We start from the raw sequence: 126826 nt of genomic DNA, 5'->3' as shown, positions 1-126826 counted from the left end.
AGGATCCGTGATTTTGAAAGGCCCAGTTAACAGATAAGGCCCATAAAACCTGTCTGGGCCCAGCAGACCCAACCCAAACCGGCCCAGGGACCATTTTTGAGCCATTTCTGCCATTTTTTGGGGTTTTGGGTCTGGCTAATATTGGTTCTAGGGGTTTGGAACCCTCATGAACCCATTTTTGGAGTCAGTTTTTACATTTGAGCACTGTATTATATGGTTACAGTGTAAATTCAACAAAATTTGGTTTTACTTGTTTGATTTTGAGTCAAATTTTTTTTTTGGGTTTTGGGCCGGGTAAATCCAGATTTAGGGGATTTCCACCCCTTTGAACCCAAATTTGATGTCTGTTTTTCATGGAACTTGAAAGCGGGTTTTATGTACACATGTTTGTACACTTTGTTCATTATTTTAGTTGTGAATGAACAAAGAATTGTGATTCCGACTGGGAAACTGAATCGCTTAGAATTAATGGTTTAAATAAAGAACAATGTCGCATATAGTGACACATTATGAACTTCAAAACCACTTTAAGTTGCGTCTATTTGTCCAAGAGCAACACTCAGCCCAACGGATGACTGTTGCTTTGCACAAATATGCGGTGTGAGAGGGCTAGGCCTGGATAACTTGGTTTGGGGTTGCGCTTCTGCCCAACGGTGATGTGTACCTTAAGTATAGAGTTATTTGGCCCTAGTTAGTCTCATGGATGAGAGCCAAATGTGTGTCGTGGCACGGCCCAACAGACGACCCATGATGATACGCTGGTGTCTCCCTAGAATCACATTTATGTGTTTCTGTGATTCTAGGCAATCCAACTGACTTCCCTAAAGATAAATTGACTTAAAAATGGAACCAAATGTGTATCGTGGCCTGGCCCAACGGACATCCCACGGTGACACACCGAGTGTTCCATAAGAACACACTTATGTATTTTGTGTTTCTGTTTACTTTAGTCATTTATTTTAAAGTTGGATTACATTAAATCGTGGATTTTAATGAATAAACTCCTTTTGTGGATTTTCAAATATTGAAACGAATTTGTTGTGAGCAAATAGGACCCAAGAGTTCCTTTTTATAAGCGTTTGTGGGAAGAGATGCGACTTCTCATCGCGCCGATCCCTCTCCCCAAACGTCTCTTTTTTTCAAACGTTTATACCTTTTCACACCAAATGATCTTGACCGTCGATCTTGCAATAGCCATATCCACCGTTAGGAAATAATCCTAACAAAAAATGCTGAAAAGAGATATGGGTTATTTTTACTAAAATATGTCCGAAATAATACTTAATGATATAAAAACTGAAAATTATTTTTATAAAATAATATAATAATATTGGATTTCGGACTCTCCCACGGGCTTTTATTAGTTGTCTGGATCCATCAGTAATTTTTTCGGATCCTATGATTGGGATCTGAAATATGGCCATGGATCCTAGTAGCTATCCGAAATATGTCCACGGATTCTAGTAGCTAGTGTGTCTAGGTTTTCTCCATTAAACTGTCTGGATCCACTGAGACCCCTATTTGAACCTTCTATTTTGTTAGACTTGAACAAATGACTTTTTATTATTATTTTAGATGTTGTAATCAAATTTATTATCTTGTAATCGGAATGGATTCAGATTTGGGCTATTCATTTTTTGGCCAAATGCACAGTTTAGTGACTTAGTTTGGCACATTGGCCCCCTACTTTTTGTTTGGTAATGGTGAGCTTAACAAACCCAAATAGAAGGGAAATGTATATTCTCCCCCTTTTTCAACTCGGGACAGCGCCCTCTAGTGTAAAAGAGTACTCATAAACATGGTTTAAAATTTCGGTTTCGGTAACCGTTTCGGACCCCACAGAAAACTGAAATTTCGGCGAAATCCGAAATTTCAGTCCGAAATTTGGTATTAAGCGTCGAAATTTGGGTTTGAAATTCCGAAATTTCGGCCAAAATTTAGTAATTGGCGAAATTCAGAATTTCGGTGAATTTTGGTTTCGGTCCCCATCAAAATCCAAAACAAGGGTGAATCTATCATTCCCATAGAAGAATTAGGATGAGTCTTTGTTTTAGTTTTTTGGTTGATTGATGGATTTGTAGCGAAGCCCAACAGAGGAATGGTTAATTGTATTTTTTAATGGAGTAAATAACATTTTTTTATTAAAAAATGAGAATTCTCCTATGTAAAATACTCATTCTTTTTGTTAAGGAATGCTAGTGGGCCGCGGGCCAACACGGCCCACCGGCCCAAAACCCAAGCACAGCATGGCCCACAAAAATATTTCATGGTTGCCAAACATGCCCTTAAAGGACATCTTAAAGGACATATTTTTCATCATGCTAGATCAAAGGTGTAGAATCATCCGATGAGGACAAGACCTAGTGGCAAAAGGCTGGACTAGTCAAACAATGGGCTCAGCCCTGATTAGCCCCGTGGTGATGTGGCTACCATTTATTGGAGGTATGGATCTCTTCTTGGGTGGACCCCGCATCTCACGAACCGCTCGATCATGATCGGATTTCTCGGTGATCAATGAACCTTATTCCACGTGGAGACACGTGTAGGCTGTAGGAGAGATCATGAGTCTGGACCCACATCAATCAGCAATGAAGTTGTCAATTGCCAAAAATTATACAGTAATGTTGTTTATAATATTGTTCTTCTTTGGGTCTTTGAGTTGAACCTTCTTGCCTGGCTTTCAAAGCCAACTTTTCCTTTGTTTAGTCAATTATCACACACCCACTTCGCCCCCACCTTCTGATTTGGAAGAGATTTGCTTAGCCTATTTTTGCAACTCTAGTTCATCACTTTTGAACACTGAAGTGGGGCCCACTGTATGTTTTTAAATATATTCGCCCAGTTTTCTTCCTTGAGCCACCCCATTATAGTGTAAAAGGATGGTCATAAATACATTGAGGGGGCTGGCCGCGGGGAGAAATGGCATGAATATATTACTTCCCTTTTGAAAATTTACACAACTTAACTTGTGTTAATAAACGCATTGAATCTCTTGGGTCAAGCAATGGGCCCAAAACTAGCAGCCTTGAGTCCAAGTCATAAGCCCACGTTACCAATCAGGTTGTTTTCACAGTGTTTAAGTCAAAGACGCATCAAGAGAATTAGAAATAGACACATCCACGCATTTGGATCTATTATAACCATGAAAAAAAATGTTCCATGGAATATTTGTAGGGCCCCTCCTCCTCAGTACCTCTTCCACAGTTGGGCCCACGAATATTCTATGAAACAATTTTTCAAGGTTACCAAACATGCCGGAGGCGTCATAACGACTTGAGTGCACCATTTTTTTGAAACAATTTTTCAAGGTTACCAAACATGCCGGAAGCGCCATAAAGACTTAAGTGCACCATTTTTTTGAAACAATTTTTCAAGGTTACCAAACATGCCGGAGGCGCCATAACGACTTAAGTGCACCATTTTTTTGAAACAATTTTTCAAGGTTACCAAAGATGCTGGAGGCGTCATAACGACTTAGGTGCACCAGTTTTTTGAAACAATTTTTCAAGGTTACCAAACATGCCGGAGGCGTCATAACGACTTAAGTGCACCATTTTTTTGAAACAATTTTTCAAGGTTACCAAACATGCCGGAGGCGCCATACGACTTAAGTGCACCATTTTTTTGAAACAATTTTTCAGGGTTACCAAACATGCCGGAGGCGCCATAACGACTTAAGTGCACCATTTTTTTGAAACAATTTTTCGAGGTTACCAAACATGCCGGAGGCGCCATAACGACTTAAGTGCACCATTTTTTTGAAACAATTTTTCAAGGTTACCAAACATGCCGGAGGCGTCATAACGACTTAAGTGCACAATTTTTTTGGTGCGATCGAGCGCCCGAACACTTTTCTGTTATCATTTTATAGGTTTCATCAAATTTTTTGTCTCTACATTTGGAGTTGAGTTTTGAAATGTTGTGCTAACTTGAATGAGATAATAATTTATTCTTTTATTTTATTTATCATTTTCTAGTGTGTTTGGATTGTTGGAATCAGGAATCAGAATAAATTAAAATTAGAAATTGAATGAAAAAAAAATTAAAATAAGAATTTAATTAAAAAATCAATTGAAATTTCATTCCGTCCTGGGTAGAATCAAAATATCAAATCTTGGGGCAAAAAACAGATTCCAGCATTTCCCCCTTTTAATTCCACCTCGGTTTCGTTTCCACTTCTTGATTCTGTTAGCGAACACCCAAATCAGAATAGGATACCGATTCCACCGCCTGATTCTGGCAATCCAAACACACTTCAGGGTTCAGGTCTAAGAGAGAAATTGAGCTCTAAAAGTAGACTATTGTTGAGTTAAACACAAGTTCTTCTCATTGGTTGTCTCCATTTTATCATGTGCTCTTGTTTTGCTTTTTATTGTGGGCCTGTCTTCCCCACTCTTTGAGTGTGTAGTCTTAGGCCATGCTCTATCTTGAAGACTAAGGGTCACAATTTCTTGCCCAACTGACCTACCCAAAAGGGAGAAGAAGAAAAGCTTCTATAAGCACTTGTAAATTTAGAGCTATGCACCTACAAACCAGCAAATAGTAAAGGAATCGGGTAAATTGATCATTTGTTATAGAATACACTGCTGTTTCCTTTACATTTCAAACCTGCCTTTAGGCTGTTAGTATATCAGAGATCAGAGGTTCAGGACTTCTGCTTTCTGTTTTTATCCTAACCATTAAAAATAATGGACTGATGCATTGAAGGAAGCGTGTGCATTCTAATATAATAGACTTTTGTTTGAAAGTGTATGCATTGAAGGAAGTGTATGCAGGAAATGATGGTTCCCATGGCTAAGAGATCATGAGATTATACACAATGAGTACTATTTACAATGAAATCATTATACAATCATACATACAAGAAAGGGCAAGCCCAATCATCCTCTTTAATTACAACTGAAAGATTCCTTTACATTCTTTTTCCTTCCCTTTTCGTAGATCCCTTTGAAACAGATGGCAAATGGGTAAATTTTAAGGTGCTTTTCTTCCTCTTTTTCCTACTATACATCTTGGCAAGGTGATCTCTGGCAGAATTTGATGAGTAATATTTAGAGAGTAAATTCAAGAATAAGACCTAGCCAGCCCTAAATTATAAAGAGACCGCGATTTGAATAGACCACCAAAGAGGAATCTAGTGGAAGACTCTTGAGGAGGAGAGTTGGAGTAATCAGAGTTGCCTTTAACTTGCAGTATTGTCTGGCCTATCGCTTGGCGGATGGCATCAATGGTTTTAGCATCGACGGGATTTCCAGCAGCATCGCGAACATAGAAAGTGTTAATGGCTTTGCCGCCTTTAGTTGTCACTTCTGCCCTTGTCACAGATAGGCTGTTCTCACGGAAAATGCGAGTGACATCGGATAGCAATCCCACTCTGTCACTCGTACATAACTCTAGCTTCAACCCCTGTAAACCCAAATGGATAATCTAGAGATGGTGAGGATAGAAGAAATCAAGGTTTTCAAACACAAAATATTCCATATTGCATAGGGCTTCATTGACCAAGCATACAAGCAGAGATAAAAACAGATCATGAAAAACATGTTTTCAAAATATTGGAGGTTCCACGCGAAAAGCAAAGCTCACACATCGGAAAAGTGAATGGATATGTAAGGGCTTATAAGGACTTGGGCACCCTCCCCTTAATCACTAGCTTTTAAGGGTGAGTTCTACACGGGTCCCAACAAGAAAGCCACTAAGATACACTTTTCCTGCTAAAGAAGCATGAAGGAAATGTTCAGATTACTACCATATTTTGCAAACTGACACAGAAATCTAAGACCCTGTTTGTTTTGGATTATGATAACCAATTGCAAGTCCAAACTGATTATTGGACTCAAAATTAAACGTAAATTTGAGTCCAATAACCAGTTCTGGATGCACAATCGGTTCTCAAAATCCAAAACAAACAGGATCTAAGAAATACAATTAAAATATGGAGAAGCGAAATAAGAAGGAAAAGGTAGGTCCTCCATTCGAAACAACATTTCAGAACAATCCTCCCTGAACTCATGTAGTTCATGAGCTATCTGAAGAACCAGCGTGATTCTATAATCAGACTCTGCAATTCATATTTGAAGAAACAGTAGCAGCAACATTTAAAAAAACTGGAAAGTACTCTGGAGTTGGATTTATATAGAGAACACCCTTAACCTCCTTGAAGTGAAGAAACTAGTAGGGTGTAACTCGGGTCGATTTTTGGGAATTCGGGTTGAGCTTTTACAATAAAAGCAGGTCAGTTAGGGTTGATTCCTACTCATTTTTTTAGCAAAAGCTCAACACGACCCGACCCAAGTTGCACCCCTAGAAACTACATACAGATGAAGAATAACTAGTATGCATCTTAAAATAGTAAATACCTCAGATACTCTCCTCTCTATTGCAGCCTCCAGACATTGGATAACTCGTTCTCTCTCCGCTTCCGAATTGACAGGGGAACCATCTATGTGCCTGATATAGTATTCCTTCAAGATCAACCAGAACCATATTTCAGACCAACGACCAAAATACCTTGTGAAGAAAGAAAACTACACACTATAACGCATAAAAATCCAAGTATTATTATTACCTGATACGCTTCTGGCCTCTCAGCATCCACATTTGCATGAAAGACCACATATTCCATATCAGTTAAAGTGCAAACTGTGTCAAAGAGAAGCTTAGGTCGATCTCTACTCCGAATTGTGACCACCGAGTAATCCTTATCATACCAATTCACAACAGTCACATTAGGTCTGAGATTCTCATCTGTTGTATCATGACCAGATCTTTCATAGTCTCGGTCGGCAAACATCATTTGGTGAAGCCTTCTCTCAGTGTGGGTGACCCCTACGGAAACTACAGTCTTAGCTGCCCTAGTTTTGTTGTTCCCTTTAAGTACATTGCAAAGTAGTTTCTTAATCTTAGAAAGTCTTTCTGGGTCCATGATTGCTGAACCAGTAATCTCGTCCGTTACATGCATCACAGCCGCAGCTCTGGTGTTGTGGGTCCACACTTCAGCATTCACCACATTGCATTTTAGGTCAGTGAGAACGGCGCTCACTTCGGAGAGCAATCCGGGTCGGTCCGTGCCCGTTAATTCAATTGATGTATGATCATTTGATGGTTGGACACCCACAGATCTTCTTAGTGAAGGTATAAAATGGGAATCTGCTCCTAGGAACTGAAAACAAACAATAAACTTTTATTTGTTTATTACTAACGAATCGATGCGACATAGGGCTGAACCTCATTAGATAATGGCAGCAAGGCTACTATACCACTCACTGTCGGGTCTTTAGATGAGTATATGCAAAAATTACAAATTGAAAAAAACAAGGATCAAATAATATAAGGAATAATCTACCTTACGAATGTAATCCAAAATTCCTTCATCTATAAGCTTCTTCCCATCGCAATCGGTAACATTAAAAACTGGCAAAAGAAACCAAGGAATTATTTTCTTAGAAAGAAATCGTGAACATACGAAAAGAAAGTAGTTGAAAGGAGTACAATTATTACCATCCATGAACCATCCTCCATCAGAAGATATATAAGCTTTGGTTATAATGAGATTCAAATCTGTAAGAACTTGCACAACTTCTAGAAGGATTCCGTGTTTATTGGCACTGTCAACCTGTATCAGAAAATAGAAAATCAGTTTTAAAAAAACAGGAAAAATATTTTTTTTTTTTTAAAAGGCAAGGCAGTAAAACTAGAGAACCCCATGAAAAGGGAAAAATTGAAACAAACAAGGCATACCCTTATGACTGTTGCATTCTTGCATGTTTCATTATCAATCTCAACCCTAAAACATTGAAAAAGTAGAAAAGTGAGAGGATGTGATTCTTAGATTTTTTTTTTGAGGTTTTACAGAGACTTTTAGATACATCAATCTTAGAAATTATAATATACCTTGGTGGATTCATTCTTCTGATAAACTTCTCATATTCATCATTCATGTCCCACGAATCCGCTTCTGAATAGAAGTAAGAAACAAAAATTCAGACAAATTATAAGACCCAAAATCACCAATTCATCAGAAAAAAAGAAAATCATAAAAACATAAAACTCACAGCTCAAACCACAAATGATAAAGAAAACCCAGAAAACCACTGTTTAAGAACAAAAAAAAAGGAAAAACCTGAAATCACATATCCCCAGATCAGAAACGGGAAAGAAAAGAAAAAAACAAAATACGTATGTAAAAAAATGAATTAAAACAAAAACCATGAACCAAAAACCAACCAAATTAGAAGAGAGAGAGAGAGAGAGAGAGAGAGAGAGAGAGAGAGAGAGAGAGAGAGAGAGAGAGAGGTTTCATTACGCAAAACCAATAAATTTCAGACACCAAAGAACCAAAAGAAAGGAAAAGGGAACTCATGAAAACCCATCAATAGAAATCACAGTCCAAAGACTAAAAAACCCATAAAATCATTCAATCATCATACAAAAACACCAATTAGAAACAAATAAAACCACAAAACCCATGAAAAAAAAACTTCTCACACAAAACTACAAATTAGAAACTAAAAAACCACAAAAGCCCATCAAAACCCATCACCCAAGATCAAGAAAAAAAAAAACAGAAAAATCCATGACTTAAACAACCCAACAAAGCAAAAACCCAAGACCCAGAATCCCAAAATAAGAACAAAAACACATACCCATTTCAGACTGAAGATCCAATTCAGCTTAATAGAACGAATTCCTCTGTTTGAACTTGAATACTGATTCTCCCTTCCTTCTTAAATCAAAGACCCTCTTCAAAATCTTCTAAAATCAAACCCCGACAAGAAAATCCAAAACCTGCAACCTAAAAGGTACGAATATAGATTCTCTCTCTCTCTCTGTGCTGTGAAAGTCTCTCTCTGAGTCGTCTCGCTCTCTCTAGCTCTCTCTATATCTCTCTCTCTCTCTCTCTCTCTATTTAAGTCGGCACAGCTGCTTATCTAAACTAGCAATGTTTCTGTTATTGGAACTACCATTTTTTATTAATTGCACAAACTCAACTTGTCTTCTCTGTTTAATTGGCTTCTGAGAGCTTTGTGTGAACTAAAATAACCTTTGACAGTTGTCAAAATAGGGGTCACCGGGTTAGTGTTTCTAGTCGGCCGACTAGAAAACATTTTCTAGTAATCTAAAATCAAATCACATGGGCCCACATTGTTTGGATGATCCAAGGCATTCATCGACAGGCCCGCATATTTCTCCCCAAAAAATCAGCTCCATAGGATCATCCTAACCATTCGATATGTGGAGCTAAAAAATGGACAGATTTATACATGTTTAGAGCCGTTCATTTTAAGCTCCACAAATCGTTAGGTTGGGCTGATGCTATGGAGCTGATTTTCGGGGCACGCCCTATCCACGTCAGGGTCATCAAATAAATGGTTTGCATCACCCAAACAAGGTGGGCCCCGCTATTTTTCCGTCCACGTCAAAATAATATAAGACTCTTTAAATGCTGTAAAAATAATATAAGACTTTTTTAATGATAAAAGACAAGATGAGTTAATGCAATTATTAAAACATGGAAGTGCCGATATAAGTAGGCATCCCACTGTTCACGTTATAAGGGGGCGAATGCGTACTGGGGGTGAAAATATCATCTCACAAAATAAAAAAAAGCAGCATATATTAGCAAATCAATCTCCCGCGTTTCAGGAGAATCCCTCGTGATTGTCCGCATCTCAAACCGAATTTCTCGTGAGAATTTGAATTGATACTGATATTTCCACCCCCTCTCTTCTGATAAACACACCCTCCTTGTACTGGAAATGCGTTCCAAAAGTAGTAAGTATGAAACGTATCGGGTCTGAATGGCACGATACTTTGAGGGTCCGATTAGGAAACTGAGTGATATTTTTAATAACCCGAGTTGCGTATCGGCCGATTCAGAAAGTGGAATCTAGTTCAGAGAATCAGAGATCGCATTTTCTTTAGAGGGGTGATTTTTTCGCCCCGCCTACTGTGGGATGATACACCCCCCTTGTAACGTGAATTGTGGGCATACTTTAACGCTTTTTTATTCCAAATCACTTTAAAGTGGGGTGTATTATCTTACATGGGGGCGAAAGATTCATTTCCCTTTCTTTATCTTTTTTTTTTTCTGTTTATTTTGCAGGTTTTGTCCTCCGACTCACCACGCACGCACATGCCACGCCTTCTATCGTAGTCAAAAGTTTCGGTGCGCGCGCACACAAGCGTGTCTTCCGGAGCGTGCCGGGCACATGCCCGGCACGTGATTGTGCCCTCCACCTTTCTCGCATTAGTAAAGTGGGTTTTTTTTTTTGTTTCATTCCTTTGAGTTTTATAATTACACCCCCTCTCTTGTTTTTTCCATTGCCTAGTCATTTTGATGATCAATGGTAAGGCAATTTGTGGGTCTTAACTTAAAATTGGGGTATAATAGTGCAATCGAGACCGTTGATCTTGTAGAACATCATGAGATGACCCACATGATCTTGGTCTCACTCTATCAAATGCATATGATAAAGTACTACAAAAATCAACGGTGTAGTTTTTATTAGCAAACCCTAAACGGATCGACGGATATGATCATCCGATCAACCCCTAGCTCGGCAAGCTGAAGTAAGTCTTCGGTGAGATCTTTAATATTGTCCGAGAAACATTCATATTCATAATTTTATTCGGTAAAATAAATTCAACTCTAACATAACAATCGAGAAGATCAGATCAGTCTTACATTATGAACCCTCGATTCGAAGATTGAAATTCTTTTGCTTTTTAATAGCCGCGATGAATCTGGATCACTTAATTTCCGCATCATGCCATTCCAGTTCGAGGGCCCCCTACCCCAAAATACCTTATTGGGGTATGACAAGATGATTTTGGTAAGGTGTTCTTGAGGTGGTTAGGCCAAACTTATGATTGTGGTTCCGATCAATGGATCCGATTACTTAACAATGCAGTAGTGGGGCTCAATAAGTGGCTTTTAAGGAAAGAGAATTATTTTATTTAGGTGAGGAGTTTCTATTTATTTTTTTTAATTTTTTTTCGGGGTGTGTGGGGCCCACATCATGATGGGACTTTGAACCGAATTTTGAAGTGCAGGATAATTGGGGAAATGATGGCACGTGTACGGATCGCAGTGGGTTTTCTAGTGGGGCCAGTCTGAATAATTTCATGGCCACAGATCTTTGATCGGTGAAATGTCTAGGGCGTGGGACCCTGCTATGTCTTATTACAATGATAGATGGTAGTTAAATTGCGTTAAACGATGTCTCTCAGACTAGAAGGTTCATCAATCCATAAAATGAGTTACATCAAGTACAACGATTATAACAAGTTGATTACACCTATGATTAGCTTTTCAGACCTTATTATCATCTCCCTTGATTGTTAATCTTAGTACCGTAGGATGATCCAAACCGTCCATTAGATGGGCCACAGCCTAAATAGGTTGTGCCCCAAAAAAATCATTTCAATAGCCTGAGCCTAGCCCTCCGATCTGAATGTTAGAGGCTTGATTTTAACCCTCTATAGATCGCGGGGGGTTAGGATCACCCTATTGAAATGATTTTCTGGGCACAACCTATTTAGGTTGTGGCCCATCTAATTGACGGTTTGGATCATCGTATGGTGCGGGCCATACCGTACTTTTAATTAAGTGAGAGTGCTCTCATCAAAATACCTTCTGCGATGTGAGCTGGGCTGTACTCACATGCAACAGCCATTCCGCGAAATGCCTTCTGCGATGGTCCCTAACGAAACCCAGATTGTATTTTGAATGAATAGGACAAAATCTGAGCCTATGTGGGCTGTACTCGCATGCAACAGCCATTCCGCGAAATGCCTTCCGGTAAAAGTGAGGGAGGGGGCTGGCCCGGGGAAGAAAAGGGGGGGATGACTTTATCACCTTTTCCTTTAAAATATTTCGTTAGGTGAGAAAGCAAAATGAATTGAAGGGCTTTTTTTTTTTATATAGTGGCTAGGACCAGGGATCGAATCTATGTTCGTGTCACTATCAATTGGATTTCTTATCTATCCGCGGATCTTCCTTTTTTATGTCTTGTTTTTTTTTATGTCCTTGTTATGGTCCCATGAAAAAGGAGAGCGTTTTTAATAGTGTTCTCAACTCAACAGTTATTTTACAAGATTTTATATCGATAAAATTGGCTACTGATATTAGCACTACCAATTGGCTTTTGAGTTTGTTTTGGGAATTGTAATAACCTTTGAAAGCTGCCTAAATAATAAAAGGCAAAGGCAAGTTAGTGCAATTATCATAACATGGCAGTGCCAATATCAATAGCCTTTAATAATTTACCAAACTTAGGCTGTCTTTTACTTTTTTGATTGGCAGTTGACTGTTGACAGCTTTTTGGGAACTCTAATAACCTTTGACAGTTGTTTAAATAATAGAAGACATGTTCTGTTGGTCCAATTGTCAAAACATGTAGTGCCAATATCAAATTTTGTACTAATATTAAGTCTTTAGTTTTAGGACATGTTTGCCAATTATAAAAATAAAAATAAAAAATCTCATAGAATATTTGTTTAACAAAGGTGAGAGAAGGTTAGATACGGACCGCGAGAGATAGATTTGAGAGAGTTGTGGGGTGCAACTTTGGTCAGGTCAGGTTGAGCTTTCGCTAAAAAATGAAATGAAATCAACCCGAGCAAACAATTTCTTGTTTAACATAGGATTTTGTTTTCCTTAATCGCATGCTATCCTTGCTCACCACCCCTTAGCTCTTTGCACCTCTCTTACATTAGGTAAACTAATATCCCATGAAATTTTTTTTCATGGTTGCCGAACAAGCCCTTGGGAAATTTTTGTTCTTTAGTGGAAAATAATAGATTTATGGGCGACTTGGAGAGATATTACCATAAAGCGAAGGGACGTCTAGGTAAAAATTGAACAGAATTGGTTATCATTTTTCCTATAAAAAAATAAGTAGGAGATTTTAAAAATATTTTTCCTTTTCAAATTTCTCATAAGAATTCCGCAATCCAAACGGTCCTTAGTGTATTTTTAATCTACTAGAAGTCAAAACCATATGTTGATAATTGCACTAACTTACCTTGTCTTTTATTATTTAACAAGATTCCCAAAGAACCAGGTTACAAAAGAAAAGTCAAGGTGAATCAGTGCAATTATCAAAACAAAGGACGCTCAAATGAAGGAAAGGGAGCTGCCCTACGCTGACACGTGTGAGATTCGCATCTGAGCTTTTATTTCATGGCTCACGTGTAGAATTTCTTTGGGAATCGTGTGAAAAGGGTTCGGGATGGGCAGTGATAAATTTGCACCCCCCAGAGGATAATTCGCGCCCCTGTAAAGGAGCGTATGTGGCAGACTTTTTCTGCTTTTTAACGTTAAAGTGGCACGAATTATCCTACAGTGGGTGCGAATTTATCATTGCCCTCATAAATTGAGCTTTTCCGACCAACTGGATACCGGATCTGAGGTTCCTCGTGATTGACCAGGAAAGGTTCAGTCGTGGGCCCACACGTCTCTACTTGACACGTGTCATTGCTTATTTATAAACAGGCAACTCGACCAGCGCAAGTGGCCTCGTGTCAGTGGGCACATCTACAGCTGTCGGTACGACCTACCAGCTGTAGACTCATAAATGTCATTTGTCCGTACGATTGTTTTTCTCCCAGATTTTGTTTTGGAAATTCATATTCTCACCCCCCTTCTCGTCTTGGGCCACACCCCCTTCTACAGTACATGGACCACCTCCTGCAGTAGAAGGGGTGTGGTGTGGGCCATGGTTTTAAATTTCGGTCCTGGACGAAACCGAAATTCGGTAGAAAGTCATGAAATGTCGGTTTATTGGCCGAAATTCAGTATAAAAAAATAAAATAACAATATTTTCTCAAAATTTAATTTTGGACGAAACTTGGTACATTTTGTTAATTTTGGTTTCGATTTCGGCCGAAATTTAAAACTATGGGTGTGGCCCAAGGACGAAAAGGGGGTGAAAATATCACTTCTGTTTTTTTTTTTTTTTTTTTAATTATCTCGGACGGAAAAAAAGAGTTAAATCGGAAATTCTCTGTCCCATCTCGGATCGGATTCTTGGTATGTGATTGCCCAAAAATAAATTTAAAATCGCTAAAGATAGTATGAGATGCTTTTGTAATCAGACGCTATTTAGATTCCGTCTGATTTGTCCCAATCCAAGTGACTGTTACGTGATCTTGATCATTGATCCGATGGGCTTTAATTCTCGAGATTTTATATGATATGTGGACGTATAAACCCGTATTCTTCAAAAAGTTCAGTATGGCCCACTTCATAGGATGATCCAAACTGTCCATTTGATGGCCAGAACAGTGGTTTCATTTTCGCTTTCGTAGTATGATATCCAATCGAGATTTTTGGGTTGAAATTTCGACCAAAATTCTAAAATCCCAGTAGAAATTTTGTAACATTTCGTGTATTGCGGATTTCGGTTTCGGTCTCGACCGAGGCCACAACGTAAATAGGTTTTGCCCAAAAAGTCATTTCCTTAGGGTCCATGTGGTGAGCCACAATGGAAATGATTTTTGGGGCCTCAACCTATTTATGTTGTGGCCCATCAAATGGACCGTTTGGATCATCCTATGGAGTGGGGCCGTGCTATAGTTTTTGAAGAATAAGGGTTTATACGGCTGCTCATCATATAAAATCTCTTAATTATCATTAGTAACTGATATTAACTCAAAATAATTATTGAGGAATGCTAAAATGAATGGCGCCCACAAAAAAAAAAAACAGCAAGGGCATCCTTTGGATCCAAATCACTCCCTTGCATTTAACTCTGCATTTATCGCTGCAGATAATGAGTGACATGGATCCAATTGGGTGCTCTTGGGGCAGCTTTTTCACAAGGTGCCCTTCAGTTAAACATTCCTCAAGAATTTTTATTGCAAATAATGGCCAATTTTGGTGACATACAGAGAGGCCCGAAATATAAACAGGGTCACAACTCTGACCTCAACTAGAAAACATTCTATTGGTGGGAGTACCAGGACTCAGTGGACATGATATGGGGCAATCTCCTTGTATGATCATGGGTCCTCAACTAGAAAACATTCTATGGGAAGACAATGTCCTATTTAAATATCTCTTGGTACAAATATAGTGAGATAAGAACCCATTTTTTTATTTTATTTTGCTAGTAGCTTGTGGTTAAGAAGATTTGTAGGGGCCCATTGATAGAATTATGGGTGTGAGGCTCTCACCATATCTTCTTGAGTTCTTGGTGTGGTAGTGAGACTTGTTAGTTGTGACTGGCCAACATATTTTCAATGAATAGTTGGTAGATGTGGGGAAAAATGACTTTCATGTGCTCCATTTCCATCTATAATATAATGAAACCCCATTAATAAAGGGAAAGAGATGGGCCCCACAAAAACTTCATCAATGAATTTTTTTTTAATTAATGATTATATGGTAGTTCGTATGAATTTATGGATGGCGTGAAGGTTAACCCAAGTAGCAAAAACCCTAGATTTGCCTATTTAATTACTCATCTTTGTGAGGGTTGGTGTCTTGTCTTCTAATTTAAGGGGGAATTAGAGACTTGTATGGATTATTTGCCTGTTAGATGTCATTATTCCAAGTGGGTCCCACCTAAGAGGCTGAAACTGATTAGTTGTGAGCCCAACAAACCTAGAAGGAGGTGGTTGCTGACTACATGTGACAACCATCTAGTTTTTAATTACAAAGTAGAACTGAAACTTTGGGTTAAGAAATCATTCCACCCATTTATCATTCTTTTAATTTTGGATTTTCAGTGCTGTATAGATGTAGTTGGGTGATGTGATCCAATGGGATGCTCTTCCTTTTAACATGCCTCTAACAACAACAACAACACAAACAGCAGTATTAACTGCAGTAGTAGTAATAAGAATGTCTAGGAAGCCATTTCTAAGGCCCTCTTTTTCAATAGAGAAGAGCCACCGTATTCATTCAATGGGAGTTGCTAGCGTCCATTGCAAGAGGCATTTCGCGGATGGTCTGTTGCATCTGAGAGAAGCCATAGAGGCTCACTTTTCAGCAGAATTTGTCTTCAATCATGAGGTAGCTGCTGTCAGATGGAACAGACCATGTGCGAAATGCCTTATGCGATGGACGCTAGCAAATCCCTCATTCAATTAATATGAAGTGGCACTTCTCATCTGAACGTAAGAGATTGCAAAATTGCTTTTGCAAAGTTTCCTAGACAATTCCTAGTAATAATAATAATAGTAATAATGATAATAATAATAATAATAACAATAAGGGATTTGCTAGGATCCATCGCAAAAGGCATTTCGTAGCTGGTCTGTCGCATGTCAGACCACCCACCTCGTGAATGGAAGCAAATCCCCCATTCAATTAATATGAAGTGGCACTTCTCTTCTGAATGTAAGAGATTGCAAAATTGCTTTTGCAAAGTTACCTAGACAATTCCTAGTAATAATAATAATAATAATAAGGGATTTGCTAGGATCCATCGCAAAAGGCATTTCGTAGCTGGTCTGTCGCATGTCAGACCAGCTACGAAATGCCTTTTGTGACAGACCAGCTATGAAATGCCTTTTGCGATGGACGCTAGCAATTCCCTAGTGGTGGTGGTAGTAGTAGTAGTAGTAATAATAATAATAAGAAGAAGATAATCAATATCCTCACAGACCCTTGTTCTGGTAATGGTGCTTTTCACTTTGTCAAACACTTTTCTAGTTAGATTTTGAGGGTGTACAACACCCTCTAACAACTAATTAAATAGAAAAAAAAAAAGGTGTAAAATAAGGATTCTCATATTTTTATTTATTAAACATTTACAAGTGGCCCCACTACTGATTAGGTGTGAGGTCACCAACCTTGAAGGAGGTATCTGCAAACATGTGACAACCAACTAGTTCTTGATTATAACCTTCAACTGAAACTTCAATTTCAAAGTTATTTTGAATCATCCCAAATGATCGAAAATGACTTCATAATGGACATCTTCATACATATTGGACCCAAAATCCAATTAGATTGCCCTCTCAATCATGCCTGACAAGAAGACGAGTCACTTTAGCATTAAAAATTTGTGCTAAAAAGTGAACATGGGTGGCTGTTCTTTCCTTCAAAAGTGAGCTGCGAAATGGCTTTCCACAAATTTGCCTACTAAATCCCTTATAGTAATAGTAAGAGAATTTATACGGTGGACGCCGTGCATGCAAGTGCAGCCCAAAATTACAGTGGGACCCACATTGTTTGGGTGATCCAAACCATTCATTTGTTTGGCTGTGACGTAGATAGGGTTTGCCCAGAAAATCTTTTCCATAAAATGATCCTAACCCTCCCATCTGTGGAGATTTCTATACTATGCTGTCCATTTTAAACATCTTCAAATCAAAGCGCTAGGATCATTCTATGGAGAAGATTTTATGGGTACACCCTATCTATGTTAGGCCCCAGCAGATGAATGGTTTGGATCACCCAAATTATGTCAGCTCCACTGTAATTTTGGGCTACACGTGCATGGACAGTTGTCCACCATATAATTTCTCGTAGTAGTAATAGTAATACTAATAGTGGTGATGGTGATGATGATAGTAATAAGACAAAATCTGTTGAAAAGTGAGCCTATGTGGTTGTTCTTGCATGCAAAAGTCAGTCGCGAAATGGCTTTCGATGGTAGTAGTATGATTATTATTAGGGATTTGCTAGCGTCCATTGCAGAAGGCATTTCGCAGATGGTCTGTTGCATTTGACAGTAGCCACCTTGTGAATGAAGACAAAATCTGCTGAAAAGTGAGCCTCTGTGGCTGCTGTCAGATGTGTTAACTAACCAACTTCTCCAAAAGCTTAAGCTGTTGTAGAAATGCGTTATTTATCTTTTATACTTACTCCCTCGCACGTGTGGTCCATTTGGCAAACACGTGGCACATATGGTCCCACTTTGGGCCGACCATCGCATGTGGATTTTCGCTATCCGGGAGGTTTGAACTCGAGACCTTTGGCTCTATACCATGTTAACTAACCAACTTTTTCAAAAGCTTAAGCTGTTGGAGAAAGGCATTATTTATCTTTAATACTTTAACAAGATGCAACAGACTATCTGCGAAATGCCTTCTGCGATGGACGCTAGCAAATCCCTTATTATTATTATTATTATGGTATTTGCTAGGGACCATTGCAAAAGCATTTCGCAGAAGGGTTGTTGCATGAGAAAGCAGCCACCTCAGATGAATTAAATGAATGAGACGAAAAGTGAGCCTCGGCTCCCTATTAAAGCGCCCTAAGGGACTCTCACTCTCAAGGCACTACTCCTTACACTAAGCGCGGCGCTCCGCCACTATTTCCTGCTTCAAGCAGGATGGGAATAACTCGTCCAAATGCTTCCTGTCCCGTCATACGTACGATAGTATATGCGGATTGGGTGGGATGCTTGTGTGCCTGTACCGACTGGCACACTAGCATTCCCTAGCAAATCCCATAATAATAATAATAATAATAATAATATCCATGCTTTGATAATGTCACTCCTCGCTTTGTTAAACAGTTCTCTGATTCGATCTTGATAGCCTTATGGGATTTGTAATAGCCTCTAACAATTTATTAGAAAAGTTTAGAATACATAAAACATTACAATTGTTAAAACAAGAAGTATGGAATGAATACAAATTAAAAAATAAAATATATAAAGCGAAATATAATGCATGAGTTTTAAATAGATAATATGAAAATAAAATTGAAATATCATGTCCAACAATAACAATTAAATCAAGTGAATATTCCCAGCAATGCCCTGATTTATTTGCGACAAATAACTCAATAATATATATGATACTAAAAGAAAAGACATATTGAGTCACCATCAAGGTTTTAAATTTCTCGGTGAGGACCGAAACCGAAATGTTTTGAAACCGAAATTGTCGACATTTACCAAATTTCGGCCCAAAAAATGACATTTCGAGCGCCTTCACTGAATTTTGGCCAAAATTTCGGTTTCGGTGAGGACCGAAATTACCCCGGAAACTGAAATTAAAAACCCTGGTCGCCATATTAGCTAGGCCATTATACACACATGCATTCTCATTAGATCAGGTGGTGGGGACGAATTGCAGTGGGGTGTAATTCGATGATTCAAACAATTCACCTGGGATTCAACAATTTGACTTGTGGGGCCGATTAAACTCAATCAGCACTTTTATTTTTGGTTAATCAAGATACAACTCCCTAATCAGTCTTGTCTGGAATAATTTCATCAAGAGTTATAGCACTTGATCATAGACTAATCTTGCATGCAATAAGAATAAATAGAAGAAAATAAAAGGGATTAACACTAGTCCCATTACAAGATATAATAATTACGGATTTGCTAGTCGCAAAAGGCATTTCATGGCTGGTCTGTTGCATCTGACAACACCCACCTCATGAATGAAGACAAAATCTGCTGAAAAGTGAGCCTCTGTGGCTACTGTCAGATACAACAGACCATTTGCGAAATAAATTTTGCAATAAACGCTAGCAAATCCCTAATAATTAAGCTACTTACTTGATAAGCTAAATTTGATATAGTATGATAAGAGGAACTTATCTACTAGTTTTACCATGAGCAGAACTCAAAACATATTTTTTTTTTTGGTACCATAGGGTATCCCCACCCCACTTCGTAGGGCATGAATTCCCTAGGGATGCGCGCAGGCACCTGGAAGACCACACACATCTGGTAAACAAGGGGGGATTCGAACGCTCGTCACTGGGGAGCAAACCCATGATTTACGCCAAAGAGCCACACTGATAGGTTTCTGCTGATCAGATCTGAACTTTTTCAAGTGAAAGAGGAAAAAACAGGGAGAGAGGTGAAGGAAATAAGAAGAAGAAGAAGAGGCGGGAAAAATGTTGTGTTATTTCTTGAATTTTCCAAATGAGATTCATTCCTTTATATTGGAATGTCACTTTCAGTTATTTACACTGATAGATCTTGCACATGTCATATATTCCCTCTTTGTTACAGAAAAACAGAATTGCAATTTAAAAGTAAACTAACAATCCTTAGAGACTAATCTACTAACTAATCTTGACCATTAAGCTAATGGTTGATGTAATTCTCCATCCATTTGGGTTGTCGCCTGACCCTGTTTGCCTTGTGTTGTGCAGCAGCTTCAATCCAACCTTCCCTTCCATGCTTGATCCCTTGATCTATGGTCCCCTGTTGATCTGGATTTGGATCATTGCCCAGCCCTTCAAAAGTAACCTTGTCCTTAAGGTTAAGAGTTGGATAATTCAGTTTGAAATCTGATAAATTTTCCCATGAAGTGTCTTCTGGTAATAAACCAGTCCACTGAACCAGAACTTGTTGAGTTGGAATATCATTGTGGAGAACAATTCGTTCACCGACAATGGCTAAAGGTGAAATGAGAGGGTAATTGTGGATGCTTTGGTCTGGTAAAGTACATATAACTGGTGGTGTTGGTCCATAGTATGGTTTGAGAAGGGAAATATGAAAAACAAGATGGATCTTACTTTCTTCAGGTAGTTGCAATTTGTGAGCCACTTTTCCGATTTTGGATTCAATCTGATACGGACCATAAAATCTTTTACTAAGTTGTTGGGAGGATCGATTGGCTATGGACTGTTGCCTATAGGGTTGGAGCTTGAGCAACACCCAACTTCCCACTGCTAACTCTCTGTCAATTCTGTGTTGATCAGCCATACACTTCATTCTGGATTGTGCCTGTAATAAGTTTGATTTGAGCTTTGCCAACATAACATCGCGGAGGGAAAGTTCTGTACCCATAGCTTCCACGGCAGACAAACCAGGAATGTAATGAGGTAATGCAGGAGGGAGTGTTCCATACACAACTTCGAAAGGTGTCATCTTGGTTGCTGTGTGAAAAGATGTATTGTAGGAACATTCTGCCCATGGTAAATATTCATGCCACTGCTTGGGTGAATCGTGAGTAAAAGCGTGTAAGTATTGTTCAACATATCTGTTCAGGACTTCGGATTGCTCATCTGTCTGTGGATGATATGCTGAGGACATTTTCAAAGATGTGCCACTACTTTTAAAAAGTTCAGACCAAAAATTTACTAATGAAGATAGGATCTCTGTCAGATACAATTGACTTGGGTAGACCATGGAGCTTGACGACCATTTCAGTGAACAACTTCGCGACCTTAACAGTATTGTAGGATGTTGGGAGAGCACCGAAATGGGCGTACTTGGACAACCTATCAATGACCACTAAAATGGTAGTGAAGCCCGAAGAGATGGGTAATCCCGTAATGAAATCCATAGCTACATCATCCCATATCAAATCTGGTATAGGCAATGGCTGCAACAAACCTAAGGGAGGTGAAGTAGAATACTTGGTTTGTTGACAGATGAGGCATTGTTTGACAAAACTTTTAACATCAGTTCTTAATGTAGTCCAGAAAAATACTTGCAGAGATTCTAAGAATGGTTCGCAAGACCCCTCCATGCCCCCCTTGCAGTATACTATGAAATTCGTGCATGATATGTTGCCGGAGAGGAGAATTAGAACCAATGAACAGCCGGTGTTTGCAGTAGACCACTTTTGACACTGAAATCAGAGGATGCGATACCCTGTTTTAACTCATCATGAATAGCCAGCAGTTCTGCATCAGTCGTGTTCTCTAATTGAAGTTCACTTGAGATGTCAAACAGTGGGTTGGATTCTGCAATTTGTAATTCTGCATAATTCGATCTCTCAGCTTGGGATATGGCATTGGGCATTCGAGAGAACGCATCTGCAGCCTCGTTTTCCTTATCCGAGCCATTAAATTCTTCATGCTGTGATGATCCGTATGAATAACAAATTTTCTACGCGATAGGTATTGTCTCCATTTCTTGATTGCTTCAGTTATAGCAAATAGTTCTTTGACATAAGCCGAGGCTAATGCCATTGTTGGTGACATTTTCTTGCTAAAATATGCAATGGGGTGTTTATATTGCATTAACACTACTCCAATTGCGAGGCTTGATGCATCAGTTTCGACAACAAAATCTTTTGAAAAATCCGGAAGGGCGAGAATAGAAGTTGTGTCATTAGAGTTTTTAGGTGATCAAAGGCAACTTGAGCATCTGGATTCCATTGAAAAGCATCCTTTCTTAACAAGTTAGTGAGTGGGGAGGCAACTGTGGCATAATGCCTTAAAATCTGCGATAATACCCTGTCAGTCCCAAGAAACCTTTAAACTGCTTCAAATTGAGGGGTTGAGGCCACACTTGTATTGCTTGGATTTGTCTGGATCTGGTTGGACACCCCCAACAGACACTAAATGACCCAAATAGTCAATTTAGGTTTGACAAAATTTGCACTTAGTGAGTTTAGCAAACAACTTGTGTGTTTGTAAGCAATCCAAAACAGAGTGTAAATGTGAAAGATGATCCTCCATCGAACGGCTATAAACCAGAATATCATCAAAGAAAACGATGACAAATTGACGAAGAAAGGGTTTAAAGATCAGGTTCATAGCACTCTGAAAAGTGGAGGGTGCATTTGTAAGCCCAAAAGGCATGACGAGGAATTCATAGTGACCTTCATGTGTCAGGAATGCAGTTTTATGGCAATCTTCCTTCTTCATTCGAATCTGATGATACCCTGACCGTAAATCGAGTTTGGAAAATATCGTGGCCCAATGTAATTCATCCAGTAATTCGTCAATTGTACGAATAGGAAATCTGTCCCGGATCGTAATGGCATTCAACGCACGATAGTCTACACAAAATCTCCAAGTATTGTCCTTTTTCTTTACCGACAGAACTGGTGATGAATATGGACTATGGCTGGGGACAATGAGTCCATTGTATAGCATTTCCTACACAAGTCGTTCAATTTCATTCTTTTGAAAATGCGGATATCGATACGGCTTGACATTGACTGGTGAGGAGCCTGGTATTAGATGAATTTGATGGTCAACTGCTCTTGGAGGAGGTAAGGCAGTGGGAGACTGAAAAACAGGGAGGAATTGTTGTAATAGGTGAGCCACTGCTGTTGGTAAATCTGTCGGCAATAGAGGATCGGTGGTTGTAGCCAAGGGTGAAGATTCAGCAATATTGTCAACACAAATGAGTTGAAAACAAGAAGCTATTGAATCTGTTTTGGAAACGCCCTTGAAGTGGTTCACTTTCAGTGGAGAAGGATTCAGCCCAGATTCACCGACCAATGTAATTGGGATGTCATTCCAACGGAAATCCATGGTGGATGACTTGTAATTAGTTAGAATTGGTCCCAATTGTGCCAACCATTGAACACCTAGCATCCCATCAACGCCTTTGATAGGAAGAATAAAAAAATCGAATTGAAAATCATGATTTTGTAAAGTCAGTGGAACCTGAACACATTTTTTGTTACAAATTAAAGATTCACCATTGCCGATAAGAACTTTGAAAGGAGAAGTAGGAAGAATGGACCAATTGAACGCTTGAGCAACTTTTTCTTTGAGGAAATTGTGGGTAGATCCACTGTCTATTAACACATGGATAGAGTGATTAGCATAAGTTCCAGTAACTCTGATGGTACTAGGAGTTTGTTGACCCACAATTGCATAAAAGTGATATCTGCGGGTTTGGCTCCTGACGTGTCTTGTTCAGTGACATCCTGAACATTGTTGATACCATCGCCCTCAACCAGTTCAATGTCATCATCGAGAGCGGTCAGATGGTATAACCTTTTTCGACAATCATGTCCCGGAGTGTATTTATCATCACAATAGTAACAAAGTCCTTTGTCTCGTTTGGATTTCAGTTCTTCCCTCGATAATTGTCGTGTTCTAACTAGAGGTTGTTTAATGGAGGTGATTGGAAGGGTTTGGTCGGAAGAACTGAAGGTGTTGGTAATAAACCCGGGCCTCCCGTGGGTTTTGGCCAAGGCTATAAGTCTCGGCCTTATGCGGAATTTACGAGACGCTTTGATCTTTAGTGATTGAACCTTAGAGTGTAACATCCTTTGGAAGTTTCCTTTAGTTTTTTGAAACTTAATAGTTAGGAAGACTTACCAGATGCCATTGTCTTGGGATCTTGTGGCCGATTTCAGGAACAAGTTATGAATCGAACTCCTCTTTACAGTTTCTCCTTGCTCCACGAAAAACGGTGATGGGGGCCGGCCTCCTTAGAGAAGAAACTTTCTTAAAGCCGTGTGCAAGCAGCAACCATAGAGGCCTTATTTATAGATGATTTTGGCAATGAAATAAACTCTCCATCACGCCTCTTTCTTTGCCAAAATCCCTTTCCTTTTTGGTTTAAAACTCTTTATGATAAGCTAAAAGAGATTAGATCATCCTTATCTCTCTTTCTAGAAGCTTTAGGTTGTTTACCAAATATAAGCCTCTTTAGAACTTTAATGATCTAAGTCGTTGATTTCGCAAAGGTCATTAACTGTTAGGATTTTATCCCAACATTCTCCCACTTGGCCTGCGCAAATCTTTAGACTCAACACAAGGATCAAATTTCTTAAGTGGCATTCACAACTTGCTTAGGGTGAATGTTGCGACTATACATTCACAGCTGACGTGGAAGCAACCAATAGCTCATATTACGACATTCTTCCACACTACAAGACATTCTGCAGATCATACTAAAGCAGAATTTTAAGTACCCCGACAACCACAAAAGTCAGAATTAGAATAGCCAACAACCTCAAGGCTTTCTGACCTCTTATATGTGAGCATAAAGTCCGAGGTTCCTCTCAAATAACACATAATCCAGTGTTCCAATCCTGGATCACTTTGGTATCTCCCAAGCATACCAACAACAAAAGTAATATCTGGGCGGGTACAGACTTGAGCATACATAAGGCTCCCAACTGCCGAAGTATATGGGATGTCCTTCATCTCATCCCGCTCATAAAAGTTCTTCGAACCTTGCAACTATACATCACCCTTAACAATAGGGGCTGGACTAGCGGAGCACTTATCCATACTGAACCTCTTAAGGACCTTCTCAATATATGCCTTATGTGACAGCTCCAACAATCCTCAAGTCCTGTCTCGATGGATCTCGATTCCTATCACATAGGATGCCTCACCAAGATCTTTCATATCGAAATTTCTTGAGAGAAATTGCTTAGTTTCGTTCAGCATTCCCAAATTGCTACTCGCAAGCAATATGTCATCTACATATAACACAAGGAAGATGAACTTGCTCCCACTAGTCTTAAGATAGATGCATTGATCTACAACATTTTCTTTGAACCCAAAACTCGAAACTATCTCATGAAACTTTACATACCATTGTCTTAAAGCCTGCTTTAATGCATAAATCGACTTCTTAAGCCTACAGACTTGGTGTTTCTTGCCCTTAACCCCTACACCTTTGGGTTGAGTCATATAGACCTTTTCAAGCAAGATACCATCTAAGAAAGCAGTCTTCACGTCTATCTGATGTAACTCAAGATCGAAATGAGCTACCAGGGCCATGACAACTCCCAAAGAGTCTTTCTTTGAAACATGAGAAAAAGTCTTCTTGTAGTCTATTCCTTCCTTTTGAATGAAACCTTTAGCGACTAATCTAGCCTTGAATCTTTCTATCCCACCTTTAGAGTCATGTTTGGTCTTAAAGACCCATTTATAGCCTACATGCTTGACTCCTATTGGTAACTCTGTGAGTTCCCAAACATGGTTATCTTCCATGGAGATCAACTCATCCTTCATGGCACTAAGCCACTGAGATGATCTCTCACTATTCACGGCCTGATCAAAGGAAATGGGATCATCATACATTTCTCCATCGAAATCGCACTCATTAAAATAAATTAAGTAGTCACTCGGGATAGCTGGCCTCTTTTCTCTTTATGACCAACACACAGCTTGCTCTATGGATATCGCCAGAGGAGCATCAGGAATGTGGGATGGCTCATCAATAGTGTCAGGTGATCTAGCAATCTCTCCTAAAGGACCAACCGGTATCACAGGTAATACGGTTTCCTCTTCAATTGGCAACTTATCCCGCGATCTTCCTCAAAAACCGAGGATCTAAACACTGTACTCCCACTGAGGTTGCCGTCCTAAAAAAATACAGCATATTTGGTCTCTATCATGCGTGTAGTGTAAGACGTACAGTAAAATCTATAACCTTTAGACCTTTCATGGTAACCAATAAAATGACAAGTGATGGTCCTAGGATCTAATTTCCTTAGGTGTAGGTTATACACCTTTATCTCTCCAAGACAACCCCAAACATGCAAATATCCCAACCTTGGCTTCTTACCGACCCATAACTCAAAAGGAGTCTTAGCCATGGCTTTACTTGGTACACGATTCAGGATATGCATCGTTGTCTTTAAGGCTTCTCCCCACAAAAATTCAGGCAATGATGAGTTGTATATTATGCTTCTCACCATGTCCATAAGAGTACGGTTCCACCTCTCAGCCACTCCGTTCTGCTCGGGTGTACCCGGCATTGTGTACTGAGCGACGATTCCGTTCTCTTGTAAGTAGAGAGCGAATGCACCTGGACTTCGGCCTGTGTCAGAGTGTTTTCCATAATACTCCCACCCTCTATCAGACTTACTACCTTAATTTTCAAGTCGAGTTGTAACTCAAGTTCTGCTTTATAAATTTTAAACGTATATTTTAAAGGTATCCGACGCTTCTGATTTTTCTTTAATGAGATAAATATAGCCGAATCTAGAAAAATCGTCTATGAAAGTGATAAAATATCTTTTGCCGCCTAAAGGAAGAGTTGAAAAAGGTCCACATATATCACTGTGAATGATTTCCAATAGACCCGTACTCTTAGTGGCTCCTTTAAATTTTAGTTTGCTTTCCTTTTAAACACTAGGTACATATTCCGAAGTCAGAGAAATCAAGCGAATGGAGAACTCAATCTTTAACTAGTCTTTCCATTCGATCAATGGAAATATGGCCAAGTTGCTTATGCCACAAATTAGAAGAGCTCCCATTCACCCAACCCCATTTATTGCCACGGATTCCAACTTGATCACTCACATGCAGGGATAATAAAGTATAAGAAAATGAGTAATCTAGATTAATCATGTAAAGATTACCCATGAGGGTGCCAGAACCAACCACATCGGGACCATAGAGTAAAGAAAAACCATTATTTCCGAACTTGAATTGATAACCAGAAGAATCAAGTTTTGAAACTGAGATAAGGTTTCTACTTATTGCAGGTATATAAAATGTATCCTCTAAAATTAAGATAAACCACTATCTAAAATCAGACAAAAAGTGCGTATCGCCGTTACGTCTGCCTCTACTCCATTCCCTACTTTAATGGTTCGCTCCCCCTTCCTGAGTTTCCGTCTTCCTTGAAATCCCTTTCCTTTTCAGTCATTCCTCATATTTGGTGCACTCACGCTTTATGTGCCCAAATTTGCGACAAAAGTTACACTTTATGCCGCTTTTCATTTCCCTAGTCTGACCATGTTGGGTCGTGTTCCCTACTCCTTTCCTTTTGCCCTTTTTAGAACCTTTCTTTCTCAGAATCAGGAATCCCACCACGAATGGAGGAAGAAATTGTTCTCTTCATGATCATTAAGCACATGCGATTGGACCTTTCCCATTTGTCATAAAGAGCCTTAACCGAGAGCGCACTTTCAGCCGTAGGCTTTGGTGGCTCGTCATGTCTTAGAACATAGTCAAGATCCAAACACCCTAACACAATGTTGATATGATCTTTCCACTTAGCAAAATTGGTTCCACTTAGGTTTTCTATATCAGACAGGTATCATGAGATAGAACTAGGGTTCAATGCTGTAGGAACAAATATAGCTTGGCAAGTAGGCTCACATTCTTTAACACCATCATGTAGACACCTCATTTTGACCGAACCCTCAAACCCTCCATGTTTGAGCAAAACCTCATTAAACCAATGAGTTAGCATCCCAAATTTCATCCCAGGCCAGGTTAGGGTCCCACCAAGGTCCTTGCGAAATTTTGTCGAAATCCGAGCGCATTTGCCTAGCGAACGAGCTGAGATAATGTCGTGGTGCAAATACAGAAAAGGGGGGGTGAATCATCCTGAAGTAGTCCTGCCATAATTCGAATAGGACACGATTGTGTCGTGCGCTTATCAAATTTCACGCAACCGCGCGCCAATAAAAATGGTAGTGCTAATATCAGCATGCTCTCATTCTTATAAAAGGCAGAGAACTCTTAGTTTAGAAAAAAATCTCATTTCCTAACAAAAATCGTAGAGAAAGAGGGAGAGAGGAGAAATCCCCCAAAATCCGCCAAACTCTAGCTCATATTCTCATCTTCTCCGGCGAAATCATCGGAGTTCTGGTCGGAATTTTTTCTTAATATCAACAATCTTTCCATTTTTCTCCTTATTGTGTCATCTCTGACCTGTTTTCATTCGATTTTAGTCTAAACCCTAACTTTCTTCTTTCATTCCTTAATTTTTCATCTTTCAAACCCTAGTTATTCATCTCTTCTTCTTCAATCATCTTATCCACCATAACCTCATCTCTAATCTCATGAGTTCGAACCCTAAACCCTAGATCAACATTATTTTTGCTGTGCAAATCTTAGATTTGAACTATTTTCTTCATTTCGGTTTCACAAATCTTGGATCTGTTGTGTTTCTGAGAAGATAAAGCTCAACTCTTCTTTTTCCTGTTTCGATCGCTAATTACGATCAAGATTTGATCAAATTTTGGTTATATTTTCCCAGCCGATTCTCTTCTTTTGTGCAAATCTTTTCATACTTTGTGCAAATCAAAGCTATTTTATAAGCTTGACTGGAAATTAGAAGAGAAAAGGAAGAAAAGCTTCTTCGGTTACCATTGCTGATAGCATCAACGATACAGACAAGAAGAAGAAAAGAAGGAAACTGGATTTGCAGCTTTGATCGCCTTCTCAGGTTAGTATCGTTGTTGAATCTTTCTGATTAGCTTTAATTTGTTCATTTTTTATTTTATTTTATTTGTGTATGTGATCATGTCAGTTCCTATAATCATTTGGATTTTGTTCTCCAAGTGATATTTTGTCTTAGGTTTTAAATTCGTAAGAAGAGTAGGACTATAGTAATCTTTTTTTTAAAGCTATATTACCTTATGAAAAATGATATCTCTTATATCCCTATTTTCTATAAGAAAAGGTAATTTTCATGTATGGAGTACATCTAACATAATCTATTTCAATTGAATATGTGCATGTGCCTCATGTATTTTCATCATGTCAATTGTCTTTTAGATTTTTAAGAAAGAAGATCTGTGTGTATGTGTCCTTATGTGCTTTCAAAAGAATATGCTCAAAGCTAGTTAGTGTGTGTAGTCGTGTACCCCAAAAGTCAGTTTTTTTAAAAAAATTACTCTTTCAGTGTTTGATCTGGTTGAAGTTGTAATGCTTTTATGCCTTTTATGAAGAGGAAGATTGTATAATGCAATTGTCGAAACAAGGCAGTGACAATGTCTTTTGACATATACACTACCATGTTTTGATGATAGCTTTGTAATGTTTTTCTCTTTTGTGTGTGATTAGTATTTTAAGAGGGTATATAAGAGTTGAAGGAAAGTCATGCTTGATCTTGGGGTATGGGGACCTGCAAATTATTTCTATCTTATATTATTCGGGTTTCTCATGTCATCCCATTATTATTTTTTATTCTGTTAAACATCTAGAGGTTGGTTTACTCTTTGGTCCAAGTCCCTTGATCCCATCTGTTAACTGTTAAGAGAGCCTTCTTCTTTATGTTTCTTCGGGACAATGTCAATTATAACCAAGTCTTCATAATGGCATATAAAACTAGCTTGGCATTTCTACATATCTGTTGGTGGTTTTCTTATGGAATCAATCAATTGTTACCATCCTTTGATTGGAAAATGATGCATGAATGTCTAATAGCACACCCCCCAAATGGCATATGCTCAATACACCATGATTGTCAAATGAAATGAATCTTATGTTCTTTAGCTATAGGCTTGTATTGGTATATCTTGCATAAATCATTATAGCTGGAATCATTGTGTAACATAGTGCTCTAGAATGATCAGGTTATTTAGTGTAAATTTAGTAATGGTTCCGTTGCGATGTATAATTTTAGTTATATGCATAATTCATCATGTTAGTTAAATTGTTATATTTGATAATGTACATAAAACCTTCTTGAAAGTTTTTTTTTATGAGAGATTTGTATTAGATTTGAGGATAAAGTTTAAATTTTTTGTGTTCGATAGGTTCAGTTGTGTATAATTAATAGGATGGGTGTAGTATTTGATACTAGGAATGAATATTTTTAATGAAATTGGGAGTGCTTGCAAGTCAGTTGAAACTCTTTATTGCAATTGCTTAGACTTATCAAATAATTTCTTTGAAATCTGTGGTGAATACAATTGGTAAAAGTTATGGTTAATTTGAAAGAAGTGCCATTTGTTGGTATGTTGTTCTTGGAAAACAATCCTTATTATTCATGTGACACGGGATCATATCAGCATGTGAGAGGTATCACTTGTTAAAATGGTTGCATGATATGTTCATATTTTTTCATGATATTGGGTTTGTAAGCTCATAATTCCTAGTTCTACAGATTTAAAATTGATAATGTTCTTGGTGATCCTTTGGTAGCTCATGGTTCTGTTTTGACTGGAATGGGTGATAAACCTTTTATAATTCATAGTATCTTTCAAAGGGAAAGTCATTTTGGGTCCAGGTTACTTATTCTAATGTGTCTAGCTGCTGTTGAGAGTAGCACTGAAGAAATTGTAATCGTTATTCCATTTTACTTTCTGAAGCTAGTCTGTTGCCTCAATCATGTTATTCATGGTCCAGCTTACCCTGCATTTCCTTTGAGTTCATACAAGTTTTGGTTTAGATACTGAGAAGAGAACATAAGCTTTTTACCTCTTTCGGACCCAATAATGAAAAATGGGTAAGCATGCTCAATCATCCAATTAGAATTCTAAGATTTCATACTGGATGTTCAGTCATGTGTACATGCTCTGTGTTAATAGTTCGACCCATTAATTTTTACTTGACAATTCAGCCCCTGTATGGCCACGATTCAACCCTTAATTCAGCCCCTGTTTGGCCACAATTCAGTCCCTGATTTAGGCCCAGTTTTTCAATTCAGCCCTTGTTTGGCCACAGTTAAACCCCTGATTCAGCCCCTGTTTTGTGAGATATAGGGTCAGCTTATCCGATTGAAGTACAATTCATTGTCTCTATACATATTTCATTCCTCTTGAGCACGATATCATTCAGTTAGCCTGAACTATTGCAATACTAAATAGAATAGAGATGAATTTTGCTCATGATATTTTACTTAGGATATTCCATTATTTGATGTTTCTGAGATTTTAGAGGTAATAAAAATGTATTTATGGAAGGTCTTAACGCTTATATAGAGCTTTATTTCATTGGCCTCTATAGTTGCATGTGTAAGTATTATATAATACTCTGTCTAATATAGTTTCATTTGAGTTTTTTTTTTTAGGAAAAATATGTATGACAGAATAAGTCATGAATTATTTGAAATATGAGCAAAATTGTTTCTGAGGGGTGTTATGATCCTTTACATGTCTTAATTTGAAAAATGGAAGCCATGACTCTGTTTCTCTATCTCTAAACATATGTTGATTGTATCTAAAAAAGATTAGGAGGAATATATTGTATCTTGAAGAAAGTGTAAGGATCAATAGTTTAGTCATGTGTTATTGTATTCCATATGTCCATGCTTATCATCTTTGGATCATTTTTTATAGGTAAATACTGAATTGGGTTCGTTTAACGGTTCATTTTGTTCTTATATGTCCATTATTAAATTAGGAATATCTTATCTCATTATTTTGCCAAGAAAGATGGATTTCCTTTTTTCCTCGAATATAATTACATTAGTCCCTGTGTGAATTTCTCAATCCTTGTGCTTGTGATTTGTATTCCAGCTACTTGATAAAAACCGATCTCAATTCCTTGATATTCTTCAATCGGTTCCTAGATTTTGGATTGTTTTCATTCTGAAAAATCTCAGGTTAGATGATCAGTAGGTGACTTTAATAGCATTATATTATTCTAATGATTTAAAAATAAAATAAAATCTGAAAGGACATTTGTGTAACTATGAAAAGACAATGGAATGGCTGAATTTTTGCTTTGCTCTCTTGATTCGTTAGTAAGATTCGTAAACATTAGAAGGTAAGATGTTGTGACGTAATAGTTAAAAATATGAGGGTAGCCCTGAATTCATTTAAGTTCGATATTTATGATGTCTGTTTTGCCCTAGGGATTATACCATTCTTGCAAATATATTTGTCAATATTCCTATTATGCACTTTAGTGTTAACACTAGATTTGTTTGTGCTATTCTTCTACCATATGCATTTACTGAGTGATTTTCATTATATGAAATGACACAGCTGAATGTTGTTTTAAAGATTTGTTGCACACACTTGTTAAAAAAATTTCATCACAGTAAGCATGGTGTAATAGTATTCTAATGGTATGTTGTTTATTCTTTGTCATGTGTACTAATGAGGAGTTTTCATTACATGCATAGATATAATTTGGGGAAATTTGGAATAATCTGTTGAGTGTTGTGAAAAATTGAATTGTAAATCTAATTTGTTATATTATTCATCATAATTGTAAATCTAATTTGTTATATTATTCATCATAATTTGGGATAATTAATGTATGAATAAATATAATTCAAAAAACATTTTTTGAATAACTGAATAATCTGTTGTATATTCTCTAATGTATATGTTTGTCGAGTATTCCTTTAGGGATAACTACTACCAATAAGAATATAACCTGAGGGCATTCTGATATTTTGATAGTTTTAGGAATGTTCAAGGATTGATGTTCACCTTAATCTTCATTATGCCACTAAGAGGTTCTAAGTATTTTAAAGAATATTTCATAGAAACTTGAGATTTTATCCATTCCAGTTATTTAGTTTCTAAATAGTATCATAATCTATTTTGAAGCTTTGCAATTTTATCTCCCATGTTTTAAGATTTTATTTTGAAAGCCTTGAAGTCTGTCGATATATATTCCTAGAAGTCTTATATTGTATATGCTAAATGCAATCCGATACTTTACCTCCTTTCTCTTTTTATTAGAAACTGACCAAGTCTTTTAGATTCATTAGCCCTTTCTCATTGTGAAAGGGCGATGAAGGCGCTAGCCCAGGCCCATCCTCAGGGGACCTGCTCAGTCCAAATAGCACTCTCTTCTTTAATTTGGAAGACTTGCCTAGTCTTTTAGATACCTTTAAATAATTAGATTCTCCTTCTCATTGCTGGGGTAATGAAAGAGTTATCTAGAGCTCTGTTTTAGGAGACAAGCTATGTCTCAGCATGAAAATCAAACCCTTTAGAGATAGGTTTCGTCTCATTAGAGAGTCACCCCCATAGGAGACTATCCAAGTCTCATAACAAAGTTGCACCCCTAGGAGACTAGCTCAGTCTCATGGTAGAGCATTTCCCCCCATTAGTCAGAGGCTAGCTTAGCCTTTTAGATACATATCATGATATATCATTGCATGGGCAATAATAAGGTTACTTGGAGCCCTTCATAAGAGACATTCACTGTCTCACTAGAGTTAGTTGTTTCCCCGTAAGAGACAAGCTTTGTCTCATTTGCCCCAGTTATCTCTTTGTTTTAGGGAGACACGTCCAGTCTCATCTTTTTCATTTAGGGAGACTCACCTAGTCTCATCCTTTTCTTTTAGGAGACTCGCCCAGTCTCATTCTCTTGTCAATTCTTCTCTTTTAGGAGACATGCTATGTCTCATTGATCTTAATGGTCATTTTCATTTGAGAGACAGGCCTTGTCTCATCTGCACATTCTTTCAGAGAAGAGCGGTGCAAGATTTTATTTTGATTTAGTTCTTCTCCCTCCTCTTAGGGATTAACTCAGTCTTCTTAGGTTTTCACACCTTCTCGGGATTCCATCAATTCTATGGTCATTTTCATTTGAGACACCGATTTGCTTGTTTATGACAACCCTTAGGCTAAAAGGGTTCTGTCTTTTCATCGGACACTTATCTAGGCTATGGATCACATGAGTGTTCTTTTCATTCTGGTTGTCTCCTTGTTTTTCTTTGGCTTAAAGGGTTAAAACTCTTAAAAATCCAAAACATCAGAAATTCGAAATATAAAAAACATTGAAACATTTCAAAACTTAAAAACATCAGAAAACTTCAAATCATCTGAAAAGTCGAGTCTTAGGAGCGTAGTTAGGAGAGTCTGTTTTCGAACTACGTTGGCTTGATCCTTTTCCACAGGGTACGTAGGCAATTTGGGATTATTATCCCAAGTTCAGTCAAACCTTTCAAAATAAACATTTCAAACCTTTCAAAAATACGAAAATCCTTCAAAACCTTTCCAAAAAGATCTTCCCCTAGAGTTAAGAGTCTGTTCTAGATGTTTGGGGTGTCTTAGAGTTAGGAGTCTGTCTTGATTGTGTTTGTTCTAGAGTTAGGAGTTTGTCCTAGCTAGGAGTAGGTTACGCCTCCGTCCGGTCAGTTGGCGATACTTTTTGCCAACTGATGACTAGATTAGGATGCGTAGTGAACCCATTATTTTTCCTAGGGACACAGCCTAGTTATACATAGGATGTAGGGCCCACTTGCATTAGACTAGGTTAACTTGCATCTAGTTAGGGCATATAGGGTGTCCTAAAATCCACAATTCACCTGAATCTAAATAATCGCAAAAGAAGTTTTAAGAACAGGTCAAGTCTTTAGGTCGAGTCTAGGATAACAGTCCTAGATGGGTTAGGCATCCTAGTTTAGAATAGGGCGAAGAACTACGTGACTCTGATTCTTGTGGAGGCGGGGATACGTAGGCTATTTTGGATGAACATCAGATCATTCAAAGACACGGGTTTAGGCTTTAGAGTCTTAGGTTGTTAGCACTTTAGGACTTGTGTTTGTATATTGATTATGATTTCTTCCATAGGATTATGATAATGTGTGATCATTTCTTTGCTTACTCGCATGTTTAGCTGTAGCTCATTTACATTTCTGTTCAAGCCTTATACCTTTAGCTGTAACATGTATGTATTTGCCCACCAGAACTTAGACACCAATTAGGCATGACATTCCTAACCTAGCTAGTCTTAGGTGACACTTTTTTCATCTATTTTGTGTGTGCTTATTATTCCTCCAAGACATGCATGATTAGGTAGACGTCTTCTCGGATATATACGTTTCCATTTCATATGATGTTTACCCAAAACTCTTAAAAATCAATAAATAAATGGCATAAGAGACCAGGTGCTTGCACTTGGGCGGATGAGGTGCTCTTCGGACCTTCCAAATTTGTAACCAGGCACAAATCTTTTGTATCTCTGGTTATCCATTGCAACAGAGCATAATATAGGATCCAGGGCCTACTTTCTTGGATGACAACTCTTCTTTGTTTAAGGTACGTTTCGAATCGGGGCTAGTCCCCGAATCGAGATGTATCTCATTTTACATCGCCACTCATGTTGTGAGAGGCACTTTTTTTAGAGTTCCTTGGTAGAGCTCTCCTTCACGTGGATGATCTAGAGACTCTAGGGGGCTCGTCCCCCGCCTCTCTCAAGATCGGGGTCCACACATTCAAGTCCATAAGAAGTTTATTAGTTTAATCCATAATTTAGATCAATCCAACATATAGAGAAAACAGTCAGATTGCCCAGAATCATAGAGAACATGAATGTGAACTTATGAGTTACCGGGTGTGCCATCATGGGTTGTCTGTTGGGCCAGGCCACGACACACAATTGGTTTACTCTCCAATAATCGCATCACCATGGTTCTGGCGAGACACCATGTGTGCCACCGTGGGCCGTCCGTTGGGCCAGGCCACGGCGCATAGTTGGTTCTCACTCTTGAGACAGATTGAGGCCAAGCAATGCAATATTCAGGGAGAACATCACCTTTGGGCAGAAGTGGCCCTGATTTGCATTGCTCAACCTTAACCTTCTCATTCCGCCAATTTGTACAAAACACTAGTCGTCTGTTGGGCAAGTGGTGCCTTGTACAAACGGACGAAACCTTAGAGTGGTTTTGTTATTATTAAACAAAATCACACCCATGATACAAGTAAAACCACTTATCATCAAGTGATCCCATAATTCCTATAGAATCAAGGGTCTTTCCCTTCTAGCAATACTTGCATGTAATGACAATTGAAATAACTAACTCTCAAAACCACAAGGAATATCAGAACAATCAATTAGAAGTGTTTGGTCAAGGTCATATACATCCATGATCGTTTAAACAATTTGAGTCTCAAGTTCAAATTTATCTATAAAGGCATCTTATGTTTGCAGACATTAAAACATAACATACACAGACATTATTTATAGACATATTTAAGCATGCTTTATTCAAGACAAAAGCAAAGTCCTTTTCACGAAAACACATGCTCAAAAGTAAAACAGGATGGCCTAACTGCATGATCTATCCAAGTTAAACAAGAACTAATCATTAGAAACTTTAATCTACACAAGCAAGCATCTTGAATTTAGCCATGACCATCCAAAGATATATGCACAATTTTTTCAGCCAATCATCTTGACCAAGAGATGCATGTGGTGATCACAGGTCACTCGGTCATGCATATCCAGAAACATCCATGGTCAAATTCAAGATTACTTTTCTGTCAATATTTTAATCAAGATGTGCATGAACCGGTCAAAAAATACCTAGACACGATACTTGGTCATGCGTATCCGGAGAAGAAGATTGTGTGTCCTTCAGCCGGATAGACCCTGCAAACCCAAAACACTTAGAGCGGTTTCAGGCCGCACAGAGGAATTGTGACGTCCAAACATAAGTGCGGCAACCCAGTTGGTAATCAGAAAACAAACCTCTCCACTACATAGGGAAAGAACCATAAAACCCAAGTTTTATTTCCTGTTCTTTTTGTTTCTCTAAGTTTTTTCACGCCTCAACAAGGCTCTGATACCACACTATGAGTCTCGGCCTTATGCGGAATTTTTGAGACGCTCAGATCTTTAGCGGTTGAACCTTAGAGTGTAACATCTTTGGAAGTTTCCTTTAGTTTTTTGAAACTTAATAGTTAGGAAGACTTACCAGATGCCATTGTCTTGGGATCTTGTGGCTGATTTCAGGAACAAGGTCTGAATCGAACTCCTCTTTACAGTTTCTCCTTGCTCCGCGGAAAACGGCAATGGGAACCGGCCTTCTCTAAGACTCCTTGTGGATTGCAAAAGTTAGAGAATAAACTTTCTTAAAGCTGTGTGTGCAAGCAGAAACCATAGAGGCCTTATTTATAGATGATTTTGGCAATGAAATAAACTCTCCATCACGCCTCTTTCTTTGCCAAAATCCCTTTCCTTTTTGGTTTAAAACTCTTTATGATAAGCTAAAAGAGATTAGATCATCCTTATCTCTCTTTCTAGAAGCCTTAGGCTGTTTACCAAAAGTAAACCTCTTTAGAACTTTAGTGATCTAAGTCGTTGATTTCGCAAAGGTCATTAACTGTTAGGATTTTATCCCAACAAAGGCATCCACCGAGATTTCTTCATGTCCTCATACTTTTCTTCATAGATTCTTGCCAATGAGATGGCTTGTAGAAGAGAGGAGGGTTGTGCTACCATGAGTTCTCTTTTCAAATCAGGGTTCAGACCAGAAATATAAAAAAAAACTAGTAAGAAAAACAGTTGTTCACTGATCTTGCACATGTCATATATCCCCTTTTTGTTATAGAAAAACAGAATTGTAATTTAAAAGTAAACTAACAATCCTTAGAGACTAATCCACTAACTAATCTTGACCATTAAGCTAATGGTTGATGTAATTCTCCTTCCATTTGGGTTGTCACCTGACACTGTTTGCCTAGTGTTGTGCAGCAGCTTCAATCCAACCTTCCCTTCCATGCTTGATCCCTTGATCTATGGTCCCCTGTTGATCTGGATTTGTATCACACAACCTTCTAGATTTTCTATTTACATCGCTTAATCCCGATGCCATCCATCGTAGGGCTGCAACTCGAGCCGGGTATTACCCGACCCGAAAATAGCCTGGGTTGGGTTCAGGTTTCATGGGTTTTGGGTCGAGCCGGGTTGACCATTCAAAAGCCCGCATGAATCTCGGGTCGAGCCGGGTTTGAAGAGGCCCGACCCGAGTTACATAAGTTATAGTGTGTACATTTTTTCTATTGTTAGTTAAAAGTTAAAAGTGAAAACCCACACACCCACTGTTATTGTATGTGAGTGTAATTTCTGCTTCTATGAGTTGAGTTGATTCAAGTGTTTGATTCAGCATTGTTTGATTGTAATTACAAAATTGTTTGATTACAGCATTGTTTGATTCAAGTGTAATGTGAGTGTAATGACATCATTGTTTGATTCAAGTGTAATGTGAGTGTAATTTCTACTTCTATGAGTTGAGTTGCCTTGCCAAACAAGAATTTTCCTTAAAAAATTGCGTCAACGTGAAAAAACCCGACCTGACCCAAGATTTATCATGGATAGGGCCGGGTTTGGGAATCGTGGGTTTTCCGAAAAAAAACCCAACCCGACCCGACCCGAGATATTTCTCAGGCAGGGTTAGGTTCTCCAAAACGCGACCTGCCCGACCCGAGTTGCAGCCCTAATCCATCGGCTGAAGTGAACTAGCCCGACTTCATGATCAAATCGGGCCAGGAGAGGTATTGGAAGATCAACACCTTGAAAGCACTAATCGATGGCAAAAATTCTAGTAAATCTGTGATCAGATTAATTTGATTAAATTAATATAGATCTAATCTTAGAATAATAATTATTAGATAGATAGATAATCTTAGATTCATGTTTTTTTTATCATAAAAGTAACATAGATCCAAACCGTTGATTTTGAAAGTCATTTATCTTACGCAAGAGATGTTGGTACAAGATTGGATGAGGACCATGTGGGGGTCACCTCATGATGTTTAACAAGATCAAGGGTCTTGATTTCACATTCATGTTCCCATGGCCCCAGAAATTGACTTTCACCATTGTTGGTGAATGTGACCAAACTCCAGTTGGCCTGAAACCGAATTGCAAAGTAATATTTTTAAGAGAATTTATATGGTGGCCGACCTTTACATGTAAAGGTCGGAGAGAGAAAACACCCCCTCGGCCCGTCCCTTGATTTTAAATCCATCAAAAGCCCCCTTTTTTACTTTTTCTTTTGGATCTAAAATCAAGGTGTCAGGTTTTCTCTCTCTCTCTGCCCTTGTGATTTCACGGTCGGCCACCATATAATTTCTCTATTTTCCAAAGGATAATCCATTATTTTTCAAAAAAGTACTGTATGGCCAACACCATTGGATGATCCAAGCCATCCAATGAGCCATAAAGTAAAATAGTTTAGCCCAAAAATTCTATTTACATAGATCGGAGGGATGGGATCCTATTTACGTTGTGGCCCATCAAATGGACTGTTTGGATCATCCAATGGTTTGGGCCGTAATTTCCAAAAGAAGTACGAAAAAATAAGTAATTTCCAAAAGAATTGGACCGGAATTTCCCGAAGAAGTCAAATGGACGGTTTGGATCATCCAATGGTTCGGGCCGTAATTTCCAAAAGAAGTACCAAAAAATACGTAATTTCCAAAAGAAAAAATAAAATGGCCCATGCAGGTCTCGAACCTGCGACCTTCGCGTTATTAGCACGACGCTCTAACCAACTGAGCTAATAGGCCACTTTTCTTACAGAGTTGATTAAATTAATTATCTATTATTACCCATCTAATCTGATCATGGGCTGCAAATAGCATCATTCCACATTCTTTGAGAAAGGCCCAGAAATCCATTTTGTGATCCTACGGTTGTAATTGCATGAACAAAATCGTTTTAATAAGTGGAGACTAGACCCTGCACTATACATGTGTAGGGTAGATTGTGCATGGATCAAAAGGATAAAAAGGAATAAACTTCTGAATATACCTCATTAAGAAAACTCTTTACGAATTGATTAGGGAGGGAAATGATTTTTCCACCCCTTTTTCTAGCATTTCCAACGTAATTTTTGAATACAATAAGGGCCCGTTTGGATGCCAAGAAGATTTTGATCTGGACTTCTCACATTTACAGCTATTTTGCGTTGACATTTGGATCCCGATCAAATCCTTGAATTTCCAATTCAGCGGCTGATAGTGAAAAAAAAAAACAGATTTCCAAATAAACTGTGGAAATAAGAAGTTGGAAATCCACTGATCTGGCAGTTTCCTTCACCCTCTCCCCTGTAGCAGGAATTACCCCCTTCCCTGTCTGTCTCCCTCAACATGAGCTGGCAGATTTATCCATTTTGAGGTATCCAAACGGGCCCTAATAGGTTTTGGTTTTCATAATCTAAAATGAAGAAGGCCTTAACCTTTCGTTTTGATACACATTAAGTAGGTGTAGAAAGAAAGCAAAACGATAACATTTTCCAAGTAAAATATAGTGGACCAGGGGAATTTCTCTATTTAGAAAGTTTCTTTCATCCCGAGTCTCAGGAAGGGACGGGCGGAATTGAGTACAGTCACTTGCAACTTCAATCATCATGTGGGCTCGGAATCCTTCTGATGAGAGGCCTGTTTGAAAGATGAGTCGGGCTATGATTGAGTGGTTGGAGAAGGGGCTGGCTCAAAAAACAAAATCGCATTCGAGCCACAGATCAACATGTTATAAACGTTGTTGGGAGTAGAAGTAAAAATGTAGTTTACTTTCCCTTTTCCCCTCATATTAATATGGTGGACAACCACACGAATGGAACTTACATCAAAGATTATTGCATTCAAACTATCCCAAATTCTCTAACCAATGTGATCTTGGTGTAATCATGAGGGGTTCCCACTTAGGGGGGAAGTAAGGGCAGATCACAGTAACACCAAATTGTTTGGTCCCACAGATATCCCTTGGTGCAATTGATAGGATATGCCCATGTATTCTAGTGTGGGGCCTAACTAAATTTTAGGGGTGCAACTTAGGTCAGGTCGGGTTGAGCTTTTGCTAAAAATGAATAGTAATCAACCTGAATCCGGCCCGATTTCAAGGTAAACTCTAATCAACCCGAATTCTGAAAAATCGACCCGAGTTGCACCCCTACTAAATATGATGGTTAATTCCTACTATCAATAAGTAACTCTTTTTTCTTTATACTGACTGAAATACCCCCATTAATTCAACTAATACTCAAAATGGGTTGGGAGGAATTTACCCCTAATCGAGGTGAAAACCGGTTTGGGTTATTTCACCAATTATACCTAAAGTTACAAAGATTGATATGTAATTGGAAGGTATATCTATTTTTTCAAGTATATCAATTTCATTGTTATTCCAACTCATAATATGAAGTTACATTTGTGTCCGGACACATTACACATGGTAGAGATTCCAGGAGGCCGTAGACTGAACGAAAGGGAGTTTTTCCTTTTTGGTAGGTAGCTTGGGATTGAACCTCCAACCTCTAGGTTGAAGAACAAAGCCTTGACCATTGAACTGGAAACTCAATCCCTACATGGAGATGAAGTAAAAGTTTATTTGTTAGAGAAAGGCGTTATTTATCTTTTACACTTTTAACACTCCCCCACATGTGTGGCCCACTTCGCAAACACGTGACACATGTGGTACCACTTTGGACCAATCATCGCATGTGAATTTTTGCTATCTGGGAGGTTTGAACTCGAGACCTTTGGCTCTGATATCATGTTAAGCTTTTGGAGTAATTGATAGTTTCACATAGTATCAGAGCAAATGCCTAGGTTCAAACCTCCTTGATAGCAAAAATCCACATGCAATGGCTAAACCCAAAAGAGGGGCCGCATGTGCCACGTGTAGGCCAACCCAAAGAAAGAGGGGCCACACGTGAGGGTGTGTGTTAAAGTATAAAAGATTAATAACACCTTTCTCCAACAGCTTGAGCTTTTGGAGAAGTTGGTAAGTTAACATTATTTGTACTTACGGATGGGGTCGAAGTAAAAGTTGTTTTTATCGTCGTGAGGGCACTTCATTAAATTATATAACAGAATGTTCATATGTATTGGAAACACTTTGAAATTTGCTAATTGTTTGGTGTATGATACGGATAAAGCTGTAATTAGATTTAGTAATGAGTTTATTATATCTGGTATTTTGGTGAATGCTCCCTGTGTCATGGAAAATGATCAAAATGGCCTTATTTGATGGAAAATAAGCAAATTGCCCAACAAAAAAAATGAAAAATAAAAATCCTTATGAAAAATCCCTAAATACCCTTGTATCTTGGAAAATAACTAAAATACCCATGGAAAAAAAAATCCCAAAATACCCTTTGGTAGGGATTTGAATAGGGGTGCAACTCGGGTCGGGTTAGGCCAACCCTAACCCAACCCGAGATAGCATTCTCTCAACTCTAACCCAACCCAACCCGAGCCTCGTGTTGAGGATGTCAACCCTAACCCAACACGCGTTCCAAATCGGGTCGGGTTGAGTCGGGCTCATCTCGGTCTGGGTTCGGTTGCCAAGGCCTCAACCCTGACCCAAAAAATATGTGAAAACTAGAGGATGGAGGTTGGGTTGGGGTCGGGTCGGGTTGCCAAGGCCTCAACTCTAACCCAACCCGAAATTAAATCGGTTGGCTTTTCCCAACCCTAACCCAACCCAACCTAAGAAAATGCCAACCCAACCCAAATCGGGTTGAACCCGTCGGGTTCGGGTTGAGCCCGACCCAAGTTGCACCCCTAGATTTGAACACCCTTTCCAAAGTGCAAGTAAAGAAGGGACCTGAGTAAAACAAATTATCCAATTAAACAAACCAAAGAAATATTGCCCCTAATGAACTGGGTCCATTTGAATTGGGGAGAATGAAATAGAGGAATCTGGAAATATCTAACAATCATCTACGATGCCTATGCTTGGATACTCCTCAACACATGGTGACTAATATTGTTTTCAGAAACTATTGCAGAAGAAATTAAACAGTAAAGAATCTTTTAAATTATATCCATTGTAAATGGAAGCATCGTTTGTCTACATATGGTGAACATTTTGATAACAGATGCCAATATGATCAGGAGACAGCATCAAAATCCTATGGTAGACAGCATCAAACAACTATATATGCTTCAAACATTGACAACGCCAACCCGATACCGCAAACTACAAACACGTGGACCAAGAGGACCTTGCACAGATTACCCATTAAAGTATGCTTATTCGAAATGCATTCACTGGATAATAACTCTGCCATGTCTCAATGTCCACGTCATTTGATGGCTTAAATATTGTTCTAAAGCAACTACATAAATTAAACAACTCTTTACTTTTCTTTGATCAAGATAAAAATGCCAAACTTGCTTCAAGTTGCAGATTCCTACAATGAAGTAAGACAACTAGTGAAGTACTAATTTAGTAGGGGTGCAACTTTGGGCCGGGTCGGGTCGAGGCCAACCCTAGGCCAACTTGGGATAGCATTTCATCAGTCTGTGCCTTGAGTCGAGGATGGTCAACGCTAACCCAACCCGCCTCTAATTCTCTCAACCCTTAACTCAGACTCATCTAACCCGTTTTTTCCAAATTGGGTTGGGTTTAGTCGGATTGGGTTTGGGTTAGCCTAGGACAAAAATAGAAAAAATAAAAAATCACAATAAAAATAGAGGATAAAGATTGTGTTCGGGTTGGGTGGCCCAAGGCCTCAACCAATGTTATTTGGAATGTTCCAGTATGGGGTACAAGGACGGGGACAGTAGTGACCTGGTATGAGCTACGATGGGGGTAGGCTTACTTGGTTCATTCTTTGGGATCACGGTTCGATTTCGAGCACTAATTTAGTACTTAATATAGATGTGTGCATGTGTGCCTGTGTGATCTGGTTTCAAAATCAATTATCAAAATCCAAAATGAATAAGGCACATGAAGATTGAAAACTAATGAAAAGTGTCATATGAAGTGAACATTACGAGGAAAAAGAATACGAAATCATAATCAACCCAAGCTTGTGGGTCAATTTGTGTGTGTGTTGGGGTCAACTACGTGTAAACCCAACTTGACCCCAATTTAAATGAGGTTGGCATTTCCCAACACTAAACCCAACCCGAGGAAATGCCAACCCAACCCGGGCACAAATCGCCTTAGGAAAAATTGCCGATGGCGGACACAAAAAAGGGGGAATTGCCAATGGGGGACACAATTTTGAAAAATTGTTAAAGAGGGTTGATAACCCCTTTCTAGAGATTTCGTAACCCCATTTCGTCCCTCTCTAACAATTTTTCAAAATTGTGCCCCACTTTGGCAGTTCTTATATTCTTGGTGTCACCCTCTAAGCAAAGTTGCACCAGTCCACTATGGTCTCTGTCAATTTCTCAATTCATTACAGGACTAAATGTCCTCAATTATTCTCTTAACCCCAACTGCCTTAATAATTTCTATTGTAGAAAGGGTTTGAGAGAGAGAGGGAGATGGGTTGGGCTATAGCTTTACAAGGAGGAGCAGGAGACATCCCACTCTCTCTTCCACCTGATCGGAAACAACCCCGAGAGGCTGCCCTTCGCCATTGCCTTCAAATCGGTGTGTCTGCCCTCAAAGCCAACAAACCACCTTTAGATGTTGTCGAGCTCGTGGTACCCAACAAAACCCATCAAAAAATTTCACCTCTTTTGTACCTATTCTCTACTCATCATCGATTTCTTTGAAAATTTATTTGTATTCTTCCTCTTTTTGCATTAGGTTATGATGGGTTTTTGATGAAATGGTCTGTGTGATTTTAATTCCATACATAGTCGTGTAATGATGGTTTCAATTAGAGTTTCATTAGACAAAGCACATAGATATTTATCTCTGACTTTCTACAAGTTGAAATAAATTTCATATTTAGAGACCCAATTTGTTTTTGGCATGCTCTGTTGTTTTTTTTTTCACTCTTTACTACGTAGAAATGGCAATTTGAGATGCTTGAAAATGGTTGATTTTACCATGCCTATCTTTTTCCACTATTATAAACTATTATTTACTTTATATAAATGGGCATTTTAAGTCCGAAACAAGTGACATCAGTCTCTATCTAGTCCTCTGGAAGCTAGATTTCAAATGGAACAAATTTCACCAAAAAATTCGAAGGGGTGAGAGAATTATGGTTTATTTTTCTCAAGACCGTAAGAAAGTGGAGTCACATTAAAATATTCACAGCTTTGTCATTTTAAGTCCAAAACAAGTGAAATCAGTATCTACTCTGTTGAAGTTGGCTTTCAAAAAAAAGAAAAAAAATCTCTTCAAAAAATTCAATGTGATGAGCGCGGAATGCGGGTTTTCGTACAGAAATTTTGGCGCACATTAAAATGTCCATAACTCCTCATTTGAAGTCCAAAACAATTGAGATCGGTCTGTATCTAGTATCTACACCTCCGGAAGCCCTCTTTCAAATGTAAAAAATCTCATAAAAAAATCAAAGGGATGAGAGAGTTATGGTTTGTTTTCTCAAGACTGCGTGAAAGTGGGTCTCACATTCAAACATCCATATCTCTTTCATTTTTAACTCCAAAACAAGTGAGATTAGTCTCTACCTACTCCTATCTACCCTTTCGAGCCAATTTGATTAGTGCAGTGAAGAGAGAAGAATCACAATGGCAAAGCAAAACCCAATAAACATAAACTTTGGTCTACGATTTTTGTCAAACCTTGACATGAAGAAGAAAATGTAACGAAGTGTTCTTGCATAAAGATCCTCTTCTAAATCATATTCTTCACCGTCCCAAATATATAACCCTACAAAGTAAAAGTATAAAGAATCGCTCTATATTGATTTTCAAAAAAAAAAAAAAAAGACTCGTGCAGCAAGAAGTCGTTTAGTTTGGCTTTGAGTTTTGTTTTTTTCATCGAGATTGGGTTGGTGTTCAGTGTACATTACTGTATGGAAAATTCACAAGTAGCAGTGGTGTGGAGTGCATTTGACCAAGCAAAAAGCGTCGGTAGAGACAATTGTATTCGCTTGAAGTGGCATAGTCATATGAGAAAACATCAGGGTGGCAAACTTCCTGTACCCATAGTTGGGACAGAGGTGGTGGCCTTTCGCTATTAGTAAGCACTCACTGACTTTCTTTATGTTGAGTTAACCCGACGGGTTCGTCTAGATGCCTAGTGGAGAACGAGCTGGTAGGAAAGAGCTGGAGATCATGAGCTAGCCTCTGAGGGGATGGAATAGAATTATCACGATCATGGCAACGAAGGGCATCAGGTCACTGAGAATTACTTCAATGTAGAGACTAACAAAGATTTAAAAACAAGAAACCAACAAAGATAATAAAATTCCTAAAATATCACAATTAACTTATTTCTAGCTAGAAATAAGGATTGGGAAACAAATTCCCTTAGGTGAGTAGCTTTCCTAATATTTCTCATAAGCTTTCTTTTTGGTTCCATGGTGCCAAGAGATGCAGCTGCATCAAACTCCCCTGGTTGAGAAGGACTCGTCCTTGAGTCTGATTGACCATCACCATTATCTACATGATATGCTTGTTAGAAGTTTCTAATATTAGTGGTCTTGCATTGGCAATTCTAAGATTGGCAAGTACACAAGGTTTTGAAAGTTGTTGGGCTTGAAGTTTTGTCTCTAGCATGTTGCTAAAGTTAGCCCCAAGAGAAAAACGAAAATGATAATGTTTAGAAAGCTTAATGGGAGCTTTCGTTGCTTATATATATATATGGCTCTTGGTCCCGCTTCCTTACAATTTGCATCACCTAATTGAGAGAGTTTCACGTCAAAGTCAAGGTTCCTCATCAATCTAGAGTGAGTGGAAGGGAGAGAAGACTAAGGGGCATTTTCCGGGTCATCTTTAAGCTTGGGAAAAGCAAGTGGATCCTCATCGGATTGGAGAAACCAAACAACGACAATGGCACAGGGTATAAGCTTTCTCTCCCATTCCAGGGGATCGATTTTGTGTACTTGAATTAACATTTGGTGTCAGAGCTTCCGGTTAGAAGCATTGAAATCTGAAGAAAATTTAAGTTTTTCTTTGAAAAATTGCAATTTTGGCAAGTTGCCGGAAAACCTATTGCCGTTGGCAACATGATAAATTTTCCGATGAGTGGCCAGTACCGTTGTGTTCCCCATCGACCAACGGACTACCCTGTAAAATTTGAGGATTATTCAACAGTAAGACAGAGAACCAACTGTTTAAAGTTGGCAATTTTTCGTAAAAAGATCGTTTTTTACTAGTTTTGGAAGCTAATTGCGGAGGGAGGGTTGGGGGGGTGGGGGTGGGTTGATGACGACTGTAAAATCTGGGTCGGACCTGAACACCCTGCTCGACTGGGATCTGCGCAAGGACAAAAAGAATTTAAGAGGGTTAGGGAGTGGGGTGGGGGTCACGGTGACGCCGCCATGTGGCACCTTGACATGCAAGGGGGCCGGTCGAGGGTTTTGTGGTTATTTTTGGCCGCTTTGGACCGAATTGGCCCCCCTATGGTTTGTGATGGTTTTGGGGCCAGTTATTATGGAACATGTATGTGTGTGAATGGATTTGTGGTGGATTGCCTTGAAATATTTATGTGTGTGAAATGATTGGAATGATGAAAGAAGTTATCCAAAGAGAATCCTTCATTGATTAATGAGACTCAAATTAAAATGAAAATGCATTGTTGCTTAAAATTTGCAACCTTAAATTAGTATAAGGGTTTGATCGGCTCAAGGAAAGAACTTTGCTTCTGTTGGATATAGTTGGATATATGTAATAAGCCTGAGGGCATAGATGTAGTTATGCTTCTCCATTATTAATAAATATATTAGTGAGGGGGAGATCATCTCTCTAACTCACTTTCTCTTCTCTAATTCTTTCTCTCAACATGGTATCAAAGCCCTAGGGTTTTTTATCCCTAGGGAAACCCTTTAGCCTCCATCTTCTCCATTCCTCAACCCTAACCCCTTTCCTCATCCTCATCTTTATCTCTCCCTAACCCCTTCCTCATTCTCATCTTCATCTCTCCCACGCCCTAAACCTAACCCTAACCTTCCCCATATCCAAAACAGATTTCATTTTTTTGCCCCCCCTCAAACCTACTCGCGCCCCTGGAAACCCAAGCACGTCCCGCGTTTTGCCCCCCCTCAAACCCACTCGCGCCCCATGGAAACCCAAGCCGTCCAGCGTTTTGCCCCCCCTGAAAACCCAAGCAGTGTTTGGATTTATTTGTTAAAAGCCTTATTTCTTACCCTTTTTCTTTGATGTGTTAGATTTCTCTCTTCTTACTACGTCTTCGGCATCTTCCTAGTCTATGTATGGGTCTCTCTATGCACTCGGTCCTTTCTTGTGCGTTTTTTCTATGAACTTCCTGGTGGATTAGTTAGTTCTTATTCTTCCTCTCTACGTCTCCTCGTTGGAGCCCTTGGTTGTGGTTTCTTTGTTTCTTGATCTTTGTTGTCTTGATGGAACCTCCTGTCATCGTTGATCCATCTCTTGGCATGACCACTGAGACTCATGCTTCTACCACACTGTCGGTTCCCTCTTCATCGTCTCACCCTACCTTGGCACTTGTGGAGGGTTCATACCCACAGTTGAATATTGCCAAGTTTGATGGAACTAACTACCTTCCCTAGAAAGTTGCAATTGAGACCTATCTCCTTGGGAGAGGTAGGTCAGTTTTCTTCAGGACCCCCCTCCACGTATGGACCCGTCCTTCACCCGTTGGGAAATGGAAGATGCCTTGATTCGCAGTCTCCTATGGCAGAGCATGACGCCTGCCGTTTCATCCACGATGATTCTCCTTCCCACTGCGAAGGAGATTTGGGATCATACCGCTGACACTTACTCTGCGGTTGAGATCTCCGACATATTTGCTCTACTTACTCTGAGTGGATGCGTCTTCGTCGTGGTGATCTATCCCTAGAGACTCATTATGGCCAGTTTCTGTCCTTATGTCAGCAGCTTGACATCTAGTTACCCCTCACGTCTGATATCAATGTTCTTCGCCGCCAGCGAGAGTAGATCCGGGTTGTTCACTATCTTGAGAGCTTAGGCTCTGAGTTTGCTTCCTTCCGTCAGCAGGTCCTTGGCTCGGGCACTATTCCCTCATTACGGGAGACTTATTTACGAGCACAACAGTGTCTTGATGATCCATCTCCCAGCCTTCCGTCTGAGAGTGCAGCTCTAGTTTCTTCTGACAGTTCTGGTGGGTCTCGACCACCTATAGGAGGTGGCTACTCTACTCGGGCTCGTGGCCGTGGCGGTGGCCGGGTTGGTGCTGGCCGTGGTCGTCCTTATTGTACTCATTGTCATAGGGATGGCCACCAGATTGAGACATGCTACACACTACATCCAGAGCTTCGCACAGGCCGGTCAGCTCATCTCACTGTGACCGGTTCGTCTGACAGTGTGCCCTCTTTGTCTGTCTCTATTTCTGCTGATGAACCTTTCACATTCACGAGGTCAGATTATGAGGAGCTGCAGCGGTTCAGACAGAATGCCTCCCATCATACTGCTGGGTTTGCTCAGCTAGGTAGCTCACCCACGACCTTACTTTCTAGCTCCGGGTTCTGGATTATTGACTCGGGAGCCTCCAATCACATTACTGGTAACCTTTCATATTCACGAGATCAGATTATGAGGAGCTGCAACGGTTCAGACAGAATGCCTCCCATCATACTGCTGGGTTTGCTCAGCTAGGTAGCTCACCCACGACCTTACTTTCTAGCTCCGGGTCCTGGATTATTGACTCGAGAGCCTCCAATCACATTACTGGTAACTCTTCTCAGCTTGCTTATTTTCATTCCATTCTGACAGGAACTCAGACCATTACTCTTGCTGATGGGTCCACTTACCCCATCACTGGTATTGGCACAATTTGTCCTTCACCTAATATTTCTTTATCATCTGTTTTATGTGTTCCAAAATCTCCTTTTAGCTTATTGTCTGTTAGCCAATTAACGAAAAATCTTCAGTGCTCCATCTCATTTTATCCATCGTATTGTGTTTTTCTGGATCTTTCGATTGGGAAGACAATTGGATCGGGTCGTGAGGTGGATGGTCTCTACCGCCTTGACTGCAATCGTTCTCCTACAGTCCTGCATACCTCCGTCGATGCATTTCAGTGGCACTGCCGTCTTGGTCATCCGTCCCTTCAGCGCCTTCAGCAGACGTCTTATGTTCCATCTTCTATTTCTCCATTCCAGTGCTAGTCGTGTGAACTTGAGAAGCATCACCGGGTGTCCTTTCCTTCTCGAGTCCTCAGTCATGTCGATAGTCCTTTTAGTTTAGTTCATTCTGATGTATCCCTCTAGGGTCGCTTCCAATAATGGTTTTAGGTATTTTGTTGTTTTTATTGATGATTATTCACGTATGACATGACTCTATTTGTTGAAAGACCGCTTCCAGGTTTTCAATGCTTTTCAGAAATTTCATGTTGAAATAAATAACCAGTTTAATTGCAATGTCAAGTGTCTCTGTACTGATAATGCTAGCGAATTTTTCTCTTCTACTCATGGTTATGAGGATTATCTTACAGGTCATGGAATTATTCATCAATCTTTGTGTACCTACACGTCGCAGCAAAATGGTGTCGCAGAAAGAAAATTGAGATACCTACTTGAAGTTACTCGCACGCTCTTGTTTCAAATGCGAGTCCCTAAATCTTTTTGGGGAGAGGCCGTGTTGACGTCATGTTTTCTTGGAAATCGTCTCCCATCTTCTGTCCTTCGTGGTTCCTCTCCTTTTCGTCTGTTGTATCCTCAACAGGAGCCGTTTCCTCTCCTCCCTCGCGTCTTTGGGTGTGTCTGTTTCGTTCACCTTCTTGGACCTAGTAGGGACAAACTCGATCCTCGGTCTGAGCGTTGTGTCTTTCTGGGTTATTCTAGAACTCAGAAAGGTTATCGTTGCTATAGTCCTCGTTTACGACGATGGTTTGTCTCCCCCGACTTAACATTCTTTGAATCAGAACCTTTTTTTGGCCTTCGACTCCTCTTGCTCCTAGTTCCATCCCGGATGAGGTACCCTTGTTTCTTCCTTCGCTTGCTGACCCTTTACAGGTACCACTCCAGCCTGCGCCACACTCAGAACCGGCACCCTCTTCTTAAGTTCTAGTGGTTCGCCCACCCGTTACATAAGAATATCAGCGATAAGTGCAGAAGACGAGGCCTCCACCTCCTTCTCATCATCCATCGTCTACTACAGTCGAGGTCCCACTCATGCCTACTAAGGTATTTACTTTACCATCATCGGCCATTACTTCTGATTCTCCCATTGCTTCTCGTACTAGGTCTCATTCTACAGCCCATCATATTTCTCAGTTTGTTTCTTATGATAGACTAACGCCTTCTTTTCAAGCCTTTGTTTCTTCCTTGTCCTCTGTAGAGTTAGCAAAATCATTACAGGAGGCTCTTGAACATCCTGGCTGGCGAGCTGCTATGTATCTGGAAATGAGGGCACTTCGATCCAACCAAACATGGGAACTTGTTTCTCTTCTAGCTGGGACTCGACCAGTTGGTTGTCGTTGGGTATTCTCCATTAAGTATTTATCTGATGGAAAGGTTGAACGGTTGAAAGCTCGTCTGGTTGCTAAGGGTACACTCAGACCTTTGGGGTTGACTATCATGAGACTTTCTCCCCTGTAGCCAAGATTCCTTCAGTTCGTGTTATCTTATCCATGGCAGCTAATCATGGTTGGCCTTTGCATCAACTTGATGTGGAGAATGCCTTTTTGCATGGCGATCTACAGGAGGAGGTTTACATGGAGCAGCCTCCAGGGTATGCTGCTCAGGGGGAGATGTCCTCCTCTGTTTGTCGCCTGAAGAAATCCTTATATGGCTTGAAACAGTCTCCAAGAGCATGGTTTGGTCGATTTAGTGAGGCCATTGTTCGCTTTGGTCTTAGACAGTGTGCAGTAGACCATTCAGTATTCAATCATAAATCCTCTGTAGGGTGCATCCTTCTGATTGTGTATGTTGATGACATCATTATTACAAGAAACAACTCAGGAGGAATTTAAAGGTTGAAGAGTTTCTTACAGACAAAGTTTGCTACAAAGGATTTGGGTCGACTTAGATACTTTCTAGGGATAGAGGTGGCCTATTCTTCTCAAGGAATATCTCTATCACAGAGAAAGTATGTGTTAGACCTACTGGAAGAAACAAGAAATCTTGGAGTAAAGCCTATATCTGTGCCTATGGATCCTAGTGTGAAGCTTATTCCAGAGGAAGGAGATCTGCTGGAAGACCCTGGCAGATATAGACGACTAGTTGGCAAGCTCATATATCTTACAGTTACTCGCCCAGATATCTCCTATGCAGTTGGAGTAGTCAGTCAGTTCATAAGTGCTCCTCGTACTTCTCACTGGGCGGCAGTAGTTCAGATTCTCTGTTATTTTAAAGGAGCACCAGGGAAAGGACTACTATTCAAAAAAAATGGGCATGTCAGAATAGAAGGCTATTGTGATGCAGATTGGGTAGGATCTCCAGCAGATAGGAGATCAACCGCTGGCTACTGTACATTTGTTGGGGGCAATCTGGTGTCTTGGAAAAGTAAAAAGCAAGAAGTTGTTTCGAAGTCAAGTGCTGAGGCAGAATATCGAGCTATGTCCTATACTAGTGGGGAGCTCCTTTGGTTACGTTTCCTCATGGCGGAGATTGGTTTTCCTTGTTCTTCTTCAGCTTAGCTTTATTTTGATAATAAAGTTGCAATTCAGATAGCCACCAATCCTGTTTTCCATGAGAGAACCAAGCATATAGAGGTGGATTGCCACTTTATTCGTCAGAAAATTCATAGAGGAGAGATACAGGTTTCTTTTACTCGATCTGTGGACCAGTTAGCTGACATATTTACGAAACCCTTGCCTAAGTTAAAGTTGAATGATATTTATAGCAAGCTAGGAATGTACAATATCTACATTCCAGCTTGAGGGAGAGTGTTGGATATAGTTGGATATATGTAATAAGCCTGAGGGCATAGATGTAATTATGCTTCTCCATTATTAATAAATATATTAGTGAGGGAGAGATCATCTCTCTAACTCACTTTCTCTTCTCTAATTCTTTCTCTCAACAGCCCCTATGCAATTTTAGGTTATGTGGTTGCAAAATTTCAAATTCATTGGCCTCTGAACATGTGAATCGATGCTGTATTTCTTGTGCAATTTAATTCATCAAATCTCATCATGTATGGTCGATTATGGGCTGTGGTGATCTTTCTTTTATCTTGCAATGAATTTTTTAATGGCAATGTGTGTGTATGTATCAATTCGTTATGCGAGATCACTGGCGCCCACTCATGCATGGCAATGATTAGCCCAACGGAGAGTCATTGTCTAGCATGTTTGGATGATGTGAGAAAGTTGGAAAGAAATGACCAGGCTTGGCTTTATCTTTTGTCCGACAATGATAGAATCCTTAGTGCTAAGTTGTTTATGTCTGGCTTGTTTCATGTGTGAGAGCCTATCGTGTGTCATCGGCCTGTGGCTCGGCCCAACGGAAGAGCCATGATGACACAGCAGGTGTCTCGCCAAGGTCACATTTGATGTTATGAGTGATCTTGGGGAAATCTAACCAATCGATGGACGTTAGATAGAATGACATGATTTATGTTAATAAACTCCAATTGTGGATAAGGTGTCGGATTTAGTGAGCATGTTAGTAACAATAATACTATGTTTTTCGCTTTGACCCCTAGAGCAATTTCTAGATATCTGTTGTGTATTGAACATTTAACCATGACGAATTTTGGCAAGTAGAGGACCACTTATATATTGCCCTTGGGTGCATGGAGCTTGACTGTGCTCTTTTGATTGACGGACCACTTGGAATTTCTGCCACTGGCTCACCTAAGAAGAAGGCATTTTTGTGCCTAGTGAGCGATCAAACCGCATAAGACTTATGATCATGAACAATACCATAAGTAAGTCCATTAGGGGTGCAAGTCCCGACTCGAAAGACCAAAAGGAATTCACTGCCAAGGAATAATTAAATGCAGTCGAGGAGCAATTTGAGGGGACTTCGAAGGCACTTGTCAGTACCCTTATTATGTGTATGCAGACCATGAGGTACGGCGGACTAAGTGGTGTGAGTGAGTACATCATGAAAATGATTGACATGGCCTCTCAACTCAAGAGAATGGATATGGAAATCTCTGAGGGTTTTGTAGTTCATTTCAATGACTTATCTGTCTACCCAGTTCAGTCTTTTCAAGATTAATTACAATGCGCAGAAAGAGAAGTGGACCAAGAGCATGTTGATCGCCACGTGTGTCCAAGAGGAGAGGCTAAGGACTGAAATGCTAGAGAGTGCTCACTTCACCACTCAAGGTCCGTCGAAGGCACACTTCAAGCAGAAAGGCAAAAAGGGTCAGAACAAGGGCAAGAAGGGAAAGTCAGTAGATGAATCGGCCCATCAGGGTCAGTCAGGCATCGGATGCCATTTTTTGCAGGAAAAGAATACACATAAAGATGGACTGCGCCAAATATAAGGCATGGCTTTAAAAGAAAGGTAAAACCTAGTTTTAATTAGTTAGCATGAAAAAGAGTTTAGAGATTATGTTTATCCTAATCCTAGTTGGATTAGAGTTTAGAAGTCGAGTTTGAGTAGAACTTTGAGGGTTTGATGTCTATAGATACGGACACACACACACACACACACACACACACACACACACACACACATATATATATATATATATATATTTGAAATGGGATAGATATTGTAATAAGATCTTTTAGTGTAATAAACTCAATTCAGTCTGCTTCTTTCATTCAAAGTTTTTATTTTTTTTAACTCTCTTGTGGATTCAAGGGTTTTATCAAAGGAGGAAATTTTATCAACAGGTTGACGACGGCGGTGATCTTTGCTTTCTTTCCGCACACTTCCTTCACGTCTAGTGGTATGTTTCCACAAGGAAAGAAGCAAACTAAATAAGTTTATTCAATAAAAGATCTGATATACAGACATCCTTATTTATAAAATCAAGCTAGAATCCTACTCAAACTCTATCTCTAATCCAACTAGGATTCTATCTGTTACTAAACTAAGATTGAGACTCCTAATATAACCATAACTCTTTTAAACTGAATTTTCAATATGACTAAAAAACAAAACAAAAAACTAAAATAATTTCACCAATTGTCCTAGAGCCCTAAAGCCCGTTCACATCATTCATCATATCGATGCCCTAAAGCCCTTATGATATATAGACCTTTGCATGTGATTCTCTTTTAAACTGAATTTTTAATATGACTAAAAAAACCCTAAAAGTATTTCACTAACTGTCCTAGAGCCCTAAAGCCCATTCATATCATTCATCATATCGATGGCCCTAAAGCCCTTATGATATATAGACCTTCACTTGCGATTCTAGACTTTTCCTACAATTTGGACTTCCGTGATATGTGGGTCCTCGTTACTTAAAACACCACCATAGAAAGTTTCCCTCAAACCCCACAAAAATAAAACTTAACTCAAGCCTTACGACTTGAATCTCTCCCCACTTAAAAAATTTGTGTGAATTGTTATCTTTTTTCCCTTAAGTGTATTGTGCAAGTCAAGAGATCTATTCATTTATAATAAAAATACAAAACATGAACAAATAGTTTTTTCTTTCCATGAGTCGCGACCAGCGATAGTAAAGAAAAAAACATGAAGTGGCCATAATACTCCTATTGACTTAAAAAGACTCATATAAAACTTTATGTCTAAAATAAGACACTTATAGTATAATGATAGTTCCGTCATCATATTTAGCCTCTTTTTTCATTTGTGAAGGATGGACCCAGTCATTTTCCCTCACTTGAAAACAACTTGACTCCGTCTAGTATACAGATAATGTTTGACATGTTGGAAACATAGTTTTAAAACTCCCCCACATCCGCATCGACACCCCCCCTCTCGAGTCTATTCCCTTTGACCTTGGCCGTGTTCCGTGTTGCGTCCCTACAGAGTCAATAAAAACTTGTTTGACTCTCCCAAATTATGACCACGTCAACCGAGTACTCGATCGCGTCATGCCAAGTCAACTACGATTTTCTTCGGCCGCGTTCTACGCAGCATCCACGTTTTTAAACACTAGTCGGAACTCTTTGGCAGTGATCCACATACGAACAGGAATGATTGTCATTTCAACCGAACAAGATACTTCTGAGAGACAATTCTTCCTCTAGATGTAATCTTACCATCATGCACACCTTCTGTGTCTTCCTCACACTTCTGACTTGTTGGTAGATGAAAACATGCTCATCCCCTTCTGTAACATTATCACGTTCATCTTTTTCTTCTTTGGCAGTGTAGTAGGAATATAGAAGTTCACTTTTCAATTCCATATACAGTAATACTAGCACCTGGTTAGTCCCTTTGCAAACCTCTGAATATGCTTTGTTCAAGAAATGATTTGTATCATAAATTTAGGGGTGCAACTCGGGTGAGGTTCAACCCGAAAAAAAGTCGGGTCGGGTCGGGTTGAGTTCGGGTCAGGTTTGGGTTTGGGTTGAGTTTTCCCAACCCGGGATGGGTTCGGATAGGGTTCGGATTGAGAGTTTGGGCAACCCGACCTGAGTGAAACCCGACATTTTTTTATGAAAATTTTATGTTATAAGCTTAAAAACTCGGGTTGGGTCAGGTTGAACTCGGGTCGGGCGGGTTCGGGTTGGTAAAATGGGATCCTCGGGTCGGGTCAGGTTGAACCTCGTCGGGTTGGAAATAGGGTCGGGTCGGTGTCGGGTTGGAGAAATTGGCTCTACTGCCTCTCATGGTTTTAAATTTTGGTTTTGGCTAAAATTTCGGAATTATCCGAAACCGAAATTTCAGCCGAAATCCCAAAATTTCGGGCGAAATCTGGTATTGGCGCACGAAATCTCTTATTTATGGGAAGAAATTTCTATTGAAATTACCGAAATTTTGGTAATTTCGTTCGAAATTGTTTGACGGAATAAAAGATTATTATTTTAATATATAATTTCGACAAAATTCCCGAAATTTCGAATGAAATTTGGTAAATTTCGGGAATTTTGGTTTCGGTACCATTTCGTTTCGGATTTCGGTCGAAATTTAAAACCATGCTGCCTCTTTCCAAGCCTCTCACTCCTTTATCAACAATGCCTTCGTTTCCTTGAACTGAAGTTGCATCTTCTGTAAAGCAGATCACATATTTGCATTTTCTTATGTTAAGGCTACCTTCATATCAGTTCTCATTTGTTTCTCCAATTGTAGTTGCCATGTAAGATCTTCAACATTCCTTTCCAATTTATTCTTGGCAACTTGTTGAGCACTAGCTTCTTTTGCCGTCATCTAAAATCTTTGTAGCACTTTTCTTTGCAACTTTTCCTCTCCAAGTATGCTGAGTAGTGATTGCCGTGTTTTTTTATCCTAAAATAATGTAAGCGTGCTAAGCATTTGCGGAATCAACGTTGGATAATAATTAAAACTTTTTTATGTTGTTTAAAACTGAGCTCTTTACCGATGACCATTACATGCACCCTGGATGCACTGTTTTACCATGCTTCCTGCTTTGTATCATACTTATGAGACTGACCATGATTTACGTAAACCTGAATAGACTTACCATGATTTACCTAAGCCAATCTGGTAGTAGACCTTGCCTTAGATGGTTCAAAGCCCAAAAATCGTTACGTTTGGGTGATACTAAATATCAGAGCAAGATCCATAAAAAAGACAATGCAAAATATGAATATACAAATGTCCAAATTTGGTGATCAATAAAGGCACTTAAGATGTTATTAAATCATAGATTTTTTTTGGCTATAAGTGCTAGCAGTGAACGTGAAGAATCAGGTGGTCCTCAATGGAGTCCTCCGCCTCCTGGGTGCCTTAAATAAATTTTGATGGATCGAGTTTGGGAAAACTTGGTCCTTTAGGGATTGGCGGCCTCCTTAGAGATGAGGCGGGGATCACGATCTGGCCTATTCAGGTCCGATAGGAGTGGCGGATTCTAATGAGTATGAATCTCTTGATTTGGCGAAGGTTGTCTTGGAGGGCGATTCGCTAAATGTCGTAAGGTGGCTGAAGGGAAATAAGGCCACCCCATGGAGATTTGCTAGGTGGATCGATGGGCTAAGGGATCGGTTGGGGGAATTCGATGTAGTATTTCAGCATGTCAAAAGGTCTGCCAATACTGAGGCAGATAAACTTGCTAGAGCTGGAGTGGGGTGTCAGGACCTAGAGCTCTTCGATTTTCTGCCCCCTTAAGGGTTGCGTTAGGCGTGTTGTTGGAATTGTATTTCTTTGTTTTTTATTGGTTGACTTCCTCGGTCGGCTTTACTTTGTATTATGTTCCTCTTTTTATTAATGAATCTGTTACCATTAAAAAAAAAAAGCAATCTGAGGTGTAATGTAACTTAGCACGTGAACGATTCATCTCAATAAAGGCATGCCGCATGCGCATGATAGGGTTAAGAAGAATGGTAATAAAATGCATACAGAAAGCATTGGATCATTCCTCTCTCTCTCTCTCTCTCTCTACACACACACACACGTGGGATTGATGCCCTATGTTGTTTTTAAGACCATTTGACATTTTTTATTTATCTACTTGACTAGCTTTTTTTTCTGTGTGTGAAAACTAAATCCATCCTGTACAGGTTCGCGAGCTAGAAAATAACCAAAATTTCAATGCTGGTAGAGGCTCTGTTTTAACTAGCAATGGTACGGTTGAAATGGAAGCATGCATCATGGATGGAAATACAAAGAAATGTGGAGCTGTTTCGGGTCTGTCCACTGTTGTCAATCCTATATCCCTTGCACGACTTGTGATGGAGAAAACTCCTCATATTTATCTGGCATTTGATGCTGCGGAAGCATTTGCAAGGGAACAAGTTAGTGCAATTTGAATATGCTTTTTCTAGCTGTATAATTCAAAACCTCATGTTTCCTATAGATTGGATAAATTTTACAAACCTATAAGGTGACTTTAGAGCTTCATCCATTTGGCTTGAGGTTATTATAAATTTGTCTGTAATTTATTGCCATCTCTCTATATCATCTTTTCATGCAAGAATTGTAATTTAATTTCTGCTGGATGTAATACTTGTACATTCTTCTTGAATTTGTGGTTTGTTTCGGTCAATGCATGCTATTCTGATTTTAAAGATTTTCCATGATTTCATGAGAATTCTAGGAACATAATACCGTGCAAAATCCAGATACATAAAAAAATCCTAACAAATTCCCAGCATATTACTTATAATTTTCTGATGGAAATTTGGGAATTGAATCAAAAGCTGGACTCATGCTTTGTGCCATGGACTTGGGTCCGCTAATTTGTACTAAATATTCATTTTCCTTCCAAGTATGCGCTGCTGTGGAGGGGTCCACTACGAGAGACCCAATATTTTATCTTTTCAAATATGCTTTTTTTTGGTTCTTAAAGTGTTAACAAATTTTTAATAATAGAATAAATTACAGAACATTATTGGGCAGAGGTTGTTCAATAAAACCTTCTGATCTACAAACACCACTCTCATCAAGTTTGTCTACAAGGTCATTTGCACTTCTGGGAATGTGGCTAAAAGAGACCCCCCTTCCCCGACATTTGTCGATGATTTTATCGATATAGGATGCCAATCTCCAAGAATCTTGCCTGTCCTTTTTTTGCTCATGTGACAACATTTGAGGACTTTTCTTCCATCATGAGCTTACCACTGCTTGTATCCTTGAGGAGACAGACCCGTAAGAAACACATTGACGTCACCTTCATTGGAATCAGTCCTAGCAATGGGCCTCGAGATGGACAAAATTATTTCCACTTTGTCTCTGTGCTCAAAGATTGTCCTCCGAAGAAATATAAGAAGCCTCTTTCCGCAAGGACTTTAAAAGAAAGATAAGTTATCAAAAAGACTCAAAGGAGTTGATCCGGGAAGATGAGTCAAAATAGTTAATATGAACCTGAAGAGATTTTTCATTGTGGGAGTTTACCAAAAGGGTCAAAAAGAATTAAGATCCTCTACAACTAGGATTGCAACTTGGGCCGGGTTTTACCCAACCTGCATCAACTCGACTTGAAAACGCCGCGGGTCAGGTTTTAAATGTGAGGGTTTTGGGCTAGGGTGGGTTTATGTTTGAAAAACTCGAGTGATTCTCAGGTCGAGTCGGGTTTAAAGGGGAAAAGCCTGACCCGCATTATTAACCGACATTTTTTATTATATTATAAATTATAATAATGAAAAGGAGAAAACTCTGGTGCGTAATGCGAATTAAAAACCTTTCCCTCTCAGTTTTTCATCGCTCATCTCTCTCTCTCTCTCTCTCTCTCTCTCTCTCTCTCAGGGTTGCAACTAGGGGTGCAACTCAGGTCGGGCTGGGTCTAATTTTTTATAGAAAACCCTGAGATTCGTAAACCCAACCCTACCCAAGATAGTTTCTCAGGTCGGGTTTTCATTTTTTAGCGTAGGATAGTGACTAATTTTAAAGATTGTAGAAAGAAAAAAACAAAGCTTCACACTAAAAATCTCTAAATTTCTGTCATCAAGTGTATAAATTGAAGGACACTATATTTTCACATAATAGACATGATCACCTCAATGAAAACTATTTTATCAATATATTGGAAAATAATTTGCTATGTTATTCAAGAGATATTTAAGAAAGTCACAGTACACCCATATGAGTTGGGTCGGGTTTTGGGTTTCGGGTTTTTTTCTTTTAAACCCGGCCCTACCCAAGATTGAGTCTGGTTTTCCAATTTAAAACCTGACCCTACCCAAGACCTATGATTTCTAAACCCGACCCAAGTTGCAGCCCTAGTTGCAACTCTGTTTTTTTTTTTGGGCGTGGCGTGAGGTGCCGCCGGGGGGGGGGGAGGGGGGGCGTGGGGTGTGTTTGGTTCTGGAACCCTACCTTTGCCCAAGATAGTTTCTCAGGTCGGGTTTTTTCCACATTGTCGCATTGAGTTTATTTCAAAACTACTATTTTTTTTAAAAATTCTAAATTGGTCCAATTCACCATAAACCTGTTGATTTAAACATTCTGATAAGATTACCCAAAACTTGATTTAAACTTGCCCTAATTCTCAATCCAGTCATTAGTGGCAAGACTGTTTGTTCTGTTGGCATTAACTGGTCTTGGGCATATATCTTCTTGAGGAGGTCTCATGCTTAGTTTTTACCAGAAAAGAGGACTGCAGGAACTATGTTTGGAATTGAACTATCAAAGTTCACTTTCGGATCTGACATCACCTGGAAAAATATGAAAGTAGGTTCAAGGGTGCTCATGTATTTTTCACTGAAGATTAAAAAAAATACATGCTTAGAAATTGTGCGTCACAGAAGGATACAACCAGTGGCTAAAGGTTTTACCAGTGATTGGTCTCACGACATAACGTATGTTGTTTACTGTTGCTTTAACATCAAGAGTTTATAGACGTTGTAGATGAAGTCATGATCTTGTTAATCCCGGGCTGCCTAATGGACCACATTGCACCAAAGATTGGCCAGTTCTATCAAATTTTGCAATGGATATCACTGAAAGAGAACAAAGTTTGCATTTATGGTTTCTTTAACACAATCAACATGTGTCATATGCTATTATTGGCACTGAAGACCGTAACCTGATGAATTTTGATCATGGACACAACAAGTCACAAGTAGATGTCCTATGACTCCTACCTAGATTAAATTGTTCCATGTTGCTTAGAATTCCAAAAAAATGCAAGTTGCTTCTGCTTAGAGGAACTCAAGTGGTTGTTTTTTCTTACGAGACAAGTCGTAACATTGTTGCACCAACCTCCTACATGAGAGGATGGAAAAGTTGAAGTCATGACTTAAAACTTAAGCGGATAAAGTAGGAACGGCTACATGACAGAAATCAGAAAATCCCGTGATATTCTGCACAAATAAAAACAACTAGAAGCATGTTATTATGAATAACATAGAGATGTATTCCAGAGTGAATTCTTTAAGGTGTTGAATTGGTTTAGGTGACCCAATAATTCAAGAAGAATAGGAAAACAAACTAGTAAGAATGGAACAACTAAATTATTAATCAGAGATGATCTGATTCCAATGGGAATTTTCAGCTTAAGGTGGTTTCATGGCTCTGAAATTTCCATGAGTCCACAAACTTACACTAACAGGGATTTGCACAAAACTTTGTTTGATCTCATTTTCCATGTCTTAAGTCATGGAATACAAATTCTACATATGGTTGGAATCCATATGTAATCGAATATTCCATTCACGGAACAGATGCAGAATTTCAGGAGCTGAGTAATTTAAAGATGGCCTCCGACTGATAATTATTTAAACTTGTGCTAAAGACTATCCATGCATTTGACCCATAGGTTTCTTCCCATAGATGAGCAGTTATAAGTGTATACCACAGATACTGCATGGGCATTAAGTGGTTGTGCACTAGTGAGTTGGAGCACCAAAGTTATAGTGGTCTCACCCCTACCACAAACGCAAAATAAGAAACCATAAAAGAAGGATATTCACAAACTTTTGCTGACAGTAGTCAGAGCAAGGGGCAGCCGATCGGGCTTTGGTCGCTTGAGCAAGATGATGCCGGATCACAGTCAGGCCGACTCTATGGAGGCCGGATTCTGGCCAAAAAACTCAAGGGAAAATGAGGGAAAACTTCCCCTGTATTTATTTTTCTTCTTCACCCGCCGCCAACACTGACCAGAATTGTTCCAAATGTTGAGCATCCCGGGCGGCACCGCTCTGACCCTCTGTTAGACGATGGTGACCGGGGTCTGGCAAAATTGCTAGTTGCCAAAACAATAGCAAATCTTGATGTGTGTGTGTGTTGCGCGGGGGGGGGGGGGGTTGGGTTTGGGTAATCATAAATTGACATACCTTGGTGCTCCAAAACAGAGTGGGAAGGAAGGGTTCCAGCCTAGTCGCGAAGGGGAGATGAGCGCCCAAGAGTCACTGTGAGATTTAGAGACATAGTGAGGGATAGGGCTGCAACAGGGTCGGGTTGGGTCTGGTTTTTCAAAACCCTAGCCCAACCCTGGATCCCATTATCTCGGCCCTGACCCTGAGTCAGGGCCGAAAAACCTCAACCCATTGCCCGTCCTATAGGGCTCAGTGCTGGCCCTGGCCCGCCCTGATTGGCCTTGATTGGGCAGGGCCGACCCTAATTGACCCTAGTGCAAATACCTGTTAAGAGTGCCAAAAATAAAGCAACCACTTATCATATAGAACAAAATGTTCAATAAACAGAGAAAGGGAACAAAATAAGACAATATGAATTCAACAACGTGAGGGGCAACAGAGACAATTAATAATAGTAATATAAAGAAACATCAATCCAAGATAATAGAAAACATTAGCAAAAGAAACATGAACAGATGGTTCAATTCTATAATAGAAAACTTAGGGTCGAGCAGGGTCAGGGTACCCGAGGCATTAACCCAGAACCCGACCCGACCTGAGTCAGGGTCTAAAAAAATGAACCCTGACCCGCCCTCAGGGTTGGAAAATCCAGCCCTGACCCTGTTCGGGCTCAGGGCGGGTCAGGGCTGACAGGGCCAAACTTGCACCCCTAGTGAGGGAAATGCAAGGAACTCGGAGTAAACATGTACTTCAAATTGGCTGGCACCTAGTGGGAAAAAGTGACGCAATCTCGTTGTTGAATGAAACCATGGTTTTAAATTTCGGGCAAAATATTTTGATTTCCACTGCCACTGAAATGAAATCCACTTGGATTTGGAAAAATACCAGATTTCGCTCGAAATTTCAGTATTTCGTTAATGTTTCGGTCGAAACATGCAACTTTTCAGATGAAAAGAGTAGAATTTTTATCAAAATGTGACATTTTGATAGAAACCCTAACAAAAATCAACTCCACTTGCTGAACAAAGAAGAACAACGAGCTTCCTTCAAGATATTTCTAAAAAACGACAAAAATTAAAAAAGAAAATTAGTGAAGAATCTTAGCTAGATTTCGTCTTTGATTTTGTATTGAAATGTTTCTGTGATTATACAAGATTTCACCCGAAACCGAAATGTTTCCATTTAAACAAAAATTTAAAACCTCGAATGAAACAAATCATTGAATACTGAAAAGCGACAATGTAGATTGGAAAGAACACACCATTTATTTTCAAAGTAGAGCTATTGATAATATAAATTGTTGAACATGGAGATTGGACTTGTTAGAAGGGTGTATATGTGTGTTAAGCACGGATACGGGTATGGGGTGCGGGTACGACACGATACGGGTACGTGGATACGTGATTAAAAAAAAAAAAGGATACGGGTACGCTGCATATAATATATTTTTATATTTTATTATATATTTATAAAAAGAAAAAAATTAAATATTTTGTTAAAGAATTCAAACAATTTAATTGGAAAACAATCAAATAACAATAACATCATCAAAATCTAATATTACTTCTAAGTTGTTAGGTTTTTAATTACGGGATATATATTATAGATATTTTGATATATTCAACCCCCCTTTTGTTAATTGGGACAGCCCCTCTATTGTAAATCTTTAATTTTTTATTTAATTTAAACCGAGTGCGCACCCGATACGTACACAAACCCGGTACACACCCAAAAAGTACCCAAGAGCACCCGCACCCGATACGCACCCGACACGGGTACATGGGCCTCGGAGAGTACCCGTGCTTCTTAGGTTATGGCTAAGGGCAATTTAGTCTTTATACCTCTTTTATCCTCTATATAAATACATAAGTGAGGGGAAGCTTTCCCTAACTCCCTCTTTTATCATTCTCCACTCTCCTCTCTTCTCTCTCAACATGGTATCAGAGCCCTAGGATTTTGATCCCCTAGGGACCACCATAGCTTCCCCCCTTAACCTCACCATCCCCTCCCGACACCTATCTCCACGCTCCATCTCCTCTACCCACCGGCCCTCCTACTTGGTGGCCCAACCTATACCCTAACCCTCCACCCTCCACCCACCAGACCTTCCACCCCTCGCCGGAACTCCCATCCTCTCGACATTCTCCAACTCTCTAAAGCTTTTCCTCTTTTAAAACCCTAGTCTTTCACTCTACCCTCTTTCTCTCGAATCCTTAGTGAGTTCACTCATGAAACCCTAATCTAGTCACCTTCTTTCTCTCCTTTTCCATATGGACTAAATTCTCATTGATGGCTTCTTCCTCTCTCACCGCGGCTCCAATTTCCTCCCCTAGCCTCACTTTCCATGTGATAGCTCTTGCTGATTGGTCCCTTCCTCATATGTCCCTTCACTAGGGCCGCAGCCTCTAGACAGGCTTTGTCCTGTGCTCTTTATCGTTGCGCCTCGCTCCCTTGTGTGTATTCCCTCTATTCGCCGTAGTGGTAGAGTCCCTTTATCTCTCTGTTTGTATGGATCCTTCTGTCCTCATGGATCCTCATGTTCGTTCGACTCCTCCACCTTCGGCTACTTTCTCTAGTTATTCCACTTCTGTGGTGGATGCTTTCTCACAGATGGTTTCTGTCTCTCTTGACGGGTTTCTTCCTTCCCTCACAGGGATCCTCCCTCGTGCACAATGTTGTATGCGGCCTCCCGGGCCTAGTACTCTTCTGCCGATACTTTTCTTCTTGGCGCGTATGTTGATGGTGACCATTCTGGCCTTGGCTGTGGTCTCTTTGGCTAAGGTCAGGGCCATTGAGGCCGTGTTAGTGGCCGTGATGCCGCGAGCAGCCGTGTCATTGGTGGGCATGGGTGCCCTTCTTATCCGTCAACGGGACATTTTGTGACTACGTGCTATGCCTCTACATCCTCCTCCGCTAGACCAGTAGCATCTGATGACATTTTTCTTATGTCCATGGTCGACTATGATGATTTTTTGTGCATGCGTGCGCACCGCCGAGCACCTACTCCACCTTTTGCACAGCCCAATGGTTCGCTAGCTTCTCTTACTACCTCTGGCTCTTGGATTATTGATTTCGGGGTCTCCAACCATCTGAGGGGTAACTTTGCTTCCCTTAGTTCGTTTACGCCTCTTCAGTTACTCTGGCTGATGGGACCTCTGCACCCATCTCTGGTATTAGTACTATTTCCCCTTACTGTGTTCCTAAGTCACCCTTTAATGACTCTTACCTGTTCTGTCTCTTTCTTTCCCTCTCATTGTGTTTTTCAGGATCTTTTGACTGGGAAGACGATTGCTTTGGGTTGTGTGGTACATGGTCTATATCCCCTTGACCGTGACCCTCCTCGTTCCGTATTGCATGCTTCTGTTGATGCCTACCAGTGGCATTGCCATCTCGGCCATCCCTCCCTTTTGCGACTTCAGCAGTCCTCTGTTGTTTCTGGCCCTCTTCAGCCCTTTCAGTGCGAGTCCTGTGAGCTCGGAAAACACCATCGTGTGTCCTTCCCCTCTCGGTTCGTTCGTCGCGCCTCTACTCCTTTTGAGCTATTACATTATGATGTATGGGGTCCTGCTAGGACCACATCTCTCTCTAGTTATCGATATTTTGTCATCTTTATAGATGATGATTTCTCTCGTGTGACCTGGTTGATTCTCCTTAAAGCCCGCTCTGAGGTCTTTCGCGCATTTCGCACGTTTCATACAGAGATTACTACTCAATATGGTTGTCGTCTTAAGTGTTTGCGTACTGATAATTGAAAATTCAACGTCCTAAGTGAGGATGACAACCCAAGAGGGGGGGTGAATTGGGTTTCAAAAACTTTGCCAAAAACACATGGCAAGTTAAACCACAAACCACAAAGAAGTAAAAATTAAATGCATAAACCAAAAGAGATAGAGAGAGATAGACAGGGTGCACCGCGGTTTTTAAGTGGTTCGGTCCAAGCCTAGGACCTACTCCACTCCACCTAGACTCTTGATGGCTTTACTCAGACGGATTCCCTTAATGAAGGGGAATCAACCCAATTACAAACTCCGAAGAAAGCTACGCGTCTCCAACACTTGCTCTTGAGATGGCTCTGTTTCTTTTCACACACGCCCAAATACACTTCTTGAATGCTGAAAGAAAGAAAAACAAAATCCCTCACAAGGGTTACAATGATATGAAGAAGATATACAAAGTTAAGCCTATATCCAAATCCTTAATCTAAGATTAAAGAGGCATAAACAAGTTTGTTCACTCTTAAATATGTTCAAATATAGCTTGCGAGTCTTAGAATTGTGTTTAGAGTAGTTAAGAACCCCCCCCCCCCACACACACACATATATACTGGTAAAAAACCCCGTGCGATGCACGGGCCGACAAAGAACTGTACGGACCACATCATAGGTTGATCGAAACCGTCCATGTGATGGAACACAACATCAATAGGTTGTGCCCGTAAAATCATTTCCATAGGCTGATCCTAGCCCTCCAATCTATAGAGGTTTCCATAATTAAAAAAGCATAAAGGAGGGGGATAAGATTGAAATTATGTTGCTTTAATGGGTGCCTTTGTTAAAAAGCATAAAGGAGGGCGTAGGATTGAAAATATGTGGGTTGAATGGGTGCCTTTGTTAAAAAAAGTAAAAAAAAGTGACGTGTAATTCTCATAGAATTTTGGGAGAAATTCAAATAATTCTCTCCTTTTCTCTTCTGCTATATAGTATATAGATATATATGAGGAAAGTGTTCATGAGCTCGAGCTCAGATAAAATTATCTGCGCTCGAGCTCAAAAACACATGTGGCCCCACATTTTTGGGAGGATCCAAAGCATTCATTTGGAAGGCCCTTCCATGGATAGGGTGTGTACCAAAAATCAGCCCCATAGGATTATCCTAACCCAATCATAGGTGAAGGGGAAAATGGACAGACACTGTGTCCATGTTTCTGCCCATTCTTTCCCTCCACAAATGGCAGGGTTAGGATGATCCTATAGGGCTGATTTTTGGTACACACCCTATCCATGGAAGGGCCTTCCAAATGCATGCTTTGGATCCCCCGAAAAATGTGGGGCCACATGTGTTTTTGAGCTCGAGCTCAGTTAAGCTTATCTTAGCTCGAGCTCAGGAACACTTTTCTCTCTCTCTCTCTCTCTCTCTCTCTCTCTCTCTATATATATATATATATATATATATATATATATATATATATATATATATATGCAACTCCTCAAAACTAGCCGCTATAGACTTTCCAACGGATAGTTCGGACGCCTCTGAGATTTTGAGCTCCTCGGGTAACTTTTTTTGTCATGCTCGGGTGCTTGAACAAATTATCAATATGTAGAATCAGAACAAGTGATTGCCGAGATTCGTGCTGGAACATCCACTTTCAATTTTAAATAGAGGACTCAAAAAACATTACAAAATCTTACCTCGATCACTCGAGGTTAACTTGTAGAATTCATATATCCTTCGTTTCTTATCAGATTTCAACGTTCTTATGCTCTATGAAAATGAGTAGAATGAGATCTATCTGTTAAAAATATTTTCAAAAATATTTAAAAATGTTTTGGACTGATTTTTTTAGGATTAAGGTTAATGGTCAACTAAGTATGTGCCAATTTGGTACTTGTCTTTTGCTTACCCTTTGGAACTTTGGTCCATTGATTTTACCACTTAGTTTATCATGTTTAAGGACCTCATTATTGACTTATTTATGCCTCAATAAACCTAATCTAAGGATGAATTTTATACATACGAAAATGGACTCAAACACATTTGATCTTCTCTTGAATTCTCATCTTCAAGTCCACCATGCTCCTTGGATCTCCAATGACTTTGGCACTCCAAATATGGTCCAATTAGATCTTCTTAGCCTCGATCCAAGCTTCCTTGAATGCTCACCAATAAGATCTACAACTAAAGACAATCAAACACATTAGTGACAAAATCACTTGTGTTTGGAATCACCAAAACAAGAAGGAAATGCCAAGGGTGGGAATCATTGGGCTTACAATAATGCCAGGGAATACTTCTCTGCTGACTTTTGGGATTTCTTAACCACCCATAGCATTATCCAGCAGTCCTCTTGCGCCTACACCTCCCAACAAAATGGTGTTGTCGAGAGGAAATTCCGATACTTGATATGGCCCGTACTCTTCTCTTTCAAATGAGGGTTCCTGAACTCTATTGAAGAGATGCCATCCTTACATCATGCTTCCTGGCTAATCGCCCCCCCTTTTGTTTTAGATTGCACCTCCCCCTTCTCGGTCTTACATCTTCAGGGGTATCCATTTCCTCTCACTCTGCAGATTTTTGGTTGTGTTTGCTTTGTTCACAACCTCTCTCCTGGCCTGGATAAGTTGGTCCCTAGGGCGGAGCGATGTATCTTTCTGGGGTATTCTCGCACCCAGAAAGTTTATCGTTATTATAGTCATCGACTACGATGCTTATTTGTTTCCGCCGATGTCACAGAGTCTTTACTGCTCCTGCTGAAAGTACTCCCATTGTATCCGACCCTCTGGTTCCTCTTCCCCTTCCGGTCCTACCTGACCTGGTTACTTTCTCTTCTCCACCGTTAGAGGTATCAGTGGCTCCTCATGTGTTGGATTCTGCACCATTACCGGTCTCGGTTGCTCTTCCTCTAGCTCCTACGACCTGGGGAGGAGGTGAGCCGAAGTCAACGGCGTCCAAGGCTAGATGTCCATCACTCTGAATACGAGGCATCGTCTTCCCAGCCGAAAATACCGGCTCCTACCTCTTAGATACCTTCTCTTGCCTCTCCTGATGCTGTTACAAATTCTCCTATCGCCTCATGTACTCGTTCACACACTACTGCTCATCCTATTTCATCTTATATTTCTTATGATCATCTCACCTCGTCGTTTCATAGTTTTGTATCCTCTTTGTCCTCTATTTCCTTGCCTAAGTCTGCGCAGGAGGCTCTTGCTCACCCCGGTTGGTGTGCTGCTATGGACAATGAGGTGGCCGCTCTTCAGGCTAATCATACTTGAGATATAGTTGCTCCTCCTCCTAGGGCTCATCCTGTGGGCTGTCGATAGGTTTATACTATCAAATATTTTTCGAAAGGGACAGTTGAGCTCCTTAAGGCGTGAGTGGTTGCCAAAGGGTACACTCGGACCTATGGGATTGACTACATCGAGACCTTCTCTCCAGTTGCAAAAATCCCCTTTGTGCGTGTTCATATTTCTCTTGCTGTCAACTATGGATGGCCCTTGTATCACCTAGATGTCAAAAATGCCCTCCTTCATGGAGACTTGGCTGAGGAGTTGTACATGGAGCAACCTCCTAGGTATGTTGCTCAAGGGGAGATGTCCTCCTCAGTATGCCGGCTTAGCAAATCATTGTACAGTCTCAAACAATCCCCTCGAGCTTGATTTGGAAAGTTTAGTAATGCTCTCATGAGATATGGCATGAAGCAATGTGCAGTTGACCACTCAGTGTTTAGTCATAGTCAGATGCTGGCCATGTTTCTCTCTTAGCGTATGTGGATGACATTATTATCACAGGGAGTGACATAATTAGCATACAAAGGTTGAAAGTCTTTCTGCAAAAAGAATTTCCCACAAATGACTTTGGACGCCTTCGATATTTCTTGGGAATTGAGGTAGCTTACTCGGGTACTAGTCCCTCCCTCTCACAACGGAAGTATGTATTATATCTACTAGATGAGACAGTGTCACTGGGTATGAAACCTGCTGCTACTCCCATGGACCCAAATATCCTGGTAGATACTGACGGCTTGTTGGGAAGCTCATATACCTCACAATCACTTGCCCGGATATTTCTTATGCAGTAGGGGTTGTTAGTCAGTTCATGAGTGCCCCTTGGACATCTCACTGGGCAGCTGTGGTTCAGATCCTTCAATATTTGAAAAGCTCTACAAGGAAAAGACTGCTTTTCAAAAGACATGGACATCAGAGGATAAAAGGCTTCAGTGACGCTGACTGGTCAGGTTCTCCAACAGATAGACACTCCACGACCGGCTATTGTACCTTTGTGGAAGGTAACTTAGTGTCCTAGTGAAGTAAGAAGCAAAATGTTGTAGCCAAGTCGAGTGCCGAAGCCAAATATCTAGCCATGCCACATACTAGCAGTGAGCTTATCATGCCGCATTCACTTTTCTGAGATTGGATTCTCATCATCATCACCAGCTCATACTGCGACAACAAGGTAGCTATTCACATTGCTATCAATCCGGTCTTTCATGAGTGCACTAAGCACAAAGAGGTGGATTGCCATTTCATACGACATAGAATCCAACAGGGAGAGATATGCACTACTTTCACTCGGTCAGCAGATCAACTTGCTGATGCTCTCACCAAGCCCCCAAGCAAGGCTAAACTAAGTGATATTTGTAACAAGCTTGGAATACACAATATATACATTCCAGCTTGAAGGGGGAGTGTTAGAATTGTGTATATGTGTGTGTTATGCCTAAGGGCAATTTAGTCTTTGTACCTCTTTATCCTCTATATAAATACATAAGTAAGGGGAAACTTTTCCTTACTCCTTTCTCATTCTCCACTCTTCTCTCTTCTCCTCTCTCAACAAGACTGAAATTCCAATTGGCATGTGTCTAAAGGAGAAAGATGATGTGAAGAATGTGAAGATCTAAAGTATGTTGTGGAAGAATCGAAAACATCTGAAGAACCTATCAACAAGGACTACTAGAATTAAAAGTGAACTCCTAAGTATTTTTGTCAAGTGCTATCCCAATGAAGCATTGGAGAATTTGAAAATCCTATTTCCGATGTTGAAGAATATGAAGGGAACAACGATGAAGGAATTGAAGAGGGATAAAGCTGGAGGGGTTAGTGTGAATTTTCTACGAGTCGAAATTTCGGGATGTAAAGCTGATTAAGATTAAGTTGGTGGGTTCCTACTCCAACGGCTTAAATAGGAAGGATTTCTCATAATATTTTTCCATTTCTCAGTGGAAGGAGGGATCATTTTTGTAAACTTGTGGACACGTGAGTGTTTGTTTGGCCGCGTGTGAGGAAGAGTGTGTGCACGCGTGCACGTGCTCGTGCATGTGTTGGGAATGTTTAGAAGTCATATGAACAAAATTGTTATAGAAACTTTGCGTTCTCTAAAATTAGTAGTAGTTAGGTTTTATAAAAGTTTTATAGATGGTTTCCTATGGGTCCTATCAATTTAAAACATGAATGGAACATTTGGGGCAAAAACCTGTAATGTACGCTATTCTTAAGAGTTCTATTTGGGCCTTTGGGGTCAAGTTTTATTGTTAATTTTTGGGCTTTTATGAGGTTCAGAAGCTATATGAGTTCCTTTTGCTATAGTTTGCTATTGTTGTTTTATATGAGAATGAGATTTCAACTCGAGGAGTAATTCTGGAAGTATAGACTGTACGATGCCGCATACTTGAAAGGCATGATGCTATCATGTCTCGTTCTCATAATTATCAGGGTCATTATTTCAATTTCCTGACCGTTTATTGCTGGAATTTATAGCATCTGGAAATTCATTGCTTGAAATCATTTATCTTTGGGTTTGTACTAGATAATTTCTGCTCAGGTTCGATACAGGACCTTACTGCAGTGATTATTATAGTAACTTGCTATACTATTTTGCTTTATTATTTTCTTATGGATTTTTACATCAATTTCATGTTCGAGCAAATTTGTTTCTTCTGGAATTATTCATTTCCTAGGCCATCTAATTTTAATTTTTGATTCCTTGGAAAGAATTAACTTGAAGTTGACTAATGCCTAATGAGATGAAGTGATGCAATCTCTCAATTGAATGAAACTAGTCATTGAAGATTGGTGAAGATATCATGCATTATTAGATAGAAAGCAAGCTGCTTATTGTCGAAGGGTTAGTAAATAGACAAGATGAGAATGTAACTCAGATTAACATAGGAGATTGGACTGAAACTCAAATTTACTCAGATTCATGATATCTTGTGTCTAGATAGTGGAAGCTAGGGGAGCAAAAATATGAAATATGCAGCAAAAGACGAAGTGGAAGAATCAAAAGCATACGTGGAACCTGTCAATAAAGACCAATCCAATAAAGACAAACTCCTAGATAATTTTGATATGTCCAAACCCAATGAAAGCGTTGAATATTCATAAAATCCAGCTTGCAATGTGAAAGAACATACAAATGTTAACGATTTGGAACTGAAGAAGGAGAAGAGTTGGAGAGGTCAGTGTGGCAATTTTATGGCCAGAAACATCTGGTTAAAAAATCCATGTGACGTAGGACAACCTTACAAGGAAATGCTAGGAAGAGAAGATAGGGTTGATAACAATGTTACCGGGGTCTCCATCCCGCCTTCCGACCTGTGATCCGGGGTCGCATGATCCCAAACGTGGTTCGCTTTCGACTCGGATCACCAAAAATAGTGATTCGTGACAGAGAAAGAGAGATGCACATATGCTGAGAAAGAAGGGAAGAAGTCGGGATGGAAACCAAAATCAACACCCTGTATGCTTTCATTTATGATTGAGAATGCAACATATATATATATATATATATATATATATGAGGAAACTGTTGGTGAGCTTAAGCTCACCAAACTTATGGTGAGCTAGCTTGCCCAATCACATGGGTCCCACATTTTGGGGAGTGATCCAAACCATTCATTTGCAAGGCCTTATCATAGATAGGGGGTGTACCAAAAATCAGCTCCATAGGATCATCCTAACCCCTCCATTTGTGGAGGACAAAAATGGGGCAGATTTGCCCATCTATGTAAGGGACTTTCAAATGAATGGTTTGGATCATCCTAACAAAGGGGCCCCCCATGTGATTGGGCAAGCTAGCTCACCATAAGTTTGGTGAGCTTAAGCTCACCAACAGTTTCCTCTATATATATATTACTTTATTTGGTGATATTTGGAGATCTTCAAAATTTATATATTTTGAGTGGGCTTGGAACCGGAACTTTCTTTTTTGAATAAATATATATGACATACATGAGGTAACATTAGCTGATAATATGTTCTCTAGGTGAACTAGATGGAATCAAAGTGGAAAAATCCAAGAAACAGCAATTTGAAAAATTTTGACAGTTTAAACATGGGCAAACTTGCAATTACTATTGCGTTTTTCTTTTCAAAATTACTCAATGGTAGGAGGTGCCTTGTAGGCCCCACTTAATCTTAGAGTTTTTTTTTTTTGAAAGGTGACAGTAAACATTCCATTCACCAGAAAAAAAATCTTAATCTTAGAGCTTTTGGAAGCTGGCTAGGATGATGGTCCCCATCACCATGCTGATGTCTTACTCTAATGACTCTAAGTCGAGGTTGAGATAGATTACGCCAGTGGAGAAGGTTTGACACAAGAACATCATCACTCACGCCAAGATTTAGAGTAAGAAAAGAACAGAAAAAGTTTGATGGTCCTCACTTGTTTCCATTACTTTTTTCCTAGGATTCATTCCTTCTTGTTTTATTAAGTAGTATTTTGAGGATAGTTAGAAGTCATATCAACAAGAATAGGAGTGTAAACTTTGAGTTTCTTTAAAGCTAAGGGTATCTCAATATTATAAAAATTAAAATCAGTTACGATTTTTAAATTTGTTTTCTGTGATACTATCCTTTGTCCCTTTCTAGTAAATTTAATGGATTGTTTGTTTCAATTTTCAGATCATTTATTGCTGGATTTATAGGTGCTGGATATTTGTAAGCTTGGTCTACAGTTTTCATTATAGTACCTAGCTCACTTAGTTCGGACTACATTTCCATTATAGTACCTTGCTCGAGTGATATACTACAGTACCATAATATTACCTGGCTATATATTTTATTGTCAACTACCCTAAGCACCAATTTTGTATCGGATCACCTATCCACTAAGTTAGTATCAGAGAAATTATCTTTTATTTTCCTGCATCAAACTGCAATATATGTTGAGTCGAAACTAGAAATAACTTTTCGAGAAATCGCAAACCATAGATGCCTGTAGATTGGTAGCTGATGCTCAAAATGATTAATGACTATTGTTGCTTAATGATTGTTTGTCTTGAAGTTATGTGAATGTCTTCAAATGAACCATCAAACATATTCCTACAAATCATAGCCGAGTTAGACATTGGGTGTTGCATTTTCCCATAAGGAGCAGTGCTTCAACTTTTTTATGGAAATTAATTGTTAGGACGATGCTCTTTAGAACCAGTAGAAAAAATGAAAAAAAAACTCTCTGATAAGGTCTCTCATGGAAGGGTGTTAATCCAAATTCCGAAGTTGATCTTACATTGGCAATTATCTACTCCATGGATGGTATATATATGTTTATATTATTATTATTATTAGTGTTCTAAATGCATCATCCTGCAAGTCCACAAGTGAATGAATGTTAGGTCCTTGCATGGTTTAGTTGAAGTCTAAATGAAGCATCAAAATTATGTCATCTTTAAGTTATTTGTTTGGAACTTTAGCCTTACAGTTGTAGTCGTGCCCCTTTCCGTTGAGAACAAAGTGCCATTTGTGTTAATTTTGTATATTGTCAAAGTGTCCGTTTAACTGGTGTTAATTTTGGTAGGGGGTCGAAACTGTAGATGCAAACCATTTCATCACTCCAGAAAATGTCGAAAGGCTAAGACAAGCAAAAGAAGCCAACAGAGTGCAGGTATGTTTCTTAGCTTGCTCCAAGATTGCATGGATACCTTTCCTTTATAACACAATGGGTTTATAGCTAGTTCGAGATCTTTAATTTTTTATTCTAAAAACGCAATTTATTTTCTGAGGAATGATAAAATGATGGGCGCCCTTGCGAAAAACCAACTACAATGGCGCCCTTATTGGTCCTTTTAAAAAAGTGCATTTATTGTATGATTTGTTTGTGCCATTTTCATACATTTCTGTGGCCGTTATTTATGCAGTTTGTTGGGTTTGACCAATGGGGGCACCCTTGTAGCTGGTTTTTGCAAGTGCGCCCTCATTTTATCATTCCTCTTATTTTCCTTCTGTGTTTTTTCCTTCGTGACGAGTTGGAGTGTAATCACCTATTTTTCTTATTTCTTTAAGCAATGTGTTGTCCACTCTCTCCACTTGTAGAATTTCCCAATAAAATATGAAGAAAAAAAAACAAGATGAGGAAATAATCTTTATGTTCTTTGCATTTATCAGACTAGAAATATCTTGTATCATAGGCCCATTCTTCAAACCATAGTTTCAAAACTCCCCCCCATCAACGTGGACTCCCCTGAGTTGACTCCCTTTTCCCCTGGCCACATTACGTGTTTTGCCTTGAAGAGTCATTAAAAACTCCTGTGACTCTCTTGAGCTGTGACCATTGTTTTAAATTTCGGACCGAAACCGAAATTTCGGTAAATTTGGGATTTTGGTGGGGACCGAAACCCCGAAATTTCGGTAATTTCGGTTCAAAAATTTGAGAAAACGGCATTTTAAAAAAAAAAATGTTACAAAATTTCGGCCCAAATTTCGGAATTTCGGTCCGAAATTTCAGTCCCAAATTTCGAAGCTTAATACCAAATTTCGGACCGAAATAGGTACCGAAACCGAAATTTAAAACCTTGGTTGTGACCATGGTTTGAAATTTCGGTTTCGGCTTCGTCCTCAGCTGAAAACAAAATTTGTGGCTATTTTGGTTTCGGTACAAATTTTGGTGTAAATCATATAATTTCGGCCGAAATCCAAAATTTCGGTATTTAGGCCAAAATTTAAAACCATGGTTATGACCGTGTCAACCGAGTACTCAGTTGTGTCAACTGCATTCTTGGCCGCATCCGCGCCTATTCGACAAGAATTATTCTTGTCCGCATTTTGACCCGCGTCCGCATTTTTAAACATTCAAACTCCTCAGGTCTCCATTTAAAATTTCAAGTTCCAGATTTGATATCAGCCAATCATATATGAAGCGCTCCTTACTAAGCACTCCAGCACCGTGATAGAATTAATAATACTAATAATGAGAAAATTAAAAAAAAGAAGAGAAAATATTGAAATCCTCAAATGCTTGTACTTTGCAGTTAGATTACACTCAACCCATTACTGGAACCGCACCAAAAGAAACATCAGCCCCCAAAGGTGATAGCCAGATTGGGACTGTTGGATGTGTGGCCGTCGACAACATGGGAAACTTAGCTACTGCAACTTCCACAGGCGGCTTCGTGAATAAAATGGTGGGAAGGATTGGAGATACCCCTATCATAGGTGCAGGGACCTACGCAAACAGCTTATGTGCAGTCTCGGCAACTGGCAAAGGTGAATCTATCATTAAAGCTACAGTTGCCCGAGATGTTGCTGCCCTTATGGAGTACAAAGGACTTTCTCTGAAGGAAGCAGCTGCTTATGTTATACAACATTGTGTTGCAAAAGGAAATGCTGGCCTAGTTGCGGTTTCAGCTGAAGGAGAGGTCACCATGCCATTCAACACAACAGGTATGTTTAGGGCTTGTGCTACAGAGGATGGTTATTCTGAAATTGGAATATGGTGATTTTGTGATGCAGTTTAAAATCCAAACATTGGTTCATGTAAATAACAATTTGAGTCTCCTGTAAGGCTCTAACAAAGTGTGACTATTGTATTAGCTCACTGGTATTTAGAGTGCGATAAATGACTTAAAACTATATAAAATCAGTTTTCACTGTAGGATGATTGTGTGTAGCTCTGCCATGGTTGGAGATCACTTCATCAACTTGTCCATGAGATGAGATAAACCATCCAGATATTACAACTCTGCCACTAAAAATACAGAACTAGCAACTTAAGTATTGTGAACAGTAATTTAAAACTCATACACAATGAGGCTTTCCTAGTAGCTTGTTGGCCTTGTGATTTCCATCTCAATAGCATGTATTGATTTAACCATGGTTACTGAAAATTTCCAAGTTGGATGGGAAGGTCGCATAAAAAACTAAGTTCTTTTGCAGTTCCCCCATGCTTCCTACATGTTTCCTCTTAATTAAATGTATGCTTCCCATTTAGGTGATTATTTTTTCCTAGAACAATGTTTTCTCCTCTTGATAATACCAAAGAATGTACTTAAAAAAAGGGATTTGCTAGGGCATTCCGCGGAAAGGCATTTCAGGGCTCACTTTTCAACAGATTTTGTCTTATTCATTTAATTCATCTATGGTGGCTGTTCTCACATGCGAAAGTCACCTGGGAAATGGCTTTCCGCAAAATTCCCTAGCAAATCCCTAAAAGCAATTATTTAAACTTAAAAATTCATACTAAGTTTTAACTTGAACATAAAAAAATTAACATTAAATCTACATAAACAAAACTAACCCAAACTTATTATTGCCCAACCCTTTCTAGAGTTTTTTTGTTCGCTCCTAATTGTTCATGTTGACTTCCAATGAAGCTTCCTACGGATTTCTTCTTTTGTTTTCGTTAGAGCTTTTCGCTTTCTGTATTTTTGTTTTTATACCATTTGACTGATTCTGTATTCCATTATTTCAAAGGGGATTGAAATCTACTATACAGTCAAATACAGTTCCTATCTAAGTAAATGTTCATTTTCGATGGCCTGTTTTGATGATTTAATAATCTGTTCAGCGAAGATCAAAGGGAAATTGTATAAATGAAGCATAATAATCTGGGCAGCAGAGAAATTGGATGCCAGTATCTTTCCTCTTGAACATTGAAGCAAATAGGCAAACAAGTCTTAGTGCCAAGGATTGACCACAAGAGGAATGATATATGCAAGGGCGCCCTTGCATAAAGAGTCGGAAAAAGGCCCTTGATTGGATCCACGTCATTTTCGGTAAGCTTTTACAATCGGTTGAAAAAGTAAATTCGGTTGCACTTAATGACGTGGATCCAATCAAGGGCCTTTTTCCGGCTCTTTATGCATGGGCGCCCTTGCATCTATCATTCTCTTGACTTAAATATAGTTTTCTACAACACAAGAAATGTAAGGATTTCTAACCTTTTAGCAAATAAGAGTTGACATTCCATCAAGACAAATGCCTTGGTGGACAAAAAAAAAACTATGAACAATGGTGAGTCAGTATAATTTATCTATGTAGAATGAAGCAATGGGCTTTTTACTATCTCACAGTTCTTTCCACATAGAAGCTTCCAAAGTGGTGACTCCCCACTTAAGACTCCTTTCATAAGCACTCATCAATACACTCATTTGAGTTCCACTGAGCAGGAATTTGAGCATGAAAAGAGGTTATTTCCAAAGGTTAGTGGGTAATGAATCAAACCCACTGTGAAGACATATTAATCAACTTACTGTACCTGGTGGAACTTGACATTGACTTCTTCCCCACTTTCAAACCTTCTTCATGGTTCTCACTATCAGCCTAATGAAGACTATGGATAGAGGAGGCTACTTAATATCACATCAAGAACTTCAAATGGGTCTCGTTGTCCCCTTTGTCTCTATTCACATTTCATACAAAGTAGGACACTTTTGTCCAGGAAAATGGCATGGATCCCAGCCTCCAAATATTGATCATTTTTTTCCTTAAACAAGAGTCAATGGTTCTCTCTCTCTCTCTCTCTCTCTCTCTCTCTCTCTCGTCTCGTCGGTGGGTGCAACTCGGGCTGGGTTGGGTTGAGGGCAAACCCGAGGACTCAGAAACATTAACCCTAACCCAAGCCTTGGATCGAGATGTTCAACTCCGACTCAACCCGATTTTCCAAATGGGTGGGATTGGATTGGATCGTGTTCAGGTTGGCCAGAGGCAAAAGCCAAAAAAAAATAAAATGCAAAATAATCATAACCTAAGATTTTGAAATCATGATAAAATTACAATAAAACTAGGGTGATAGGGTCAGGTCACCTTGCCAAAGGCCTCAACCCTAACAGAACCCAACTTGAGGAAATGCCAACCCAACCTGAGCTGAAATCATGTTTATGCTACCCGACTTTTCCCCTACTCGACCCATCTTTTCCTTATACAACCCTTTTTTTTTGTGTGACTTGACCCAACTTTTACTCGAATCGACCTGACTTTTTCCTGACTCGACTAGTGTCTTTGTAGATTTCTTCGAATAGAGGAGAGATGTTTACAGCTATAACTTTCACACGCTGACAATGAGAGTATATTGTGCAACGCTCCACATGTGGAAGCTTGGTGGAACGGAAAGGGCTTTCTGGATAAAAGGCCAGAGTGAAGGTTGAGGACGAAATATAGATGTGGAAGGTCGGTGAAATGTGACGCTCTTAAATGGGGACCCAGCATAGGTATGGTACTAGGTGGGACCCAACCTGGCATGGGACAGGTTTAAAGGGCTTAACCTAACATGTTCCATCAGCTGTAGAGCTTTCGGCAAATTGGTTAGGTACCTATCATGATCCGTAAAAATGAAGGAAGGTTTAGATCATTTCCCCGTATCGGAAAAACCTCCATGGCAGCCATGGGAGGTTTTTGCTTTTTTGGATTCTCTATCTATGGAAGGTGTGATCGGGCCCACCGACTTAATGTCTACATTATCTTAGCCATTGTTCTAGTCAACTTATCGATCTTAACCGTCCGATCAAATAGCGTGAGGTAGTTTTGACATATCTACAGTGGAACCCACCAGACGAGCGGAACAGATCATGCTGACAACATGTGGGTGGGCCCAATCAAGAGTCTCATTTAGAAGATTAGATAGCCTTTGTAGGGTATGAAATGAAATGTTTCAAAACCTAACAAAAACCAATTCTATAACCCTTAACAGGAAAAAATGTTATCTTCTTTTCCATATTTCAATAGAAGATTTTCAAATCTAGGGTTTTCATTTGCATCCACCCAGTTTGAAGGTCTTTTCTACAATCTAAAGATTTGGAGAATTGAGACCAGACATATCACAAGCTAACTTGGGGGAAGTAGCTTTCATTCCAATGAAGAAAACCAAGTCATGCACCTGATTTCAACTTTACTCATCATTAAATCTTCAGAATCCTACATTGTTAGAATCTTCTTGTAGTGGACCTGAATTCTATTTTCTAAACCCACAAGAAAAAAAGCCTTGCAATTAAAAAAAAGAAAAGATAAAAAGGCCCATAGAAAATTTATACATTGAAGCTCAGTCTATATGCAAATTAACACTAAGATCAATTTCATTCATGAATACGACAAAAACTATTAGGTTTTGCTGCAATTTTAGGTGTATGTCCTATCCACTCTTGGCACATTGGCCATGATAGATAGGTACATGGACCTGCTATGATTATGAATTTTGGTCCTTAATTATTAAAAATCTCATCACTTATCTATCTCTCTTACGTTGGTTCGAGTTTTGTCTACTCTTCCTAGTTCACATCTAAGTGGCTGGAGTCGGCCTTAGGCGACTTCCTAGTTCACATGACACATCTCATGATCAAAACAATGGAACATGAATAAATTGGCCGGTACACAAGTATACACTGAGCTTCGGTGTAGAACTCTTGATGAACAAGATTCACCTGTAAAAACGGAAAAGAAAAAAAAAAGACCCATCACTTACTTTTTTAGCCACCAACACCCCTTCGTACAAAAGGGGAATGAAAAATTACCAATGGGAATACAAAAATGACGTAATTATCAACATGACGCATGCTTTTATGAAATTATCAACGAGGGATAAAAGAGGTCTTGTCAGTAACAGGTGGACGAAAATGTTCTTTTCTTAAGCAATACTTTTTACTTTTTTACTTTTCCCTTTTTTTTTTTTACTTTTCCATTTTCAACTTTGTTTTTTAACCCTACCAGTCATCTTTTTCATCGTTCAGCCACCATTGTTGCTAGAAAGTCTCGAAAACTTGAAACGTGAGTTCATTCCCATCATCTCTCTGTATCTAGGTTTTGTTTTTCATTTTTTTTTAGATTTTGCATTTCTCCTTCTCCCTTTCAATGGCGAATGAGGAAGATGAATCGTATGGTAGAAAGAAAAAAAACGGTGAAAATAAACGAGTGAAAAAAACAGGAAGTAAAAATATGTTCATAAGGGACTTGATAAGCCCATTCGGAAATTGATAACCCCATTTTTAATACTAAATAACCCTAATAATCCCAGAGGCTTGAAAACCCCCTTCCAAAACTCCAGTACCCTTGGCCAATTTTTAGAGACTTGATAAGCCCATTCGGAAATTGGTAACCCCATTTTTGACACTAGATAACCCCAATCCTAGAGACTTGAAAACCCCCTTTCAAAACTCTAGTACCCTCGGCCAATTTTCAAGGACTTGATAAGCCCGTTCGGAAATTAGTAACCCCCCATTTTTATACAAGATAACCTAAATCCTAGAGACTTGAAAACCCCCTTCCAAAACTCCAGTACTCTCGAGCAATTTTCAGGGACTTGATAAGCCCGTTTGGAAATTGGTAATCCCATTTTTTATACTACAAAACTCCAATCCCAGAGACTTGAAAACCCCCTTCCAAAATCCCAGTACCCTCGGCCACTTTTCAGGAACATGACAACCCTGTTCGGAAATTGATAACCTCATTTTTTAATACTAGATAACCCCAATCCCAGAGGCTTGAAAATCCCCCCTTCCAAAACTCCAGTTCCCTCGGCCAATTTTCAGGGACTTGATAAGCCCATTAGGAAATTGGTAACCCCATTTTTTTGTACTAGATAACTCCAATCCTAGAGGCTTGAAAACCCCCTTCCAAAACTCGAGTACCCTCGGCCAATTTTAGGAACTTGATAAGCCCATTCGGAAATTGATAACCCTACTTTTGAGAGTTGTTAACCCCCTTCCAGAGAGTTGATAAACCACTTCTGCTTCGAAACCCCCTGCCTATAGCAACTCTTCTAATGGCATCAAAATTTTCTTATACAACAACTTGTCTTCCAAAAAGTGAGTGAAGCCATCCTTGCATTATCTCCATAACACATGCTAAAATACAAACCGCTTAAACCCTAAACAAGATAAATTAGAAACAGAGGAAGATGACTAGTAGGGTAAAAAAACTCAACTTTCAAGTTTTCGAGATACAGAGAGATAGATGGTAATAACTCAATTTTCAAGTGTTCAAGACTAGCAACAATGGTGGCTGAACGAGGAGGAAGATGACTAGTAGCGTAAAAAATCAAAAGGGTGAAAATGGAAAAGTAAAAGAAGAGGGAAGAAGGAAAAAACAAGGTGAAAACATATTGTAAATGCCAAAGGGCATTTTCGTCCAGCTTTTACTGACAAGACCTCTATTGTACCTCGTTGATAATTTCAGAAAAGCATAGGTCCTGTTGATAATTACGTCATTTTTGTGTCTCCCTTGGTAATTAACTAATTATTCCAAAGGGGAATGATACTCCCCCCTACAGAAAATCCCCCCTTTTTTCTTTGCCTTATTCGTTAAGTTTTAAAGGTAAAGAAAAACGTTAAAGGGGGTGAATTTATCCTCAAGCATTATTCTGATTCTTTCTCAAATATTTGAAAATTTCAAATCAAGAAGTTACAATTGTCCAACCTTCACCAAGCGTAGGTTTATTTCAGAAATCTTTTTTCTTTGTATTACGCTTCATGGGGAGAACACATATTTCTCTTTCTCTTTCTCTTTTCGATGATAATTTGTACACGACATTGGAGAAATCTCTCTTTCTATTTAGAATTCATGAAGAAAAGGTTCCATTAGATATAGTGAATTGATATCCCCGATCCGTCCGTTTATATCAATGCGCAATAATGATAAAGAAAAGGAAGAGAAAAGTTTACAAACAAATAAGATTTAGAAAAAAAAGTAGGTTAGGGAGGTTGAGCTAGGTATATGTAATGGCTATAATTCAATCCCTGATTTTCCAACTGAAATGGAATATGACTACCGAAATTGCATTCTACATGTCTCACAATCACTAGCCAATATGCTTTTCCCTCATGCCTCTCTTCGTTTATTGGATCGGGAACTTCAATTGAAATAATAATAAAGAATAAATGAAATGTTACACCACGATTTTGAATCAGAAGAGAGATTTCAAGAAATGGCGGATCTATTCTCTCTATCAATAACCAAACCATTCTCACATAGCCCCGAACCGGGGGGGGGGGGGGGGGGGGGAGGAATATCATTTCCCCATCCAAAATCCAAAACAAAAATAAAAAGTTCTTTGTAAAATGAGAGAGAGAGAGAGAGAGAGAGAGAGAGAGAGAGATTTGCGGGCGCAGAAGCAAAACACATTCACCATGTTCAACATATCATCATAAATTAAAATTGTATGATACAAATTGTCCAAATATGTTGCTTCCATAAATTAGAACTACTCATCTTCATCAAAAGTTACATATGTTACACATCTTTCTTCCATGTATATCTCCTCCCCTCACCTAATCACAATTCACCCCTTCCTTTTCTCACTCCACCAAAAATACAAAACCTATAAAAAACTACCACTACTAAACAAAATCCCCAATTATGAAAAAGGTCAAAAAACCTCATTCCTCACTTACATTAACCTGATAATGTCACAACTCAATTTGTAATAAAAGAGCCTAAAACAAAGTGGGTAGTGCCATTATCAAAATATAAATAGAAAATTACACATACCATCCTCTCACCCCCTACCTTGCCTTCCTTGTCCAGAAGAAGTTGCACCACGACCTGAATTGTTGATCTTCCCACCACCCATACCCATCTGATGATAAGGCATAGATGACCCATACATCTGACCCTGTTGATGACCCATCATCATCATCCCCATAGCCATCCCCCCATACATCCCACCACCCCCATTATTCCCAGAATTCACCCCCCCATTATTGCCCCCTCCACCCCCTCCTGACCCACCACCACCACCTTCCTTAGAATTTTCCCCTCTCCCAATACTACTCTTCTCCCCTTCCATTTCTCTAAACTTTTGAAGATAAATCTTCAAAGGCTCAACATATTCTTCAAACCCTAATGTAGTCATTGCCCAGAGAAGATCATCACCGTTGATCGTCTTTCTTTTCTCACGTTGGCACTTATCAGAAGCCTCTCCTGTGATGAAACTTATGAATTCTGATACACACTCTTGAACTGTTTCTTTTGCATCTTTTGAGATTTTTGCATTTGCAGGGAGAGCTTTCTTCATGATTCGACTCACGTTAGCAATTGGAAGAAATCGATCTTGTTCTCTTGGTGAGAACTCACTATTCGCGTTACTGTTGTTTTGCCCTCCTGATTCGTTGTCTGAATCTGCCATTAAAGTAAGGAAATTTGAAACCAGATGGGGGAAAAAGGGAAGAAAAGCTAGGGTTTTTTTTTATGGTAAGAAAAGTTAAGGTTTTTTTCTCTATAGGAGGGGAATTAGGGCATGGAAATTCAGTGAATTACAATTTCTTTCATCAAATCCAGTAAAATTAGGGTAACGGCAACACGAGTTAGGGTTTGAGAAAATCTAGGGTTTTTTTTTTTTTTTTGAATGGGAAGAAAAGCTAGGGTTTTTTCTGGTTCGGGGAGGATTTAGGGCGTGGAAATTCAGTGGATTACAATTTTTGTCATCAAATCTGGTAAAATAAATAGATTCTTGTCGGTGATTTAGTTAAAAAGAAGGGTAATGGTAGAGAAATTAGGGATTCCAGGGATGCACAAGACAGGATTTTCAGAAGCTAGAGTTTCGAGAGCCAAATCAGAGAAGAACTCAGTAAAATTACAGAAATTAGGGTACTCGCAAAACAAGCTAGGGTTTGAGGAAGCAAAGAAATTTGGGGGAATTTCGAAATCAGACAAGAACTCGGTAAAATTACAGAAATTAGGGCACCTGCAAAACGAGCTAGGGTTTGAGAAATTGAAAATTTTTGGGGGAATTTCGAAATCTGGTAAAAAGAGGGGAGAAATTAGGGTTTCTGAGAAGAGAAAAAAAGAGAGGGGGAATTAGGGTTTTTGGCCGGAATTGAGTCGCCGGAAAAAAGGAGCTTTCAGTCTCTTCGGTAGAGGGGAACGAATGGCCGGGTCCGTTGGATCTTTGGTCTAATATCGCATCGTGCGTGACACGTGGAAGAATATAGACCGTTAGTTTCTCGATAAGTCTGCATTATGTGGATTGTCGTGGACCGTACGATGATGTGAAGTATAGGCCGATCTGGGCCGTTGAGTGGATAGGCCACGTGTTGACGAAAAGTTGAGCCGAGCCGAGCCGAGCCGAGCAGACATATAAAATGAGTTTTTTAGGGTACTGAGATTGGCACTACCTTTTTGATAATTGCACTAACTGTCCTTGTCTTTTCTTTATTAATATGGTTCTTACAGCTTTTCCGTAACTTTGTTTACCTTTGAGTCTAGATGGTTAAATAGTAAAAGACAAGGTGAGCTAGTGCAATTATCCAAACATGGTAGGGACATAAAATGAGTTTTTGAGGTTACTGATATTGGCACTAATTTTTTTAACAATTGTACTAACTGTCCATTTCGGAAACTATGTTTACCTTTGAGTAGGGGTGGCAAAATTGCCCGAACCGGAATTGAGCCGAAACAGAACTGAAAATTTGGTTTCGGTTTGGTTTGGAGATCAAACCGAACCGAAACCAAATATTTCCAATGATTATGAGTAAGGGGTGGCAAAATTGGCGGAACCGAACCGAAAATTCGATTTTGGTTCGGTTTCGGTTTGGTAAAACCAAACCGATTCAAATTTTGGTTCAGTTCGTTTGGGGGTTGAACCAAACCGAAACCGAACCATTGCCACCCCTACCTTTGAGTCTAGATGGTTAAATAATAAAAGACAAGGTGAGTTAGTGCAATTATCAAAATATGGTGGTGCAAATATCAATTATTTTTTGTTGTCCCCTGTTCGGGTGGGACCATAGGTTGAAGTTGGAGTAAGGAGTTTTGGAGTGTTCGAAGAGTAACACTTAGACCAGTGGAGGACTTTTTGTCGTGCAGTGACAATGGGTTTTGACCCATATAGATTAATTAATGATTTAACAAAGGTTGTTAAATGGTGATTAATCCTTACTATCCTTCTTTTATAATGTGGGTTTTTTCTGTTGGAAAGATTAATGCCAGGGGACGCTAAAACAAGACACAACCTTGGGACGTCCAATGACTTTTAGCCACCTGTCCTTTTCTTTTTCCCCTTTAAGCTAACTAAGGCTCTGTTCGCTTGTTTTTCCGGGAAAGGAAAAGAAAAATGTTTTCCGGGAATCTGACGTGGCATTAGGAAAAGAAATCCAAGGAATCTGTGCAGGAAAAAGTTTTCCTAAACTGTTCACTTGCGTTGGAAAAGGTTTCCAGGGAAACTGTTTGCCCTTCTTTTTGCACTAGTTTTCCAGGGAAACAAAATCCGTGCGTTTTTATTAGGAAATGGGCTTTTCCATGTCATTTTTTGCTTTTTTGCAAATATTCCACATGTGTAATTCCATTTTCCCTGGAAAGCAAGTAAACACTATAATTCTGTCTTATCAAGGTCTTGTCAGGGAAAAAATAAGCTGTTTTCCAGGGATTTACTTTCCGGGAACACAAGTGAACAGAGCCAGGGAAGAAATTTTACACCGATTTTTCCATTGAAATGGGAGAAAAATTTGTTTTACAAACATTTTAAGGTGAACAAATTCATAATCGGTCTGCTAGATGGCAAATTTTTGTCCCTTCTTATCATTTTCCTTTTGTAAAAATAGCACATATAGTTTGTTTTATTTGTAAAAAGGCCAGTTTGTAAGTTTGAGTTTTTTTGAAAGTCCATCTGACGTTTAGCTTTATTATTTTGTAAAAGACCACATGCTGAATCTGATTCCAAGCCCGATTCCTCTCAATCAATTGTCACGTAATGTGTTTACTCACGCAAGTCGGGATAGCTTAGGGATTTTGCTTGGCATTTGGGTGCCATGTCAGGCCTTTGGTTGCTAATATGAGAAATTATACGGTGGCCGCCCTTTACATATAAAGGGCGGAGAGAGAAAAAATCAAGCACGTAAAAGTCAAAAAAGATGTTTGACCTGGATAAAAAAATCAAGGGGGAGGGTTTTTTTTCTCTACCCTTGTTGTTTGACGGTCGGCCACCCTATATAAACTCTGCTAATATAGCATTGAAAATTTGCCTAGGGATCACCAAGAATGTTTCCAGGCAAATCATTGCTTTTCTGATGTATCACCCTTGTCCCCTCTGTATAAAATCCAAGCCAAAAACCACTTTAAGGGTGGAATTTTGCTTGGATTTCTTGGGAATGATGATCTCTCAATATTAGTAATGACACCCCTACCACTACTCCTTTTCCAGCCACTTATCACCTTCTATTCATTTTTGCACTCTCAATAAAACCACCCATTTTCTATTGACATTGATCAAGGGCTAGGGATTATCTAATCATCGCGGAGCCAGTGGTGTGGTGATGGCCTGCCAAGGCAATAGATCCAATTACATACTGATCTCTCACCGGAGGCCGTCTTTTAATGAAATTAGTGTAGATTAATTAGAGAGAACAAGATCACAAATGCACATCGGAGGGCGTCTTTTGGATACATGGATTTTATAATCCGGGATTGTGGATTTTATGAGCTAAAACCTGGCTTATATAAGGTAAAACTTGGATTTTATAAGCTAAAACCTGGATTTTATAATCTCTGTATTGTAAAATCAAGGTTTTAACTTAGAAAATATAGTTTTTAGCTTGTAAATATCCAAAGGGTACTGGATTTGGATGCTATCGAGTCAAACATACATCAATCTCCGGAAGAGGAATATCTAGTGATCTGAATGGTGTGATTGCATATAATTGAAAAGATCAAAAGCCCATAATGAAAGGGTTCAAAGCCCTTTTTTTTTTTTTTTTTTCCAACCTCAAAGCTTAGATGCTACACGCTACACTGGGAAAGAGATCAGTCCTTCAGATTGCATTGCAATTGTACATTGAACTATTGAAGAGCCCCTTCTGCCGTTGGGAGGTGAGATAGCGTGAGTCATACAGAGTGGATAGACCATTAAAAGGCTTTGGATAGGCAATTAATCTCAATAAACACAAGGGGTGCTGGAGTAGGTAAGGGTTTAGCATTTTAAGTTCTGTGGGGCTTCTTTTTCAGGTATTAAAGACTATAACGGAAGAGAAGCTACCATAGTCTCTCAGGCCTCCCACACTAGTCTCTTTAAGGCAGAAGATACAGAAGCATGCTAATATTTACAGGCCTCCGACAATATTAAAGTTGATTTTTGAGTCACAGGACTCACAGCTAAGGTTTGAAATTTCGGTTTCGGTGGAAATTTCGGTGTAAATCTTATAATTTTGGCCGAAATGTTTAAATATTGGTTTCGGTTTTCAATTTCGGTCCCAGCCGAAATCTTAAATAAGGTTTGTAGCACTGCAATCTGCCACATTATCTAAGTCACATTTTTTAGTCCAAGAATCAGTTTTGGACTCTCAATCCGTTCTAAAAATCCAAAACAAACAAGGCCTAAGGGGTTCAAAAAAGCTATTTTTAAATTTCAGTTAAAAGTGCATAACAATCTGAGTAGTGCCATTATCAAAATACAGTACAGATATCAGTACCAAAAAATAATTTTCTATAATTAAAATTGCAATGAAATACAAATAGGGCCCACTAGTTCAATGATCCACACCTTTGATCATTTACGCCTTTCTATGGATGGGCAATGCATCAAAAATCACTCACTCATCATTTATTATCTTCCAATTTGTAGCCATTGAAAAGATAAAGAATCAACGGTCTAGATTAACAGCCACAAATTCGAGGGTTAAAATTGTCCAGACGAGAAGATTTTGATGTAGAGCCATCCACAACAATGACTAGAAGATAAATGGTTTAGATTTGAAGAAGTGGGCCCCACTTGTAGTTGTTTAAGTGCTCACAATATTCCCTGCAAAAATATACACACCCATCATATAAGAACCCTAAATCTATTATAACCATTGCTTACACATACGATGGTCGTGCTCATTTCGGTCTAACTCTCCATCATCTTTCTGTGGCTGAGTGGTATGTACTTCCATGGCGCCCGTTTTTCCAATTATGAAGCATGGCTAAGTGATCCTACTCACATCGGACCAAGTGCCCAGGCCGATTTTTTCCCTTAGAAATGGGAGTAAACTTTGTTTTACGCCCATTGATGTACACTGATTTCCATCATTTCAAATGATCCTAGCCTTCTGATAAATAGACTTACATGCGGACAGTTAAAATAGCAAAGCAGTTTATAACACAAAGCAAACTACCAAGTGTAAAGTTTAATGTAATCCAAACAGTGGTTTGATGGGCCTACGCCCCATTGATTGGGGGACCTGATTTTCGTGTGTGGTTTTATACACAGGATTATTTTTCATACTTACTGTTTATCACATTTGTAATTTGACAAGTAAACTCACCAAAACAGAGGTACTTCTGGAATTTTGATCTTTCAGCATCCAATCTGATTTTGCAAGGGTCCATGTTATTTTGGCTACTTTTATCAAATGCTGCACAGAAGAAGACACTAAACACTAGCTCCTAACAATATATATGGGTCAGAATAGTTACCAGTTTGGGAAACGGTACGTGAAACGGAAACATGAAGCGCGTGGAAAAAATCAAAGGGGAAACGAGAAATGAGAAACGATAGAGAAACGCATTAGAAAACGTCTTACAAGGGAAACGTTTGGGAAACCTAAAGGAAACGCTAGTGAAACGAGTTGTAAAACTTTTTTTCTAGAAAATTCATTTCCTAAAACAAAGAAATTAAAGATGCTTTAAGGAAAACAGGGGAAACGCGTTTCTCTGTTTCAGGAAACACGTTTCACACGAGTTTCACATACGTTTCACGTGCGTTTCACATACGTTTCACAGGCGTTTCACTCCTTTTTAATATCCATATCGTATCCGTTTCGGAAACGCGTTTCCCATTCCCCAGGGACGTTTTCTGACAGATAACTTAAGGAAATTCCTACATATATATGTTATGTATACATAAACATGCCATACACAGTATGATCGATTTGCTTCCTGCTGTTACGCAAAAACCCCAGCTGTATCATCAGAGATAAATCACTGTGATAAATTACGGCCGGATCTCACAATGGAATGTAATATCAGATACATGAATTCTTTGGCAGAGAAGAAAATAAATACCGTATTCATGTATGCATTTATGCTCATCATGCTTCTACTTCTTCCTTCTTGCCATCTCCTTCATTGTCCTCCTCATCTTCGTCTTCTTCAGCCTCTTCGGCTAGCTTGGTCAGTTCTTCTTGGATCATTAATTTTATAGCTGATTTTCTAGGTGTAAGATCTGTTTTGAAATGGCGAGCTGGAACAGGTAGAATTTCATCAGCTAAGCACAAATACCTCAAATCAAAACACACGGGGGCAGTTTGGATATAAGGATTTTATAATCTAGGACCATAAAATCTTGGATTTTATAAGCTAAAACTGGGATTTTATAAGTTAAAATCCAGAATTTATAAGCTAAAACCTGGATTGTACATTTTAAGGATTGTAAAATCCAGTTTTTAGCTTATAAAATCCAGATTTTGGCTTATAAAATCCGGGTTTTAGTTTGTAAAATCTAGGGTTTTACAATCCTGAATTATAAAATGCTAGTATCCAAACAGCCCCAAAAGCACCATCAATAGTCCATACCAAGTTGCTTGAGAATGTCGGTGAACGTGGCCTGAAGAACAAGAATGGCAAAATACAAGTTAGGGAAATTACTTAACTAAGCATTTCTTTTCTTTTCTTTATAATCAAGTTCTCAACACCACACCTTTTCGAGAAGTTTTGGAAAATATATCCTACCGTGTTAAAGTCGACTTCTTTTAGAATTTCGCAGATGGTCTTTCTTAATTCCTCTTCACTTGGACCAGATTCCTTTTTCGATTTAGATCTTTCCTTCCCTTTAGCCACCGTTTTACCTTAATAAAATTCCAAACAATTTCAGATAGTGGTCAGTCTGGATGAATAGAAGGCTCTGCTATTCACAAAAATTTACAAGCGGGATTAGAAACAGTAAGCATGATTCTCTGTAAAAGTCACTTTTTTTGTTTGGGATTAGAAACAGTAAGCATGATTCTCTGTAAAAGTCACTTTTCTTTGTTTATTTCTTCCCGTGTGGATATTTTATGGAGACAAATCAAAGTCGGACTTGGGCAAACACTTTTCTACACTTGGGAAGACCATTAAGACAGAGGAAGAAGGAAGCATCACGAGTATTACCAGATTTTCCCTTAAGGTCAGCTTTTGATGGAGTTGGGGATTTCTTTGGAGCCACGTCCACGCCTTTCTTCTTCCTCGAGAAGACCTTTGGGCTTGTATTACTGGTCATGTTGGCCTTAGAGGGGTTAGAAGGTGCTTTGGAGGGGCTTTTTATGGGTATTGCAGCAGGTGCTTTCTTTGGACTCATCACTTTTTTGGTGTTAGCTTTCTCAGCAGAGCCTTTATTTGATGACTTCTTTGACCCTTGTTTTCCTTTTCCCGAATATTTATCATCATCATCTTCAGACTCATCTTCCTCTTTGTCACTTCCAGAATGCTCAATAACTTCATCCTCATCTCTATCCACAACATCGTTCTCATTTTCTTGATCTTCCTCTTCCTCGTCTTCATCTTCGGTTTCCACAACGCTGCTCTTTTCTTTAGCTTTCGGAGTGTCCTCAATCTTTTTCTGTTTCTGCAGAATATAAAAATAAATACCATGCGAGTCACAAACAAGAGACAACCATGAAACAAAAAAAAGTGTAATGCCACAAAGCTGTCTTGCATGGATTCGGATTCGTTTTTCAGGATTCGACAGAGATTCGAGGTGACGGATTCGACATATCCCAACAAGTTGGATTTGTGGATTCGGTAATTTTTATTAAATAAAACTAAAAATTAAATTTTTTGGGGTTGGAGTGTCAAGGCATTAGAGTTTTCATTAAGAGAGTAGAAGGATAAAGGGGGGTCGATGTTCGAGGGTGTATGGTCTAGGTGCTATGATTTTTTATTCAGAGAGGACGGGTTGTACTTTTTTTTTTTGAATGGTAGGACACGTTGTACTTTTATAAATAAGAAAGTTAAGAAAACCCGTCTAAAGGGAAAATACATAGAATTTGCATTTTAAAAGAGACAACGATGTGTCGGATTTGACCGAAAAAAAGGATTCGTGCGGGACGCAGCTACGACAAGAATCCGGGTGTGTCCCACGTGAATCCATGTCTGATTTGCATGTCGAAACATGGCGGCAAGGATTCGGCACAGGGGGCAAAGAATCCATGCAACATAGCCACAACGCAAGCATACATTAAGCTTTGCATCAATGATGGTAGAAAGTAAATTATAGCTTCTAAATCATCAAAAGTAATCCTATGTAGAAGAGCAGATTATAATCATTTGAATCCAAATGGTATTGCTAACAACCCATATACAAACTTCAGGATACCCAACAAAATAAGACATCTAACTGTAAAAGTACAAAAGATTAAATAACGCCTTCTCCAACAGCTTAAGCTTTTGGAGTAATCGGTTGTTTCACATTGTATCAGAGCAAAAGGTCCTCAATTCAAACCTCATTGATATTAAAAATCCACATGCAATGGTTAACCCAAAAAAGTGGGGCCACATGTGCCACGTGTAGGCCAACCCTAAATAGAGGGGCCACGTATGAGGGGGAGTGTTAAAGTATAAAAGATTAAATAATGCCTTCTCCAACGGCTTAAGCTTTTGGTGTAATTGGTTGACGATGGCAGGAAATGCATAGCAGCAATATGAATCCGGATTTTGTGCGGTAAAAAGAACTAAGATACCTTAGCTGAGTGCTCTGTTGGAGTGCTTACAGACTTCTTTGAGGCGCTTATTCTGGCTGTTCTTTTACGCTTTCTTATGTTGGGCTGGCAACATATGAAATACGAATAAAGATACACTACAAGGCAGTAGAGGTTGCTTTTAGATAGCATCTAATTAACAGAGGATTTACCCAAGACAAACCTGCTCTTTCTCAGCAAGTAATACGTCAGTTGTAGCATGAGGAGCCTCCATAAAGTTTAATAGCTTCGCCACAAGATCTTCCTACATGTTACATCAGAATGTCATTAAAGTGACAAGATCAGCCTTAGTATTGTGGCAATATGTAGCTGCAATCATTATTTGAAATTTCGGATTGGATTTCGGCCAAAATTTGGTCATTTTGACCAAAATTGTAAACATTTCGGCAGAAGTGACCTGAATTTGATTTTTTTTTTTTTTTTTTGGGTTTCGATAGGGACCGAAACCAAAACTGAAATATAAATCCATGGCTGCAGTAACATAAACCAACCTTCCTCGCTGTAGTCTTCATAATAGGTATGTCAAGCAGATCGCAGAGCTCCAACAGTCTATCTTTAACACATTTGTCAAGTTTCTCCTTCATTTTATATTTTTGCTTATCCTGTATTTAAGTAGAAATATAAGTTATGAAGCTGACAAATACATGCAAGTGGAGATGCCATTCATCAGTTGTTCCGTTAACCTGTTTGGATTGCAAGAAAAACATATCTAAAAAAAATTTGTTTACACAATTTAGAAGGAAATGGTATGATTATGGTTAATGTAGATGACATTCATCGTAAATTGAAGGTCCATCTACATAAAAATTGAATAAGTTTGGTTCATGTGTAAAAAAAGTAGATACTTCACAAATATTTCTTCTTTCCAAACTTTTCCAGTAAATTCCTGCAATCCAAACAGGGCCTTAAGTCTAGTAGGTCAAATTAACCACATAGAATACACATGAGAATGGGCAAAACATACTCATTTCCACCAGCCCCTTGATGACGTAGAAAAACCACAAGGGTAAGTAGAAAGACAAATTTGCTTCCCTGAGTTTTAGTTTCTTACCTCATTATCATGCCATACAAATCCAGAAAACTGGCAAATATTACTTTTGAAATGAATTGCCTGCAATACATATGCATCAATAATCTTCTGTTAAGAAAGCAGAGTTGCAAAATCAATTTTGGATGCATAATTATGGAAGACACCAGAATGAATCTGAAAGCTAGTAGTAAAGCAAAGCATTGTTAACAGGAACAACTCCATCTGACAAATAATTCACACATCGGATGCAAGTGACAGAAAACTCTAGAGTACTAACAACAAAACAATTAAAACATCTTGATTATTATGAAGCATCAAATCCAGCCCCCAACCCTATTCAAATGACTGAAACTAGTCTAACAAAGCTATTTTTATGTCATTTCATGAAAATCAATGTGGTACCAGTAATTGTGCCAGAGCGTAGGGGACAGTCCGTTTGATGGGGGCCATCCTATTTCCCATATTTTAAGTTAAAGTAGGGGTACCGTTGTCTTTTCCCATCAATATCACTTGGTTTTTTAAGTTGTAGGTGTTTAGAACGAGGTCCACAAATATATTACGAAAATCTTAAGTGATAAGGGTAATTAAGTCATTTGTAATTCATCACTCAAGTTTAAGCGCCCACACTTGCAACTTAAAAGAAGTCTAGTGGTCTATTGGTGGTAGGAGTGTCCATGTAGGGAGTTCTAGTTAAGTTAGGAATTCTAATTTGTTTTGAGTTGGTATTTGGGTTCTATTAGAATTAGTGGGTTAAGTCTTGAAGTCCAAGTTTTATTTGTCTACAAATATAAGCCCTTTGGCCACTTTTGAAAACACATTACGTAATAGAAGAATGCAATTTGGGCCCAAGCTTGGATGAACCCACGCTCAAGAGAAGACCTCAAGTGGTAATCTCTTTCTGCTTTCTTTATTTCTTTTCTGTGAGCTTTCTCTCTAATTTCTTTGCTTTTAGTCTTCTTTATTTTCAGTTCTTTATCTCTAAATATTATTATTTGATCCCAGCGCCCCTTAGTTTCAACAAAAACCGTTGCCAGCATCTTCCTAGCATATCTCTACACCTACCTAGCATAGCTTTGCATCCTTCTAAACCTACCCTAAACCTAGAGAAATATGTTTCCAATCTAATCACATTTTAAGATCCTAAACCGAAAATTTCACCCATAACGCAACTTCCCTAGATTCGCTCTACATCAACTTGGAATCAAAGCTACATGTGTAAAGATCTTTCCGTACCCGTCCTACGTCAGTTTCGTATCAAGCCCATGGATCATAATCGATATACCACGGGGATTAGAGCCAAACCAGATTTTGATGGAGTGACTAAAAGAGAATGTGTTGAATGGGTAAAAGCATTGGAGCCATATTTGCTACAACATAAAGTGGACAATGACTAGATAATTTGAATTGCCGCGGTAACTTTGGCCTAGGCGTGCCAGAGAAACTACAGCAGAAATGATGGGTCACGTAAAAATTCTAATAACAATAATAATATGCAGTTATTGAGTCAATTTTGGGACAAAGCCATTACATGAGTGGGGCAAGAGTTCACATATGTTAAAATTTCCGTGAGACTCAGATTGTTTTAAATTCAAGTATGTAAAGAATGATACAGTCTATGTGACGGCAATATATGAAGGTGCCAATTGTAATTGGCAGATACATTTGTTAATATTACCAGAGGCTACTTTCAGGATGAATAGGAAGTTACTTTCATGATGAATAGGAAGATTTGATCAATCGTTGGGCTCTAGATGTTTCAAGCAAAGAAGGAAATCAAGATTTTTGTGGTCAAGCATTTTCCAGACTAGGTGTGCAAAGACACAAAGGAGTGGCAAGATAGTATTTGACAATGGAAGCTATAAGAATTTCCTGGAGAAAGAAATAGTGGATAAGTTGAAACTTGATTGTGAGAAGCATCGCCTTCCATATAGAATGGTATGGGTCAGTAAAAGCCATGAAGTGAGAATGAACTAGCAATGTTTGGTAGAAATTTTCTATCGGCAAGGGGCTATCATAACTCAGTGTCACACAATGTCACCCCTATGGAACAAGCCATCTCTCTCTTATTGGGTTGACCGTGCATTATGACCAAGTTAACCACAACAAGAAAAACAATAAATATTCTCTTCATGAAGATGGTATGAAAAAAAAAGCCACCAGATTGATGAGAAGACCAGCCCCTCAGTGCAATTCAAAGAGCTTGAGTTTTTTTTTTTTTTTGGGGGGGGGGGGGGTGTGTGTGGTTATGAATGATGGAGAAATGTTTATTAAAAAGAAATGTGAACAACAGCTCATAGACTGAAAAAAGCAATTCAAATCGTTCATATGAAGTTATCCTCGTTAAGAGTATCATCTCTCTCAACACAGGAGAGTGATATCAAGCATGTGGGGCCCAAGGATTCTTCAATGGTTAAATTTGTTTTTTAGGACTTTAGAGTTGGTGATCTAGTGGGGTTATTATTAGTATTGCTTGAGTAATTTAGAGTTTAATATTTTTTTAGACGTGATAAATTAGAAGTAAGATAACTTCTCCAAGTAGAATTCCATTGTTTTGAGATTTGTATAGAAGTGTTGAGAGAGAACACAAAAGGAATATAGGTGTACAGAGTTTTGGAGAAAAGATCTCCAAGCAAGCTCTTTTGGTGATGAAATTATTGAATCCATCTATCACTACATAGAACACGTAAAGAAAAGAACCTAACTTAAGGACACCAGAAGGTTGCAAAAAGATATGGAGTCAACAAATACACTCTGAACCTGTCCAAAACTTGAATTTAAGCAATAAGCATGCATGGCATATTCTGAATTACCTTTCCTCTCCTTCCAAAAAGAATCATGTGAAGCATCCTAACAATATCATCGGTTTTCCTTTTTGATAACTTGAATGCCACTGAAATTCAAAAAATGTGTCAAAAACTCAAGCATTGACCCATTTACTGTTGGATGAGGACAGGCATCGTATCTGATGTAGACAACTACAAAGCAACTGAGAAATTGCATAAATGGTGCTAAAATAAAATCCAAAAGTAGAGGGTCAAACCAAAGTCAAAAGAGGGTTATATATCACACAACCAAAACAAGCTTACTGCATAAGTGCTCATGCAAAAGGCATATCGCAAAAGGTGTCTTGTTAGATGCTCATAAACATGCCCAAAGCAATTACAATCCTTAACTCTAATCCTATCTATTGATAAAACCTATTTCAGACTTCAACTCTTGCTACAGATAATTTAGCAATATTTTAACACAATAAATTTAAATACAAAACTTCCATGAAAAGTCAATTTCTAAAACATATTGAGAAGTTTGACTTCCCCATAACTGTAAAGGCACCTTTTAAAATTCCTAGTAGGCTTACTATAATCACAGCACACCGCGGTTTTAAATTTCGTGACCGAAACCGAAATTTTCGAATTGCCGAAATTTCAGGAAATTCAATTTTTTTTTAAATAAAATTAATAATTTTACCAAATTTCGGCTGAAGTTACCGAAATGATTAATTAATATTTTTTTTGTTTTTCTGGATTTCGGCCAAAATTTTGGTTTTAGCTAAGGCCGAAATTGGGACCGAAACCGAAATTTAAATCCATGCCGAACACACATCTATCTCACACACAAAGTGACCTAATAAGAATTTTAAATCAAACCTAGTTCTTATTAGGTCAGAGCAAAGGCCGATAGTAAGTGATAACTACGCACATGGTTTTAAATTTCGGCCGAAATATTTTGGTTTCGGCAGAAAATGAAACGAAATGCAGAGTTTCGGAAAAGTACAAAATTTCGCACGAAATTTCGGAAATTTCGTGTGGAAAAGTACAAAATTTCGGTTTCGTTTCGATGAAATTTCGGTTGGAATTTCGTTTCACAGAGAGTTGGAAAAGTACAAAATTTTGCACAAAATTTTGCCCAAAATTTCGAAACTTTTCGTTTTTCTTTGATTTTACAAGATTTAGTCTGAAATTTCTTACAGAGACCGAAACGTTTTGGTTTCGCTGATGACCGAAACCGAGATTTAAAACCTTGACTACGCATAACCTGAAAATCACTAAGGCCGTGTTCGCTTGCCTTCCCGCGATGTCGCGAGAAAGGAAAGTCGCGTTTTTTTTCCCGAGAAACTCATTTTAACGTGTTCTATTGCTTTGACGAGAAACTGAGTTTATAATACGTGGAAATCTAAAAAACGTGGAAAATACGATTTTCTCGCGCTCACGGGATTTTATTTCCGCCCAAATCGGTGGGATTTGTTTTCCTTTTCCCACGGAAAAATAAAACTCACGGGTTTTGTTTTTTCGTCACTCCCTCTCTCTCGACGAAGCAGACGCCAAAACTCACGGATTTTTCTTCTCCGGCTCCTCTCCGGTCGGTACGTCCCTCTCTCTCTCTCTCTCTCTCTCCGGTTGATTTGTTAGGTTTTTTTTCCTTTTGAAGGCATCTTTTCCGGCTCCTTTTCCGGCTCCTCTCCGGCAAGGTACCCCACTCCCTCTTCTCTCTCTCTGTCCCTCGTTTTTGTGATTTTTTTTTCCAGATCTAGGGTTTTTTTTGGGGGTTTTTCACACATTTAACAAATTGGGTTCGGATTTATGGGGTTTTTGTAATAGGGTTGCAGATTTTGGATTTCTACACTGATTTTGCAATGGGGTTGCAGATCTGGGTTCGGATTGTTGGGTTTTTTTATTGTTTCGGATTTATGGGTTCGGATTGTTGGGTTTTTTATTGTTTCGGATTTATGGGTTCGGATTGTTGGGTTTTTTTCAATGGAGTTGCAGATTATGGGTCTTTGTGTACATTTGGGTTCTGAATATTGGGGTATTTGCAATGGGATTGCAGATTTTGGGTTTCTTTTCACTGATTTTGATTTTTTTTTGGGTGTTTTTTGTACAGTAGGGGTTCATATTGTTCTGTTTTTTTGTAGTTTCAGATTATGTGTTATATCATTGATTTGTAATTTCTTTGGTCTTTTTTTACATTTGGGTTATGAATTTTGGGGTATTTCCAATGGGGTTGCAGATTTCACTGATTTTGAACTTTTTTTTGGGTTTTTGTTGTACAGTAGGGGTTCATGATTTTCGAATTTTTCACTATTTTTCAACTTTTTTTGGTTTTTTTTTTACAGTAGGGTTCAGATTGTTATGTTTTTGCAATGGAATTGCAGCTTATGGGTTACTAGACTGATTTTTAAGATTCTTATTTTTTGCATTGGTGGTTCTGATATAATGGCTTCGTTGTTGGGTGTTGATGATATGTGGGTGGATGGGTGTTGATGATATGTGGGTTTTGATGATATGTTGGTGGATGGGTGTTGATGATATGTGGGTGTGGATGATATGTGGGTGGATGGGTGTTGATGATATGTGGGTTTTGATGATATGTGGGTGGATGGGTGTTGATGATATGTGGGTTTTGATGATATGTGGGTGGATGGGTGTTGATGATATGTGGGTTTTGATGATATGTGGGGGGATAGGTGTTGATGATATGTGGGTTTTGATGATATGTGGGTGGATGGGTGTGGATGATATGTGGGTGGATGGGTGTTGTACATTTGGGTTTGGTTTTCTTCGAAAACCCTAGCTTGTTTCGTTGGTTAAGGGTACTAATTTGATCTTTTACAACATGTTTTGTAGAGCTTTTTTGTTTTTTTCTTCTTTTCTTGTGTGATCGGTAATGTTTTTTGCTATGTTTATCATAATGGATGGTTGGGTGTTGATGATACGAGGGTGTTTCTGATATAATGCCTTGGTGGTTCGGAGTTGAAGATATGTCGTTGTTTCCGATATAATGTTTTGGTGGTTTGGTGTTGCTAGTATTTGGGTTTCAAAGTACGGTTTTTAATGGACTGGAACTGGAATCTCTCCATGTAGGGCTACCATCAATCATCATGCCTCAAGAACCAGCAAGTAGGAGGACATTGATCATTCGAGCTGCAGCTCTAGTAATGGCTTCGATAGCTACAGTGACGGCTAGGGTTAGACTTTACGTTGAAGAAAATATGACAAGAGCCCCTTATGAAAGTGGGTATGAAACTCGTAGGACATTTGTTACACGTATTACGAATGCAGAGAACCATTATATTGCGCTTCTGCGAATGGATGTGCGGTGCTTCCACAGCTTCATCGCCATATTTAGAAACACGACCCTGCTTGAAGACACAATACACTGTTGTGTTGAGGAACAAGTGGCGATTTTCTTACAAGTAATTGCCCACAGCCAAAGGAACCGTACTATTAGGGCATCCATTAGACGGTCAGGGGCGACTGTTTTGAAGTATTTTAACAAGGTTCTATGTGTTGTGCTCAAACTTCAAGAGTTATTCATATTACCTCCATCAAGAGACACACCACGTCACATTGCTGACAACCCAAATTTTATGCCGTACTTTAAGGTACCGTTTATTACCTATGTAGTGGCATGTAAGTTGCATAGCAAGTGACTCATATTTTAGCATTGATGGTTGACATTTTGAATGTCCATATTGTAGGATTGCATTGGTGCAATTGATGGGACACACATTCAAGCAACAGTACCCGAGGATATGAAACCTAGATTTATTTGTCGTACGGGATGGCCCTCTCAAAATGTGCTAGCTGTAAGTGACTTCGACCTGAAGTTTACTTACGTGTTAGCTGGGTGGGAAGGGTCGGCATCAGACTCTAGGGTCTTAGCATCTGCTTTATCAAAGCCGAATGGGATTTCTTGTTTACCAGGTAGTACTGAGTTTGTCTTTTTCTTCGTACCGTTGTTGTTGGTCTCATTTATGTAACTATATATATATATGAGAAAAGTGTAGCTACACATACGTGTAGCTAACTTAGCTACACCGACGGCTTAAAATACAGTGGGCCCCACATTGTTTAGGTGATGCAAACCATTCATTTGATGGGCCCTCACATAGATAGGGTGTGCCAAAAAAATCAGCTCTATAGGATCATCCCAACCCTACGATTTGTGGAGGCAAAAATGGACGTGCAAAAACCTTTCCAAATCTGTCCATTTTTGCCTCCATAGTTTGAAGGGTTGGGATCATCCAATGGAGCTGATTTTTTGGGCATACCCTATCAATGTAAGGGCCTATCAAATGAATGGTTTGGATCACCCAAACAATGTGGGCCCACTGTATTTTAAGCCGTTGGTGTAGCTAAGTTAGCTACACATGTGTAGCTTCACTTAACTCTATATATATATATATTAGGGGTGGACATGGTTCCGGTTCAACCCGAGGAACCGAACCGAACCGGCCTCTTCGGTTCGGTTCAAAATTTTGATGGTTCGGTTCTGGGTCCCAACTTTTGGAACCGAGTGATTTCGGTTCGGTTCTTGGTTGGTGGTCCTGGAACCGAGAACCGAACCGAGAACCGACAAAGTTAAAGAGTTTTGGGTTGCTGATATTAAAAATAGGTGATGGTAAGACTAAGAGCCTAAGAAAACAAGGGGGTGCTGATATCATTCCCCATCTTTTGATTCTTTCTCTTCAACAAAAAGAAAAAGCCCTAGATCTTCATTCGGGCATTTGCTATTTGTTAACCTAAGAGAAAGAAAAAGAAAAAGCCTCCACAGCCGCCAGTCTCCAAGCTTTCCACGAGAAATCCTCCCCCATTCTCCTCCATTGCCGTCGACGGCCGGTCGGAATGGAACTTCCGCCCCCATTCTCCTCCACAGCCGCCGGTCTCTACCTCTTAATTAAAGTCAAAGGTTTGTTCTCTTTCTCCTCTAAAACCCTAGCTTTTCATTTCTAGGGTTTTTTTCTCATATTTTCTTAAATGATTGTGATTTTCTGAGATCTATTTCGTTTTTTTTGTTGTGCATGCAATCTCTATTTCTTAAAAATTAGGGTCCAAAACAGATTTATTTTTTAGTTCAAATTTTCTTAAATCAGGGCTCTGTTTTGTTTTGGTTTTTGAGGACCGATTGAGTTATTTAAGTCCTTTTTGCACTTATTCTACACAGGAAACAGTAAGTGGTACTTTTCAAACCAGGGTACACGAGTCCACGTTGAATAGCTTCTATTCCAGAAGGATTGTCTTGTAATTTGTATTTGGTAAAACTTGTTCAGTAGATTCACCATGATATCCAATAATTCAGCAAAAAAAAAAATTGAAAAAAAAGTTGGGTAAACCCAAAACCGAACCGAACCAATAAAGTTCGGTTTTGGTTCGGTTCAGTTCCATAGTTCAGTGGTTCGGTTCTGGTTCCCAATTTTGGGAACCGATAGAGATTGGTTCGGTTCTGGGTATACCCCAAAACCGAACCGAACCGAACCATGTCCACCCCTAATATATATATCCCTCCGTGTGTCTGTAGGAAAATTTTACCTTGCTGACGGTGGGTACCCATGCCTGAGAAATTTCATAACTCCTATCCAAGGCATTAGTTACCACCTAAATGACATTAGAGGGCGCAAACCTCGAACTGCAGAGGAGTTGTATAACCAAAGGCATTCATCAGCAAGGAATGTTGCAGATAATAAATACGCCACCCATGTACGCATTCCCACGACAGGTCGACATAGTGTTAGCCTGTTGCTGCGTCCACAATCACATAAGGAGGGAGATGTCGAACGATGCATTCATTTCGATTGTAGACAATGAGTTGGGGCTAATTGTAGCGGAGGCGGAGGAGGAGGAGGAGGAGGAAGAAGAAGATCGTTTTATTACTAGGGCTAAATATGTGAGAGCGGGCGGTCTACTTCGAACAAGAATAATGAATCATATGTGGAATGATTTTCAAGCACAACGACATGGTCGTCATTAGGATGACATGTTTTTGGGTTGTAATAATTTTATCACTATTTCGATTAGACTTCTGCAACTTTGTTTCATCGTATGTTGTTTGATTGTATTAGGATTTGGAATAATTTTGGGTTGTAATAGTAATATGTTTCATCATACTCTATTTGATGATATATTGTTGTCAGTGATGATTTGGATATTTTTCTATTATGTTTCACAATGTTGCAAATATAATGGAATTAGCTTCAATAGATAAGAGGAACAAAAATATCTCCTAGAACGAGGAGATGGATAGGCATCTGATAGTAGCCATATAGCATCAGATTGCCGAGGGGTAAAAGGCCCCCAACGGTTTTAGAGAAGCTGCGTACAGGGCGCAGCGGTGGAGCTTACTACTGTCCTTAAAAAGCAGATCACAAAGGAGCATGTTAAGAACCGTATGAAGACGATGAAAGCCAACTTTAGGCAACTTAACACTATCGTCAACCTGAGCGGATTTGGCTGGGATCCACAGCTGAAAAAAAATATTCGTTGAAGACCAAGTGAAGAATGACTATTTGGCGGTAATTATAAGTTGTCATAATTCTTTCATTATTTTCATCACAATTTGGTCATAATCCTTACAATGCCTCCTTTTGTTTTCAGAGGAATCCTTATCATCTTTGCTTCTTTAATAACCGTTGGGAGCTATATGAGGAGATGAAAGAAGTGTTTGGGGAAGATTATGCCACTGGAAAGTTCGCTAGGGACAGACATGCCCCTTCTCAGGACACAGAGGATGTGGAGGGGCTTTTCTCATCGAGCCAGGCAGTAGGGCTTGATGATATGTTCGACGGTTCGACCCCTGCTTTTACTCCTCCCCCAGCTCATCGTGCTTCCAGATCACGTCATTCATCCCCAGTCAGAGACACCAGCATGGGCTATAGTGACTCATCACCACTTAAAGCCCAAGCATCAGGTAGAAAGGGAAAGAGGAAGAGGCGAACAAGTGTTAGACAACTTTCATCTTATATGACTTACTTGTCAGATAGTGTTAGGTTGGTTGCTGAGGCCATCATTAAGACTGGTGAGATTCACAGCCTTGCTGAATTGAAAGCCGCTGTGATGAGCACTTCTGGTTTCACCATGATGGAGCTGCTTAGGGCCTATACGTACCTACATAAAAATCACAAGGATGCTGAAGTCTTCCTTTCCCTTTGCGAGGAAGAGCGAATGGCTGTGATGAGCAATATTGTGGCCCGTTTAGCATAGGTTGCTATGATTTGGGGATCTTTTTTTAGGATCATACTTGTTATGTTGTTGTTGGACCGCTTATCCTATGTGTTTGTCCGACTTTTTTGGTGATTTCGTTTATGTTATTGGACTACTTATTTTGGAGGAGTTCTTATGTTTTTGGACTAGTATCAATGAGATGTTTCTTGTGGTGTTGGAATTATTTTGTTCGTCTTGTCTCTTATGTTTATGTCGTTACTTTTTAATACTTTATTTTCTATATTCTTGTAGTATTAGAGCAATATGTGGACTCTAGACATGGACAGGACTTTACTAGCTGGCATGATGATTCAAATAACAGAAGGAAATAGAGGGATGAATGGATTCAATGACATGGCATTTCACAATGCCCTCATCCATGTCAACAATGAGCATAATCTGCACATAAACATATCCCAACTCAAAAAGAGGTTGAAAACTGTTAGCCGAAAGTTTAGACAGAGAAAATAAATGAGTTAGGGTTATCTTCCCCTGACTCATATCTTTATACTAAAACATAAAGGAATGTACAAAGTCCTAAATGCCCTTACGCAAGTTACATATTCCAACACTCCCCCTCAAGCTGGAATGTAGATATCATACATTCCTAGCTTGTTACATATATCACTCAATTTTGACTTATTTAAGGACTTTGTAAACATATCAGCTAATTGGCCTCCTGACCGAGTAAACACAGTGCAAATCTCTCTTTTCTGGATTCTTTGACGGATAAAATGACAATCCACTTCAATATGCTTGGTGCGCTCAAGGAAGACTGGATTGTTGGCAATGTATATTGCAGCTTTGTTGTCGCAATAAAGCTACGAAGGAGAAGATGAAATGAAGCCAATTTCAGAAAGAAGTGAACGTAGCCAAATAAGTTTCGTGCTTGTCTGTGCCATTGCCCAGTATTCAGCCTCTGCACTGGACTTAGCTATAACATCCTGCTTCTTACTCTTCCAAGAAACAAGATTGCCACCTACAAATGTACAATACTCAGTGGTGGACCGTCTATCTGCTGGGGATCCAGCCCAATCTGCATCAGAGAAGCCTTCAACTTTTATATGGCCATGTCTTTTGAACATCAATCCCTTCCCTGGAGCCCCTTTCAAATACTTGAGAATCTGTGTTACCGCAGCCCAGTGAGAAGTACGTGGAGAGCTCATATACTGACTGACAACTCCAACAGCATATAAAATATCTGGCCGAGTAACCATGAGATATATAAGTCTACCGACAAGCCTGCGATACCTGCCAGGATCCTCCAACAATTCTCCTTCTGGAACGAGTTTCACATTAGGATCCATAGGTGCAGAAGCTGGTTTAACTCCAAGATTGCCTGTTTCTTTTAGCAAGTCCAAGACATACTTTCTCTGTGATAGGAACAAGCCTCTAGAAGAACGAGCAACCTTTATCCCCAAGAAATACCTGAGCTGACCCAAATCCTTAGTAGAGAATTCATTTTGCAAGAAGGTTTTCAAAAGTTGTATACCTTGTGAATTGCTCCCTGTGATGATTATGTCATCCACATAAACTATCACCAAAATACACCCAGCTGAAAAGTGATAACCGAAGACTGAGTGATCCACTGCGCATTGTTTCATGCCAAAGCGCATGACTGCCTCACTGAATCTCCCAAACCACGCACGCGGAGATTGTTTGAGGCCATAGAGTGACTTGCGTAGGCGACACACGTAGGAGGAAGTCTCCCCCTGAGCAACAAACCCTGGTGGTTGCTCCATATACACCTCCTCAGTCAGGTCGCCATGGAGGAAGACATTCTTCACATCCAGTTGATGAAGAGGCCAGCTATGATTAACAGCAAGAGACAGGAGCACACGGACAGAGGGAATTTTCGCAACGGGACTGAAGGTCTCAGTGTAGTCAACACCAAAAGTCTGAGTGTATCCTTTCACGACTAACCGTGCTTTTAAGCGCTCGACAGTACCATCAGGGAGGTATTTGATGGAGAAAACCCACCGACAACCAACAGGACGGGCACCAGCGGGTAGGGAAACTAGATCCCATGTATCATTACTATGAAGAGCGCCCATTTCTAGGTTCATAGCATCACGCCAGCCAGGATGGTCAAGAGCCTCAGCCACTGACTGTGGTAAAGACATAGAAGACAAGGAGGAAACAAAGCTCTGGAAGGTACTGGTGAGCTTATCATAAGAAACAAAATTCGAAATAGGATGTGCAGTGGAATGGGATCTCGTACGAGATGCAATAGGAGAATCAGAAACAACAGAGGAAGGTGGAAGAGAAGATACCTGAGAGCGGGAGAGAGAGATCATCGGCTCAGAAGATGATTGTGCGAGAGGAGGTAGAAGAGACCTATCTGTAACTTGACGCCGTTGATACTGCTGTGTAATTTTAGGTGGAGCTGGCTTCTCCAACATGGCAGAAGAAGTAGAAGCTGCAGAAGCTGGCCGCACGGAAATAGGAGATGACGGAAGAGAAGCAGGTAGATCTGGTAAGGGAAGCGAGACCTCGGACTCGAGAGAAGGGGTGAAAGATGCCGCGCCATGTTGGAAGAATGCTTCAGACTCAAAGAACGTAACATCGGCTAAGACAAACCAGCGACGCAGACGGGGGCTATAGCAACGATAGCCTTTCTGCGTACGGGAATACCCCAGAAAGACACAACGCTCAGACCGGGGATCGAGTTTGTCACGGCCAGGTCCAAGGTGATGAACAAAACAAACGCATCCAAATACACGAGGTGTCAGAGGAAACTGTTCCTTACTAGGAGATAAAATCTCAAAAGAAGAGGCACCTTCTAAGACAGAGGAAGGAAGACGATTTGCTAAGAAACACGCCGTGAGAAGAGCATCACTCCAGTATGCCTTAGGAACACTCATTTGAAAAAGAAGAGTGCGACCTACTTCAAGCAAATAACGAAGTTTCCTCTCAGCAACACCATTTTGTTGAGAGGTGTACGCACATGAAGACTGATGTAAAATCCCATGTTGGGAGAGATAGGATTGAAAGCTATAAGTATCAGAAAAATATTCTCTAGCATTGTCAGTACGAAGACATTTAATATTGCAATTATATTGATTCTTAATTTCAGAATGAAATGTGCGAAAAGCAAAGAACACGTCGGAACGACTCTTTAGTAAATATAACCAGGTCATGCGTGAGAAGTCATCAATAAACACAATAAAATACCGACAGCCAGTACTAGACGCGACCCTAGAGGGTCCCCATACATCAGAATTGACTAATTCAAATGGACTAGACACTCGACTAATGATCCAGGACGGAAACGACACACGACGGTGCTTCCCGAGTTCACAGGACTCGCACTAAAAACTAGAAAAAGGTCCGGGAACTAGAGAAGTCTGCTGCAGCCGCTGAAGTGAAGGATGCCCCAGGCGACAATGCCACTGAAATGTATCCACAGAGCTATGTAAGACAGTAGGCGGCCGGCAGTCAAGACGATAGAGTCCATCTACCTCACGACCCGTTCCAATCGTCTTCCCAGTCGAGAGATCCTGAAACAAACAGTAAAATGGGAAAAATAAGATAGAACAGTGAAGAGATTTAGTAATTTGGCTAACTGAAAGTAAACTAAATGGTGATTTTAGTACACATAAAACAGAAGATAAGGTAAGAGCAGGATGAGGGGAGATATGACCAACACCAGTGATAGGTGTAGTAGATCCATCAGCAAGGGTGATAGACTGAGAGGGAGACGAGAAAGAGCGAAAAGAATGAAGCTGAGACGAGTTACCAGTCAGGTGATTGGATGCGGTAGAGTCAATGATCCATGACCCTGAGCTAGATAGAAGGGTAGTGGGTGAACTACCTGGCTGGGCGAAACCTGCAGAGGGAGGACGAGAACTGAGCCGCAGACGGTGGAACTCCTCATAATTGGCACGGGATAATGTATAGGTGGAATCAGCTGGTGCAGGAACAGAAGCAGAGGGAGCGCAATCTAAAGCCGAAGCAGTAGTAGCACCCATATGAGCCGAGTGTGCCTGATGAAGCTCGGGATGCAGGGTATAGCAATGGTCAATATAATGTCCCTCGCGCTGACAATGAATGCAAAAAGAACGGCCACAGCCACCACCAGAACAGTCACCACCACGGCCACCACGGCCACGACCAGAGGAGGCTTCACCACGAGGCGGGCGAGTACTGCCATCATAGGTCGCGAGAGCAGAACCATCAATAGGAACAGATATCACTGGATCACCAGGAGAGCACTGCTGGGCGCGGGAGTAAACCTCAGTAAGGGAAGGAATAGCGCCAGAACCGATAATCTGCTGACGAAGATGCATGTACTCTGGACCCAAACTCTCAAGGTACTGCACAACACGGATCTGATCCCTCTGACGGGCAGCCTCTGTGAGATCCGTGGTAAGTGGCATGTAAACATCAAGCTGCTGACAGAGGCCAACGAATTGGCTATAATGGGTGGCAAGAGGAAGATCACCACGGCGGAAACACACCCACTCAGAATAGGTAGAGCAGATCCGACTAATGTTTGCCACGCCAGAGTAAAGAAGAGTAACCTGATCCCAGATCCGTTTCGCAGTAGGCAGAAGCATCAAGGGCCTAGAGACGTGAGGGGCCATACTCTGCCACAGAATGGTACAAACAAGAGCATCCTCCTGTTCCCATCGATCAAAGGTGGGATCCATCGTAGGAGGAGGATCACGACGAATGGCGTGGGCTTTCCCACGGGCAATAAGATACTTCTCGACGGCTGCTTTCCAAGTAACGTAGTTTGCCCCATCCAACTTAACAGTAGTGATATGTGGGAATGATCCATCCACAGAGAGAGATGATGACGAAGAAGACGCCAAAGAAGGTGTCGGACGAACACCAGGAGCCACTCCTGTGGAAGGATTGTCAAGCACCTCCTCCATAACAACAAGCAAGAAAGAAACAGACAATCCAAACCAAGACGAATAACAGGAGATAACAGAATAGGTGGGCAAACTAGGATACGCCAAGAAAGCTAGACGCGGCTCCAAGAATGACGGGCATCGACGAAGTTTGACAAGAGGGAAGCCATGAGGCACAGAGGGGAGCCGCAAAGACAAACTAGAATCAAAGTAGGGTAAGAGATGAAGATCTAACAGGACCAGGAGCTATGCGTAGGGGAGGAGAAACGTGGCGGGCGGGAGGGAGGGCCTGGTGCCTTCGGCTCGGAGAGAATGACTCCTTCTCAGGAGGAAAAAGACAGCGTGCCGGTGTGCCTCGGATGAAACTTGGCCCGGAGTTGGGTTTCGCGGCGAGAGGGGTGGGGGGTGGCGGAGAAGATGGAGGCTGATAGAGAACCCTAGGGATCAGAAAACCCTAAGGCTCTGATACCATGTTAGCCGAAAGTTTAGACAGAGAAAATAAATGAGTTAGGGTTATCTCCCCCTGACTCATATATTTATACTAAAACCTAAAGGAATGTACAAAGTCCTAAATGCCCTTAGGCAAGTTACATATTCCAACAAAAACATTAAAAAAGAACTACAAACAAGTCAAGGCATTGTTGGAACACGGTGGGTTTGTTTGAGATTCAACGAGTAAGATGATTTCCGTATGCAATGAACTGGGCGCATCATATATTATGGTACGTATGTCCATGTAGTATGTTTATGTTTTGTTCTATTACAATTCATACATCTCTTACTCATGTTTTCCCTGCAGTCTCACCCTGAAGTTTTAAGTGTGTTACCACAACGACATGACTTGTATGACGAATGCATTGTAGTCTTTGGGGACGAGTATGCAACTAGGCAGTGGGCCCGTTCAAGAGGACAGAGTGACTAGGTTACTGATTATCTAACTGGGCAGTGGCATCTGTAGTCCAATTCTGTTACTGTTTATTTAGAATTTATGAATCCAATGTTGCTTTTCGTACTATTATTGCTCTTATTCTGTTTATAGCTCTTAGCCATGTAAACTTAAAGACCAATACTTTGTTTATGTAAACTTTATATGGATTCAGTAGTGTTGGTTATTTGGTTATTTGGTTATTGGTTATTTTTATTTGCATTTCTGCAGGTTAATGGCAAAAAACAAGTTTTATGTGGTTTTTAAGGGAAGGCAGGTGGGTTTATATGACAGTTGGCAATACTGTCATGTTCAATTTAACGGGTTTAGTGGAGCATGCTTTCGTTCGTATGGGAGTAGGGAGGAGGCAGAAGCTGAACTTACTGCGTTTTTACATGGCATTAGTGGGCCCAACAAAGATAGGAAAGAAGAGGCCAACATTCCTACACCCTAAGCTTCAACAAGTTCTTCTGTGACAAGTTCCTCTTCCAGTTAGGTTTTATTGTGGTGTTTCTGTTTATGCTTTTCAATTTGTAGGCCTGTAAGTATGTCAGACTATGAAATATGATTTAATGTGACTTTTCTGTTTAGTTTTCCCAATACAGTTTAATTGGCAAGTGAACAGGCTTAGGAAACCTTTTCTTTGGATTTCTCAGATTTTCCTGCGCAAGTGAACAGGCGAAGGATTCCTTTTCCTGCACAGTTTCTTTTCCTTTCCTTTATTTTCCTTTCCCGAGAAAACAAGTGAACGGACCCTAAAGAATAGCAAATCTCTCTAAAATCTGGTCTTCTTTAGCGAAGGGATTTGAATAGAAACTTCCAGCATTTCAACAATCTATGCCTACGGAGTATAAGAGCGCAAACAATATGCAAAACATGGGACATCAAGCTTGCACAAATCACTAAACTAAATTGTTCAACGACAACTAGACAAACAAGCATAAGATTTTTAGCAAGAAAACTTCAATAATTACTAAATGCTCATATGCTTCAGAATGACACATACTAGAATAATATAAATGGCAGATCTCAACAAAGTTAGGTACATGTCAGATATGTGCTCCCACCTGGGGCACATGGGACACTCCAGCACACCCACTTTTCCCTTCCTCTGGGGCCATCCACCCCCAATATCCCTTCTGGTTTTGAAGAATGGTCATAATTTTCTTCTGATACCTAATTTATCATTTCACATTTAACTTCTTCAAGAGACTGTGGTAGCAATAAAAATTCTAGTCTTCTAACAGGACTAAATATTATCATTAGTCTTCCAGGTAGTTTCAACTATCAACTTTCAAAACTCCCCCGCATCATCGTCGACTCCCCCAAGTCCCATTCTAGTCTGAGTCAGCATTTTTCCCTACAATCCAATCAACATTCTATCAGCTCCCAATTTTCAACCAAGTATGCAGCCACGTCAATGGGTCCAAAAGAGCTTCCACATTGGCTTGAGAACACGTGCTTTCTCTTACAGGGGTGGGGGGTTTGCGTAAAAATGCAACCTGAACACATTTTCACGTTTTTTGATATTATGCATTGATTTATCCAAGTTAATGAACATGAGAAAAATCCCATCCATATCTACTTGAATTGAGTCAAAACATAATTTGAAGTGCAAATTTACAGATCGAGGGCAGGCAGATTCACAAGATTGGGGATTTTCTCCATTTCGAGTAAAATGCCAAATTTATTCCCGTTCCCTGTGATGGATTAGTTATATAACACCAAAAATATGCGGTTCGTTGAATATGCAAGTTTTTGTTTATACTTGTTTCCTCACGCCCACCTTTTATGGCAGAGGGTTTGGGACTTTGGGGTACATGATTAAGTACAATACACTAGTTTTTGAATATTCATCTTCAATTCACAATACGATACGTGGGTTATAGTACTGTAGTACTTCTATAGATATAGAACAGACTAGCAGTGTAAGTTGAGGTGTACATACTATCTAGTAGTACCTTGTGTCTAGCCACTTAAGTAGTTGTGTTAATGTATAACCTACTTAGTTGTTCACTCTTCTGTTCATCTGTTTCTATGATTTTAGTTCAGGTCGTAGGAAAAAAAATAACAGAAAAGCGGATAGGACAGGCTTGCCAGTACAAGAGAAACATTATAAATCAAATTAAAATTATCATAATAGATATATGTTGAATAAACTACGCCAAAAATCAATCATTCAAAAAAAAAATATACTATGCCAAAAATCAGTAAGCACAGAACTCAACACGAATATGTGCTGAGAAACATAGCATATCGATCAATTTATTTGACCTTGACCAGCAAAAAGAAAAGAAAAACTGCATTTTAGGCATATCAATACATATGCAACATTTATTGGCAAATAAGGTGATACATACATTTTTTGGCCCAACCCACACGCCTTTTGATACTGTTAAAGTTTAAAAGATAAATAACGCCTTTCTCCAACAGCTTAAGCTTTTGGAGAAGTTGGTAAGTTAACATGGTATCAGAGCCAAAAATCTCGAGTTCAAACCTCCCGGATAGCAAAAATCCACATGCGATGGTCGGCCCAAAGTGTGGCCACATGTGCCACGTGTTTGCCAAGTGGGCCACACGTGCGGGGGAGTGTTAAAGTATAAAAGATAAATAACGCCTTTCTCCAACAGCTTAAGCTTTTGGAGAAGTTGGTAAGTTAACAGATACAAATATAAAGCATGTTCCCTCTCTTCCAAAGGTGATTTTTTTTTTTTCATTCCTCCAAAAGATGAAAATTTGGGAAAACCCAGTACCATGGTTTTAAATCTCGGCCGAAATATTTCGATTTCAGCTACAACCGAAACAAAATCCACTAGGATTCGGAAAAATAATAGTTTTCGCCCAAAATTTTGAGATTTCTTTAATTTTTCGGTCGAACTATTCGAAACATGCAACTTTTCAGATAAAAAAATAAAGTTTTTGCTGAAATGTCAGATATCCTGACAAAAATCAACTCCACAAACAAAAAAGAGAACAATGAGGTTCCTTTTTAAGGTATTAAAAAAACGGCAAAAAATTTAAAAGAAAAACCAATGGTGAAGAATCTTACTTGGATTTTGGCCGTGATTTCGTACCGATATGTTTCTGTGATTTTACAAGATTTCGGCCGAAATTTTGTACCGAAACAGAAATGTTTCTGTTTTGCTGATGATCGAAACTGAGACCTAAGCCAAAATTTAAAACCTTGGCCAGTACACACCAAACCATCCAAGAATTGAGGACTAAATCATCTCCACAATAGAAAATTAGCTAGATGCATGATTGCCGCAATCTTCACAATCATTACACAAGGAAAGCATGCATGCCAACCAAAAGTTTTCCTCCAGCAAATTACGAGAGTTGAAATTTTCCTCCATTCGTCGTGTGAGACCTGAACTTAACCTTTCGGAATTAAAAGCCCATGCTCCTATCATTATAGAAACTTTTGAATTAAAAGGCCATAAAGTATTACTAGATCACCTTTCAAATTTTGACAAAAGGACAAACCCAGGGTTAGCCTCATCCCACCCTCATAATAATCAACCACCCTCTCTCTCTCTCTCTCTCTCTCTCTCTCTCTCTCTCTCTCTCTCTCAATAACCTCAATAGACTTAGAAAAGCATGGCACAAAGTAACATTAACAACCCACAAATCCTCCCAGAACCTAACAATGTTCCCCCATCCCCACCCTAAATCTAGTCTTGCCTCAAGCTTAAGATTCAGCCAACACAATGGACTGTCGTGCCCCTCAACCTTAACCTCTAATAGCTTCGTACAATTCCACCTCTCCCCATATTTACCCACTATACCCTTTCTACGAAGAGTCTTTTCGCTCCCCAAATCCTTAGAGCCGGGTACCAAGGAGGGTTTTATCCCACAAGCCAAAATTTCTCAAACCAAGACCCCTATACTTCGTGGGTCCACAAACCTCCTCCGACCTTACTACATGTTTGAGCCTTTTTACCTTCTCTCTCCTCCCACAAAAAATTATGTTGAAATCTTTTGATAACCTCAGCAACCTTCGCTGGACTCTTGACTAAGTTGAAAAAAACAGGATGCCTTTATAATCAAACCTCACTCCAAAAAAGATAATTCTCCTTCCATTGTGTTGGCCTCTCCCCATTCTCTCCATCAATGGGCCCGACAAAGACTTTTCAGGGATGATTTGCCTTGCAAGGTTTCTTGGGCATTTGATTATATTTTCAGATGTAGGTAAGTAAATTTGAAGTTGAAATTACTGAAGAAATCACCATCCAACGTTCGTCTTTTTCTTATTAGCAACGCCAAATTGTTTTAAACAAAAGTCAAGAATACAAAAGCTCCAAGCTCAAGGTCAATCTCCACTAGGGCCTCCTAAACAATTAATGGGGAAAATTATGGTACCATGCTACATCATTCCAACAAATGATATGAGCAGGCAAAACTGCAAAGGTACAAGCGGGGACCACTCTTTCTATGATCAAGCATTCATCAATTAACCCCACTATGGATGGATAGGTCATGCTCCAATAGTATCCCCCATCACAATCATAACCCCACAGATGGATATCAAAAAGTGGAAATCAACCACATTCAAGAGCAAAATCCCACAACTTAGACGATTATGATTGTTCAAGGTTGTAGATTTTTTTGGAATGGACCATAAATAGTGGGCCCAACAAATGAACAGTTTTTTTTAATGGCACCCAACAAATGAATATTTTGGATCATCAAAAGAGTGGTCACACCATTCAAAAAAAAGAACTTGCCTAAGCGAACCCGAGTCAACCTGGGTGTGTAAATGATTGGGCGGAGGATTTTTTGAGCAGTGGTAAGAACAGAAAATAAAGCTCCGTTAAAGGCTCATTCGCCCATCATATCAAAATTTAAGAAGTGGCTGCTTTTTACCCCCAATTATGTTGTGATGATTTTTTCTCAAAAATTACTTTATTGCATCCAAATATTCATACTCAAGAAATAATGCATGCCTTAGATGACTATCAGGGCCGTGTTTAGACTTTAGAAGTCGCCGGATCATTCTCCCGGGAGGCTCTCAATCGTCGGATTTTCTGTGTATGTGGTACAAACCTAGAGCAACTCGCAGATCCTTACTTGTCATGCTTGGATGGAGGCTACTCTACCCTGGAAGTTTTTTAATCCCTCGGGATCTTTAACCTCTGTTGCTGAAGATTTCTCTTTTCTCTTGGGCAAGGAGCTGGTGCAGATAGACCTCATTGGTACCATTGGCCCCACCGCGTTCGCAGGCTGGCTCTATGGGGGGTTTGGAAGATTGGGACACAAGGGTGAGAAGGTTGGAATTTGGAGCTAGGAAAGCTCCTGGTCACAGAGCAGTGGAATCAAGTCGAAGACCATTATCGAATGAAAGTGATTGGATGTGCTCAAAATGTATTTACAGAAATTTTGGTTCTCGTATCTTGTGTAGAAAGTGCTCTGAACCTCGACATAGAGAGAATTCTAACTTAGTGTGGAGACCTAAAAAGATTCAACCTGCATCTTGTGTTGATGATCGATGTTTGGATGTACCAGACTCTGTAGTGGCTGATATGAAGAAAAGCCTAAAGAGATGTCTTGTTGGAACTTTAAAATCTGGTTCTTGGCTTTAGAAGATGTCTGAGCTTGGGCTAACACTTATGGGGACTGCCCGAGTTGGAAAAGCCATTTGCCATTAGTACCGTGGATATTTTATTCCGGTTCGATTCCGAAGTTCAGGCCACCTCTATCCTTCGTCGAGGAGGTGAGGCATTTGAGGGCTACCTTTCTTCCCTCTAGCCTTGGTTCCCTACTTACAATACGGGTGCTAGATCGGTTCGGTGAGATTTTATGATATCCCTCTTCATGCCTGGTCTGCTACTACGGTGGAGATTTTGGGATCACATCTGGGTCAGGTTCTAGAAACCCAGCTTTTTGGGAATCATTCGCACTGTTTGGCTTTTGCTTGCCGCCTTGGTTATATCCCCTTTGTGGAAATCTATTCCTCAGTCCATTAACTTAAGGGTAGATTCTAACATTTATTCGGTGGGAGTTAAGGTGGTTTCTGAGGACAGTATGAATTCTCTGGCGTTGTCGGTGGTGGGCGAGGCCAGCAGTAAAGACAATTTGACTCATTTTGAGGAATCTGTTCAGAATCCTGCTGATATAGGCTCACCGGCGGCGAATACTCTATCGGAAAAGGTGGCAGAGGCTACCGGATGTGACTCGGAGCCAGTGGTGATCCCCAATTCAAAATTTGAATTCCCCATCTACCCACCTGTCGCCTCTATGATCGTCCCTGTCTCGTCAAAAAGTAGGGAGGCTAGGGTTAGGGGTCCTTCGAGTCCGCCATCTGTAAGAAAATCAGTTTTGTTACACCCTCTTGGCACTGAAAGGAAGGCGGGTAGAAAGAGGCTGTTGTCGATACTTCTGGCATAAAGTCGGCAAAGGATTTAAAGGTTTTAAAATTAAAAAATAGGTTTCTTACGGATGGGAAAAACGATGAGGTGAAAAACACACGCTTGGGTAAAGGTAAAACTAGAAAGGGCCTTGGGAAGGATACTCGTCTCTTGGCAGCACGTGGAGGACTATCAGCACTTAAAAGAAAAATTAAATGTATGTATAGAAGAAAGCAAACCAGGAAAAAGAAACGTGGTTGTGATAGTCAAAATTACCTTCGATCCTTTCAAACATCACCTGTTCCAAGTATGTCCAGCAGCGATCATCTTGAGGACACAGGCAAAGTAATCTTTGGGGAAACTACCCTCGTAAACGAAGATCTATTGCTTCTAAAAAATCTTAAATATAACGAGAAGTTGGCAAGGAAGGAATCGCCTACACCGGTTGAAGTTCTGATTTCCCCCCTTAAGAAACAAGGGAGGAAAGGAATCGTAGCAGGTGCTCGATTCGCGGGACGGTCTACTTCCCAGACCACTCTGAATAGTGAGGAGGAGCTTCACACCCCTCTCCGTAATCTGCCCATTTTTAACAAGATTCTAGAAAAGGAGAGGCAAACTAGAAGGCACCTGTGGGAGGTGGAAAAACAATCGGCAATTTCATTTTTGGAAAATAGGCGTAATTCTCTTGGTTCGGGACAGGATGGGGAGCGAGGCTCCCCAGCAATGGAAGACTCTCGGCTAATTCTGCAGCTAAATGTGAGCAGTAGTCATGTTAAGGGTAAGGGTATTTTGTTATCACCAGTTTCTGATGAACCTGGGCGTCTAGAGTTGGAAGGATTTAACAAATTTTTAGCGATGGGAGATGTCGTTGGGATTTCTTATCAATAGGATTTAGACAAGACCAGAGAGTTGTATCTTGGATCGCAATCCAGAGTTGCGGAGGATAAAGTGTGAGAGAGAAAAGGCGGACGAAAATAGAACCTAAAACAGTGTTAGAGAGATTTTTGAGAAGGTGTTACGATCTGATGCCTTATGTAGCTTGCATTGCCGAGTCGAATTCCCAAGTTTGGCTAAACCGTAAGTTGTGGATCTATCTTCTTGAGTTCTTAGGAAATGTATTTAATCACGAAAGTTCTGTCTGAGGAAGGAGTGGGCCATAGAACCCTGGTTATTCAGCTTGGGGGTGGAGCGTATGATGTTGATACCATTTTTTACCGGTCCGGAGAAAGAAAGATAGCTGTAAGGAATGTGTTACATGGGCTAAGTTGGCTAAGGAATCCTAAATCCTATCTGTATTGAAAGCAGTTCTAGTCTCCCCATAGCTTGAGAGATCATGGTCTTTCGCTAGTTGAGGCTCTTCGGGCAGGGAGACCTTCATTTTGTTGTTACTTACGAAGGATTCCATGAGGGACTAGTGGGATGAGTTAGGGCCATAATAGAATCAGGGATAGCTCCATAATCATATGTAGTAGATCTGAGGAATGGAATGTCTAGTTCATGTATTTTTCCATTTTATACTGGGTCTGGGCATGCCCAGCCCACTGCTGGTCCCGAATGCTTTATGGGTATTAATGAAATTTGTCACCTTTCAAAAAAAAAAAAAAAGAGTGGTCACCACAATTGTTTTTTTTTTTTACAAACACTTAGTACATCAATGAAGAAAAGTGCAAAGAACAAGCCAATAGCCAACATTACAAAGGCAACAAGAAAAGAAAAAACAAAAACTGGCTCAAACTGATAACGGGAATTTCCCACCAAAGTAACAAAATTGTCATCATTAGACAACAGCAAGCGTGAAGTATGGTTGCACTCATGCAGTAGCAATAAAAATGGCACCAGTAAACTATTAGAACAGTTGTTACAAATCATATCCCTCAGTCTCAATTCATGGCAACTCAGTTAACAAAAGCAAGATTCCAAAAGACTTCCTGAACCGATCCAGAGGTAAATTGATTATTTAAAAATAAATCAATACTATGTTTTATGAAACTCTGACCCCCGAATTTGGAGTATCCTCTACTTGAGTGAAAACAAAAAAACAAATTAAAAACAGATAAATGTAAGTCAAATAGCTTATGGATGGAAAAGAAAAGATAACAATATTCACAATATATGATAAGCCTCTGATAAAAAAAGTAACGCAAGCAAAAAAACCAGAGGAAATAGATCAGTTTAGAAGTATACCATTAGGTATATCTTTTAGAGGTGTGCCTTGGCCCTGCAAGAGGCAAAAGAGGAGAACAATCTCAGCACGACAAGCATGCGGAAATCAGTATGAACCAGCAAGGAACCATGAAAAATACACAAAAGCACCTTTTCAATGTGGAACTCCTTAACATTTTCTTTCTCTATAGATTCCACCAACCTCTCAACAGATTTCCTCTCGCGCACAGGGCGATCCATAGACAAAGCAACAGGACTACTCAAACCCCTGCCCTTCTTTTCATCCTCTTCATTCTTCATTGCTTCCCCTTGCTCGGCCTTTTCCTCATCTACCTCCTTTTTCTTTGATTCTGGCTCAGATTTTTTCTCATCCACCTCTTCTTTCTTCTCTTCTACTTTCTGGGTCTTTTTATTATCCACCTTTTTGTTTGCTGCTCTTTTACCACTAACTTTCTGCCCTCTCCCCCGTTTCTTTGATCCTTTTTCCACCTTAATCTCAACAGCCTTCTCCTCACTTTTCACGTTCTCCTTCTCTTCATTCGAAGCATCATCTTCCTCCATTTTCACAGCCTCAGCTTCTTCTTTTACTTCGGTCTCTTTCTCCTCCTTTGTATTATTTTCTTCCTCCATTTCCACATCCGCAGTTTTGTCATCCTTTTCTTCTTCGCCTTTCTCCATTTTTTCCTCCATTTTCACTTCTTCGACTCCATTTTTCTCCATTTTTTCCTCCAATTTCTCTTCTTCGACTCCATTTTTTTCCTCCGATTTTTTTTCAATAATAGTCTCACCCGTATCATCAGGTGGATCAGTTCCATTATCTGACACCACAGTGGCTTCGGGCACAACCTCTGGTTCAACCATTTCTACTTAGAATTTTACGTTTTGACAACCAGGGCGACAACCAACAGCTCGAAACAAGAAAAAGAAAGCTTCACCTGGAATCACAAGCCATTGAAGCTCAGAAAGATTCCATTCCAACTGTCTCCTCGAACAAAATAAAAGAGAAACTTTTCAACTAAATTTTGAATATTATAATAACAGAAACAAGGTAAACTAAAAAATGTAACACAATTTCAGAGCGGAAAACAAGAGATAAATAACAGTGAAAATGCAGCTGGTATATAAGAAAAATAGAAAAGTGAAATCAAAACAAAAACAGCCATTTTGGAGGCTGAAAGTAGTGAGAAAAATCGTTCGAAGTTCCACAAGCACATACAGATGGATCTAAAATACGCTATTGCAGAAAAGGAGAAGAAAAACAGATAACCCACAGACCTAAACAGCTGTCCTCGCATTACAATGCATACAAGCTTAAAGCAGAACCTGTAATGGAAAATTCAAGAAAAATTCAAATAAAAAGGTAATTTTTATCAAATTCATCTCAAATTCCCAAACCCTAAGCCAAAGAAAAAGAGCTTCAGCAATTTAAGCAGAACCTGTAATGGAAAATGAAAGAAGAAATCAAATAAAAAATGTAATTTTGATCAAATTCACCTCAAATTCCAAAACCCTAACCCTAAGAAAACGACTTTCTGCAACTTTATATATATATATATATATATATATATATATATATATATATATATATATATAAAGGCCATCACAACACATACAAGCTTAAAACACAACATATAATGGAAAATGAAATAAGAAATCCAAAAAAAAAAGGCGATTTTTTTATCAAATTAATCTCAAATTCCAAAATCTCAAGTCAAATGAAACAACTTTCCGCAATTAAAACAACTCAAAAATATTAAAGCATAACCTGTAATGGAAAATGAAAGAAGAAATCATACAAAAACGCATTTTTTATCAAATTCCGAAACCCTAATCCAAAAAAAAATGGCCATTACAAAACATACAAGCTTAAAGCAGAACCTCTAATGGAAAATGAAAGAAGAAATCGAATAAAAAAGGCATTTTTTTATCAAATTCCGAAACCCTAAGCCAAAAAAACGACTTTCCGCAATTTAAGAAGCTCAAAAATAGAAAAAATGGCCATTACAATACACAGAAGCTTAAATCAGAACCTGTAATGGAAAATGAAAGAAGAAATCGAATAAAAACGCATTTCTTATCAAATTCCGAAACCCTAATCCAAAAAAAAAACGACTTTCCGCAATTTAAGAAGCTCAAAAAATAGAAAAAAATGGCCATTACAATACGCACAAGCTTAAAGCAGAACCTGCAATGGAAAATGAAAGAAGAAATCGAATAAAAACGCATTTCTTATCAAATTCCGAAACCCTAATCCAAAAAAAAACGACTTTCCGCAATTTAAGAAGCTCAAAAAATAGAAAAAAAATGGCCATTACAAACCATACAAGCTTAAATCAGAACCTGTAATGGAAAATGAAAGAAAAAATCAAATAAAAAGGTATTTTTTATAAAATTCATCTCAAATTCCAAAACCCTAACCTAAAGAAAACAAATTTCCGCCATTTAAGAAGCTCAATAGTGTAAAAAAAATGCTATATTTAAAAATTAATCAAAACAAAACTAAGAAAATAGACCTTACAAATGAATCTGAGCTCTTCAGAAACCCTAAAATCCAAGAGATTTACACTGAAAAGTTTTTCTGTCACTCTCTCTCTTTCATCTTCAAAAAAAGGTGTTTATCTTTGGCTTTTTTACAGGAGAGATGATTTTTTAACCCCCCCTGTAGGATCGATTCACCCTCCTTGTAACGTGATCTGACGTCAAAAAGCTTTTAAGTCTGCCAACAATTCAGGTACAAGGGGGGTGTACCATCCTACAGTGGGGTGACAAAAATCATATACCTTTTTACAGTCCGGACTTCAAATGCGGATTTTTAGGGTGATGATAAATTCGCCCCCTTTTCTTCCTTGGGCCAGCCCTTCTAGTGTATTTATGGCTACCTTTTATACTAAAAGGGGGTGGACGAATAGGATATTTAACAAATCCCGGGATTAGCTATCCTTGGGTAAGTTATCTATATTTCATTTTTTCGCCCCGCATGTAAGATTATGCCACCCACCCCCCCAAGGTGAATTATGGCCAGACTTTCAAATCTGGTACATTTCCTTCCTTTTTGAGCGCTTTTTGACATCGATTAACTTAAAAGTGGTGTGAATCATCCTAGAGGGGGTGCGAATTTCTTACGTTCCGGATTTTAAGTTTTTAACAGCGTTTAAATAGCGTGTCGGTGTCGGACGAGTTTTGAAATTCGGGGATCGCATTTCAATTGGACGGTTCAGATCTCTTCCTGTCAGGTTTTGATCTGCTTACCACGTGTTGGATTTTCTGACACGTGTCGGATGCTTAAACTGTTTTTTTTCAGTCGGAGATAAATTGAACGGCTGCGAATTGATCCACCCTCTCCCGAGATCATCACCACCGTCCAAATCCCCTGAGAAAAGTTTTGTCCCCCTGTTCTTTACATCTTCACTCTTTCATTTTGTCGTTTTCTTCAATTTTTTTTTTGAAAATAACAGAAAGTGCTCTTGTCCAAAAAACGATGATCTAGTTCAAGCTACTAAAGCCAAAATTTGAGCTCCAAGAAGTGGTTTGGTAGTGGTCTCACATGTTACAATATAGAGGAATGCTAAACTAAAGGACAACCTTCCAAAAAACCAACACCAAGGGCGGTCCATTGGATCCGAGTCACCTAAATCAGTATTCAGTGCCGTTATGTGGGGGATGAAGACGCAATGGGCCACCCTTGGGGCAGGTTTGTGCAAGGGCGCCCTTCACGTTAGCAATCTCCAACAATATAATACTCCAATCAAGAGTAAATTGCTGTAGCTGGAATTCAACGCGAGTGACTTAAAACATATATGCTCTGTTTGGTTCGCTTTTTTCAGAAAAATAGCAGGGAATGTAATTCTACTAATTCGCGGAAGGGTGTTTTGGTAGGGAATTTAGCGAAATTGGGGAGTTTGACCGCCGGGGATGTCGGGCGCTTGTCGGTGACGTGGAACCCTCAAAATTCGCTGGATGAATTTCTCCGAGTTGATGAAAAAATGGGAGAAATTCTCAGGCACATTCTTTTTTCCCGTAATTGTCATAAGTTTTTAATTTTCATTGTGGTTTTTTCGGTAATTGTCATATGTTAGTACATCCTGTTGGTATTTTTTCGTAATTTTCCTACTTTGCTTTCATTTTTCTGTAATTTTTCATTTAAAACTTAGTACTTCTACCACAAATCATAATAATTACTATTGTTTGCTATTTTATATTTTCGCTAGCCACCTTTGCACCCATGTTACTTCTGCCAATCTTTGCACAAAGAATGGGCCACAAGCCGACAAGTGGCCTCGGCGAAGGTGGCTAGCAAATTCCTATTCAAAAAAAAAGGAAATGTTATTAGCACTACTATTTTTTTATGAGGGCACTCATCACTTTATTAAAAGTACGGTATGGCCCACACCATAGGATGATCCAAACCATCCATTAGATGGGCCATAGCCTAAATAGGTTATGCCCCAAAAATCATTTCCATAGGCTGATCCTAACCCTCCAGTCTGAATGTTAGAGGGTTGATCCTAACCCTCTATAGATCGGAGGGTTAGAATCAACCTATGGAAATAATTTTGGGGCATATAACCTATTTAGGCTATGGCCCATCTAATGACGGTTTGGATCATCCTATGGTGCGGGCCATACCGTACTTTTAATAAAGTGAGGAGTGCCCTCATCAAAAAACAGTAGTGTTGATAACACTTCCCAAAAAAATCTTAAAAAATACGACAAAAAACCTCATTCACATCTCCTAACACAACCAAACAACGTCTGGGAGATTTGCTCTCAATCTCCCCGTTGACTGATTTCCTTTTGATTTGCTTTTAATCTCCCTTTGACTTCTTCTTCTTCAAATCCTCCCAACCTCTACCAACATCCAAACAGAGCAATATGCTCTGTTTGGTTCCCTTTTTGAGAAAAATAGCAGGGAATGTAATTCTACTAATTCACTGAAGGGTGTTTGGTAAGGAATTTAGCAAAATTCGAGAGTTTGACCGTCGGGGATGTCGGGCGCTTGTCGGTGTCGTGGAACCCTCAAAATTCGCTGGATGAATTTCTCCGAATCGAAGAAAAAATGGGAGAAATTCTCAGCCAAATTCTTTTTTCCAGTAATTGTCATAAGTTTTTAATTTTCATTGTAGTTTTTTCGGTAATTGTCATATGTTAGTACATCATGTTGGTATTTTTTCATAATTTTCCTACTTTGCTTTCATTTTTTTCGTAATTTTTCATTTAAAACTTAGTACTTCTGCCACAAATCGTAATGATTACTATTTTTTGCTATTTTATATTTTTGCTAGCCACCTTTGCACCCATGTTATTTCTGCCAATCTTTGCACAAAGGATGGGCCACAAGCCGACTAGTGGCCTCAACGATATTTGAGAAGACTCAAATTTTTTATACCGGATTACAAAACGGGTAGAGAATGTTTGAGAAGACTCAAACTTTCAATACCAGATTACAAAACGGGTAAAGAATATTTGAGAAGATTCAAATTTTCGATACCGGATTACAAAACGGGTAGAGAATATTTGAGAAGACTCAAATTTTCAATACCGGATTACAAAACGGGTAAAGAATATTTGAGAAGACTCAAATTTTCGATACCGGATTACAAAACGGGTAGAGAATGTTTGAGATCAAACATTCTCGACCCGTCTTGTATTCCGGTATTGAAAGTTTGAAAGCTTGAAGATGAAAGGTATGTATCACAATTTGGCAAATGATTGTGGAAGTTGAAAAAAGACTCTCTTATTATGGTAAGAGGCAAGAAGTGTTGCTCCCTCTATAAGACAGAAGGTCTGCTATCTAAGGGCAAGATAAATGCCCTTGGAGAATCTCAACCAGATTTATGGCATCGGCGACTTGGGCACTTAAGTGAAAAAGGTTTGGAGATTTTGGTGAATAACAATTCACTTCCAAAACTCAAAGGTGCGTCCTTAACCCATTGTGATCATTGTTTAGTTGGAAAACAACACAAGATTTTTTTCTCGCATTCTATAACTAACCAGAAAACTAACATCCTTGATTTAGTTTATGCTGATGTATGTGGCCCTATGAGAGTAAAGACTCTTAGTTGTGCATTGTATTTTGTTTCTTTTATTGATGATGCACCCAGGAAAGTTTGGACCTATGCTATGAAGAGCAAAGACGAAGTGTTTGAAATTTTTCAGAGGTTTCATGTTATGGTTGAGAGGCAAACGTCCAAGACATTAAAATGTCTCTACTAGGATAATGGCGGAGAGTATACCTCAAGAAAGTTCAAGGATTATTGTGCGAAGCATGGCTTAGACATGAGAAGACCGTCCCTTATACACCACAGCACAATAGCTTTGCAGAAAGAATGAACAGCACAATAGTTGAAAGAAATTGAAGCATGCTTTCATTGGCAAAGTTACCTAAAGAATTTTTGTGTGAAGCTATGTGTATAGCATGTTACTTGATAAATCGATCCCCTTCATTACCATTAGAAGGAGAGGTGACATAAAAAGTATGGACAGGCAAAGATGTGTCCTACTCACACTTACGAGTGTTGTATGCAAGACCTTTATACATGTACCTAAGGAAAATCGAAGCAAGCTTGATGACAAGGTAACACAATGTGTATTTTTGGGTTATGGTGATGATGAATTTGGATACAGGTTGTGGGATCCCAAGGCCAAGAAGTTGCATAGAAGCCGCGATGTGATTTTTCGCGAAAATCAAATGATTTTTTATTTGGGTAAGGAAGAAACACCAAAAGAGGTTATAGTTGAGCTGCTAGAAGCTCAAGAGCCCTTACCCACATTTGATGATGATGAACAACAAGCTGAAGATGATGAAGATCAAGCTTGGGGTAGTGAGGCCCCTCAAATAGATGAAGATAATGTGCATGAGGATACCAAGTAGGGAGAGCAGCCCTCTCATGAAGAGTTATCAATGTTAATAAATTAGAAAGAGAAAGGAAGGCGTCCACTAGATATCCATCATCAGAGTATGTGACACTAACAGAAGATGAACCGGAAAGCTTCAAAGAATGAAGATGACAAGAAGAATATGAAGTACAAGGCAAGGCTTGTTGTGAAAGGATTTGGGCAGAAAAAGGGTATTAACTTTGATGAAATTTTTTCTCCCGTGGTGAAGATGCCCTCTATTTGCACTATTCTAGGTCTAGCTGCTAGCCTAGACTTAAAGGTTAAACAACTAGATGTCAAGACAACTCTCTTACATGAAGACTTGAATGAAGAAATCTACATGGAACAACCAGAAGGGTTTCATGTAAAGGGAAAATAGTAGATGGTTTGCAGGTTGAAGAAGAGTTTGTATGGGTTGAAGCAAGCTTCAAGACAGTGGTACAAGAAGTTCGATTCATTTATGGTGGATCAAGGGTACAAAAGAACAGCTCCAGATCATTGTGTATATGTCAGAAAGTTTCCTGATGGTAACTTTATTATTCTCTTGTTATATGTCGATGATATGCTTATTGTTGGTTGAGATGCTAACTTGATTGGCAGGTTAAAAAAAGAGTGGAACCAAGTCTCTGACATGAAAGACTTAGGGCATGTAAAGCAGATTTTGGGTATGACAGTGAAGCGTGATAGAAGAAACAAGAAGCTATGGCTATCACATGAGAAGTACATTGAGAAAGTACTTAGAATGTTCAATATAAAAAATGCCAAGCCCATCAGTACTCCACTAGCTAGTCACTTCAAGCTGAGTAAGAAGTTGTCTCCAACCAATAGTGAAGAGAAGAAAGAGATGTAGAAGATTCCCTATACGTCAGCCGTAGGAAGCATAATGTATGCTATAGTTTGTACAAGGCCCGACATAGCATATGCGATCGGTGTAGTTAGCAGATATTTGACAAATCCAGGCAAGAAGCATCGGGAAGCTGTAAAGTGGATTTTGAGAGATCTAATAGGCACTTCGAAACAATGCTTATGTTTTGAAAACTCATCACCCAGGATTGAAGGCTACACAGATGCATATATGGAAGGAGATATAGACAAGATGAAGTCTACTTCAGGCTACCTATTTACTTTTACCGGGGGAGCCATCTCATGGCAATCGAAGCTTCAAAAAAGTTGCATTGTCGACTACAGAGGCAAAGTACATTGCTGCTACAGAAGCCTGTAAGGAGATGTTGTGGCTGAAGCGTTTTCTTATAGAGTTGGGTTTGGACCAGAAGGAATACATAATCAGATGTGATAGTCAGAGTGCTATTGATCTGAGCAAGAATGCCACTTACCACTCCAGGACGAAGCACATTGATGTGCGTTACCATTGGATTAGAGATGTTTTGGAAAATGGGTTGATGGGGATTAGCAAGATTCACACCAATCGGAGTACGTCAGACATGATGTCGAAGATAGTGCTAAAGGAGAAGCATGAGCTATTCAGAGCTTTGGCAGGCATGGGTGTTACGTGAGCATCCAGTTTAGAGATCCTCCTTCATGGGACTGGAG

General features: G+C 39.5%; 3 protein-coding genes, 1 non-coding gene and 1 pseudogene across 9 annotated transcripts; 1 reads left to right on the top strand and 4 right to left on the bottom strand.

The window, feature by feature from the left end:
* Positions 1 to 4810: 4810 nt before the first annotated feature.
* On the bottom strand, positions 4811 to 8896 carry LOC143856148 (ACT domain-containing protein ACR4-like). Its single transcript, XM_077366243.1, has 8 exons — positions 8646 to 8896; positions 7894 to 7957; positions 7741 to 7786; positions 7501 to 7615; positions 7346 to 7413; positions 6569 to 7162; positions 6360 to 6464; positions 4811 to 5406 (listed from the first exon to the last, which is right to left on the bottom strand). The coding sequence occupies exons 1-8, from the start codon at positions 8647 to 8649 to the stop codon at positions 5065 to 5067; spliced, it is 1338 nt and encodes a 445-aa protein (XP_077222358.1). The 5' UTR covers positions 8650 to 8896; the 3' UTR covers positions 4811 to 5064.
* A 30561-nt stretch (positions 8897 to 39457) lies between these two features.
* Positions 39458 to 39531, bottom strand: TRNAI-AAU (transfer RNA isoleucine (anticodon AAU)). Its single transcript has one exon. It is a non-coding gene; the product is annotated as a tRNA-Ile (tRNA).
* A 4610-nt stretch (positions 39532 to 44141) lies between these two features.
* On the top strand, positions 44142 to 77122 carry LOC143856133 (isoaspartyl peptidase/L-asparaginase 1-like). Its single transcript, XM_077366221.1, has 4 exons — positions 44142 to 44409; positions 58343 to 58576; positions 75050 to 75136; positions 76500 to 77122. Exons 1-4 carry the CDS (start codon positions 44248 to 44250, stop codon positions 76965 to 76967), a joined length of 951 nt encoding a protein of 316 aa, XP_077222336.1. The 5' UTR covers positions 44142 to 44247; the 3' UTR covers positions 76968 to 77122.
* A 6443-nt stretch (positions 77123 to 83565) lies between these two features.
* Positions 83566 to 85347, bottom strand: LOC143856125 (nuclear transcription factor Y subunit B-3 pseudogene; annotated as a pseudogene).
* A 4885-nt stretch (positions 85348 to 90232) lies between these two features.
* Positions 90233 to 121069, bottom strand: LOC143856100 (DEK domain-containing chromatin-associated protein 3-like). 6 transcript variants are annotated; one of them, XM_077366199.1, is made up of 14 exons: positions 120918 to 121018; positions 119675 to 119722; positions 118550 to 119334; positions 118421 to 118454; positions 96939 to 97018; positions 94150 to 94209; positions 93590 to 93700; positions 93262 to 93342; positions 93081 to 93164; positions 91513 to 91966; positions 91096 to 91211; positions 90940 to 90970; positions 90430 to 90607; positions 90233 to 90326 (listed from the first exon to the last, which is right to left on the bottom strand). In XM_077366199.1, exons 3-13 carry the CDS (start codon positions 119258 to 119260, stop codon positions 90456 to 90458), a joined length of 1914 nt encoding a protein of 637 aa, XP_077222314.1. In that variant the 5' UTR covers positions 119261 to 119334; positions 119675 to 119722; positions 120918 to 121018; the 3' UTR covers positions 90233 to 90326; positions 90430 to 90455. The 6 variants fall into 6 exon arrangements, with proteins under 6 accessions (XP_077222314.1, XP_077222274.1, XP_077222293.1 ...); XM_077366159.1 differs by having other exon boundaries at positions 90233 to 90607; XM_077366178.1 differs by having other exon boundaries at positions 90233 to 90607; positions 120913 to 120987.
* Positions 121070 to 126826: the final 5757 nt, after the last annotated feature.

The sequence above is a fragment of the Tasmannia lanceolata genome, unplaced genomic scaffold, assembly GCF_043159265.1.
Source record: "Tasmannia lanceolata isolate RefF3 unplaced genomic scaffold, GAP_Taslan_0.1 ptg000003l, whole genome shotgun sequence".
NCBI lineage: Eukaryota > Viridiplantae > Streptophyta > Magnoliopsida > Canellales > Winteraceae > Tasmannia > Tasmannia lanceolata.
The sequence above is the reverse complement of the archived record's forward strand: the minus strand, read 5'-3'. Positions and strand labels throughout refer to the sequence as shown.

Excerpts from the sequence above, each read along its gene's own strand:
- LOC143856133 (XM_077366221.1), top strand. The coding sequence starts at position 44,248 with ATGGGTTGGGCTATAGCTTTACAAGGAGGAGCAGGAGACATCCCACTC. Across the intron at positions 44,410-58,342 it reads TAGATGTTGTCGAGCTCGTG|GTTCGCGAGCTAGAAAATAA; the intron begins GTACCCAACAAA and ends CATCCTGTACAG. Across the intron at positions 75,137-76,499 it reads AAGAAGCCAACAGAGTGCAG|TTAGATTACACTCAACCCAT; the intron begins GTATGTTTCTTA and ends TGTACTTTGCAG.
- LOC143856100 (XM_077366168.1), bottom strand. The coding sequence starts at position 119,260 with ATGGTTGAACCAGAGGTTGTGCCCGAAGCCACTGTGGTGTCAGATAAT. Across the intron at positions 94,210-96,938 it reads TTTTTGGAAGGAGAGGAAAG|GCAATTCATTTCAAAAGTAA; the intron begins GTAATTCAGAAT and ends TATGTATTGCAG. Across the intron at positions 90,608-90,939 it reads CGACATTCTCAAGCAACTTG|CTCGCCATTTCAAAACAGAT; the intron begins GTATGGACTATT and ends TACCTGTTCCAG.
- LOC143856148 (XM_077366243.1), bottom strand. Across the intron at positions 7,787-7,893 it reads AGAAGAATGAATCCACCAAG|GGTTGAGATTGATAATGAAA; the intron begins GTATATTATAAT and ends TCAATGTTTTAG. Across the intron at positions 7,414-7,500 it reads TGGAGGATGGTTCATGGATG|TTTTTAATGTTACCGATTGC; the intron begins GTAATAATTGTA and ends TTCTTTTGCCAG.